A 119,970-nucleotide genomic window follows, 5' to 3' on the forward strand; every position below is an offset into this window, starting at 1 on the left:
AGCGTTCTGCCCTGTGAAGAGCTTACAGGCACAGTCCCGTTATACAGATGAGGAGACCAAGGTTCCGGAAAGGGAGAGCCACTGGCAACACAGAAAATAGCTGAGTTGGGACTGCCTCCCAAGCCTTCTGCCTCCCAGAGACGAGGCAGGGGAGCCGTTCAAGGTTTTCTAGACCCAGACCCCCTGTGCGGACCCACACACAAATCCCTGCCCCTGCTCCTTTTGTCTTCTCTGTTTTGAAATATCCTCAGCACAGACAGGCTAGTGCAACCGGGGCATCACCACTTCCTGCCTGTGTGGCCTTCACCTCTCAGGGCCTCTGTTTCGTCATCTGTACCAGGGGGATGACCGTATCATCTCCTTCCTGGGTCCATCATGAGGAAGAGATGAGATGATCCTGGTAAAACGCTTAGCACAGCATCAGGTATCCTTACTCCCGTCCTGGTGTCGGGGATTGCTCAGGATCAGTGCAGCTGAGAGCCCTTCTCTGGTTCTGTCCCGAAGGCAGCCCACTTACTCGGAGCAGGGGGTCAGTGCTGCCTCCCACACTCTGCCAGGGCTGTCTGGCTCCAGCAGGCGGAGCTCATTCCACTTCCAGGACCCCGAGACCCAAGGACGGTGCGCCTGTAGCGCCACTGCTGGCAATAGAGCCCCTGCCCCGCAGCCTGGGGAAAGACGGACGTTACCTCTCACACCTCACGGTCACTCATCCATCACCCCAAGGCACTTCTCAGTGGCTCCACAAATAGCTGTGTTAGGCTGTTTTCATGAAGCTTCCCTGCTCATGGGGAAGCGAATTGTGAATCTGCTAGTGGCACTACCCCCTGAGCTTCTGTGACAGATGACGGAGAATCTGAGGAAGTAGGGGTGGAGGAAGGGATGCCAGGGAGCTCCCGGAAGTGGGAGGAGTGAGAGCAGGTTCAGGAGCTAGCCTGGGGGCGAAGGGCTCTCGGGGAGAGGGTGCCCTGAAAGGTGACATTTAGCCCCTTCGGCAGGCTGGTGCTGTTCCCACAGCTCTGCCCTGCTCACCTGCCCCCAGGGGCTGCCGGTGATGGCTAGCTCTCGCGGAACATGCTGCAGCCATACCTCACTTAAGCACCCGAAATGCACACCCCAGACCTTCCAAGAAAACACCAGAACCAAAGAAGTGGTTGGTGTAACTTTTAAAGATCCCTTAATTTAAAATAAAAATCAACACAAGTTCCTTAAAAATGCCCTGTGTCCCTGCAATCCCTGCCCTACCTCCACCCCAGCCTCCCCAACTAGGGGCTCCATTCTTTCAGCTGGCTGTGTCCTCCTTGTGACTGAGCATCACACACAGCCTGGCCCTGCCTTCCCCTCCTGGGCAAAGAGGGTCAATCTCCCTTTTTTGGATCCTCAACACCCCGACCCCCGCCTGTGTTTTTCCTGGAGACCCTGGCTACACATTCGGTGCTCCCATCTGGGAATGGATGCCCAGGGCTGGGGGAGCGGCCCCTGGATGTTTGGGGGGGTGGGCCACTGCTGGAGGGAGGTGTGTGCCTGCCCTGTGTCCCCTTCCAACAGAAGGCCAGAGGCAGCCCAAGCCTGGGCCGGCCCTGACCAATGAGCCCCAATGAGGAAAAGGAAGGAGAGGGAGAAGGGAAGGGCTCCGCTTGGCTCCCTTCTCTCTCTGCTTCAGCCACTGGGTGGCTGCCAGTGCCTCCGGGGTAGAGAGGACCACAGAGACCCTGAGCAGGACCGTGCCTTTCCCACAGAGGGCCGCCTGGCTCTGGGGCCAGAGGAGGGAACCCTGCATTGGGCTATGCACTAAATGCCTTATCTTTCCTAGTCTTTACAGTCTTATAAAATAAGTGTGTATGAGTAGTTTTCATTTTACTGCTGTGGAAATGGGAGCTTAAAGAGGACGTCTGCCAGATGGCAGACCGGGCAGAGGCTGGAACATAAACCTGGCCCACGTGGCTCCAGACTGCACCCTCTCAAGCACTCTGCCCTCTCGGCCCCACTCACACCAGGGTATCTGGCCAAGTAGGGCATGGTTCTGGGGGGCTAGAAAGGGTGTGATGCCCCCACCCCTTCTGAGAAGCCCCAGAAAGCCTGGTCTCTGTTTGCACAACTTAGACCGTAACTTGTTTCCGTGCTGCTGGTGGCCAGGAGGGGGTCAGCAACAGCTGTGGGTGCCCAGGCCACAGGGATGTCAGGAAAGAGGAGAGGAAAGGGATTTCGCATGCAGGGAAAACGCCTTTGTGCTTGAAGCCATATTCAGTGTCATGGTCTGAGAGGAGCTGCCCGGAATACTGTGCTCAGAAATCTTTCCAAAGCCAGGAGAGAAAGCCATGGAATGAGGGACGGGCCCAGTGCCCTTTCCAGACAAGTCAAATGAGGCCATCTCTGGCCATCCCAGGCTGGCGAGGACAGAAACGCATCCCCTCCGTGGGATCCTGTGGCCAAATGCCGGACTGAAGCAGTTCGGGGAAGTACATACACTCACAAATGCTCACACATTCGTATGCACGTGCTCTCACATGGTCACACACATGCACACTCTCATTCTCACATGGTCACACACCTGCACATACATGCACACACTCTCACACACTCGCACACTAACTTCCCCCCCCGCCACACACACACACACACACCCCTCCGCAGGCCTGAAAGGCCCCAGACAGAGCCTGGGGTGCAGGTAACTGGAGGTGGCAAGGGGACTCTGGGACCTGGGAGAGGAAGGGGAGCAGCAGGGTCCCACTTTCCCCCCCAGGAACCTCTGGCTGTGGCCTCAGGACTGTTGGCAGCAGGCCACACACGTCTGAAGCCTGATGATCAGTTAAGTATTTTTTCACGTGTGTATCTTCTTTGGAGAAATATCTATTCAAGTCTGTGCCCATTTTTGAGTTAGGTTGTTGGCTTCGTTAATGTTATAGAAGTTCTTTACATACTCTGGATATATTTTACTTCGTAAAATATATGATTTGCAAATATCTTCTCCCATTCTGTGGGTTGCCTTTTTACTCTGTTGATGTTGCCCTTTGATGAATAGGAATTTTTCATTTTGATTAAGCCCAGTGTATCTGTTTTACTTTTGTTCCCTATGCTTTTGGTGTCATACCCAAGAAACCATTGCCAAATGCAATGTTGTGAAGTTTTGCCCTATGTTTCTTCTAAGAGTTTTATCGTTTTAGCTTTTATGTTTAGATCTCTGTCCCATTTTGAGTTGTGGTATCAGGGTCTAACTTCATTTCATGCAGACCCCAGTTTTCTCAGTAACATTTCTTGGCAAGACTGTCCCTTTCCTGTTGAATGGCCAAATCATTTGGCCATATCTGCAAGGTTTTATGTCTGGGATCTGTTTTCTATTGGCCTACGTGTTGATTTTTATGTCAAAACCACACTGTTTTGATTACTGTAGCTTTGTAGTGAATTTTGAAGTCAAGAACGTGAGTTGTCCGACTTTGTTCTTTTTCAGGAGTATTTTGCCCAAGCAGAGTCCCCTGAGATTCCAAATGCATTTTAGGATGGATGTTTCTATTTCTGCAAAACAAAAACAAAAAACGTCATTGGGATCTTGGTAGAGATTTCACTGAAAATGTAGATCTCTTTGGGTAGTATTGACACATTTACAGGATTAAGTCTTCTGGCCCATGGACACAGGATATCTTCCATTTATTTTTGTCTTCTTCAATTTCTTTCCATAATGTTTTACACTTTTCAGTGTGTAAATCCTTCATAGAACCTGGGTTAAATTCATACCTGGGTGTTTAATTTTTTGATGCTATTGGAAACGGCATTGTCTTCTTAATTTTCCAGTTTGTGTTTAAAGGATTGCTTTGGCTTCAGGGTGGAGGGAGGGAGTAGAAAGAAGCTGGGAAGCCAGTCAGGAGATTGTTACAGTCATGCGGTCAAGGGACGGCGCAGGACCAGGGTGGTGGCACTAGAAACGGGAGGACATGGAAGGATGAGATCTATTCTGGAGGTGCAACAAATAGGACTTGGAACTGGGTTGGAGGAGTGGTGTGAAACAAGAGGAGAATTCAAAAGTGCTAATGTTTCCACCTTGAACATCCGGCTGAAAGGTGGTGCCAGTTTTTTCTAAAATGCAGAAGAATGAGGGAGAAGCTGTCGGGAGAAGAAAACTAATCGCTCTACTTTGGATGTTTCGAAGCTGGGGAAGCCAGTTCAACATCCGGCTGGGGTGTCAAAGAGGTTTTTCGATATCCGAGCCTAGAGCTCAGGGAAGAGGTCAGGACCGAGTTGCGGTGTTTGGGAGTCATGACACTTCAGGGTTGTTAACAAACGGTGCCTGGGTGAGATCACACAGGTCAAGAAGAGTGCCTTGGGTTTCTGTAGCATCCAGAGGCCTGGCCGAGGCAGAGAAAGCTGCAGAGGGACCCGAAAACTTGTGTGTGGAGCCCTGGATGCCAAGGGAGGAGAACCTTTCCAGAAGGATAGAGTGTCAGCTGTGTTAAGTTACTGGTATGCCCATGGGATTTGGCCACATGAATGCCCTCAGTAGCCTTGGCAAGAACATGGTCAGTGGAGGCAAGAGGACTGCATCTGGAGTGGAAGGGCACAGAGGTGAGACAGATACGTTTTGTGGTCTGAGTGTGTGAATAGATGCCCTTTTGAGGGAACGAGAGCCCCGGAGGGGGGGGGGAAAAAAACCTGGACATTGTCTATTCGTTCAGCCTCCTCCTTCATGTCTGGCTCAGAAGCCCCTTCCGCCATCCCCCATGCATCCATTATCATAGCCTTCATTACTTATTTGGAGTAGTTTTCCACTTCCTTTCTGCCTCCCCCTCCTAAAGAGTGAGCTGCTCTCAGGTAGGGACTCTGTTCCAGCACCCGGCACGGGGCCCGGCTCACAGTAAGCGCTCAGTAGGAACTACTCCAAAGCCTGGTTTCCAGACAGGCAATAGCTCATTTCTTCAACAACGTGGGCTCAGGCCTCTTTTCTTCTCTGAAAAGGAAGAGGAGTCTTCCCAGATACGGGGGGGATGTCCTCTGGAGGCTATTACGCACGTGGATGGGAGGAAGCATGAATCGAGGGCTCTCCTGAGGTCTCTCCCCGGAAAGCAGAGGGTGGCCTGCTCTGCTCTGCTTCAGTCCACTTTGGCTAAGAGGCCTCCCCCTCACTCAGAGGGGACACCCGTGGGCCAGCAGGCCCCAGGTGGAGGAGGACGTCTGGTCCAGACGGCAGACATACGGCTGGGTAATCACACCATCGAGCAGGTGACTTCATCTTGAGCGGGTGACCTGACCCTCTAACCCCTCTGGGGAGGAAGTTTCATGCTTAGGTAGTTTTCACCGTGTGCAGGATCCTCTCCCTCCAGTTCTATTGAAGGAAGAAGGTCTGCGATTGGGAAGCAGCAGAGACAGAGGGGAAAGACTTTGGATTAAATATCCTCATTTGGGCGGAAATGAGTTTTTGAGGGAACAGATGGAAAAACCACTCTCTCCCCTGTCAGTTGGGGCCGGTACGTCCCTATGGCTTCCTGGCAACAGCCCATAAATAATTCGAGCTCAAGGAAGCCATCTGCATGCAGGGACCTTTCCCTGATGACAGCGCTCAGTCAGGCTCCCAGAGGTGGAGAATGAGGCAAACAGACCTGGGGGTGGCGTAGCCACACTGTGGTCGGTCGAGGAGGGGCGTGACCCGAGGCTAGCGTGTGCGCGCGCGCGCGCACACACACACACACACACACACACTCCTGTATCCTCAGTTCTTCCAGCACACAGGCACAGGAGCTCAGAGCATATCTGAGAGCAAAGCAAGAACAGACTCTGACCTGCCAGGATGCAGCCTCAAATCCCAGTTCTACTGTGACAGGAAACACCACCAATCAGACCCCGTCGACTTCCAGCATAGAGCAGGGCTTCCTCACCCTCCTTGAGCCCGGAGCTCCTGATGCAAGCTGGGACCCTCTCCCAGGGACACGGGCACCTATACTCAGTTTGAATGACCGCTCGCCCTTGAGCCCCGCCCTAAGTACATTTCGTACTGGCTGGAATTCTCTAGCACTGCGAGCTTCTTGGCACCAAGTTCTCTGCCTCCCCCAGCATCCCACTTGGACACACAGTCGATGTACACCAATAAAGATAGCATATATTTATAAAAGAAATATAAAATATTTATATAAAATATAAAATATACACCAGTAAATATAAAATGTGGGCCATCCCACAGCAGCCCAGTTTCTCAGCCTGTGACAGTGCACACGGGCTGTCCGTCAGAGGCACAGGGGTAGCCGGACAGCAAGGGACTTGAGAGAGCCGTCACCAGTCCTGATGGGGAAAGGCCTTCTGGGGTCTCATGGTGTGGCCCACCCACCGGCGCAGATGGAAATGGTGAGAAGCCCCGCGGCTGTCAGGAGTGTGAGAAGACCTTTCCTCAGAACTCAAAACGTTTTTAACATGAGAGAATCCACCCCAATGGGAACCCCTGTGCCCTTGAGTGACGGGGAAGGACCACTATGTGGGGTTTATAGTTTATATCCTTGTGTCGACTCGACCACAAGGACACCACATACAGAAAGTCAGTCTTGGAAGGTGGTTCTCAAAAGCTTACACCTTTTTTGGAAATCATGGAATTTATACCAGTAAGTGATTAAAAATAAAAGCCCTTCAGTCATCTTTCTAACCACCTTTTTAGCTTGAGAAAAATCCTATTTGTGAACTTAGTTTTATTTCCTAATGCATCTATCATATTTGTGTTCTTGTTTAAATTTGATTTGAATTTGATTTACTCTCAGACAAGAATTCAGGGTCTCTCTTTTTAATGTTTATTTATTTATTTTTGAGAGAGACAGTGTGAGCGTAAGTGGAGGGGGGGAGGGTGGGCAGAGAGAGAGGGAAACAGAATCCAAAGCAGACTCCAGGCTCTGAGCTGTCAGCACAGAGCCCGACACGGGGCTCGAACCCACAAGCCACGAGATTATGATCTGAACTGAGGTCGGATGGTTAACTGACTGAGCCACCCAGGCACCCCCAAAATTCAAGGTTTTGATGAATAATGTCACCTCCAATCTTTTATCCCCCTGCCAGAAATTCAACAGTTACTTCCTCCCCTATTATGTTGTCTTGTCTTCTCAGAGATACTTTTGATTTTTATTCATATCGGCTGTGTCTCAGGACCATGTTTTCTCATCTTCTGTTCCTTTCATCTACCTAGCTGTGCTGGCACCTGTACCACACCCCATCAACTGGTGTTAATTTAACATCTTTTAACACCTTGGAGTCAGATTTCTTTGCTTTTGAAGGTAACTTTTTTTCTTTTTGTGAAATTAACACTTTCTCCTTGTAAAAGTTTCAGAAAATACAGAGAAGTGGAAAAAAAAAAAAGTAAAAATCATCTATACCTCTATCAACGCGGGACAACCTTGGTCACATTATTGGAGCAGGTTCTGCCAGATTTTGTTTTTGAGGCAAATGTGAGCATATGTAACAGCTCATAATCTCCCTTAATTGTGCTAAAATAAATTATTCACAAGTCTCAAAATAAAAACAAAACAGGTGTTGTGGTAGACGGAATTTTGGAGGGGGCCTCCGTGACCTTGGCTCTCTAGTGTTATTCCTTTGTTGGCAAAAGGAAGATGATCCAGGTGGGTCCAATCTAATCACACAAGTATTGAAAAGCAGAGTTTTCACCAGCTGCGGGCAGGAGAGGATTTTAGGCAGACGAGGTGTTTTAGGACGGCTGGAGGCAGAGTTTTTCTTTGAATTCAGAGATGGTCAAGTGGAGAACAAAACAGGCAGCCTTTAACAGTGAGAGTAGCTCCCACTGAGAGCTAGCAAGGAAATAGGGACTTAGAACATACTACCCCGAAGAACTCAGCTTGACCACCCACCTAAAGGAGTTTGGAAATGGATCTTACTCCAGAACTTCCAGGTAAGAACCACCCCCCGCCCCCCCACCGCCATACTGTCAGCCTAGGGGATGCTGAGCAGAGAACCCACTCAGAGCACTCATAGAAATGGGCAACAGTTAGTGTTGTTTTAAGCCACTACGTTTGTGGTAACTTCTCACACGGCAGTAGAAACTAATGTAGGTATTTAAACTAGTGAATGATTAAAAAGGAAAACACATTTATCTTTCTAACTGTATTTTCAATATTAGGAAAATCACTTTGGGGAATAATCTTGTGGATTTAGTTTCATTTTTTTCTACTCGGCATCTGCAGCGGCCTCTCAATTGCTCTGGTTCCAGGGAAAGCCTGTGTCAAGATGGGGTCTCTGGGGCTGGGATTCGGGGCCAGGCCATGTGAGGCCCCACTGCGCACCCACTCCACGAAGCGGAGTGATTCCCTGCCCGTAAAGCTCTCCCAGATTCACAAGAGACTTGTTTTGAGCTGGGGGTGCTCCTAGGCACACCCCTAGTGGGCTAGCTCACCCCAGGGCATCCACACGGTGTATCTGACAAATTAGGAGCCTGTGAGCATTCAGAGGGCCTCCTGGGAACAAGTCCCCACCTTTGCATTTTAACACACGGAACAGCCTGCAAGTTGTTATCCTATAGCCGCTAAGGGTGGCCTTAGGACTGACCCATGAGAGAGAAATTGAATCACAAAGACTCTGGGGCTCCACCAATCTCACCCTCTGGTGCCTATTGTAATAAACCAAGATCTCTCTTACTGAACGCCTAGCTTTGTGAAGCCTTATGCTCCCTATATTACACTCACCTTCTCTTTCATTATTGTTTTCATTTACAGAGGGAGAAGCTGAGGGTCCAAGAGATTGTATAATGTACCCAAGGAGGCACTGTTAATGATTAAGTGGGGATTCTGATCCCGCTCTGACTCTAGACTCTTGTCACCATTCACTCACTACCTTGGGTAGCCACGGGGAAGGACTGCCTCAGCAACAACCCAGAGCAGTGCTTTTTATCCTGATGCATGTTAGAGTCTTGAGTAACCTTCTAAAAGCCCTAGGCCTGGACTTCAACAGATATTTGGACATGAGTGGTTTTAAGGGAACCTGTGCCTCAATAGTTGAGAACATCTCCTGGTGGTTTTAAGGTGAAGAACCGCGGTTCTCTGCCAGTGTTATGCAAAAGATCCTTACTAGGGCCCTCCTTACATATGCAGATTCCTGGGCCTCCCTGGGAGACTGGTTCAGCTGGGGTGGGGTAAAGACCAAGAATTAGCATATTTCACACCCAGCCGTGTGTGCTAAATAGCCGTCCGTGCTATTTAAACTTGGTAAAAATGAAGATTCCAATTCATAAGTCTGAGAAGGAACCTCAGAGTCTGCATTTTAAACAAGTTTCCAGCTGACATGAATGGTACTGGTCCAGGGGCTACATTTGAAGTGGCCAATGTCCCAGCAGACTTAGAAGTACCCTAGACCAATGTTTCTCAAAGTGTAGTCTGGGGACCAGCAGCATAGTGAGCAAACTTAACAGAAAGGGAAACTGGGGGGCCCCACCTCAGCCTTACTGGATTAGAAATTCAGGGGGTGGAGTCAGCATTTTGGATAAACCTTCCAGGTAATTCTGATGTGGGGTACGTTTTGAGAACCACTGAGAAATCGGCCATATCTGGGATAGCAGCTCAGGGCTGGCAGAGAAGGGGTGTCTGTTCTCTTCGTTGTTTCTGCTTTGGGCTCCAAAGGCAAAGCTTTGTTTCCCCAGGAGGACAAGTCAGTGGAACAGGAAGCAGGCAAGGCTTCCAGCAGCCACACTGGAACCAGCAAAAATTCCCTAGTTTCCTGACAAGGTCTGGGGAAGCCAGGTAGATATTGTGAGGCAAGTATGGAAAACTGAACATTCTTGAAGGATGCAGCACAGTTAGGTCGAGTTTTTTCTCAGTGCATCAGTTTCTGGAGCCTAAATACCCTTTTCTGGAAAGCAGTGGGATTTCCCTGGCTTGAGGAAATAAAGCGAGCTCTTCTGTGAAAGGAGAGGGTGGGATTATTTCTCACTTTGAACATTGATTCAGTCTTTCTTTGAGTAAGTACATATTGAATGCCTGGTGTATATCAAGCCCTCTGCTAGGAAGCAGGGTGAGAAATGGCAGAAACATTAATTGTGTACCCCATCCCACCACCCCCCTGCCTACCCCAGAGGCAGGTGCTAGGATCCTCTCCCCTACAGGTCACCAGGTACCCTTTATAGGCACACATTCCTACATTCTGGGAACATCTAGCTTTTAAACAGGGGCCTTAGGGGGCATTCTGATGGGTTCCCTTTTTCTAAAAGTAGAGCATGAAATAATAGGTATGCCTCTCTGAGCTGGAACCTTGCGTCCTGAAGAGAGAAGGGCTCAGAGCTGAAGGCAAAGGAGCAGGAAGTACAAGAGCCTGGGACCAATGGGGGCCCAGTGGCCTCTTCTGTCCAGGAGAACAAGTCCAGCCCTCCAGCTCCCTATTCCCTGAGCTGGGCAGTCACATGAGACCCCCTTCAAAGTCCACCTGTTCTGCTTGGCCCCGCACAGAGGTTTTTTACATAGCAGGACACCACCTGTAGGTCTCTTGATAGCTAAGGGCTGAGAGCTCCTCACAGAAGAGAGAAGCCATGTTTTAGGGATGCTGTGACAAGTCTGCAGCAGTGAGCCTCAAGAGCCAGCCAGCCGTGGAGGGCAGAGCAGAGGAGCACGCGGTCTCCACTTCACCCTCTGCCAAATACATAAATACGTGGGTTTTTCACCCTACAGTGTGGTTCCCCCCCTCCACCCCGCCATCCCTGCCCCAGCTGTTGGATTAAGGATCTGGGTGTCTCCAGCCATCCTCCCCAGATTCAGGTTCAGGGATCCCAGGGAGCTCCTGTCACATCTCTCTGCCCCTCTGGAACATCCAGCTTCTGTATCCTTCTAATAAGACCCCAACAGCTTTGAGCATTTCCTTGCTCTTTTCATAGACCATTAGCAGGTGACCCTGCCATGTGGAGGGTGAACTAGAGGGTGTTAAGACCAAGCAGGGAGCCCAGCTGGCTGCTGTCACCGAGTCTAGGTGAAAGGTGATGGAGGCAGGATGTTTGGGGACCAGGTTGCAGTGGCAATGATAAGTGATGGAATTAAAGATTTATTTTACAAAGTAAAATCATTAGGACTTGTTCATTAACGGCTTGAATGGGGGCGGGGGGGGGGGGGAGGGATGATGAAGACCAAAAGATAGCATCCAAGTGGGTAGTGCTGCCATTTCCTGATGGGAAGGAGCGAGGAACATGTTTGGGTGGGCAGAGGGAGGGAATTGAGAGTTTGGGTTAATCAAGTTTGAAATGTCAGAAATATATCAGGTAAGCAATTAGATATTAAAATGTGAAGGTCAAAAAAAACCTGGGCTTGAGATCTGCCTTTGGAAATCATCTGCAGCCTGGGAATTTAATGCCTGAGGGTTGAGTAAGGTTACAGGGGGAGGGAAGAGGGCTGGATAGTCGCAGAAAAGATGGCAGAGCCATGGGGCCTTCAACCCTTGGGAGTCCAGAGAACAGGAGTCCGCAGAGGAGACCAGGAAAGACAGGCCAGGAAGGCAGGTGGGAAAAGGGGACCAGTGGTGTCAGGAGGCTTAGAGCAGCAAGTGTGGCTGAAGTTGGTGGGACAGAATAAGGCTGGGAAAGGGAATTGACATTCGCACTTAGCCTGAGGGTACCTCAGCTGGAGAGAAAAGCTCTTAACCCAGTGAGAGGAGAAAAGAATTGAAGGCTAAGAAAATGGAGACAGAGGTGCTTTTCCAAGAAGGGGGGGGGGGGGGGGGAAGTGGGGGGTGTTGTCAGGAGAGGACATGGGTTAGAAGGAACCTCTTTGTTGGTGTAGGTCTTAGTTTTGTTTTTGGAGGGTTGGACCATGCTAAGGCCAGTTTGTAGGACCATGGGAAGAACCCAGTAGAGGGGGAGAGGTCGGTGATGTGGGAGGAGGTTAGGGGAATCCGGGTCGATTGTGATGGACCCATGCTCCTTTTTCCTCGCCGGGAAGGTTCCTCCCAGATGCTGGTGCTTGTTCGTGGGCTGGGGCTGCTTGCTGCTCGCTGCTCCCTGCTCCCAGTCCCCTTTCAGGATCTCGTGCCTATCCAGTAGGGAGCAGAGGGGGTGCGCCCGCGACCTCTGCTTCCCGCCCCCCACCACAGTGTCGGAGGAAGGGGAGGCAAGCCCCTGGAGGCAGGGTGCGGAGGCAACAGGGCTGAGCCGGTGCAGCCAGGAGGCGGAACAGGGCGCCTGCAAAGACTCGGAAACATGGAAAGACTTAGAAGTGTGGTTTGCCCAATGCATGTAGCCTGTCCAGAGTCAAGGGGGCTGGATAGCAGGCAGGACCGCTGGTCGCCTGTCCTGGAAGGGCTGCAGTGTTGAGACCAGGGCTCAGAACTGTAGCCCAAGAGCACAATCATGTCAGGATCCCCTGCCCCACGCACAGTCTCAGCCTCCTGGGGCTTGTAGGGATTTTGGGGGGAACCAAGGGTCACCCCCCCACCCCAACTGGACCTCTCCGCAGGGAATTTGGGCTGCGAGTATCTAATGCCCTCAAATGTGCCTTAACTCGATCTAACCTTGAAAGGGCTGGATGCCCTGGGTACAGCAGGGGTCAGAGATGCTGCCCTCCTCATGCAGTTTATATTCTAGAAAGACCCCTCACATTAAACAAAATCCCATAAAATGTCTAGGATTTGGGCAATCGTTATGAGGAAACCAGTAAGGTACCTGGGTGGGGGTGTAGATAAAAGGAGAGATTGCCTTTTGATTGGGAGGGAGGCATGCGTAGGGACGGCCCATGTGAGTAAGACGGCAACAGGCTGCCACAGGAGGATTCTAGGACTTAAAAATCTGGGGTAAGATAGGAGGGGGAGGTCTCAGCTGTGGTTGAGCCAGCAGGTCCTTGGAGAGCTTGGTATACGCGAACAAAATAGTCTGGAAGGGTAAAATAACAATAAATGGCAGTGACTGTTATTAAAGTTCCGGAGGCTCTCTAAAACTTGAAATGAAATCCATGATCCAAACTACACAGTTTTGATCTTGCCCCTGGACTCTCTTGTCTGGCATTTACCGCCACCCCCCTTCGCCCCGTTGCAGGTATCTGACTGGTCAGCCTGTCATACAGAACTAGTCTGACTCTGGGCCCAGAAGTGACCCTTTTCATAATCTCCTTCAGGCTATCAAACTACACCGATATATATTATCAACAGATAAGTAATGGGGCAAAATGAAGACTGAAAGAACATAATCTAAAATTCTCAAAAAGAAGGAATTAATACAGAGAATTTGAGGACAAAAGGGTCAGAAAGCACCCGCGGGTCTCGAACCCCAACGAGAGGGTTGTAAGGTTTGGTAACCACATGCGAAGTAACCGCTTGAGCTAAAGCCGACCCGAGTGCCTGGCTGCAATTTCACCCTCTCAGCTGCAGTGGTGTGGAGTGACGTCTAGGGGCAGGGCTGCATTTCTCCACGCCCCCAGAGCTGCTGGCCTCACCCAGTCCTGCCTGTTCCCGTGTGTCGGGAGTTTGTCTTGTTCTCTTGGCCCTCCCCTTCCCGCAGAGCTGAGGGAGGGGACGAGAATCAGGAGGGAGGGGATGGGTTTGCAGATCGAGGGCTATGAGAAGCAGCCAGCACTTGGAGAAGTCCTCCCGCGCTAGAAACTTGTCAAGGTGTCCTTGAGCAGGCCTGGGGAGCCCAAGTCTCAGTAAAATCTTCCCCTACAGCCTGTGATCTTGCCTAGGGCTAAGAGACAAGCTCATTTCATCTCTATGCCAGGCCCTTGAGCTGGCCCCTAGTGACGGAGTTCGTGATGTGCAAATGCTTTTGGGATGGGGCGTGAGTGAACTAAAGAAGGATTATCCGGCTTCTGGACCCCAAGGTTCAGCCCAGAATTGAGCTCGGAGGCTCAAAACTTGAAAGCCTCAGGGCACCTGGGTGGCTTGGTCCGTTGGGCAGCCGACTTCTGCTCAGGTCATGATCTCGTGGTCTGTGAGTTTCGAGCCCCACGTCGGGCTCTGTGCTGACAGCTCAGAGCCTGGAGCCTGCTTCCGATTCTGTGTCTCCCTCTCTCTCTGCCCCTCCCCTGCTCATACTCTGTCTCTCTCAAAAATGAATAAACAATAAAAAATTTAAAAAAAACTTGAAAGCCTCATAGCTCATAAGAAAGTCCTCTCTCAGGGATAAAGTAGGGCTAAGTGTCCTTCCTTTTTCCCATCCCATGGCTGGTCTCCACTTCTTTCCTATTGGAGGATTCAGGAGCTGGATAGAGACCTGACATATACAACTGTTAAAAAAGGGACTCAAACCTCAAGCATAATAACATACCCGTTTAGAGCGTACAGCACCATGAAAAGCTCCGGGTTAAGCTGTCTCATTTATACCCTAATTGGTAATGTTGTCCCATTTTGTAGACAAACAGACTCAGAGTTTAAGAAACTGAAACAGTAAGAAATGGAAAAGTGGCACAACTACTCAGTGACAGAACCACAGTTTGAACTCTAAGGAAAGGGGAAGAGTTATCTGTAAGGGTCTGTCTGGCGGTCTTACTTTAAAATGTTTCCAACAACTGGTAAGCTCCACCAGACAGATAAACCATTTTACTCTTTCCCATTTCCCTGTGCCTGGCAAAGTGTGGGGGCCACAGTAGATAATCTATAAACACGAGTGAGTGAGCAACAGGAAGAGTTGGACAGCTTTGTTCTAGAAACTGGCCTAGAAACTCGAAGCTCAAATGTTTGATTAATTGGTTTTTAAAAACATGTTGTGTGGAACAAAAACCGCATGAGCAGTTAAAGCCAGTACAGGTAATAAAAGCCACCCTTAACCTAATTTTAGGTATTCATCCTGATCCTTCCCTATTTTTTTTATTTTTAATTTTTAGACAGAAAAGTGTGTGCGTGACATGGCGAGGGAAGGAGGAGCAGAGACGAGGGAGAGACAGGATCTCAAGGAGGCTCCATGGGCCCACGGAGATCGTGACCTGAGCCGAAATGAAGGGTCGGATGCTTAACTGACTGAGCCACCCAGGCAACCCAATTATAGCTTTTTTTTTAGTGAGTTGGCTGTGCCTCCTTCCTAGTCCTCTTTCTATAAATTTACATAGGAAGGTAAAATTTAAATAAAAATAGCTTAATTTTGCTTATGTTTCTCTTTTGTTTGATAGGATGGGACTCCAGTGACCCGGCTTTGTGGGAAACTCAATTGTGTCTGGGAAACGATCCCACAACAGTGTCTGGAGATCTCTCCTTATTTATAATAGCTCCCCCAGAGTACCAGGACATGAACCACGATGTATTTTGCCATTCCCCTGGTAGGATTAGACACTGAAGTTGTTTCTGGATTCTTACTTTGTTTTTAACCAGTTTTACAATCTTGCTCCGCTGAACATCTTTGTACAAGTCTCTTCACGGAAACAGATGAGTGTTGCTTGAGGGTGAATTCTCAGCAGCGGACTTGCTGGGCAGTCGTTTACACATTCAAAACTGTCATCACCAAATTGCCATCCAAAATTAGGGTATTAAGAATATCGCGTGGGATAGAGGCCTGGGAATTTGTGCCGAGACAATGTGCCTCTTTCAGGCCAGGTGCATGGGATTCTGTCAGCTGTGAACTCAGTTCACCTGCCGCCAATCACGTCTCTGCAATCCAGCTGCTGGTCTGAGGTGGCTCAGGCTTTGGAGCCTGGGGTCTGGGTTGAGGAATAAGAACTGGGCAGCAGCAAGGGGAGGACTCAGCGGGTACGTTGCGGGTGCTCCCCCTGGTGGGCAGATGTCCCTTGACAGTAAGGAAATCCACCTGGAAAGCCTAACCCCGTCCTGTCCACGCCTGCTCCGAACCCTCAGCGAAGGCCTCCCATTCTTACAACCCAGCCTGGACTCTGTTCGCCGGGTGATCCGGTACCTGGCTCCTTTTCCGATGACACCTGGTGCCCCTCTCTTGTTGCCTTGTCGCGTCGCCGCCACACTGCCCTCTCTGGTTCCTCAAGCATGCCTTTTCTAGCTGCTGTGCTGTGTCTCAAAACTCTCCGCCCTTCAGTCTCATTCTTTAACACTTACCTCCTCAGAGGGCCCTTCCATGAACACTGCCCAACGGGTGTTAGCACCCACCTTCTTCTTTGTCACGGCAGCTGGTGTTTTTCCTCCATGAGCAAGTCCACACCTAGATCAGCTCAGACATGTCCAAGTGTGGAGGAGTGCAGTGTCCTGAGGACGGGGGCTGTATCTGTCACCACTGTGCTCCCTGGCTCCCAGTGCCTGGCCTGGCCCCTGGGCGATGGCATGCTCTGGGCACTTGTTAGAAGAATGGCCGAGTGAATACATACATGACGCTATTACAGGAGTAGAACTGTAGAACTGACCTCGAGAGCTAGCAGGGGTCAAGCAGGACATACCTTCTGGGGTCTGGGCTCTTGTTGTCTCCATGGGATAAGACAATGTTTTTCCTGGGGTAGGTTTTTGTTAGAGGTATTGCCCTGGGGATGAGGCAGGGGGACAGAAGGCAGGGGACGTTTGCCTCAGTAACCCTCCCTCCCCATGGTCTGTAAGATTGACTGTATTATGTGCTCGCTGAGCAAACTCAGGCCCAAAGAGGCAGAGGAAGAGACACCCCTAGAGTCAGGCTCAATCCCTCCTTCTGGTCCAAAAGAACAGAGTCTGAAAGAAGGACATTCCCCCACTTGGGACATGGTGGCCTTTCTCAGTGGGGGAATCTATAGTGGCTGCGACTGGGTTGTGGACTTCCCCCAGACAGCATACCATTAGAGATCATCTACGGTGCACCAGGCCTGTCAAAGATGATTAAGGGGTAAATTGGGCATTTAAAAGCTTTACGGTCTAGAGACCGTTGCTGTGGAAGATGTCAGGGGGCTTGTTGGGAGTGTGTAGAAGCAGAGCAGTCACATATGGCCAGGTTGTGCATAACTCAAATCCGGGCTCTGCCCTGAGGAATGACCACAGCGTGAACAGTGCTGTCCGTAGTCAGGCCACGCACAACCTGAGCAAACATGTGGCTGCTGGTGAGGATGGGGTATGTCGCCTGGAATTAGGGCATCTGTCTGAGGAGTAAGAAGAGAAGAGAAGATAGACCTCAGAGGAGCACCAATGTGTAGGGGTCTGTGGAAGGTGCAAAAGGCAGAGATAGAGGAGGAGGACCGGGTGTTACAGAAGCCAGCAGAAGATGAACCCAGGCGGAGGTGCAGCTAGCAGTGCCCAAGGGTGTGACTGGGGAAGCAGAGAAGGGCTCCCCAGTGGCAACAAGGAGTTGGTTGGTGACCTTGGCAGGAGTGGTGAAGATCGCATTCCCCTTTTTATGGGGATGGATGGGATGTAGGGACAGAGGGAGGGTATTCAGCTCTTGCTGGAAATTGGCTGTGAGAGAGAGGCAGCCAGTAGTGGCGTGGGTCTTCGGGACTGGGGAGAGCTTCATTTTTTAGCGGCCTTTAAGATGAGAACCTTGAGGGGCCCCTGGTGGCTCAGTCGGTTAGGCGTCCAACTTTGGCTCAAGTCATGATCTCGCCATCCCCGAGTTCGAGCCCTGCATCAGGCTCTGTGCTGACAGCCCAGAGCCTGGAACCTGCTTTGGATTCTGTGTCTCCCTCTCTCTCTCTGCCCCCGCCCTCATTCATGCTCTGTCTCTGTCTCTCTCAAAAATAAACATTAAGAAAAAAAAAAGATGAGAGCCTTGAACATGTCTGAATGCTGTAGGGAAGGCAGTAGTAGTAGCCAAGGGAAGTTGAAACTCACCAGAGAGTGTTTTCACCAGGATGACTCACACAGCAAGGCTTCATGGAGGGAGAGAGTTTAGCTCTATATTAAGCAAAGACTCCAGATGACCGCTAGTCAGAATTCCAGAAGGCTTCATGGAGGTGGTGTGCCTTAGTCCTGGGCATCAGGGGCCCCTTTTAGACCATACTCCAGGTGACTGGAATACTCAAGTCACTTCCAGAATGGCCCCGAGTGTCTCTTGGAGTCTTTGTGAACCTTTCCCTCCTCACATCCTCCCTAGAACAGTCCATTCCCAAGGGGAAGCCAACTCATTTTTTGAGGTTAGCATTAGTCTGATTCCACACCAGGAAAATTCATTGCAAGGAAACAAACGGATATCCCTCATAAACATAGATGTGAAAATTCTAAATAAAATTTTAGCATATAGAAGCCAACAATCTACAAAAATGCAATGTATCATGACCACGTAGGCCTTACCACAGAAATGGAAGGTTGGTTGAACATTTGAAAATCAACATAGTTCACTATATTAATAAACTAAAGCCCAGAGAACACATCATAGCAATAGATGCAGAAAAGACATTTGGAAGTCCAACGTCCATTCCTGATTAATAAAACAAACAAACAAAACAAAACAAAACAACTCTCAGCACCCCAGGAATGGTGGGGAATTTCCTCAACTTGATAACTAGCACCTACAAGAGGAGCCCATCTAACAACCTGCATAAGTGGAAGAGACTAACAGACTTTCCCTACTAAGATCAAGTAGTTAACAGGGATGTCTGCTTTTAGCACTTGGATTTGACATTATACTGAAGGTTCTAATCAGTGCAGTAAGTCAAGAAAAAGTAATGAGTTACCCAAATCAGAAAGGCAGAAGTAAAACTGTTTTTAGGAGCCAATGACACAATCATCTATGTCGAAAATCTGACGGGATCAAAGAAAAGCTACCAGCACTGATGAACAAGTTTAGCGAGGTGGCAGGACACAAGACCAGCCTACGATTCTACTTCCTTTCACAGCAATAAACAACCAAAAATGAAATTTAAGATAATACTATTTACAATAGTACCAGAAATTATAAAATCCTTAGGGATGAACATGGCAAATGATGTGCAAGACCCATGGACTAAAAACTAAACTTGGCTGAGACAAATTTTAAAAATCAAAATAAATGGAAAAAACATTTAGTTTGTTCACGGATCAGAAGACTCAGTATTGCTCTCACGTCTCACCACAGTGTTCTATAGATGTAATATACTCCCAATCGGAGTCCCATGTGGCTTTCTTTTAAATTAAAAATTGATGAGTTTATGTTGAAATTCGTATAAAAAGTAATAGACCTGTATTAGCCAAAACGACTTGGAAAAAGGGTACAATGGGAGGGCTCACCTTACCTGATTGGAAAAGTAAAAATCAGATGATGATAATGGCACAGAGATGGACAAATAGATCAGTGGAACAGAACGGAGACTCCAAAAATAGACAACTGATTCTTAACCAATTTGCAAAGGCAATTTGGTGAAGAAGGCATGGCCTTTTCCACTAATGGGGCTGAAACAATTGGTTATCCATAGAAAAAAGTAAGTTTAAGCCATATTTCCCACCATATATAAAAAGAAATCATAAAAATTTTTTTCTTAAAAAACTTACAGATCATAGACCTGAATGAGAAACCCAAAACCCATAAAGCTTCCAGGAGAAAATCTTTTTGACCTTGAGCTAGGCAGAAATTTTTTAGGTACAAGAGCAAAAAGCCTGATTGAAAAAAAAAAAAAAATGATCATTTGAATTAACTTTGCTCTTTGAAAGATGCTGTTAAGAGAATAAACAGACAAGCCAGGGACTGAGAGACGAATCTTTGCAAATCACAGACCTGAAAAACACAGAATAGAAAAGCTCTCAAACACTCCACGTCAAGAAAATAAACAGCTCATTTTTCAAAAAAGGGCCAAAGGTTTGAACAGACATGTCACCAGAGCAGATACAGGGATGACACAAAAACACATGATAAGAAATTCTCAGCATCATTCTTGTTGAGGGAAACGCAAACTAAAGTCACAGTAGGATTATTCCACTACACATTTGTCAGAATGGCTAGACTGGGAGAGACCAGTCCAAGTGGCAGTCACAGCCTAGGGTGGGAAGGAGCTGGAATTTTCTTATGCACTGCCGGTATGAATGATGAGGCAAACCTGTGTAAGGCAAAGTTGGACAGTTTCTTAAAAAGTCAACATGCTCATAGCATACCAGCTTCTTCCCTCCTAGGTGTTTCCTCAGGAGAAAGAGCATGTGTAGAAACCAAATCTTGTACATCAATATTCCTATCAGCTTTATTCATAATAGCCCCAAACAGGAAACAAATAGTCAAAAACTAGTCGATGGATCAACAGTCTGTGTCATATCTATGCAGTGGAATACTACCCAGAAATAAAGGGGAATGAAATATTGGTAGTTTCATCAACATGGATGAATCTCAAAAGAACGATACTGAGGGCTGCCTGGTCAATTAAGCGTCTGACTCTTGATTTTGGCTCAGATCATGATGTCAGGATTTGTGGGTTCAAGCCCCACGTTGGGCTTGACATGCGCTGATGGCACAGAGCCTGCTTGGGATTCTCTGTGCCCCTCCCCCACTCACTAGCTCTCAAAATTAATAATTAAAAAAAAATAATGATGCTAAGATGGAGAAGCCAAATGAAAGGAGTACATATAATATGGATCATTTACCTAAAACTCGAAAACATGCAAATTAATCCCTTTGGACAGAAAGCTGAATAGTGGTTGCCTGGGGATGGTAGGGGTGGGGTGGGAGGTATGGCAGGGTGGAATTATACAGGGGGAGGGATCTTTGGGAAGTGTTAGATGTGTTCACAGTCTGATTGCAGTGATGGTTTCATGGGCGTATACGCGTGTTCAACCTATTGCATACAGTTTATTGTGTGTTAATTGCACCTCGATAAAGCTGTTGAGTACAGAGGCTCCTAGTATGTTGACCTCCCTGTTACTCTGCTTTTTGTTCCACAAATGTCAGGAACAAGTTCCGTGATGGGCCATTAATAAGAGTTAAACATTAAGAAAAAGCAAAGAGACTTCTCTGAGTATGTGTGAGCGTGCTGTTTGTGAGACACAAAAACAGAAGACATTTTTCTCACGTGCCCAAAGAACCAGAGGCTTCAAAAAGTCACCGTGTAATATAATTAATAGCAAGTATTTATTTACCAACCAACTTGACTCCCTCCTTGAGTCAGATTCTTGACAAATGCATACAATAATCCTATTGACCCTCCCGATAAATTTAGTGTAGTGTAACAGTTTCGAAAATGAGTCTCAGAGGCATCACATCAGCTTTCTAAAAGTGCACAGCGAAGGAGTGGCAGGGCCGGGATGTGAGGGGCCTGAGATGGCCGCACTTGTCCCCCCCCCCCCCCCCCCCCCCCCCCCCCCCCGCTGCCCCTGCTCTGTGGACCCCTCCCTGCAGACAGCTGCCAGTTGGGCTGGTGTTGAAACAATAGGCCAACTCCGTCCAAGAGTCCAGTCCTCCAAGGTTAGCTATTGTGCATAGAGCTATATATAGCTGACTTTGGGGAAGAAAGAGAAAATAAGATTTACTTTTTGGAGGCTCAGAGGATTGAGGCAACTTGAAAGGTCCTCAGGGCTTTTGCAGACGGCGGCTGAAATGTCATTGGCTAAGCACAGTTGGAGTGTGGTTTCTTAACAAGGGAGGAGGTGTCCTGGCCCAGGGAGGTGTGACACGTTTCTCTGCTCAAAATAGAGACTGGCCATTTCCTGAGTGGGAGGCAGCTGGGGTGGGAAGGCAGCCCCAGCCCTACAGCTTCTGACCATTAGAGCGTCTTGCACCCCTGCTGGAAAGTGGGAAGCGGGGGCAAAGTTCAGGGCCCCTGAGGCTCTCACGCTGTGGGGAGGGGGGCGTGGAATGGGGGTGGTGGTGACAGAGAGGACAGTGAGATGGCTGCTATATTGATTGCTGGTGGGGAGGGGTGGCTCCCAACTCTGCCTGGCGCGGGGGTGGGGAGAGAGGGGAACGGGGAACGCGGGCAGAGGCCAGTCCTTACAAATTGCAGCTAAGGAGGTGTTGAGGCTGAAGTCTCTGGGTATGGACAGAGTTCATGGTTCCTGTGCAGGCAGCCGCTGAAGAAGAAGGGTCCAGAAAAGGAGGCGGAGGCCTGCTAACGTCCTGGCAGTGTATGTGAGCATTGAGAGGCCATTTTCTAACTGGGTGAGAACCAGCCATGCCCTTGAGTTCGGATCCTCCACAGGTTCCAACTCAGTACCTGCTCCAGGGCTGATGTGAGCTGGTTTGCACCAGTGTGGCCGTGCTGGGGGTTCACTGCAGAGCTACTTTTGCACTGGCTTGTAACTAGCCCCTGCCCAGACTCCCCCATAATGACTCTTAACCATTACAGCCATCATGATGTCATCCCTCATCCCTATGTCCCATGGTACCCACTCCTCACCTAGCAAGTCCAGCTGCCCAAAGGTCAATGCCCCACTTTGCGGTGGTTGCCTCGTGCCAGGGCTGTTAAATATATGAGTATCACCTATGCTGGACCCAAAAGAGTAGCGCTCGTCCACTACTCTTTGCTGTGTGTCAGTCACCCCCCTCCATTCTAGATGCTTTCCTTGTATCTACAACAGTAGCGATAGCCGTAAGACAACAGTAGCTAACAACAGTAGTTCATTAGATGCCAGGGATGGTGCTAAGCACTTTGCATTGATTATGCCATTTTAATGCCCATCCATCATTATAACCCTATGTGGTAGGTTCTGATAGTATCTTCCATTTTCAGAAGGAAAAAAAAACCTAAGGTCCAGAGAGGTTAAGCAACTTGCTTTGGGTCACACAGCTAGTAAGTGGCAGGGCCCAGTTAAAACCCAGGTCTTGCTGACTCCAGGATCTTTGCTCTGGCATTATTCTATACGATAAGAAATAATCGAAAACAATAAAAAATGCTCCTAAAATTTAAAAGCACCCTTTTATGAAAGCCATTTCTATTCTGTACTGAGTGTCCAACACCTTTATCAGGCAAATTTCTTCAACTTTGCTGCTTGAGTGTTTCTAATACACTGTCTGCATTCGATGGCTATAATTCTCCTGCTGTGAAAGTAAGGGTGATTGTGCCAGGGGCATCCTAGTTAATCTGGCTGAACAGTGGTGCAAAATACTCCGTTAAAGAGGATGCAGGAGTCCTGACTGATGTCTGCAAGAAACAAATGGAAGTGTGGAGGCTCCATGCCATCCATTTGCTCCCCAGTCTCCAGAGCTTTCCTGGAAACCCTCCTTCCTGATTATTTATTGTGAAGTCATGCAAAGGCCACTGACGTCTTATTGGCAAGTCTCTTAAGAGCTGCACTGTTTCTGAAAGCAGGCCACTTTCTGTGTTCCAGGAATTATCTAGTGTATCCAAGACTGGTCATGAACATGCAATCACCCGTTCAGTAACTATCTAGGGAGGACCCACCATGGATCAGGCACTCTTCTAGATACTGAGCAGAGAGTCACAGATAAAACAGACCCTGCTCCTGCCCGCATGGGGCTTGTCCTCTAGAGAAAGAAAGAGATACTTGACACCTGACTGCAGAAACACAGCTAACTGTATAATTATGTCTTGTGATAAATGCCGTGAAAGCAAAGCAAAGACTAAAGTAAAAGATCTTCAATTCGATTATCAAAGATGTGAGAAGAAGGAATATCGCAAGTACTATTCAAGCTGACACATGAAGAGGCAGGCAGTCACACGAAGGAAGGCGAGGGTCTCAGAATAAAGTTGCAGGTGGGGAGGGCAGTGTGGGTGCAGGCCTGGGGTCAGGTGACACTTGGGCAGTTTTGAGGTCTTGAAAGGAAAAACATCTGGAGTTTAACTGCATGGGAGAGAGTGAGAGGTGATAAGCCTGGATGGTGGGAGTGGGCCACATTTTCTGGGAATGAGGGTCTCTATAGAGCAAGTGCAGATGAGGGTTTAAGGCCTAAGGAGGGTGGTGGAATCACCCCCAAAACCATACCCTTTGCTAGGACAGACCGATGGACAATAGCAAGAAGAGGTCCCCAAAGCTCTCCTCACTCATGAGGCAGTTGCTTTGTGAATGGCATTTGCTTTCACAGAAAACTTTATCTCGGGCAAAAATCACATCATACTGGCAGGGGAAAGCATTCTTGATTAAAGTAAGACCCGACAGCTCACGTCTGTGAATGTGGCCCAGACTTACAGGGGCTGGGATGATGCCTTAGGATTCTTCTAGTTACCACTGACAGAAACGACCTCAGATTAGCTTAGGTGAGGAAGAGACATGTATGGATTCAAACCACTGGGGAGTCTAAGGAGTCAGCTGGCGAAGTAGAGGTGTTCAAACTTGTCATCTCTTACGTCTCTCTTTTGGTCTTTCCTGCTCCGTCTTTGCTGCTTCTTACCGATTTACCACCATGTGGCTTCGTTCTGGGACAGGCAAAGATGACGCCATGCTATTTCAGATGAAAGAGCTAGATTGTCACCTACAGTCTGAGTCTCACCTTGGATCACCTACCTATCTCTGAGCCGATTGCCAGGACGAGCCGTCTAATTGCCCGGTTTCAGTGGCACCGGGCCGCGTGGATCAGACAGGAGAGTATGGAGTTCAGGAGGGGTCATTCCCCAGAGGGCTGCTGACAGACCAGAACACATCCCTTGTACCTAAGGGGTGTGAAACTTGTCCTGCCTCCGCATGTCGAATTGTTTTGTTCCGTTATTTTTATAAATTTTGTTAAAAAGTCACCCATAAAGCTGTCAATGTATTGTTAGCGTTTACTGCATAACCTGTTAATCATACCCACCCACTTACATGCACACAGACATCTACATCTTTTATAGGCTTTGTTTGGTTGGTTTTTTAGGGTAGTCATTTGGTAGAATTCAACTTCAATACTATTAACTTTTAATTTTTTCCCAAGAAATGTAAAAATGTCCTCTCTTCCTCTAATCAGTGATGTCCCAAATGAAACTCTGGCTAATGCTCCTCTATTTAAACCTCATTTTGCTCCTTCTCATCTTTTCTAACATTGAACACTGATGCTAGAATCCCCAGCATATGCTTGTCTGCGGTTTTGGGGTTAACCACGTAAAAATGCTCCAAGTGTATTTGGGGTGAAGGGACAGGGCTGAGGAGTCCTGACCCATTTCTTGAGTCCTTGGACTTAAGTTCTCTCCTGAGAACTCTCTCCTGTCTTTGCCCTTTGACCCATGGCCTGGATGGTTTGTTTTTGTTTTTGTTTTTTTGTCTTACAGAGGAACTCATGGCCATGCGCAAAGATAACACAAAAAGATGTTCCTTGCAGCTTTGATTGTGACAGCTTACAAAGTGGCAACACTGACATGCCCATCGGTTTGGTCAAGTGACTGTGTATGATGTAACACAACCCAATACCTGGGAGTAATGCCAGCCATTTCTGCAGACCCCTCTGGAAGGTGCCCAACGTGTACTCAGAGAAAACATGAAGTTGCAAAAGGGTGTTAGAGTTGTAGTTCACAAACTGATATTTCAATAAATATTTAATGAGTGGGTACTACTGACCAGGCTTTTCCATTGCCCTGTTGTTAAAAATTTCATCTGTTCTATTTCCTCATTTGTCTTTTACTTGAAAAATGGCTTCTCTTCCAAAAGTTCTCAAAGAAGACGAGACAAGTAGGATCCGGGGTGGCTTTTGAAAACTACTTAGAGTTAATAGTTTGAATAACTTAGGGAAACATTTCCCTCCCTCCCCCGCCCCGTTTATATTTATAAAAGACCTCATTGGAAGAAAAATGTTACACATGAACATTTGCACATATATATCTGGTTTTCCAACAGTCATAAAACCAGGATCACATGTTCTCTTCTGTACTGTATGAATTTTCCCCTTGAAGGTGAATTACTTAAATAACAAAAAAGTACTAGTTAAGGGGCGCATGAGTGGTTTAGCCAGCTAAGCGTCCAAGTCTTGGTTTTAGCTCTGGTCATGATCTCACAGTTCCTGAGTTCTAGTCCCATGTCAGATCCATGCTGAGAGTGCGGAGCCTGCTTGGGATTCTCTCCCTCTCTCTCTCCTTCTCCCCTGTTCCTTTTCTCTCTCTCTCTCAAAATAAATACACTTAAAAATTCTTTTAAATGCACTAGTTCATTAAAAATTTCACACATACACACACATATGCACGACGCACATACAAGGCTTTTCTCCCTGACAAGCCTCTCTCATTAGTCACTTTCTACTCTTTGGAAGGTTTGCCCCTTGTCACTGCCAGGTGCTTCTGTGATCCCCTCTGAACTACCTTTCCTACTAGGGTAGGAGCCATATTTAACCATCGTGTTGTGACTGTTTCCTTCCTTCCGGTGACCTAACACGTGAATCTCTTGTAAAGGTAGTCAAAGAAGATGACGAAGAATGCAGGGGTGTGTTGGGGAACCATTCAGAGTTCATGGCCCAAATACCTTAATAAGAGCTTTAAGAAGTTTTTTTTTTTTTTTCATAGAAGACTTAAATTGAAGAAAAATATACTGTGTGATCATTTTCCCAAGCCCCACCCGGTATGTGAGTGGCTTACAGCATTGCTCATTGTAGAGCAATTGGTTATTCTGACTCCTTCCGCAAATTAATTTACCTCAGGAAGCCACGTCCCTCTATAAAGGGGAGGGCGAAACAATGGGGTCTTTTACATTCTCGGTAATATGGGGCTCGTTAGCTAAATGCTGACTTTGTTTGGCTCTGGAACAGAGCAAAATATCCTAAAGCAAGTTCATAGCTGTAGCAAACTGGAAAGAAAGGGGACCCTCGCACCTGTGTCTGAGCCCTGGGTGGGGAAGGAGCCAGGCGGGGGTGTCTGGGGCAGGAGGTGCGCTGCTCAGGTGGCCTCCTCCCCCTCTCCTGGGGTCTGGGCCCAGAGGGAATGATGGGAAGGCCAGAGGGTGGCACTTAAACCTCTTGGGCCAGAGGTGCCAGAATACTGTATAGACCAGCAGTCTCCATGCAATTCCCACCCCCCCCCCCCCTTGCTGATTTAATCACAACTGCCTCTTTGGGTAAAAATGTCTGAGCATATACTCCCAATATACATTATAATGATATGTTGAATATCTTATAAACTAAAAAAAAACACCCAACATTTTAAAGATGAAATTAAAAAATAAAATAAATTTAATTATAAGACCACTTTTACAGATGAGATAGGAACAGACCTCTGGTCCCCATGGTCCCCAGCTGAATGATGAAATGATCCTTGGAACTTGTAGCTTTAAAAACAAGCAGCCTGCGGGCACCTAGGTGGCTCAGTTGGTTGGCCACCAACCACTGACTTCAGCTCAAGTCATGATCTCACAGTTTGTGAGTTTGAGCCCCGCATCAGGCTCTGTTCTGACAGCTCAGAGCCTGGAGCCTGGTTCGCATTTTGTGTCCCCCTCTCTTCCACTCCCCTGCTCATGCTCTGTCTCTCTTTCTCTCCCAGGAATAAATAAACTTAAAAAAAAAAGAAATAAAAATTAAATAAAAATCAAATAAAAACAGCCTAATACCAACCCCTATCCCCAATTTCCCACCAAAACTGAAAGTTGTCTCCTAGAAGGTACAGAAAATGCTCAAGGCTCATAATGCCTGAAGGAGAGCTTATAAAGTGAATCTGGGAAGAATTTCCACCAAATACAGGGTTAATTGAGTAGGAGAGAGGAAAACAAATGGTGATAATCCTGTGTCACCATGGAATAGAGTATCCCTCTTTCCTAGAAAGAAGGCAGAAGGAATCCCCAGCAAACTCCATTTTCTGCAGCAGCCTTAAAATCAGGGAGCATTTCAGAACAGGAGCCTGCCTCTTGGGACTGTCATTTCCCACCCACCCCAAGAAGCACATGTTTGTCTTATGTCCATCCAGAGACTGCAAATCACAGAACAGAGGAGAGCCGGGAGTTTGAGGGCAGGCAAGAGGGAAAGAGATGATACAGAGCATCTCGAAGTGCTGAGGACCCAAGGTCACTGCTTTGACAATAAGGAAGAGAGAAGAAATCTTTAGAATAGCCCCTGACACAGGTGTGCCTGTCCCACTTATTCCAGCAATTCAATGCATCAAAGCCAGGAGTTGGGAAGGAGGAGAAAAGCCGTCTTAGGACAAGAGAGGCATGTGACAGAGTGATAGTCTGGGCCTTTATCCTTTGCTTCAATCAAGCTTTTTATGATTTTAGAGGGTTTTATGTTGGAGTTCAATGTAAGATTTTTTTCCCGAAAAAAGTTTCTGCTGAAAACCATGGTGGTCACTCCTACTGGACATTGGGAATTGGGTCATGAGCTGTCACAGCCACCTGCTCTAGTGCTGAATTCACAGAAGTGGAGTTGGGCAGCACACCTACACAGCTGCCCGGTGGGTAGCTCCCCCTTTGTGCAGAACCAAGTCGAGAAGGAGGAACCTGACAAGGGACAACTAAAACCCTCATGAAGAAGGCAGAATAGAAATAACATCTGAAGAAATACACAGGAAGACTGTGATGGCAGAAATGATGGATAGCAGAACGCAGAAGAACAGTTTTGAAAACTGTTTGGCATATCTGATAAACATAGCTTCCAGTAATATAGGTAGAGAATCATGAAGAAAAAAGACAAGATGAAAAGGGGTATTAAGAAGTCAGGGAAACTGCTATATTAATGGTAAGATTAAAATCATCGGGATTGGAGGCAATAAAGAACTAAATGCCCAGAAAATTAAATCACTAACATGGAGGAGAAACTTCAGCAATCTTTATAAAATGCAAAGGAAACAGGAAAGGCGATCAAGATTATGAGAAAGGAAATTATCTACGTGGAGGATAAATAATAGAGACTAATTCCAACAAGTAAGAATCATCGTCAGTACATGTAGAACAAATATAACTGAAACATCGCAGGGATTTAAAAAAATCTTGTGAAGTTGTAAATCAAAAACAAAACCTTCAGAAAGGAAGGAAATATAGGTATTTATCTGATGTTAGGGGCAAGAACTCTTAACAAAGAACATCAATGATAGCAAATGTATTTATCAGAATATTAATGTACCTGCATATGTACTTTTTAAGAAGATGTTGATTTTGCAACAGAGTGCATACAAGTAGGGGAGGGGCAGAGAGAAAGAGGGAGAGAGCAAATCCCAAGCAGGGTCCGTGTTGGCAGTGCCCCTGGATGTGGGGCTCAATCTTACGAACTGTGAGATCATGACTGGAGTCAAAATCAAGAGTTGGACACTTAACCAACTAAGCCACCCAGACACCCATGTACTTATTCTTTAAGTTTAAAGAGCATCACAAAATGAAGGAAATTAGAAATTTGGAAAATTATCTATAATAAATATGACAAAATTAATATACTTAATATATAAAGAGTCTTTAAAAACAAATAAGAAAAACACAGTTTCCCCTTCAATAACCAACTTAGGCAAAGGTTATAATAAAGACTCAAATGACTGATAAATATTTGAAAACATAACCTCATTAATCACCAAAGATATGCAAATACAGAGCAGTGTTAACATATAGATGCCTTTCATGTTTGCAGAGTCTTTGAAGGTTATCATACACATACTACTTGGTTTTTGAAAAACACAATTGGAATTGTACTGGCCTTCTCCCACTTGAAGGACTCTTCTTATCCTTCAGGTTTCAGTTTGACCTTCCCTTCCTCCCAGTTCTCTCTGACCACTCAAGCTAGGTTGTGACCTTTCATTAGTTTCCATTGCACCTTACATTTTGTGGCCTTTATCTCAACCATAGTGTGACTATTTGTGTGTGATTTGTGTATTCAGTATTTGGGACCTCACTGAGACTGTAGCGGTAACTGAAGTTTATACTGAGAATTTATATTGTGCTATGAAATAGTTGAGTGCTTTCATGTGTCTTACTTCATTTAATCCTCCCAATAACCTTACGATATAGATTCTTTTCATACTTGTTTTACGGAGGAGAAAGCTGATGACGTTGACAGAGGCTTAATGCCTTATCTTGCATGGTGGGGCTGGTACCTGCCTCCACTGGCTAACTACTGCTTCTGGTATGAGAGTTGCAGGCTTCTCTTCTATCCAGATGGATCATCCGGAAGCCAAGCTCTCTCCCTCTAGGAAAGGACTAGGTCTTTCATTTTCTGGCCCTTAGGCAGCACCACAGCACCCCTTTCTGAGGCTACTCCAGCAGATCAAAATTACATTTCAAAGATATAAAGTGGCTTTATTACAAAATACTAAAAATTCACCTTCCTTTTTCTTTCTTTCTTTCTTTCTTTTTTTTTTTTTTTTTTGTTTCAGTACGCAAAACTTTATCCATGACAAACAGCTCCACATTTCAGAATGTCACATTCCACCATAAAGACACAAAGCAAACCCAGGACCCTTGAGGAATTCATGACTCAAGTGTCCAAATCCTTTCTTGGATCCAAAGGAAAACATCTTTTCACTTCCATATGCTCCTTTGTAAATGTCAAATAGATAGCAGGATAAACAATGTTTTATGAGGATACAGGACATGTATGAGTTATTACCTCAAGTGGATGGGGGGTTATTGCCCTTTGTTTGCAAGGAGACAGCCATGAGGTCTGGTATGGAGTTACCTGGTGCTAGAGCCTGCAGGTTTGGGGGACAGAGATTGGGGGGGGGGGGGCAGCTGGAAGAGAGAGAGGGTTTGCTAATTAACATCTGTGACCAGCAGGGAGCAGGGAAGGCATGCTGTTTTGTAGAATGGAGACATTTCTTTCAACCTCTAATCTGCCACAGCCCCCTTAATATGGGATTCGCACAAGAAACAAAGCAGCTCAGGGCACTGGGTTAAGAACCTGAGCTTTGGTGTTAGAAGGGTCTGCGTGTGAGTCTGAGTTCTATAGCTTGCCTGTGTGCAAATTTCTTAATCTTATGAGCCCAACTCTCCCGTAAATTTAGGGTCATGAAAGAGTTGTAATCAGAGTTACATGAGATAAGTACACAAAATGCTTAGCATAGAGCCTGGCATGTTACAGGCATTCAATATATGTTAAGCATTATTTCATAGCTGCGTCTCGACCTATCAGTCAAAATGATCTTTTCCTTTATATCTTAATTATTTTTCTTTAGACTTTAAATGGTTTTATGGAAACCTTCTACAATGAAGTGCATATTCTCCAGGCTTATTAAATAGAATATACTAAATACAGCGAATGCCTTTGCTTTTGTTATACTTGATATACCTCAGTATATACACATAAATAATGTAGGAGTCTATAAAGTCGAAACTGGAAGTCTGCCCAGTCTGCTGCAATTCACTCTTATAGTCTGTGCCCTTCGCAACTTGGAATTTTCCTGAACATTGCATCAAATGGTGTGATGCTGAGATGCTCTCATCTAGAGCTATGACAATGTAGGGAGCATTCTACCCTTACACTAAATGGCCCCAGCCAGCCAACCTCTAGGAGCCCCAGGCCTCCTCCTTAGTCTTTCTACCTGTCCCTTGATGTCAGATGGTGGTCTTCCCTCCTGCTCCTTCCCACGTTAGTTAGGGGTTTCTAATCTCCTTTGTTGAGGAAACAAAACACCAAGTTGATTATAAGAGTGGGATATTAGGACTGTGATCTCAGATATTTAAGATCCATGATAATATATTTCATTTATTTCTGAACTTACGGTTATAGCATAGAAAAAGGGGTAGCATCTCAGAGAGAAATCTAAAGACCTGATTCCTGGTCCTGGGCCTACCATTTAATACCTGCATGGACCCGGAAAAGTCACTGAACCTTGCTAAGCCTCAGTTGCCCCATCTATAAAATGAGGCTCATTAATTAATTCATCAAACTCTTAGTTACTGAGTGCTTCCTGTGCACCAGACATATTTCTAGGTGCTTTGCACATAGCAGTAAGCAAGAAAGATATCCTCAAATTTACATTACAGAAGTAGGGAAAGAGGTGATAAGCAAAATACATTCACCAGTTAATACCCACCATCGGATATCAGTGCTACCAGCAGGTGCCCCAAAGACAATCAGGTGGGGTGATATGGTTAAACGTGACAGGTCGCCTGTCTCCCAGGGTTGCTGGGGCTTCAAATAAGTTGCATCAAAGGGTTTTGTAAATGATACTACGTGATATAAAATATAATTCTCAGAAAACAACAAAGTACCCATATATTTGTAATATCAACCATCCAAGATTCTGTGATTCTCAAAGAAAAGGTGTCTCAAAGGAGAGAGGACATCCGGAGGGCCAAAGGTGGAGAAATGCTGCTTTCCAGTAAATAAAACAGTTGTCTGTATTTATTTCAATATTTCCCCTAAGTTTTCAAAGTCTCCCAAATATGTGGCAGGGAAAAGAGGATGGGAAGATTTTTTTTCTACATACAAAGGCAATCCTTGCTTATTACTTAAGCTAGACCCTGCCATTAGCACTGGAACGATAGATTGGGGGTGAAGCGGTGCTAGACCAAAGCTATGCAGTGTCCTTTGGCAATCCCAAACTCTCAGTGTTTGCTTACAGATCACAGAATATTTTAATGGTAGGAGAGACTCAAAGTGCTCGAACCACCACCAAGGAAGACCCATGAGACGTGACGATGAAGCAAATCTGGTAATGTGATAAAGACACATTTGTATACCTCGGCTTAGGATGTCCATCATTAGGATTTTCATTATTGCCTCAAACATCCAGTGAGGCTGGTATCTCATACTGTACGGATGAGAAAACTGAGGTCCATGGTGGAAACATCCTCCCCAGTGTGTCGCTGAAGGTATTTCTTGGCTTAGCGGCTGCCTTCGGATTCCCCCAGGAGCTCAGGCCATACTGGGTTTCTTCTCGGGCTTCTAGGCCCTTCGCACTCTGCCCATCCATCTAGGGGTCTTTGCTATTGCCCTCTCTTAGTCCATCCTGCTCTCCCTCCTGGTCTTCTGCTCCTTCCCCATCTTAAATACAGATTTTCCTGTTCATTTTTCTCTACCGTAGCACTTCCTTTCCTTCCAGGCATGTATGAAGAGAGATCTACATACTTTCGAACACGTGATTTGGTGTATTGTTAATCCTCCCCTCATGAAGTCGACGTCTATGCCTGTTCAGTTCACTGCTGTCTTCTCAGCCCTGGGCACGGTGCTTATTAATAATTGTGGAAAAGCGAGTGGAAGGAGGGAAGGCAGGCAGGCTGACGGATCACTTGCCTTTGAAGGGTCAAAGATAAAATTAAAACTATTTTCCCTGACGTTATATTACGAAAACGTTAAGGCATATAGGCAGTGGAAAGAATTGTGTAGTATTGCTTCAACAAAGGTTGTTAAATTAAGAGCTACCGATTGAAGTTCATGTTCAGGAAAACTGAATTTAAAGTTGGGTCAGCTGGTTGCGACACTCTAGGCATTGGACCAGCGCTCACTGCCAAGTGCTTTGGGAGTTCTCAGTTACAAAGCACTGGTTCTACACAAGGTGGCCCAGAAGCAGTACCTTGGACAGAAAGCTGCAGGTACCCACACAGAGAACTGAGGCTTCCTCTCAGTTCCTGGTGACACTGGGTGTTGGGGGGACGGAACACATCTGGGCCTGGAGGGTCTAATTGAGACCACACGAGCCTCTGTGGTGCAGGTCGAATTGGTTCTCCTTTCCCACCCAGCTTCTTCTGTGAAATGGGGATTAATATGCCAGGCCTGACCTCCTCATTGCTCACGGAGATGGGATGATGGGAATCAGATGTAGGAAATACAAAGCACAAAGTGCCGTTTAAACGTAAGGGGTTATGGCAGGCGGCAGCACACACAAAGCAACCGGGGATCTGTTTATTTTCCTTCTCGCTAATTTGCACTGTTAATGAAGAATTCCCGGTTACCTCCCTGCTTCGGTCCTCTGGCAGGACTTTGGCTCTGAGCCGGGCGGCTCCTCCTGGAAACGTAGTTGAACCAAGGGCAAACCTGTAAGGGCCCCTGAGATAGTGCTCACTCCCCGGAAGCAGGATTGCTTTGAATATTTTGCCAAATCTCCTTCCCACTCTTGGAAGAAGATTTGAGCCGCAGGAATACAGAAACAGTTGTTTTCGCCTGCCCTTTCCGTCTCCCCCGGCTGCACGGTTTCTGTCTCACATCTATCCTCCTACTCCTTTTCTTCTCCTCCCACCCAGATCCAAACTTGGAGGGGACCTTTTGCCCTGAATTTCAGCAGGAAACATAACCAGCAACCAGATGTCTGACTTTTTCACCCCCTTGGCAAGGATTAGCCATCTTCCCTGTAAACTTCCGGCCTTTCCTCTCCGTTAGATCTCTCAGCTTCTTCACGCTTCATCTCCTTTAGCTCATACACGTGAACACCCTCCGGAGGAGAAACAAAAGGTAGCCTGCAAACTGCTACAGCCGTGTTGAGGATTTTATACACCCCGTTCAGTTAGTGGAGGGTCGGGGGATGCCGCGGCAGGTGGGGGTGGGGAGGGTAGCAGTTCAGCCCCTGGGTTCATTTGCTGTCTGGCTAGATTCAGATCCAATACATTCAGACTAGGTGTCCTCAGTCAGAGACAGAGATCAACAAACTCACAATTTAAAACGACACCCAAAGGGAAATAAATGCAAAATCTGTTACCATCAGAGTGACTGGGTGTGAAAAAAATAATAGGTAAGGCAGCTTTCTCAGCTTCTGGAATAGTGAGACCCAGATCTTCTCCGACCCACGGCAGAGGACTTTGGAACTGGGAGAGTCCTCAGACGGTTGCTCTTGCCGTTCCTTCCCTTTCCAGGCAGAGAAACCGAGGCTCTGCCCGGGCGGGAAGGACTTACCCCAGGTCCCTTGATTGATGGCACAGGGGGCTTCCCAGCACAAGGGCCCACTCTTGGGTGTCGTTATACCTCCCCTGAGACATCTCTGGAAAAGCAAGGTGGCAGTCCCAGGTCTGGGCTTTGCCTGCCCTGCTGTCTCTGCCTCCTGTCTTTCCGTTCTCCAAACGGTCAGCTGGGTCTCCTTACGGTTCACTCTGATCCGCAAGTCCCAGCCATGCAGCAGCAGCAGCAGCTGGACCGACAATCACATGAAAGGGGAGAAGAGGCAGAAACCTTTTTTTTTTTTTTTTTTTTTTAAATAAGAGGAAACGTTTTCAAACCAGCGCTCTTGGTTTATCTATAAGGCAATAAGGAACAAGTGATTCCCAAAGAAATGCATGAAAATGGGCGCGTTCTCACAAGAAACTTTTAAAAACAGATTGTAAGGAATTCTCAGTTGCACTCCTCCTGTCCCTCACACTCACTTTCCCCACATTCACCCGTGTCTGCTGGTACAAATCCCCATGCCACCATTGCTGGATGTGTGACTTTGGTCCAGTCACTGTCCCTCTCTGTGCCTTAGTTTCCTCACCTATAAAAGGGGGATACTAGTTCTTATTTGGCGATTATGTGAAGTGAAAGCTATGGCACTTTGCATGCAGTAGGTGGTTATAATAAACGTTTGTTCTCTTCCAATTTTCTTCCTTCTCTGGTGGAAGCCTGTGAACACTTCCCTTAGGGAGTGGGTCCCAGCAGGATAGGAAGGTGCCTTCTTGAAGCTCCACAGCACGTTGCTTCCTCACCCACCAGCATCTTTGTCCTGCAGTCCCGGCTGCCTCCAAGAAAAAAAGATTGGTCTGGGCCTTGAAGGATGTGTTCAATTTGTCTAAGTGGCCAGGGCACCTAGTCCTGGCAGAGCCACTGTGGGAAATGTGTGCCCCTTCTGTCCTGGACCCACAACCAGGGCCTCTACCCCTGATGTTTCTAATTGTTCACTTCACAAAACCTGAATTTTTCTTCTAAAAAAAAAAAAAAGAAAGAAAGAAACCAGGGCCCCAACATTAATGTAAATGAATCCCAAGGGGGGCCGTTAGCTTGGACTCAGAACAATGAGTTAATTGAAAGTGGTAATGAGAAAAAGCAGCTGACACTCATAAACCCATGGGCCAATGAGCAGTTCAATTCCTGGGCAGCGGGTGAGAGCCAGGCTTTCTAGCCAACCGAGATGTCAATGGCTTCTGAAAATAATTGCCCAAGGCATGCCGGCCTACGGGCGGGGACAGAGTTTGTCTATAGATCCTGTCACCTGGCTGGGAGCCACCTATGCTGGCTCCATGCCCAGTGCTTCAAGCCCTGAGAACACCCTGCGCTTTGAAGAAATACCTGAGACCCAAGGACAGACGCTCAACTGGGGTATCATGTGAAAAATCGCCGTCAAGGGACTTGGTTCACATTCCAGCAAGGAGATGGGGTCTCACACAAAAGCGTATATCTGGGCCTCAGTTTTCCCACCTGTCAAATGAGCACATTAATACATTTCCCCACAGCCTCTCAGCACTGTTTTGTTTGAACATCAAATGAGATGTGTCTGGAATGCTCTATAAAAGAAGACATCTGAGGAGGAAAGCTTACATCAAGCTGAGGGGTCAGATTACCTAGTTAACTTGAGTGAGGCTCAGATAATAAGAATTCATACCTCCTAAGATTGATGAAAGAATTAAATGTTTATTATATATAATGCTAGATAGTATTTGAAGTGGGAGCTGATATATGGTAAGCACTGAATAAATGTTAACTCTTACTTCTGGTGAGTTATTATCTTCAGGGCGGCCTTGTCTTATAGTGACTAATCCAAGCTTATGGCCAGGAGTCCTACGGAGGGTTCTACTTTGCTTTTTTTTTTCAACCATCTCTAGTCACATACATCAAACATCCATTCCTCCCACAGCAGTCCTATATCTAACAAGGAGGGGCAGGCTGAGTAGACAGAGCAATGGGGAATTTGAAAGACAAAATGATTCACAACACATCTTAGATCTAACTGATTGAAATGCCATTTCTTCCCAGAACCTGACAGTCACATTGCACCGTGAGCTCACTGCATGCCCGTCCACCTGCAGGCCCAAGCAGGGATGTAATGGAATCTTCAGTGAGCCTTGGACCATTTATCTAGACAACTGATGGAGTCCAGGGTACAGGAAACTGAGAAACATGATTGTGTGTGTCTGTGGCGTGGCGTTGGGTGGGGGGAGCTGCAGAAAATCCTGTAAGAAAAAATGATGTGTTCCTTAGATAAGAACGAAGACACAGGCATCTCCCCAGGTATCTCTTCACCTCCATTCTGCCTCTGGCTGGCTCTCAGACCTTCCCAGAAGTTTGGACCACCTTATTACTCATGTGCAACCTTGAGTGGGACTTTATGGCAGGTGCTGAGTGGTATTGCCCGTTCTATGTTGAGCCTGAATCCCACAGCAAGTGCAGGAACACAATCCATGTAGCTGTATCTTAACATGCCCCTCATTAAAGCCAAGGACAGCCTTAAGGCACAACCAAGTGATTCACACATTGCCACTAAGAGTGAAAATTGGCACAACCTTTTTAGAGCACGTTTTAGCAGTATTTCTCAAAACTAAAGATGCACCTACCTTTGAACGCAGCTTCGAGAATTCTGTCCCACAGAAACGTGCACACACATGCACAGAAGCAAAGGCACAAACCTGTTTACTGCAGCATGCCCGTAATAGAAAGGACCGGAAGCAACACAGGTGGCCATCCAAATGTGCAAAGATGCAAAGATGCTCACTACACCAGGCTTGTAATCACAGGGAAAAGAAGGGAGAGACCATGAAAAATCCATTTATAGGAGGTGTTGAAAATATTGAGGTGTTTAGTACATAGACTCCAGTGACATGGAAAGGTTCCAAATATTTAAGTAGAAAAGGTAGATTGCAAAATATTAAATGTAGTGAGAGCCTTGTTAGTATGTGTACAGAAACAAGATCCAGATGATTAGACCGAACTGCTGACCTAGTTGTTACCTTGACGGGGGTAAGAGAGAGAACAGGACACTTGCACTTTCTGTATTATGTATTTCTGTAACATTTGGCTTCTTCAGGATGAAGATGTATCAAGTTTGAATGTAAAAAAAATAAACAGTAAAGATGATTAAGAAAATGCACATAAACAAAACTGAGGGAACGTAAACCGAAGGGGCTGAGCTACAAACTTGGCCTTCAAGGCATTCAGCTAGGTTGGAGCTCACTTTCAAGGATCCAGAGTGATGGTTTGATGTGGGCTCTTTTGTGGGCTCTTTGGGAGGCAGCGGTCAAGTTTTGCTGGACTTGGAGCACAGGTCCGCTCAAGGATGTGTTCCCCTACTGAGAGCAGCAAACGTCGACCAGCTTCAGAGCAGAGGAAGTTGACCTGGCTGCCCAGATGCTCCTGTGGAGCTGGGGCGCTGAGGGACTATGGCCAGAGCCGGCCCCCCCGGGAGCAGACCCAGTTCTGAGCCAGCTCGGGGAGAAGGGGCTTCCTCAGGGCCTCTGTCCATCTCGCAGCCTGGGAACTCCACACAGGACTTCCTTTCTTCCCTTCCTCCGGGAGGCCCAGAAAAACTTTCCTGTTTCCCTGTATGACCCTCTAAGTCTTAAAATTTTCATTCCACGTGAGCTGGGCAAGAAAAATCTGGCCGGGCACAGGGGACTATCAGTTCTGGGCGGCAGACAGCTGGGCAGCCTGTATGTGTAATTTCACAGGATCTGCTTATTCTAATCAGTGAGGGGCCCGTTCCCCCAGCAAGGCACCACCACCCACTCTAGAACCACAGCTTCCTGGGTGGGAGCAACAGAACACATGCCTCTACTGACTCTGTAAAATCAGCAGGACCCATTGAAAAGCTGACGTAGGATGGGAAGTCTTTGGTCCCCTTTTTTGCCTCAACTGAGAGCTTCCGCCATTTTAGTGTTATTCCTGCAGAAAGGCCAGAACCCTCATTTGAGCCTTTTTGACCTTGAGAAGGTTTACAGGGGGTCATGTGAACTACCATTGAATATTTACAAAATCCCCCAATGGAAAAATACATCTGACCCCTTCTGTGGATTTCCAGAGCATTTACTCTATCAGTAATGGGAGAGAGTTACAGAGGAAGAGAAGGAGGGGACACCTGCTGTGGACCAATGCGAGCCTCCAGGAATACACGGGGGGGGGGGGGGGGGGGGGGGGGGGGGAGACATGAACAGGCATGTCTAACTTCATGGAGCTCACAGTCTAGTGAGGGAGAGGAGCTTCAATCAGATAATCACCATCCTAGTACATGATAGCAAAGGGACATGGCACTCTGAAAAATCCAACAGGTTCCAAGAAAACCTAGAAAGGAACCAGTCTAGGCTGGGCTCAGGGAAGGCTGTCTTAAGGGAAAAAATACTGAGATCCGAGAAGTGAGGTGTGGACAGGAGTGGAGGGGATGGGGAGAGGACACTCTTGTAGACCCTCCACACAGAGGAGAGCCGAGAGTTGGTGGGGGGCAGCAGGGAAGATGGAGAGAAATGGACAGGGATGAAAAGGGGGCAGTGAGGAAGAGAAAAGAAGTGATGGTTTTTATGGACATAGACATGACTACCACCACTACTCCCCCCTACACACACACACACACACACACACACACACACACACAGCCTCGGAATAGCTTGCTTGGAAACAGATGCAGGCTGAGCTTGCCAAGACCAAAGGATTCCTCCCAGGACTGGATCCCTCTGTTTACTAACTGTCTATTCCTCTGCTGAGAAAGGAAGAACTGATTTGAGTCAAGGACTGTTAATTAAGGAATAATGAAATGAAGACAGAGAGGATCTAAAATGAGCAGGATAAAAGTGTACACTTGACTGTCTAATTTCAATTGTTGTCTTTTTTTTTTTTTTTTTTTACTGGGCAGGAATCTAAAATGTCAGACCATCTGGTTCAACACCATGCCCTCCTTGTCCGGACTCCTGGACCTTCTTCCTTCCTCAGGAAACCTAGGCCGTTGCCCGCAGGCTCAGACTCCCGGGCCACTTCCTTCTTGAACCCAAAGAGCTCCCAACCCAAAGCATGGAGACTTCTGTCTGTGCCAGGGAAGTGGCCGACGACACTCCCTCCTGACCTCCAGCTGCCTCTGTGCCACACACAGTCCTCCTCACACCCATCTCACGAATCCCAACCTCCTGTCCCCTCACCCTCCTTCCTGGCCTGATGCTTCACTCTGTTTTATTTTCTCTGTCCCAGATCAAACTCAAAGGCCCTTCTGACCAGACTCCCGAGGTTGGAAGCTGGGAGTAAATGGAGGCCAAAGGGAAGGACTGTCTCAAGATCCTGGGCTCTCCACTACCCACCCACACTGTTCCCCCTTTCTCTTCCCCTCTTCCTGTTACCAAGCTCCCATCAGAACTGAGGTCTGAAGTGCCCCCTGGGGCAAGCAGGGGGGCTGTGAGGATCTGAAAATGCCCTCTTGGAACTAGAATCGTGGAACTCTTTGGCTTGAGGAGAAGCACAGGGCAGAATTCCTGTCCCGCAGGGTAGAAAGCACCTCACTTGTGAGTTCTGCTCAAAGGAGCAAGTATCTCCCACGGAGATCCACCTTCCAACCCCGCAGGAAGTTTCCTACTCTGTCACATTCATTCATGGATTCAGTGAGCCACTGTGTGCCACCTCTCCTTGGAAGGGTTCTGAGATGATCAGGCAGGAGTGAGGCCACGGTCATCTGGGTTTCTGGAAGATGAGGTAAAGTGTAAAGAATTGTCTTTATCCAGACAAGAGGTTCTAAGCTTCTTAGAGATCCCAAACCCTTAGAATAAGCAAAAGGGCCTCTCCCCAGAAAAATTTACACATGAAAAGTGCCCGAAGCTCTGTAAACAGCCCCAGGGCTCCACCCTGCAAAGGGCCTGGAGAGAGCCTGGGCTTCAGTGAGCTAGCACCCAGTCCACAGGCAGGGTACCCAAGCCCCCCTCCAGTGTGCCAGAGGGCACAAGGGACCCTGGCCTCATCCTAGGTCCAGTTCCTAGGACCTGGCTGCAGGGAAAGAGCAAGTGAATGAACACCTCATTTTGCTCTTTTTGGGATATCCCTGTTACATAGGGTCCCTCCTCTCTACTGTCAAGGAAAGTAGGGCTCCTGAGCAAGAATTTTCCAGATCCCGAGGTGAGCAAAATGCTATGCCCAGTGCTTTCATCAGGGTAATGTCTACCGAATTCACCCTGTGGTCTTGAGATAATCTGCTGCCTCCTGGCTGGCTAGCCAGATGCAGGGCCTTTCTTCCTAGGTCACTGCAGAGGAGAGGACCCCTACACACATGTACACACACACACACACACACACACAGGCCAGGAGAAGAGAGGACGCCTACACAGACACAGACACACACATACACACACACTTGCGCACAGAGGCCAGGAGACCTGTCTCTAGAGTGAAGACTTATCTGGGCTCCAACCTTAGCTGGAACACTGGCCTGGGAAAAAACAAAGTCTCCACAATTAAACAAACGAACACAATCAATGTCTTTTAAGATGATGAGAGCAAAGTCTGCAGGAGCCCTGGTTTAGCCTAAGACTTCTCTACCCATTTAAAACATTTCTAATGAGCCCATCCAACTCAAGAGAATAAGAAATGGGACTGTTTTCCCTCTTAATTTGGGGGGTCCCAGATTTCTCCCTTAAGGTAATCAGGGAAAAAAAAAATTATATTACATATGTTTTGCTCTAGAATTCAGTTAGCAAACATTTTAATGTGGGCCTACCATGTAGCACTATGTACAATCCACCACAGCAAAGAACTTGATAGATGTGTCCCTACCACTTCCCTACATCACAGAGATAAATCCTGGGGGGATGAGTCTTCCCACAGATACTCCATACAGGATATTGTGTCACCTAGGACTCATGGAAGTATCCCCCCTCAGGTCCCCCCCTTCCCCAGGAGGAAGTGTCATTTCCCACATCCTGCAAGGGTGGGGGATAGCATGTGGACTCAGTCTTCCGTGGAGCCTGTTTGCCCCAGACACGCCTTCCCAGCTCTTCTGACTTTCCAGCTCATTCCTGCCCTTCCCTTTCCGGAAGCAGGCAGCTGGGTGACCCTGGTCCCTCCAGGCACAGGGCCACAGCGCAACGGGAAAGCCAGCTGGGACGGGACTGAGGCGGCCAAGGTCCTGGGCCGGCCCTGGATGAAGGTCACAGGTGACACCGTGATAGTGCTGCTGAAATGCTGGCAGAGAGCTTATCCTTTGAGTAACCCCCTCTTCCTCTGCACCCCTTTGTCTTCCCTGCCACCACCAGCCTTCCTCCTCACTAGGGAGGCAACTGCTTGAGGCCCGGCTCTGACATGTGATACTGTTAGGATAATGCCAAACACTAGCCATGGCCTACCAAGCCCTGGGTTGTCCTGTCCACCTCTCCAGGCCCATCTGTGTTTACTTTCTCTGTCCAGCACTGGTCTTCCCGCCCTGGGGCCTTCACACTTGCTATTTCCTCCACTGCCTTGAAGGCTTTCCCCACCCTCAGCCCCACCCAAACTTCACCTTCGCTCAACTGACTTCTGCTCATCCTCAGATAGAAGCTTAAGCACCTCTGTCAGGGCAGCGATCCGGGCCCCCTGGGTCTGTACGCTTACTGGCCCGTCATCCTTTTTCTACAGTGCGGTCACTTGTCCCTCCTACTAGGTTCTCTCAGTGGCGTGGGCAAGGACTGGGTCTGTTTCTGCTCAGCCTTGTGTCTGGCATCTGTCACGGAGCCTGCACAGAGCAGACCATTAGTAGAAGTATGACAAATGCTTGGATGGATAAACGAATCAATGAATGCCTTGCGTGGGGGATGCTACTGTACTGAGCAGATCTCCTGACCCTCACTTTGTGTGCTGGGTTGGGAGCGGCAGAGCCCAGAAAGCATAGGGGGTCTGCCATGCCCACAGCAAACTTGTCAGGAAAGTGACCTGAGCCACGTCATTCCTGGAGAAATGGGTTTGACTTGTGCCGTGTGGTTTGAAAGGAAGCAGCCCCTACAGCTCTGGACTCACAGTCCCTGAGATGAGTACTGACGTCCCTGCCAAACTGCAAATGAGCTGCCGTGAGAGAAGCCAATACGTTGTGAGGAGGCTCGGTATGAAATCTATCCAATAGAATTCATTTCGGGTGGTGGCAAACTTGGAAGTCTCTCTTGAGAAGTTGAACTACCAGGAATTCCGGGCAAGTGAGAAAAGAGGAGGAGGGTCACTCTAGGGTTGGCTGAGTCCCCAATCACGCCCCGAGTATTGTTCTAGAAGCCTGCTGGACAACTCCTTCTTGGTAGCCCTGGGAACAGAATGACTTCCCAGCCAACAAAAGCATGTTTTTACCACCCCACCTTGCCAGATATCCTTGCAATAGGCGTCCTCTGCCATTAGGTAGCTCATGTTCATCTGTTTCTTCCAATTTCAGAGAGGAAGAAGAGCCCAAGTGTGAGAATGAGGAATGGGTTTGTCGCTGTGTTTTTGTTCTCATTGTGTGTTGTGCTAAAAAAAAAAAAAAAAGAGAGAGACCTTTTTGATTCCTCCTTAAGGCTGCTGAGTCCCTAAAGGTAGCTGCTAGAAACCACTCAGCACACACACACAAAAATGCCCCATGTGGCTGTGGGACTTTAGTTATCTCTGGCCTCCTAGCAGCTCCAGGTGAAGACCTAGCCTGTTGGTGAATTGGTAGTCACTTGGAGCCCCAGGCGCTAACTCCTTTACGAACCAATGCAAGCATGGCTGCTTGGCTGTCTGTGTGCCTTTATTTACTCCATTTCGGTTTTGGCTCTGTCCACGTTGCAAACAAAGACGAGCCAGGCCTGAGTAGATCTCTTTCCATGAGGTTGCTTATAGACCTCCAAAATAATTTTCCGTCATGTGCTGATGAGGTGAGTGGAGAAAGGAAAAAAGCTGTGCAGTTTAAAAAGTTGACCTCAGCCGAAAGAGGATCTCTTGTGCGTTGTTGGCGGGAATGCAAGCTGGTGCAGCCACTCTGGAAAACAGTATGGAGGTTCCTCAAAAAACTAAAAATGGAACTACCCTATGACCCAGCAATTGCACTACTAGGCATTTATCCACGGGATACAGGTGTGCTGTTTCGAAGGGACACATGCACCCCCATGTTTATAGCAGCACTATCCACAATGGCCAAAGGATGGAAAGAGCCCAAATGTCCATCGGTGGGTGAATGGATAAAGAAGATGTGGTATATCTATACAATGGACTATTACTCGACAATCAAAAAGAATGACATCTTGCCATTTGCAACTACATAGATGGAACTGGAGGGTATTATACTAAGTGAAATTAGTCAGAGAAAGACAAAGATCATATGACTTCTCTCATATGAGGACTTTAAGAGACAAAACAGATGAACATAAGGGAAGGGAAACAGAAATAATATAAAAACAGGGAGGGGGACAAAACAGAAGAGACTCATAAATATGGAGAACAAACTGAGGGTTACTGGAAGGGGTGTGGGAGGGGGGACGGGCTAAAGGGGTAAGGGGCACTATTCCTGGAATCTACTCCTGAAATCATTGTTGCACTGTATGCCAACTAATTTGGATGTAAATTTTAAAAAATAAAAAATAAAACAAGTTAAAAAAAAAAAGTTGACCTCAGCCAATGCTGATCAAAAGAAGAAAGGGGATGTTTGGGGATCATCTTAATTATGCAGACTCGAGATAGAGGATTTACGTCTGTCTTCCTGACTTGACTACCTTCCACGTGAGCAGAGGCCCTGCCTGGTTTGCATTGTAAGGCATTCCCAGTGTCTAGCCCAAGGCCTGACACAGAGCAAGCACTCGATAAATGTGTGTTGAGTGAATAAATGAATCCGATTCCAGTCACAAAGCCAGAGATCGGAATAGAGATCTGACTGAAGAAACAGATGGGGGCAGAGTTTCAAGGAAAGAGGTGGGTGTTCTTTTCCACTGACATGTGTCTCTTTAGCCCTGATCTTCATGAATGAATAGAGGAATGTAAAGAGTGAATGGATAAATAGGATAATAAATAAATAATGTCTCCTTATCATTCTTGTGCAGGGCTGACAGTAGAGACTCACCCAGCCATCATAAGACAGTCAAACAAATATTTTAACCTATATAAGGTTCTTTCCCGTGGTCCTGAAAACCAGTGGGAGTCCCTAGATGGCTTTTGCTACCACCTCAGAGACATCTCAGCCAGAAGCCCACTGGAGGTCAGACCTCATATAAATTCTCATTTCTGACAGCACGGTCTGGCTGGAGGTTCCTCCTACTCCGTCTGTGACACATTTGACGCGGGCGACTTTGTTGACTTCTTCGTTTTTGAAATGTTTGAACTCTGGTTTCTAGTGTATAGTGTGATAGTGCTGTTACAGGAACAGGTTTGTGGAAGCAACACAGATAAGAACAGCACCCCTGGTGGGTCTCTGCTGGGGGAACGGTATACCACATGACTTGAGCAGCCAGGGTCGACTTAGAGGAACTTACCTGATTTGATTCATCAGTTCAAATCACCTTTAATGTGGCACCTTAATAATGCCATCATATTGTAAACGATACATCCACAGAGGCATTAGTCATTACACAAATAGAATTAATAGGTTTCACTACACTTCAAGATCAACATGTTGGAACAGTAACTCCATTCATCCAGGGCCTTTTGAGCTTGCTCAGGGTCCTTACCTGACTGTTAGAATAAATATAAAGTTTTATGGCCTGCTTGTTCTGTGTGACTTCACCATCACCAAATCACACGCATTCAGTTCAGTTCAGAAATGGCAACCGTATGCACTGAAACATTCACTCACTCATTCGTTCTCTTACTAACTACTGTTTTGCCAGCTCAGTTTGCCTAGTATTGTGGTTCCCCAACTGTTATCATAGGATTCAAAGCAACCATTTTGTTGGGGTGCAGACATTTAGAATATCTCAGTGAGAGTGAGTCAAGAGAGAAGGCAGTGTGCATAGTTGGTTAGAGCAGGAGGTTGGGCATCAGATCAGACTTACTGGATTTGAATTCTAGTTCCATCACCCACTGTTTGTATACACTCAGGAGCCTATTTCACTTCTCTGGAGTCTCCACTTCCTTATCTGTCAAATGCCCTTGAAACCCCTCACCCCTCACCATCTCTGCCTAGCGTATCTCTTGTCCTTCTGGTGCTCCTCCCATAGTGCCATGCATCCAAGAAAGATCCTTGAGGTCCAGGCAGGCTGGGTCAGGAAAGATGGGACAGGCTGCACAAGGGGACATTCCTACGGACGTTCTGCAAAAGCAAAGGTGTATTGATGGAGTGTGATGGCGGGTTGGGAGCAGGAAGGAACAACGAAGAGGCCAGTTCAATGACAGGGGAAAGGAGGGCCGTATCGGGGGTGGTGTGAGAAGATGGAAGAGACTGGGGATAGAAAACAGAGAATGTGAGATTTTACAGGATGCACAAAGTGAGGAATGGACCTAGTACACAAAATATTTCAATCAAATTCTGTGATAGCTTTCCATGATTAGCGAAGCAGTTGCAAACACCAGTTCTTAAAAAAAAGACACTCTCCAAGGTTAGAAACATTTCTGGGTGTTCTACAGCCCAAGCAGGCTGTAGGAATACATGCATTCACAGTATCCAGATCCTTAAAACCTTGTGCCTTAGTTTCTCCATTTAAAAAAAGATCATTTGTTTTATATGGCACCTCCATTGTGAGGTTACTGTGACATTTAATGAAAAAATGTAAAGCACATTGCTCTGTGCTTAAGACAAAGTACACACTTGATCAATAATAGCTTTATTATACACACGGAAAGGGTCTGGCAAGATGTCTTATCAACTTATTTATCACGGCTATCTCTCTTTGTGGGATTTCAAGTAACTTTTACTCTGTTTTTGGCCTTTTCTCTGTAATTTGAATTTTTCCAATAAACCTGCATTATTTTTATAAAATTGTAAGGCTATTTTTTTAAAAAATCATATTTAGGGGGGCGCCTGGGTGGCTCAGTCGGTTAGGCGTCCGACTTCAGCTCAGGTCAAGATCTCGTGGTCCGTGAGTTCAAGCCCCGCGTCGGGCTCTGGGCTGACGGCTCAGAGCCTGGAGCCTGTTTCCGATTCTGTGTCTCCCTCTCTCTCTGCCCCTCCCCCGTTCATGCTCTGTCTCTCTCTGTCTCAAAAATAAATAAACGTTAAAAAAAAAATTAAAAAAAATCATATTTAGGAATGAAGCATCTCAGGAAATACAGTCTCAAGGATGTAGCTCTTCCTGTAACAACCTTTCCAATGAATGTACCATAGTTTAACCCTTTAGTGCTAAACACACCTTTTCAGAAACGGTGTTTCACATTTGCATAATCAAATGGTCTCTTACCTGTGAGAGCTTTTTATTTATTTTTTTTTATAAAATTTTTTTTTTAACATTTATTTATTTTTGAGACAGAGAGAGACAGAGCATGAATGGGGGAGGGGCAGAGAGAGGGAGACACAGAATCGGAAACAGGCTCCAGGCTCTGAGCCGTCAGCCCAAAGCCCGACCCGGGGCTGGAACTCACAGACCGTGAGATCGTGACCTGAGCTGAAGTCGGACGCTTAACCGACTGAGCCACCCAGGCGCCCCTGTGAGAGCTTTTTATAAAACAAAGGGCTCCTCAAAGATATCAAGAGTCCCCTCTCCTGAGTATATTTTGGCTGACACCTTTGAAATGACGATTTTGATTTTCTAGTTTCTGACTCTTTCATCAAGTGTTCAAGGATCTTGAAGACAGAAAACACGTGAACATCCCCCAGGATACTGTGAGCTTCAACAGTGAAGTCACCTTGGTAGCCCAGTACTTGGCACACTGGCAGGCACATGGTAGGTATCACACAAATATTTAAGTTGAATGAATAAGAGAATGAACAAATGTTACATCTAAGGGCTGAATTTCTGCTTGGGAGACAAGGGGAGTCACACCCTATTCCATACTGAAATTTGATTAAGAACTTTAAAAAATTAAATGGAAACAAAGTGATTTTTACTAAAACCAAAAGTGAAGCAGAAAATTCAATGGCTCTGTATGGAGGGCCTATAGCAGTCCAGGCACTGATCTAAGTATTGAGGATTTTGTTGTGAAGAGGAGCTTAACTCCAGCGGGGAATATAGACTTTGATCTGGATGGTCTCAAAGTATATAATGGGGGGAACCAATCTTGACAGGGTAGAGGGGTTGAGTGGGGCAGAGGTGGCAGGGAAGGCTGTGATAAGAAATTGACCTTTAGACTGAGACCCAAGGTTGATGAGAAGGAGTGAGACAGATGAGGCGTGGTTGGCAAAGCATTTCTGAACTTTCCAAGGTGAAGAGCAATGGCTTCCTGCTTGCAGAGGGAGCCATATGTACAAAGCCCTAAGTTGGGGAACAGCTTGTGGCATGTGAGGAACACAAATGAGGCCAGTGTGTGCAAAGCATGTGCAAGAATATTGGCGATGGCGGGGACCATATTGATCAGGGCAGGGTAGAGAGCTTGAATTTTATCCTAGTTGTAATGGGAAGACTTTGAAGACCTTGAATAGCTTTAATTCCACAGGGATCATAGTCTGATTTACATTTTCACCATGTAATAGCTGTTGGGTGGTCAAGGGACTGGAGCAAGGCTGGGTGGGAGCAGAAGAGAGTCCAGGGAGAAATGGTAGTGACTGGACCTGACTGTCTGTAGACAGTAGACACAGAGAGACGTGGAGAGGTTTTAGATCTGGTTTGAAGGTAGGAATGATACGACTTTATACTGGATTGGAAGTGGGAGGCAATCCTATTTAACCCTGACTATTTCATCAACATGGCAGCCATTGTCCTTCCTCATCCAGGTACCCACTCTGTCCCCCATTTACGATTTTAATTTTCTACCAGGTACTTTTTACCAGATGACATGTTAAATTGTACTTTTCATATTTTAAAAAATTACCTGTTTATTCTATTAAGGCTGGGATTTTTGTCTATGTTGTTTAATGTCTTTTCCCTGGTGCCCAAAATACACTGGATATGTAGTACGTGGTCCATAAATATTTGTCATATTGTTGAATGAGAGAGGTAATAAATGAACAAATAAATGAGGATGAGAAATAGGGGTAAGTAAAGAATGCTTTAGCTGGCTATTGCTGCATAGGAAACAACCCCAGAATCTCAGTGGTGATCAAGAGCAAACACTAACTTTTCACTCTTGGGTCCCTGAATCATCATGGATGGCTGTGTATCAGGATGCAGGTCTGGTGAGGTAGGCTCTGGGCTATGGTTTGGGATCAGCTCTTGTTAATCTGTATTTTCATCATCCTTGGACCGATGGCTACCTGGGGCCTATTTTTCCGACGGTAGATGGAAAAAGTGCCGAATGCCAAGTCAAACTGTCAAGCACATCTAAAGATTATGTCCATGTCATATCTACTGACCAAAGTCAACATCAAAGGCACAAAGAAGTAAGTATACTCCACCTTCTCTAGAGAAAGTTAGTGCAAAGTTTTGTGGGAAAAGGTGCAGATATATAATTCCACAACAGGGAAGGGGTGAAGATTTAGGACAATAATCGAATCTACTACAGAAGGCTGCCTGATATTAGCAACTGTGTAAATGGAGTTGCCATTTATTGATGTGGGGGAGATAGGAGCAGGACCAGCCTGGGAAGGAAGGATGACAAATATCAGGAGTTCAAATGTGTACCTGATAAATCCAGAGAGACTGCCAAGGGCAGAAGTTACAAGCAGTACAAGCCTACCCAGCTAAACAAAAGCAGAATATATAGGCTAATGTAATGGGAAGTCAAAGAAAGATCTTTAGAGCTTCAGGCATAGCCAGATCAAGGGATTTTTATCATGGCTTCTCCTCTGTATTTCAGCTGTGCTTCACTCTTTGGGATTCATTGCCGAGCGAATTCCCTCTACTTGGTGGTTAGATGGCCTCTGGCAGCCTCAGACTCAGCCTTAGCTTAGCAGCAACAGTAAGGAAGATTTCTCTCTCCCAACATCCATACATCAGTCTAAGAGCTAATACATGTTACTTTGCTTGGGTCATATGTCCACCTATGAACCATTCATGATGGACTGGCTAGTGGGAAACTAGGATAACCCTCCTAGGTCATATGCCCATCTCTGGGGTGGGGAGTTTGGGACCATGCTTAATATCGAAGAGGAATGGTATCACAAAGGAAGCAGGAGAAAGGGGTTTGGGGAGTATGGCAGGCAGACAAAATCCACAATTACTGCAGTGCAGTAGAGACATTAGAAGGGAGTTCAAGGGTCTGTTTTTCATTAGCCAAGTCCAAGATGGAAACAGAAATTTGGGAATAGTCTGCAAAAGAGAGTACCGTAGGCTTGAGGGTGAATGAGATCACCTACTATGGTGAGAAGAGAAGAGGGTCTACTGTTGGGTAAGATGAAGGCACATTTTATGTAACAAATAAATTTAGGACTGTTTTAGAGGTTGCTGGTATATCTGTGAAAATACATGCCTTCCATTGCACTACTGTTCTAAGTGCCTATCGAGTTTCTATTTATTGAATCTTCATAATAATTCTATTAACTTGATACTATTGCAATTCCCATTAGGGAATTACAGACGAGGAGACTAAGGCACAGATTGGTTCAGGAACCTGTGCAGAGTCACATAGGGAGTAAGGGAGACAGCTGATGTTCAAACCCGGAAGTGTGGCTTCAGAGTTCTCTTGACTAAGATTTTACGCAGTTAAAAGGCATTGGAGGGAATGTGAATTTCTGTCTCCTTTCCGTCCCTGCAATTTCATAGCATTCCCAGATTTTCACCTGCTGCTCTGCATTTGTGGCAGAATGCACGTGTGGTTTAGCTCATCTGAGACTATGTCTCTGAGGATGAAAATTGAGAACGTAGAACTGTGGTGTTCCATCGAGTTAACTTGGAGGGTGTTTGCCGTCAGGAAGAACAGATGCTGTTTAAGTCAGGAAGAAATGAGTGTTCCCTCCAAGCCCTGCTTTAGAAAGCCTCTTTGTTTTACGACGCTGGGTGCAAGCAACCCTTTTAATTTTGTGTTTTGGATTCCAGCCATAGGAGGCCTTCTTTAATGTAGCAGATGGCTGGAGACAGGCAAGCCAGGTTCCTACACTCTGCATCAAGCGGTCTTCCCTAGAGAGGAATCTCCCAATTATGTTGCTCTGAAAAAGAGAAGAGAAGAGAACTTAAAATGGACACATTAAATTTGCACCGCACGTAAAGTCACCGGTGTTTTAAGCATCTGCAAGCATTTGGGGATCAGGCAAGCTTCTGAGAAGCTGATGAAAACTATGGACTTTTTCTGCAGAAAATGTGTAGGTAGGTATATACACAAAAATGTGCATATTCATTCCAGGGGATGGGGGAGTCACAGAGTTTCTCACATCCGGTCCCTGAAGCTTCAAGGGGTCTAAGACCTGGAGATTCCTGGGCTTTCCGTGAGGCAGTTGTCATTTTTTTTTTTAATTTTACTTTTCTTTTTTTCAGTATATGAAGACTCTCAACATCTGAGTTGTGAAAATAAAGGGTCTGTGGACTATTAAGGGATCATTTCACCACAGAACACTCAAATTTTACTGGAAAAAAGTCCTTTTTAAAAAATATTGATTTTGAGAGAGAGAGAAAGAGCACGAGCACAAACAGGGGAGGGACACACACACACACACACACACACACACACACACAGAGAGAGAGAGAGAGAGACAGAATTTCAAGCAGGATCCCTTCCCAACACAGAGACAGATGTGGGGCTTGATCTCAAGACTGTGGATCATGACCTGAGCCGAAATCAAGAGCTAGTTGCTTAACTGACTGAGCCACCCTGGCACCCCTGGAAAAAATCCTTTCAAATGTTGAATCAAATCACTTTAGTGTATTCTCTGGTTCACACAGAACCTTAGCTCTGTAACATGAAGTTTATTTGGGAAACTTTGTGTGATGATTTTTTTCTCTCTCAGATTTTTGCACACTGTTTCTTTGAGATCTCATGCTTCTCGGCACTCTTCTCCACTTAGCTCTGCCTCCTGCACCGTTTCCAGTATGAAGGATTGGGGGTGGGGCTAGTCTGTCCTTTGAAGAACATACAGAACTTGGAGAGGAAGCTTTATCATTTCCAGGACACTGTCCAGAGGAGTCACTCAAACTCAGGCATTTCTTCCTCTGAGGTCCACTTGCCATGACTGTCGGAGGAAGTGAGTGTCTCGGAGGTGGCTATGAGGTGGGACCCTTTGCATCTCTGTGGTCATTCACTGATCCTTTTATGCCGGGTGACTCCTCGAAACACCATCACGTTCTTCCAATTCTAGTGGGTGTGTGTTGGGCATTTAGGGAGAATCTTCTGAGCTGTAGCAAAGCATAGAAATGACATATTTATTAAGGATACTGGCACCAAAATCAGTTTGCCTCAATTACCCTTCAGTTAAAAATTAAAAATAGGGAAACACTGAATTAATGCTTCCAGTTCTTCATGTTCCATATGTGGTCCCCTATTTCCTGAAAATTACTTCCTTTTTGGTTCTGGAAAATTCAAGGTGGGAGTAGGTCATGAACTAAACATTATGGCTGATTCTTTTCACCTAATGAATAATTAAAGCAATTATTTTTATTTATTTATTAGAAAAATTCAAGCAAAGGGCCCATTTTCTCCCTAAACATCAACCCCAATTAAAGAAAACCTATCTGGGGCTTAAAACAATACATACAGCCGCGCCTGGGTAGCTCAGCCGGTTATGCATCAGACTCTTGGCTTAGGTCTTCTCACGGTTTGTGAGTTGAAGCCCCTGTCAGGCTCTGTGCTGATAGAGTGGAGACTGCTTGGAATTCTCTCTCCCTCTGTCTCTCTCTCTGACCCTACCTAACTCGTGTGCTCTCTCTTTCTCTCTCAGAATAAATAAATAAATAAACTTTAAAACATTAAAAAAAACACACACACAAAACCTTTTTGTATGTAGCGACATTTTGGACGGGATAACTCTTGGTAGAAGGAGGCTGTCCTGTATATCGCAGAGAAATTAGCAGCTTCCCTGGTCTCTACCCTGTAGATGCCATTAACACCACCCTCCTGTATGTGACAGTCATGGTTGTTTTCAAATATTGTCAAATATTCCCCTGGGATGGGACAGTCGCCTTTGGTTGAGAAGCACTGGCCTAAATGATCCACAAATAGCTTTCTCTACAAGTATAGTAAGATTGAAGTTTGAAGCTGCTTTTATCTGCTCTCATGGGGGAATGCTAAATCAGTTTATCTATTGTGATGCCCCATTGAGACTATGTCTATTTGTTCAGATCATCCCATTCTACATTTGTTTTTAGAATCCTTTTGATAGTTAAAAACAGGAACTTCCTTATTCCATTCCTATGGCTCTGGTGTGCCTGTTCATTCCCTGTTTGATAATCTTTTCAACTATCTAGATATTTAGCGATCTGATTTTCTATACCCTTTGAGCCTAGGTAATTTCTCAGTCCTTTGGGAGGCATTTTTGTGCGGTTCAAGTTTCCATTCCTTCTTCTAGGGTATCATCTCTTCCCACTTCAGACCTAAGCTGAGCTCACATAGCAACTTGGAGAGGTTGGAGTCTGGTTGCTGTGATCAGTAGGTGTGTACATGGTTCAGGAAACACAACTGTTGGCTTTAAGGTTACAAATGTGAGCATTAAAAGGAATCCTGCAATCACAAATTGTTCCTTATATAATGTGCAGTGACTGTAAGATGGCCAACAGTTTGGGGGAGGATTTTACTAGCTGTTTGAAGTGAGGAATGGCTCTAGTGTACAAAATGTTTAAACCAAATTGTTATGTCTTACAATGTTCAACAAAACACTCTGCAAACATCAGTTCTGAGGGGAAAAAAAGGCACCCTCCAAGGCAGGGTTATAGGTGCTTCTGGGAGTTGTAAACCCATGCAGGCTCCAGAAATATGTGCCTTCCAAGGGCTGGAAACTTCTGAATTGCCAACAAATAATCAGTGAGTGTGACAAAGAGTTAAAGTACACAGACGTTACTTTCACAAAATTTATGGTGTAGTAAAGAGGTTTAAGATGGAGACCCGAGACTGCAAACCAATGGTCAATAGGACTAAATCAGGACCATGGATTTGTTTTGCTTGGCTTGGAGAGAATTGGCCTCCAGCGTGTCTAAGAAAGGGAGAAAAAGTGAGAAAGAATGAGAGAAGTGGCTAAGCTTTTAGATAACAGAGATTTTTTTTTTTTGCATTAAAATCCAGATTTCCAACTGTTTTTGAAAAATCCGACAATCTGCCAACACTGGCCCTTATTCTGTTTCCCTACAGTGGTGGTCGGCTGGAGTGGAACAGCAGCTGTCCCTTTGATCAGAACAGGCACTCTCTGGGTCCCCACCCTGGCCTACTACACTTGCTCACCAGGCCTCTGTCCCATTCAAGATTGGCCACCCCTCATGCAGAGACTTCGGCAACATTTACTTTGTCTTCTCACCGTGGAAACAAACTGGTGGGGCCCTGAGCAAAATAGCAGCTGCTCATTTGTGTGAGATGATGCTGGCTCAGGCCACAGAGGTGATAATGGAGGCAGTGAGAAATGGGCAGATTTGGCATATATTTTGAAAGTAGAGTCAATTGGATTAGATTGGATTGGATTAGGCTATGAGGGAGAGGATTTGGAAAGGACTCCAATTTTGATTTTTACTTAGATTAATTTCTTTCAAAAGTAAACCTATGGTGGAGTATTGGAAAACCAGTATTGACCTCTTAAAATAAGAACATTTAAAAGTCTTTCTTCACTAGTACTCTTCCACATGGGTGCCCTAGGTAGTGCCACCATCATAGTCTGGTAAATGCTGCTGCTTTGGGGAATTTTGAGGGAAAGAACAATGAGAAGAGCCCCAATGACTAAGAAAGAGACTTAGATTCTTGTTCCAGGAGGCGGATTGGAGAGATGCCAGCCTACTGGTGACCTCTGTGCACCTCACTGGCCTCACCTGTCCAGAAGGGTGTGTGTATCCCGAACTACTGGGGTTGATCTCCCAACATGGACGGTCCTACTTCGGGGAACTCCAAGTTCAGGCACTCAAAAGGGGTTGGGAAAGTAGAGGCTCCAAGATTCCCAAATGGGAGGTGTTTCAGGGCTGCCTTGAGTAAGAAACTGTTCTCAAGTTTGTTTTGAAGCTAGTTTTCCTAGAAAGATCTAAGTGAAGAGGACTCTCTTCACCTAGATTTATATAGTTACTTTAAAAATCAATGAAAGCAGCAAACTTGTGTCGGAAGATCTTTTTTTTTTTTTTTTAACAGTTTTTGCAGTTGAGAAAATCCGCAATTGTCCCTATCGAGGGCAATAGTTTTATTTTGTTATCTTCTGGGCTGCTTTGGTGAGTGGAGACTACTAGTGGCCGTTGTGGTGGTGGGAGCTGACAGACTCCCACTCAGGGGATGGCCAATGCCGCGAGAGCCTCCGGCGGATCGGAAGCTGGACTTGGCCGCGCGGAGCCAGGCGCGGAGGCTTCCTTCCCTCGGGCACCGCAGCGGTCACTCGACCCCTGACGCGCATGCGCGGACCCCAGCGGCGTCCTCCCCGGCTCCTTCCCTCCCTCATCCGGGTCCTGGGCGAGCGGGCGCCGTGCGCGTGTCTCGCGGCCGAGCTGCTAATAAAGTTGCACTGAGGGAAAGCGCAGCGACGGCGCCGGGGGAGTGCGTCCAGCCGGCGGGTGAGTGAATGTGGGGCCCAGGGCGGGCGAGCGGGCGAGCCGGGCCGGGGGCTGCAGCTTCTTCCGCGACGCAGCTCGCCCTCAGGCCCGAGTGGCTGGACTCCGGCCGAGGTGGGGGCGCTGGGCCGCGGGCGGAACGGAAACCGCCCGGGCCTGCGGGGCGGGAGAGGTAGGCCAACTCCCGGCCTGCAGAGGTTCGGGCGGCCGGGGATGGGGCGGCCCGTCCCGCTGCGGAGGCCGTACAGCGGCCGGGGGCGTCCTGTGGCTGGCCTTGTTCCTGCGCCGCCGTAGCCGCCCGGACTGTGGAGGGAGGCGCTCGGGACGCCCTCGAGGCGGAGGAGGAGCGGTGGGGGCGGGAGGGGGGGGGAATCCCGGCGCTGCTTGTGTCCAGAGGAGCGGTTTGTTCTACCTCATCTAAGCACCACCCTCAGTCACACCCCTGGTAGGATCGCCGTGCTCGGTCGAGCCGTCCGGTCTGCTTGCTACACTGCAAAGCTGTCCAATGGCTTGATGAATCCGTGCCGCCGTCGCTTTGTGTTTCAAAGATAAGGATCCACGCTTATCGGTGGGAATTACACTCTGGGCACTTGTGACCTGCTACTGCACTCAGCTGGTAGTTAGACATGGTTTCTGCCCGTTGCCGTGCCAGTTTTCACCATTGCAAAGATTCCTTCCCCTTCGTGTTAACTTCTGCATTGCTGCAAGGAGAACGCCAAGCCGTGCCTGTTTGCACATTCAGCCTCTGCCCGGTCTTTCACTTTAATATCAGTACTCAAATTCATATTCCGGGCTCTCCCCCTCCCCCGCCCGTTTTCCTCTCTTCCCCTTTCAGCTGCTGTTATTACGTGGAGTTTGGAGCCTAAGCTTTGAAAACTCCCATGTGGCGCCTGTCTTAAGTCGGAGCATGCTCAGTAGCCAAAACAGATTTTGGTTGCAAAAAAGAACTGGGGCGAGGATAGTCCGGGTATTTGGACGTTTGCCCGATTCCTAACAAAATGTTCCAATTCTGGTTTTGATGGCATTGGAGAATGGAGCTGTAGGCCAGCCTGGAGGTGAGGAATGCCTGAACACCCTGGGCCAGATCGCTATCTTGATTGCAGAGACATTGTTTCCTGACCAGCTGGAGGTCTAGAGTTGTTGGGGTGGTGGGGGGGGGCGGGGAGGGGGGAACATTCCTGGCTGCTTGTGCGTTTAAATGGGTGTGGTGCTAAGTATATCTTGTTTACCTTATCTTTCTGTGGAAAAAGTTTTGAAGTCTGGTTGTGTTTGTCACATCATGCCTGTTGCCTAGCACTGCCTAAAGTGCTCTTATCTAGCAACAGAGGCCGGGTAGGTGGAGGTCGTGGCTTGGCCTCACAGAAGTTGAGAGTAAAGGATGCTTGGGTTGTTGTTTTAAAAATTATTTAAGTTCTTTTTAAATAGAGCGCTTGAATTTCCTTAAGAGGACCCGAATTGCCCCGAGCAAGTTAGTTTTCAATTTTAATTGAAAGGAGTTCTAAGATTTCTGCAAGGTGTCAATGTGGAAGTGGCCCTTGTAGGCAAAACAGTTCTTAGACACAGTGTGACAGTTTGGTATTGATCAGGATACTGTTGTGAAATTAGTGTGTTCCAGAGTCAGTAAGTAAGGGATTATTTTACAGATTTGTACAACTTTCTTTTTTTTCTTTTACTCCTTCTTTGGTAACTATTTTTTCCCTCTGTGGGGAACCCCAAGATGACAAGAATGCACACATCATAAGAGACAATTTACCAAAATTTCACCTTCACAAAAGTGGTGCATAATACGTTTTAGAGTTTTAAATTTTAATTTTTGTTTTGTTTGTTTGTAGATCTATTTTCCCTCTCTATTGCAGAACCCTTGGTCAGTGTGCCTTTCTTTTTGACATGGGTGTTTTTATCGCATGACTGTTACCCTGTACCTTTGTTACAAAATTTCATTCATTATTTATCCTTCCATTCCTTTCAGGTTTGAAATAGCTGAAATCGGCAATAAATGTTAGGTGAACATTCTCAACTGACTTTACTCTTAGATTTTAAATGCATCCATATGATACAGTGTGGTAAAAAGGAAAGTCAGCAGTGGACTGAAAAAAGAATAAAATATTTTTGTAGAATACGTGCAGATTTGCTGGTATTATCTACTCGTCTGGTTCACCTCAGTAGGCGCCACAGAAATGGGTAGATTGATACCTGCTGCATTTCTTTCCCCTCTGGCAAAGTCAGCTATTAATTTCAGTGGGAGACAGTGACAGAATGTTGTTACTAATGAGGTTTGAATCAGATGTTGTTTACTGTTAGTTATGTAACATGTTGCTGGAAGTATTATTAAAAGTTGCCTTCTGTAGCAAGGTAGAGGCAAGTAAATTCTGCTTACTCTTCACTGAGTTTTAATTCTTGGCTGAACCTGAAGACACATTACACTATAACCATAATTATACCTGGGCAGCCTGTCTGTTTCCTGTTTTCATCATGAACCCAAACATTATGATTTGCAGTGATGATCTTTTTTGTCCTTTGCGTTAAACAGAGGCAGTGTGTTTTCTCTGTCTACTGAAAACAGATTTGTAACTTGGTCAAATCAAAGATACTGGATTCTCTGTTTTTGAAGACCAAACAGTAAAATACCAGTTTTTCACTTATTAGTAATGTAAATTGAAATACTAATGCTATCTTAAAAAATCCATTTTACATACTGTTTGATAGTGCTTTATGTAAATTTTAATCTTACCAGTAGTTTGTAGAGTGTGTGAATTAAGAAAGCCCTTTTTGTTTATGACTTATCAGTGTTTATTATTACCAGATGTATATGTTGGTTTAGGCAGTGAGCCACACATTTGGATAAATTTCAGAGTCTGCTTGAGTGTACTTTAGGATATAGCCGCCTTTATTCCTTTGGTTTATCATTTTTCCCTGTTCTCTTTACTTCTGGAGGGTCTGTGTTCATTTCTCTTTTTTTAAATTTTTCTTTCTTTCTTTTTTTTTTTTTTAATGTTTATTTAGAGAGAGAAGAGAGTGAGTTGGGGAGGGGCAGAGAGAGAGGGAGACACAGAATCCGAAGTGGACTCCAGGCTCTGAGCTGTCAGCACAGAGCCCGACGTGGGGCTCAAACCTGCAAAGCACCATATCATAAGCTGAGCCCAAGTCGGATGCCTAAGCTACTGAGCCACCCAGGCGCCCCACGTGTCTCCCTCTTTGTGTGTGTATGTTCCATACTAATCACAAAGAAGAAGCCACAATAGTTTATTTCTTCACATGTTACCAGTGTCTTATATCTGATGGGTGTGCCACTTGACTCAAGGTCAAAGACATTGAAGATTTCCTTTTATAAAGGACAGTTGCAGCCTGAGAGATGATTTGTAACTCCACCAGTCTGATTATTCTGGAGAGGAGAGTTATCTGGAAGGCTAGGACCCAGGAAGACTGCAGGGAGATAGGGTGCTTTCCCACCAAAGAAGATGGTGCACGACCCCAGGAAGCCTATCCATGTCTTTTCACACCTTGTTTTTCCACTTCCAAACCTAATAGAATAACAGTAATTGAAATTTTTAGTGTTAGATTATCTAGTTTATTGTCGTTATCTAGAACTCTGAATCCGAGAAGTATGTGTACTAGTTGGAAGGTTAAGATACACAGTTCGTTTTGAAGAATTGATTGTTGTCAGGACCAGTTAATTTCCCATTTTCGTACATCACGTTTACATTCTAACATTTTTATTGTTTGAAAGATGGGACAATTACAGAGTTAGTAGGTTTTTCACAAATAGTCACCTAGTTTCCAGCTCTTCAATATTTTTTTTGTTTGTTTTTTTGTGTTTGCCTTGGGCAGCTAGCTGGAGACATTTTTGGCCCCATCTTAGGAGGGAGGTGGTTTCAGTGACTTTTCTTCCTGCTTTTACTGTGATATTCCTGACTTGGTTGTGACAGTATTTTAGAAGAAAGAATTATTTATCAGACAGTTCTGTATGGGCAAGACTAAAATTGAAATTCACTTTTGGAAGCTAGTTGTTAAAGTACATTTTGTGAACAGGTTTTGCTTTTGAATTCTCTGGTGTACTAGTCTCTGTAATGTTCATCCAATTTACAGAGGAGTATACTCTGAAAATCTGACAATGGTTTGATCTGTTGTCTGATTTGAACTGGATTTCCCCTTTTGATTTCCGTATGTATGTGTTACTTTGTTACTGCTGAAAGTAACAGTAAGAAAAGAAGCTAGTGTCACCATCCCACTTTTCTCTGAGCTTAGCACCTGGAGTCCTGAGAAGTGCCTTACGCTTTGCCCATTTAACTATGATCTCAGAATATGGCTGGTGCTTTCAAGGCAAGTTTTGTTTTGTTCAGTTTTGTTTTCATGATGTGTCAGGATCTGCCTTGCATCCTATCTGGTGGGCTGTATAACTTGAGATCTAGTTATTCTGGTTTCTGTGTTCCCAGGAAAAGCGGGTACTGTGGAAATATTTCAGAGCTAGTCTTTTGTTTTTTTCCCCCTTATTCACCTCTATCTGCCCACTTAAGTGAGTACCTACTTAACTCACTAACCATTTCCATTTCCACTCTTTGGAGCTGAGTGTACATTAAATGAATGATGACAACAGCTGAAAAGGTATCCAGAGCCATATTTGCTCCTTTTTCTTCTGAGTAGGTGACTTGAACTCTGGGGTGCACGTGAGGTATGTGGAGACCATCCTCCTAAAGCGTTGTGTACTCAGGTTAGTGCTTGGTGCTCCAGAGACACATTTGGTAATGTAATGATTTGGTATCCCTTGACGATTTTATAATTTAAAGGAAAGCACCATAATGATTGACCAGCTCTGTGTCTATTCCTGTGCCTACAGGCCTGTGCAAGTATACTCAAACACATCTGGTAGTAATAGAGGAAATCTTGCAGGCTCTGTGGGGGTGAGTATACATCTAGATCAGGCTCTGCTTAATTAGAGGACTTAGAGGAGCAGGTGAAGTTTAAAGAGTGATTAAAAACTGGGAAACAAAAGTCTGGATGTGGGAGATAAAAACGTAGAGACTTGTGTGGGCACAAAGAGAGACTATGCAAGATAATCTGTGAGAAGTGTCAGGGAACGTGAGTTCAGCTCCTGACTGGCTTTGAAATCCACCGTGAGAATTTTTGATATCTTTGGAAATTGAGAGCCACGATTTGGAAAAGTAGTGATTTAAATGTTTCTCTAGGAAAGTTATTTTGGTGCCCATGTGGTTGTATCCCCTCTTCCTCATATATGTTCCCATAAAGAATAGTAGGATTTCTGAATCAAGAAAGCTTGTGGGAGGGGTGCCTGCGTGGCTCAGTCGTTTAAGCATCCAACTTCGGCTTGGGTCATGATCTCACGGTCCGTGAGTTTGAGCCCCACGTCGGTCTCTGTGCTGACAGCTCGGAGCCTGGAGTCTGCTTCGGATTCTGTGTCTCCCTCTCTCTCTGCTCCTCCCCCGCTCATGCTCTGTCTCTCTCTCTCTCTCAAAAATAAATAAACATTAAAAAAAATTTAAAGAAAGAAAGAAAGCAAGCAAGCTTGTGGGCAAACTTGGTCCTGGTTTGTTTCTCTTCTCTGCCTGCAGCCAGGGATGTGGCTTATGTGTTTTAGTAATTGTATGTCTGGATCTAGGATTGGTTTGACACTGGTGGTGCTGATACATGGTGACTACTATTGATGTTAGAGCCATAAGGGTAAGATATTTTTAGAGCTTTACCCCCACCAGCCACAAAAACAGTTACCTTTGCAAGTGACTTCTTTACATGTTTCTAAGGACCTTGTTTCTCAGACCTGCTGTAAAACCTAAGACTCTTGTTGAAATGGTGGGAGGTAGGGTTCTAATCTCAAACTTAACGAATCTGAATTTTGTGGGATGGTTATGAGAAATGCGTTTCCTTAGGACCCCCATCTGTAATTCTTTTGTACAGGTTTGGCTGAGATCATGGTGGGTTGTGACCCAACTGTATGGGCATTTATTTGCATGGGTTGATGTGCTCAGGAGATTTTGTTTTGGCTAACAGTGTTGGATGAAAGTTTTGGATTGGTCACTTGCCTTTTACTTTGGATTGAAGCAGTTGGAGAGGTGTTGGAGCAGAAAGTGAAGGAGCTGTTTCTGTGAATTGTTTTGTCAAGTCTGGGCACGAACCGTGTGTGTGTGTGTGTGTGTGTGTGTCTAGGGATGAGTTTGGAGGGTGGTTTGTGTATATCTTCTGGGAGTTGGTCAGGAGGTCCTACTTAGGTATCTTGAGGTAAGAACAGGATCTTTGGGTTTTCATATTAATATGATTTCATTTGAAATGGAAGCCTGGTGAAGCTTAATAACATTTTATTTATACATTTAATGTATGTAAAATGTAACTCCTGATCTTCCTTTAGCTTTGTTATGAGTTTTCCCCCAAATCAGTTGATGACAAATCCTGTTCTTCCAGTTGTCAGGGCTGACACCTTGGAATCATTGTTGATGCCTGTGTTCTCACATTCCCCTTATCTCTTCTATCAGGAAACCTACTATTCCCTAAAATGCATGTGAAGTTGTCTACTCCCCACTGAACTGCCATCACTCTGATCTAGGCCATTATCATCTCTCACCTAGCTTACTGCAACTCTGAACTGGTCTTCCACTTTTACCCTTGCTGTTTATTCTCAACACATGAGCCAGAGTAGTTAGTTCTTTAATGTTTGTCAGAAAATGTTCTGTCTCCACTCAGAGCTCTCAAATGGGTCCTCATTTGAGTTACAGTAAAAGCCATTGCCCTTATATGCAGGATGTCCAATCTGGGTCTCTCACCTACTGAACCCCATTCATTATTTTCCCTTCCTCGTTCACTTTATTCTCATGCTACCTTGGTCTTGGCAGTTCTCAGAATGTGCCGGACGTGCTCCCACCTTGAGATCTTTGCATTGCCTATTGCATTTGCCTGCCATGATTTCCCCCAGATGTCTGCCTGTCTTGCTCCTGTTTCCTTCATGTTTTGATTCCTTTGGTGTCTGCTTAAGTGAGGCCCACCTCAGCTGCCCTATTTAAAATCACACCTCTCCCACCACACTTACCATTCACCTTCCTCTGCTCTATTTTTCTCCCTAGCACTTTTCCCCAAACAGACTACAGTATTGCTTATTTATTGCCTTCGTCTGTCTCCCTCCTCTGGAGTGTAATCTACCGAGGACAAGCGTTTTGGGTCACTTTATTCATGTGTATATTCCCAGCTCCTGGAATGCTACCTCAGAAAATATCCTTCTGAATGAATTGAATAAATTTCAAAGGTGCTCTGAATATGCTTAGTATTGTTTCTTAAAGATTATTCTCTGGTGAGAGAGATAAAAATCATGTAAGTCAGCAAACACTTACAAATTGATTTATACACTGAAGGAAATGAACATGGTATTAGATGAGGGATTGGGGAAAACCTACTTTATATAGGATTATGAGGTGATCAGGGAAGGTCTCTGGGATGACACTGAAGCTGAAGTCTGAATGCCAAGAGAGCTTGGAAATTAGTGGTTGGGGCTTGAGGAGAGTGGTTTGGGCAGAGAATGGCCTTTGTAAAATCTCGGAGGTACAAAAGACATTCCAGTATAGGAAGATAAATTCCTTTGAAAGACGAATTCTTACTAATATTTTTTGAGAGCAGGAAGTGTTTGCCCCTAGTTTCTCATTGATTTTTCTTAAATTTCAGCTTCCAAATTTGAATAGTCCTAGATAGATCTGTTGGAGATAATTTTTTTGAAATATGAATGTCTCTTGACATATAAGTCCTCTCTTTAGTAAGGATTTTAATATGGCTGAGGTATAGCTGCACTTTGGTTTTCAAATTTGTTTTTTCCCCTGACTATATTGGAAGTATGTTTGTTTTAAGAAGTAAAGAATTGTATGAAGCAGAAAGTGAGAAGTACACTACCCCTTCAGCTAAGGCCCTTTCAAAAGCTTTTTGTGCTCATTCTCTTTCATTTATTAAACAAATATTTCTTGAGCATGTGTATCACCGGGCTTACAGTGATGAGTGAAAATAGGTATGGTTCCTCTAATATACATTCCTGCAGAATTTGTACTCTTACGGAGTTGGACAGATAAATGTAAAAATATAGTGTGTTAAGTGCTACAAAGTAGAGTTATGTGATGCAGTAAGAGTGTTTAAGAGGGGTGTTTCGTCTGTGCACCACCATCTGGGAAGGCTTCCTGAAGAAGGGATGCTTGAGCTGAAATAGAATTAATGTGTGTGTGTGTGTTTTGTAATATGCTAGATTCTTCTGTAATGCATGATATTTCTTAATTTTATAATGTGTATAATGTTCTCTGTATATCTCTGAGGTACCACTGCTTTTTCTTTGTATTTCCAAGGTACTCTGCATTATTAATTGAAAGTTCGCAGAAGAATTTCAGGGAACTTAACACACAAGGATTTCTCAATCTTACTGTTACCTGTTTGTTTTTGTTTTTGTTTTTTAGCTCTGGGGAGGAGTCATTTCTCCAAGAAATAAAAAAAAAAACCCACTGTAATGAAAAAGTCATCCAGTCAGGTCTTCATAAACAGAGGTAGACTATAAACTTCCAAGGTGTGGTAGGTAATAGGTCATAGTTATTTTCTCAAGTCCCACCAAGTTCTGATATAAGAAGTAGCACACATTCCTGTCTGCTCAGTTACTGGCCTTCTCTGCTTGCTGTACATATTTTTAATTTTATTTTAATGGCTCATCTTTCTTGGTTATCATACGAAAGTAAATCTAGAAGAAAATGAAGTGGTGTACGAACCAGCATATGAAGCTGTTCACAATACCTTCTCTTCTTTCCATTACTTTTTAAGATCTTTGATACTACAGATAGTGTCTTTTCAGCCTGACTTTTTGGCTTATTAGATACTCAGCCGGTTTTGAGTAAATGAAACCTGCCCTCTCAGAGTCAGCTCTCCCTTCTGTTGCTATGGTCCTCCAAATCTACACATCCCTCTTCTCTTGAGCTTTAGTTTCACTATTGCCGGGACGTGTATCTGTGCTTACTTCCTCCTGGCCCTCCACAGCCTCCTCTTGGCTAGATCTAGAATTGTCCTTTTTAGGTAAGTGATGTCTTTATTTTTCAGCTTTTAAACCGTTACCTTTCTTGTTTGCCCTTGGTCTCTTCTGGGTAGTTACCAAATCCTGTTGATGTTTTATTTGTAATGCCCATCACATCACTTCATTTTTGTCTCTACTGCCATCCCTGTCCTGGTCTGTGTACCACTGTGCTGGAGTGTCTTCCTGTCATAGTTGGATTTCTACCATATATTCCATCTACTCTCTGCCTCCTGAATTAAGTCTCTTACTTAGTCATGTGCTGTTGCCATTTTTGACTTCTCGAAATTCCTCTTTGGATGTGTTTTTCTGCTTAGAACTCTACACTGCACATAGGGTTCCTTCTAGCAGCCGGGCTGTAGCCCTGTATTCATTCTTTCCCTGTTTGGCATTCATTCGGGGGCCTTTCCCTTTTGCTTCACAAACTAATTGTCCTCTTCCTGCCTCATTTGGCTTAATAATACTTGGTTTTTCTTATTCTTGTTCTTTATTAACAACTGTATTGTGATTTATAGATTGTCATCTTCCTCTTTTGAGCTTGTGATAAGCATTCCCAAAATATGTGCAGAAATGATGTGCTGTTATCCTTGCCTCATCCTTAAGACTTTTATCCACTTCCCTGCAATGTATGTGGTGGGGGAAGGACCCAGAGCTAGGCAGAGCTAAGATGTTTTGTATACTGGCGAAGCCTTCCACTTTTTGTCACTAGCCATTTGCAGCCTAGTTAATTTTTTCTTCAGCATTCTTATTCACAAATATATCTTTTTACCTTCTTTCTCTCCTGTTTTCCAGTTATGTTGGAATAATTCCTCTTTCTTTCTGTTTTATTTATGATCCCCCTAAATAGATCTAAGTTTCACAGTGTTTGATCACCAGATTTAGTTACATTTACTCAAACTGCAATATTGATGGAAATTAACTGGCTCAACTTACACAGGTTGTCACAGGTATTTCCTAACAGGATTTTAGATTTGGGGACATTCTCTGGCTTTAAAGCTAGAAATAGAAAATCCCTGAAAGGAATATTTTGGGTACTGTTCAGTTTAATTTGTATTTTTTGGTTTGTTTTACTTGGTTAGCCCACTATGCATTACTGTCATAAGACTTGACTTCTAAGGAAAAGGCTCATTTTGACACTTACAGTTGTAAAAGTTTGGTATAGTACAACCTCAGAGCAAAAAAGAGAAAACAGAATTTGTCTTCTCTCCCTGATTATGCTATTGAAATAAGGCTTTAATATTTGTAAATAAAGGTTAAAATGTAAAAGATGTTAAACATTAAATGTTACAAATTTGAAATAGCTTCTTATGAATGTTTATTGCAAAAGAAAGTAATTCCATGATTTCAGTTCCTTGAAGTCTCCTTGTTTTCCTAGGAGTTAATTATCTCACCTTTAAAAAATAGTAGCAAATATGTATTATTCCCACTGGTGTACATTAGGGTAGCTTTAATGTGATCACTGGCCCAGGATGAAGATGGGAGGCACAAATAGAATCTGCTTAGAAGCCAGGTTTTCGTGTAGAACACTGTCTCATATATCTGGGCTGTGAAATGCATTTTCCTTTTTACTTAGAGGAGAGCACAGAGGTAAGCAACGAGACACTATGAGGAATGAACATCTCTGAAATTGGGAGATGTCTTATAATCAATGGCATTTGAGTATTGGTTTTAGCTGGGTGACATTTGTGTTGCAGTTGTCCTTGCAGGTGCATAAACTCTGCCTTTCTGTTTATGTTGCTGTCATTTCTTTCATTTACACCCTTTGGGAAGATCAGGCAAGTATCAGAATTTGCAGGAGGGATGTCCATGGCTTGAATGACAATACTGGGGTAGTACGGGGACACTCTTCAGACCTGCAGTCTGAGGGCAGAGACTGATACTGTGAAGAAAAATTTTAAGCGGTAAGAAAGCACTGTGTGATAGTTTAATTTGCAACCTGTTCTTCCTTCAAGGTTAATAAAATAATGGTACATCTTAAGTAGATGGCTTCGTATATTCATTGAAATAAAGTAGCTCAGCTATATATTTAAAATCCTCAGCCTGATCTCAGAAATGTTCATGATTATTGCAACAGTAGTAACTGCAGTTCTCCTTTACTGAGAATGTGCCATGCCAGGCACTGAGTTAAGTGGGTATCTCATTTAATTCTCAGAACTGATATTTATTATACAAAATAGGAAAAAATAGAGGTTTAGGTGTAAATGTTAAATCCAGAATTTGAACCCAAGTTTATTAGACTTTTTAGATCTGGTGTTTTTATGTGTTACAATGCATATATCGTTATCCATTGTGTAGATTAGCCTTATTTTATTGTATATTTCTAGCCAGTTCTTTAGTTTTACCACCTCAGTTCTAGCAAACTGAATTATTTTCTCATCCTGGTGGATGAAAACTCAGATTTTGTGTCTTTACTCACAATTATTTTTATGCCTCTGATAAGGCTACTTGGTGGTTCTTGTCTCCCTTCCCCTGTGCCCAAAGGGCCATCCCCTTAATTTATTGTAGCACCTTCTACACCCTTAGGGCATCTGCCATTCTCCATTGTGTATTGCAGAGAGGTATGGGCATATTTTCATAGCTTATCAATTTGTAATTCTTTAAAGTTTTAGTCTGGACTTGATTTATCTTTTTTAGCCTTTTAGTTTCTTGCTTAGTGGTTTGCCCTTTTTAGGTGCTCTCAGTGAATGTGTGTTGTGTAAATAAGACCGTGAGTCTGAGATTAAGATTAGCACTGGTTATGTCTGTTTGTGCCTCAGTAGACTCTGAAGGCATTGTAGAACGGGAGCACAGAGAACCAGATTAATTGCCTAGCAATATGTAATCTCTGAAGACTGAAGTTATTCAGTATAGCTTTGGGGACTTTCCTCTATTACTAGGATAAGTTTAGAGATACTATAGGAAGGTATTATGGATGGTTATGCACAGCTGACTGAGCTGAAATTGGTGTTCTCCGTGTTTGTGAATTCATTTTACTTAGTGAAAAGCAAAAGAGGTGTGAAAAATTGAACCAACTTTTCATGAACAGATTCAAAATTCTACATTTTGTTTACTAGAAAACCTAGTCATACCCTGATTTTCAAAGGATTGAATGTTTATTTGGGGTTCATATTACAGATGCTAATATATGCATACTAGAAAAAAGTATAATATCTTATTTTGTTTTTTGTGTATGTAGTGAGAAATTCTTTTCATAACCAAGGACTTGAGATAGTAAAATAAATCTATTGCTGTATCCAAAGCACTGTGATAGTTTTATTTGTGTGGATCAAGGTATTGTCTCGAATCTGATAGATTTTTACAGAATAGTTTACAGGAGAAAATTTATCATACGGGTACAGTACAGCAATTTTGATCCCAGTAAAACAATTTTATTTAGAAACCTAAATGTTAAATATTAATGAAGTGAATGAGTGAGATTTAGGCTGTTAAAATTATGTGTTCTAGTGATTAGTGTGGCAAAAATGTCCTAATGAAATAAAAAGGCTTTGGAGTAAGGCTACCATAATGAATATAAATTTTTAATTAAATTTTAATAAAATATAAATTTTATTTTTATAATTTTATTATAATAGTAATAAACACTAGTCTTTCATACATATTGACTCATTTTGTTCAATTGAGAGAAGAATGGGTTGAAGTAGATAAAGAGGTTAATGAAGTATGTTAAGTGGTATAAAGAATCACTTTGAAAGTGAGCATATTGAACAAGATTATCCTTGGTCTCTGAAACTATATAATGTTGTGATAACAACACTTTGAGTATTTTAGAGAAGTCAGAGATAGGGAGAACAGTAGAGAAGGTCTTTAAGGAAAGAATATTCTTTGGTGGGAGACTTTTCTTTTTAGGGTACCGTGTGTACAGTGTTGAGGAGCGTGAGTTCTGGAGCCAGCCTGCCAAGTTTCAATTCTTGGCTCTATTTCTAATCTATATAAATAAGCAAGTTACTTTTAATTTCTCTTTACTTGTTCTCTCATCTGTAAAATGAGAATAGTGGAATTTACCTGATATGGCTATTGCGAGATTTTAATGATTTTTTTGTCTCTCAGAGTAACGTCCTTAACAGTGTTAACATAGTGTTCGATAAATGTTAGTGGTTTTTTATTATTATCATCATCATCATCAAAGGAATATTAATGTTTTTGCTTTAGCAATTGATTTTGTAGAAAGGAAGCTGTTGGATTCCTTGAAATAGCTATATTCTTTTTAAGAAAGCCAAATGCCCCACAAAAGTCTACCTCTGTAGGTAACTTCTTAAGATCATTCATGCCCTGTTGTCGCTTCAGTCATTAACATTGCAGCCCATGTTCCATGCTTTGTACAGAGAATTTCCAGCACAGCACAGCAATGGAGAGCTTCGTAAGGATAACTAAGTCATTAAGAAAAGCTTATGCTACATTTAGGTCTTCCTGAACTAACGATAATTGGCTCTAAAGAAACCCATTTAAAATGAAACCATTTAAAATTAGATCTGTATTTTATACTAAATTGTGAATAAAAGGTCTGATTGGGACTTCATCTTCAAAAATTAAAACTTGGGAAAAACATTAAGTTACAGTTGTAAACATGTATTCTTATGATGAGCAAAGAATGGATCAAGTTTGATGGATAGGCTTAATTTTTCTCACAAGATAATTTAGCATGATAAGGCATCGTTATGTTTGTCATGCGTGCTACTAACATGAAGAGCTTTTTTGTGTTTTTTGTGAAAATATGCATAAAAAATACATACTGATTTTACTAAGGATCGCTCTTAATCCTATGTCAGTGAAGTTGTTCTCTCTCCACTAAGATAGGCTTGCTTACTGTAAGTGTAAACATGGTGAATTCTTTCAGCTCATTGTTCCCTATCAGTGTAAACCCACTGCAGACGTACCATCCATCTTGGCAATATCACATCACTCCTGCGGGTCTCTTGGAGGCGAAGGGAACTGCAAATCTGATGCTTATGCTGCTTGCTGTCTGTCCATGAGTGTTAAAGTCCTTTGTCTCTGAATCTGGAGTCCCATGTCCTTCGTCAGCATCCGTGAAACAGTTAACAGACTAACTTACTTGCTTGGGGTTGGGGAATGGTAGGGTAAAATTAAATCCCCGACCCTACATTGTTGGCCGTTATTTTAATAAACTTTGTAAAATTTTAGAGTATTTTGCAAACTTTGTACTTTCACTGGTGGCTTGTAAGCCATTATGGTAAGGGAAGTGTTAGTGAATAGGAACTAATTTTGTAAGTGATCAGTTCACAAACAAATTTTTTTAAAGATTATTTTATAAATCTCAGGTATATAACTTATTGAACATTTACATATGTGTACATCTATGTCATCATCACCCACATCAAGATGTAGAATATTTCTATCTCCCCAGAAGACTCTGTCTTGTCCCCACTTAGTTAACCCTTCTTGCCTCTGATGATGTAGGTTAGTTTTGCCTTTCTCTGAGAAGGAATGATAAAATGTGTAATCTCTTGTATCTGACTTCTTCAATATTTTATGAGTGACTTATCCATGTTTTTCATGTGTTAGCTCTTTGTTGTTGCTGTGAAGTATTCTGTTTGATGAATTTGTTACTATGGTTTATTGACCCAGTCCACTATTGATGGATATTTGGGTTATTTCCAATTTGGGACTATTACAGATAAAGTTGTTGTGAACATGTGTTTGCCTTTTGGTGGCGCTAGCACTTGTTTCTGTTAGTTATATATACCTAGGGATGGAATTGCTGGGTCATCGGGATTTATGTGTAATGTGGAGTGATATTTCACTGTTTTCTTTAAAAAAAAAATTGTTTCTGATAACAATGTTGAGTCCATTTTACCATCTAATGGCCATTGTGGTATTATGTGAAATGCCTGATCAGTTCTTTTGTTTAAACACCAGTAAATTCTTATGATGACTTTGTAAGGTGAGACTTAGATAATGAGTACTTGAATTAGTTGCACATATCAACTTCTGCATGTTGCAAAGTTACAAAATATTTTTAGAAAGAATAGCACGAAAGGTTTCTGAAATTTTTAGTCATTCCATTTTTAGAGTTGAATACATGATTTGTCCCTACTCCTTTCCCATTTCTCGTTTTAAGAAAACACTAATACTGAGTCTTAAGTTTTTGGAATCTGACACCCTTTTTTTTTTTTTCCTGAAATCAGTCTCTTGAAGTTGAACTAATGATATCCTCATTCACCAGTCATTGGCCTTTTCTTTGTTCACATTCTCTTTAAACTTCGCCTTGTGTTTGATATTCTGCAGTACTGTTGTATGTAATTTTAATCTCCTCCTTTTAACAATACTTCTTCGGTAACTTTTTCCTCTTCCCTACCAGTGAATGTTCCCTAATATGCCTGTGTTAATGTGTTGCTCTTTTCCCTCTGTTGAAAACCTATTTTATATTACTGTTTCAGTTCTTTGTAGAAAATCTTAAATCTCTTTCTCATCTTTTCCTTGCTCAACCTATATGTCCAGTTACGACTTTTTCTGATAGAGTTCACGTTCTTCTCTACTGACTAAACTACCTTCTGAGTGTCCTTGATTCTGCTAATGGGGTTATCATTATCTTAGTCACCTGGTTCAAAATTTGAAGTTATCTTTGATTTCAAGGTATAGTTGATAGAAAAATCAATGACCATTCATTAAACACTCCCTTAGTATGTGATAAGATGCACGGAATGGTGCCAAGTCCTGAAGACTTCCTCCTGGAAGGATTTTGTACTCCATTTGGGAAGTTAAGATAGTTCTTGTCGCTTTTTTTTTTTTTTTAAACTTCCTGATCTTGAGAAGGTGGGTGCAAGTTGGAGAGAGGCAGATAGAGAGGGAGAGAGAGAATCCCAAGGAGGCAGGGTCCTCACCTTCAGCTCAGAGCCTGACACGGGGCTCAAACTCACGAAACTTGAGATCAAGACGCTCACCCGACTCAGCCACCCAGGAGCCCCCTTGTCACTGTCTTATTAATTAGTTTTTATGATAAATATTCAATGACCATAGCCTTTTTAGAATAGGGTGGTGAAGGAATTCTTCACAAAGGGGGGTGGACTTGAGCTTATCATTAAGGATGACAGAGATTTCTCTTGGACACTGATGGGCAAAAGTACAGGAATTTGTGCTGGATCAGAAAGTGTGTATAGTGGTACAGTGGTGGGTACATTAGGTTTTTTTAAGTCTTGACTCTTCCTTTGAATGCTAATGACCATAATTCATGTTTAAATAGCACTTTGGAGTTTATAAAGCATTTATTGTATGTGTGCTGTGTGTACACATATGTACACACATATTTTTTTACTTAAACATTTCAGTGACTTAGGAACCATCTACCTTTTTGTACAGATAAGTTAGTAGACTTGGAAAGAATGATACTTGCTCATGGTCTTCTGTCTTATAAAGGACTGAATCTGGTCATTTTCTGTTTTCATCATACTACTTTTTAAAAATTAAAAATAGTTAATGTTTTGAGTTATGACATATTTAAACATAGAAAACAGGAGAGAAAATAACATATCTGGTTACTTGCCAGGTTTTTTTAAAATCTGATTTTAAAAGAACACAGCTTAAGCTTTTCCATTCTTCATCCTTCTTTCACCAGTGGTACCCAGTACTCAGTGTCCTGAGATTGGTTATGTATCATTTTTATTCATACTTATATTCTCTTATCATATGTGTGCATATCCATAAATACCATGTTTTAACTTTTATATAGTTGCTCTTATAAAGGAATGTATTTTTTTCCAAGTTTCTTTTCTTTAGTTCACTCACTCACTACTTGCTTGCTCACTCACTGAATAAATAACTGTTCTAGGTCCAGGGGACTATGATGGTGGATAAGGAAGATAAAGCTACCTGCCTAGTAACATTTCAGTGGGGAAAATATCTAAAAAGAAATAAAATTGATATCTTGGTCAGGTTAGAATAAATACCATGAAAATTTAGTAGAATCAGGGACTAGGGAATGCTGTGGGAGTGTGATGTATACTATTTTAGATAAAGTGGCCAGGGAAGTCCTTTTTCACGAGGTGACATTTGAGTAGCTGAATTAATTGAAAGAGTAAGCATGTTAAATAAGATCAGGGAGAATTCCAGGGGAGAAAACATCAAGTGCAAAGGTCCTGAGGTAGAAATGATCTTGGAACACTTGAGAAATGGAAAGAAGTCAAGGGTGATTAAGTTAGCTAGAACAATGGTAAGAAATGAATCTGCAACTGGAGGGGTTGTGGGAGGGGCGGTGGGCTAAATAGGTAAGGGGCATTAAGGAATCGACTCCTGAAATCATTGTTACACTATATGCTAACTAATTTGGGTGTAAAATAAAAAAAAATTAAAAATAACAACAACAACAAAGAAAGAAATGAATTTGGAGGAGAAGCCAAAGGCTAGCTCATGTAGGCCCTTTAAAGTGATGTTAAGGAATTTGGATACCAAGTGTGATGGGAAGCCACAGAATAATTTTTGAGCAGACGTATGACAGAGTTTGACATACTTTGAAGGTTACTTTTATATTAGAATTCTGTGTAGAATACTGTAGACACTTTATAGTCCGTGAACTGTTACTGACAAAAGAAAGAATGTGGGAGCTCTTTCTATGTTGCTCTGGGAAGATCTGGAGGATATATCGTTCATATGTTTTTCTGTACCTTTTTTCTTTTTAGAATACCACAGTTCATGTCAATGAAGAGGTAGGTGTGTGTGTGTGTGTGTGTGTGTGTGTGTGTGTGTGTGTGTATGTGTATGTGTTTGTGTTAATTTTCTCTGGAAGGCCATGAAGGACAAAATAAAAGGATGATCTCTGAGAAGGGGAATTGATTGATGATGGGAAGAAAAATGGGAAGGAAACTAAGCACTCAATCCTTTTTGTCTGTCCAGACAGACTGTACAGTGCACAGTACACATCTTAAGTATCTCACCAGCTGTATTTTCACACACTGAGCTCTCCTATATAATCCCCCATAGTGAGAAGTAAAACTTCACCAGGATGGCAGAAACTCTGATTCCCTTCTAATTAATATCCTTCCTTTGAAAGGGAAACCACCGTCCTTTCCTGACTTGTAGCACAGCATGCAAGAGTTTTACCTCCTTGTAGTGCCAGCACTCGTAACTCAATTCTGTTCACCATAATTTTAGTTTAGTGTTTTTATTTTGATATCGTGCAAATAATGCATCAGTAGATTCCCTTTGTTAAAAGGTTAAAACAGTACAGAAGTATATAAAACAAATCACACTGGACCCCTTTCTATTTCCTTTCCTCCATTCCATGCAGTGATTAATTATGTGGCCTTGTAGACTTTGTTCTGTGTTTACATGCATAAATAACTTTTCCTTTTTTAAAATACGCAATATGGTTAGTACTTGATGATGATGATGATGATGATAGTGCTATTAGATAAGTAGTTAAAATTTATTAGGCATTTTCTGTTGGTTCACTACTAATCTGGTATCTGGTCTTTAAGTTTCTCTCCATTCATCTTCCCCTTCTCAGCTTAACCTCTCCATTGCTCATCTATTCTCTCTTCTACACGCATGCACTACCCTGTCTAGCCTTCATCATTATGTTCCACTGTTACTCAATAAAGATCTCAATCCAGCCAGACCTGTCTACTCTATTTTAGGAAATGCTCTATTCTTGTCTGCCCACGTATTTTTGTTTGTTGTTTGTGTCCCCTATGCCTTTGAAATTTCTCTTGTCTTGACAAGCAAACCATATTTTGGTTTACTTTCTTATGTTTACTCTCTGGCCCAAATGGCTTTTATCCTATTTCCTTGAGGTAGCTACACCTGAGCTCAGCCCTTCTTTATGTTTAGCGCATAACACTTTATAGTCTGTGAACTGTTACCGACAAATACATTTTCAGTCTCTCGCTTTATTTCTTTAGTTTAATATAGCCAGTTTTGCTTACCTGGCTAAAATGATCCTGTGTTGGGCTGGGGAAGTTCATCCACACAGGAGTTTCCCTCTACTTCTGTACACCTTTCCCCGCATGGTTCCAGGTCCTAACCTTGGTTCATAGGAGTCTGCATAGCCACTGCTGGTTGATCAGCATCCAGAACAATGCTTGGCACTTAGTAGGTTCTCAATAAGTACATGTTGGCTCTTAAGATGAAGCCATACTGGAAGTGACTTCTTTAAGCACCATCATGGCAGTTCACCATACATGGCACGTAACAAGCAGTCAGTAATTATTTGTTGAATTTAACTCCGTTTTATTTTAATTTATATTTACCTGGGTTTTAACTGAACGCACATATTCTTTTCTGGGAAGATGTATCCCGATCCAGGATGGTCTTGACAGTAGAGTTGACTAGAATTTGTCAGAGGCAGAGCTGCGGCATTATTTGCAATGTTGGGCACAAGAAAGGAAGCATCTTTGGTTACTGACATCCTTTTTCCAAACATTACTTGTGCTGTTTCACCAGCTACTCATTGTCTGCACTTGGCTGTGTATTGACCACAGGGAATTATACCCATTCTTCTTATCAGTGCGGTGCCACTGCACATCACTTCCTCTTGTCATCATTGCCAAGAGCTTCTTAAGGGTGCAGAGGGGCGATCTGCCTAGCGCAGGTTCTTTAACTTAATATGCTGAAAATAATCACAGAAGGCAATGGGCATTATAAAATTATAAACTGCCCTTTTCTGGGTTAAACTTTGCATTTATTCCCTTTAAATCTGCTCAGCATTCTTAGCTTTAAAAATAGATACTTCCCACTTTTCTGGCAATTATGTGTGTTATGATTTATTTGAGGGCTTGTTATCTCTTAAGAAAAAAACTAAGCTAGAATTTGATAAAATTTGTTCCTAATAATGGGACTTAAGTAGTACTATGGCTTTTGCCCAAACCTTAAAAGTCGGTGAGACATTTTATGGACAGTAATGACCTTAGGGAAAAGCTAGATTTATGTGAAGACTTTTGTTCAGATTAGGACATGTCATGTTCAAAATTGACATAATGTGACATGACTTTCAGTGAAGAGAAGTACTTCAGAATCAAAAGTTTTGAAGGGCATTTGGGGGCTTACTGGCCTGAGGAAAGGAAACGTTTAGAGGCTATTTTTTGGATAATACATAGGAAGTAGAGCAAGCAGTCTGTTTTTGCTTTTGGTTATCGTTTGGCATTGCCAGTGAATTATTTGTTCACATATGAAGAAAGGAAGTGAGTGGTCACAGGACTTTAGAGAAAATTTCTTTCTCTAGACTTAGGTTTTTGTTTGTTTGTTTGTTTGCTTTGTAATGGTTTTCTGTTCTCATTTAAAAACAATATACCTTTCGCTTATATTGATTTAGATGTGTGTTAATTGTGTTCATTTAAGTTAGGGATCTTACCCTTTTTCCTCTCTCTCTTTCAGGATTTGAACCAATGAAAGAATCTTATGGCACTTACGAAGATAAATGTCACTCCTCCCTTTTTAATGGGAACTTCTGCTTAGAACCTGTATATGACTTTTCATCTGTGAGCTGTTCTTTGAGTAGCCACTGACTTTGAGTTGCAGGAAGGTCTCCGAAGATTTATATCAAATGACGTCAATGGCCAGCTTGTTCTCCTTTACTAGTCCAGCAGTAAAGCGATTGTTGGGCTGGAAGCAAGGTGATGAAGAGGAGAAATGGGCAGAAAAGGCAGTCGATGCTTTGGTGAAAAAGCTAAAAAAGAAAAAGGGTGCCATGGAAGAACTGGAGAAAGCCTTGAGCAGTCCAGGACAGCCAAGCAAATGTGTCACTATTCCCAGATCTTTAGATGGACGCCTGCAGGTTTCTCACAGAAAAGGCTTACCCCATGTTATATATTGTCGTGTTTGGCGCTGGCCTGATTTGCAGAGTCATCACGAGCTAAAGCCATTGGATATTTGTGAATTTCCTTTTGGATCTAAGCAAAAGGAAGTTTGTATCAACCCATACCACTATAAGAGAGTGGAGAGTCCAGGTAGGTTTTACTCTAAGAAGAATTAAACAAACGTGTCTCTTGCTGATTTACATTTCAGTGATTTAGTAGTTAAAAGACTATATTAGCCTTGTGTTTCCTTCTTAAAGATTTTAATCTCGGAAGGAATAGTGGCTTTTGAATTTAGCTTTTTATATGTAGATAATATAGCTCCCAAGTGGCTAATTCTAATTCATGTCCACCTTAAGCGGTCAGTCATGTGTGTGTGAATCAGGCAGAGGTAGTTGTATATGTGCTCTGCCTTTCCTGTGGGTGACATGTTTCTATTTTATCTAAAACCTGAGCTCTGTGTGTGTACTGCATCCCACTCCTTTTTGTGTATTCAAGAACTTTGTTCCTCCAGGTACCCCCGTCTCCCCAGCATTATATTTCCCCTCCCTACTAGACTATTTCTGTCAGCACACAAGCATGTCCTGATACTGCCCATCCTAAAATAAAAGTTCAGAAAGAATGCTGGTCTTGACCTCATTTACATCGCCTCACCCCCAGTCTCCTGCATTCTTTCCCCTAGTCCTCTTATAGGAGTCTCCATTTTTATTACCTCCGCAGAACTTTAGCCCTCCCCTTCGTTCTGGACACCCCTCCCTAGTTGGTCTCTCTTCCCTACCATTTGACTTGTGAAGATTACTTGTGATGCCTTCTTCTGGATAGAGGGCTCATTCCCAGTCCTCCTCTTCCTTTCCTTCTCAACATCATTTGATGGTTGATCTCCTTCCTTCCCACTCACAACTGTTTCTTTCTTGGCTTCTGGAACCCTACCCTTTTCTCATTCTCCTACCTCATTGGCTGTTTTTGTTTAGTCTCTTCATTGGCTTATTTTCCTGTTTTCACATGACTCAGTTCCTAGACATGTTCTACATCCATATTTTTCCTCTATGGGCTCTGTTAGCTCTCACTTGTCATAAAACTGTCTGAAAGCTCGTGCTTACACTTTGAACTCCAGAGTGTACTTCTTTGAGTTCTAGACTTTTGTATCCAGTTGCCCACTTGACACCTCCACTTGATCCCTCTCATACACATATCCTATTTACTATATCTCAGTAGGACTTTTGATTTTTTTCCCTCACCAAGTGCTTTCTTCCTCCATTTTTCCCTATTGAAGTAAGTGGCACCAAGCATTCATGTAATCACTACTGACGTCTTCTTTTACTTATCTCTCCGAAGTCCTGAATTTGAGCTATGAGCAAATGCTATTTGCGTGCCTTCAGATATATCTTGATAATGTCCCTTCTTACCATCTCTCATACCACTCTTCTAGTACAGACCACATTCATCTTTCATCTTAAGTAGTGCCTGATAGGTCTCTCTGCCTCTTTTCTTTCCCTCCAACCCATTCTGTTTTCTGCACAGCAGCCAGAGTGATCTTTAGAGGATGCCAAATCATGTCAGTGCCTGCTCAAAACACTTAAGAGACTTTTATCACACTTAGATTTCTACATAACCTCTCTTCAGACTTCCTCTCTTCGATGGACTTGCCCTACCCCTGCAGCTAGACTTTTTTTTTTTTTTTTTCTATTTCTTCTACTTCTCCCCTACCATCTTTTCATGGCACATTTTCTTACTTCATTCAGCCCTTGCTCAAATACCCCCATCACTACTTGATGCCAAATTAGCTTTTTCTTTTATTTATTGACTGATGTAAGCAGGAACTTCCTCTGTCTCATTCTATACTGCATCAGCAGTGCTTAGAATAGTAGTATTACCTTGTACTCAGTAGATGATGCACAGTAAGTTTCGTGTTTTGTTTTAATGAATGAATTGTATAAATTGAGATACTAGTTTGGTACATTTGTTATCTTTTGCTGTATAACAAATTAACACAGACTAAGGGGCTTAATACACATTTACTATCTCGGTTTCTATGAGCCAGGAGTCCAGGCATGGCTTAAGTTGGGTCCTTTGCAAGACTGTATTTAAAGTGTTGGTCAGGTCGTGGGTTTCATGTGAGGCTCAGCTGGGGAAGGACCTGCTTCCTAGCTCGTGTGATTATTGGCAGGGTTTAGTTCCTTGTGGGCTCTTGGGCTCTTCTTGCTGGTTGTTGACTAGAGGCTGCCTTCATGTGCTTGCCACTTTTTCATAGGTGGCTCACATTCATGGCAGCCCACTTCAGAGACAAGAAGAGAGAGAGGGTCTTCTTGATGGAAGGACATTACATTCTTATACTGTGTCATCACATACATCCTGTCACCTTTGCCACATTCTATTAGCAGCAAGTCACAGATACAATACTCACACTCAAAGGGAGAGGATTATGCAGGGGTGAATACTGAGAGTTGGGAACCACGGTGGCCATCTTAGAGGCTATCTGGATTTCACATGGAGATAATATAAGCCCAGAATGGTAAAAAAAAAAAAAAAAAAGTCTCTGGAAAATGCAAAAACAATGGCAGTGATGGTGCTGTCAGAGATCCAAAAAAAAAAAAAAAAGACCCACACGTGAAATTCTGGTATATCACGATTAAAAAAGAAGATTCTAAAAGCTCCCACAGAGAAAAGAAAGGACATATACAAAGGACTGGAAGTGAGACTGTTAGGTTTCTCAAAGCAGTTCTGGGTTCTGGAAGGCAATGAAGCAGTGCCCCCAAAATTAAGAGAGAAAAAGTTGTTTATTCTGGAATCTGTCGGCCGACGAACAAAAGACAAGGTATTTTCATGTATGCAAGGACTGAAAATTCACCTTCCTTTTACCCTTCTTTAGGAAACTAATAGAGGATGAGATCTAGGAAATGGGATCCAGCAGGAGAAAAGAGAAGGGACATCTAAGGACTTGAGAGCTCTAGGAGACTTAACATAGCAACCAGTGTAGATAGTAGAAGAATGAAGGGCGAAGGGTCCAAGGGAAGAAATGAGTTAGTAGATTGTTTATTTGTAGCATCTGGAAAATAGTATTGACTGGAATTTGACAAAACTCTTAGACCCTGGAAATATCATTGGTACGTACTTAAGATCAAACAAATGAAGGAACAGGTCAATAATCAGCTTTATTAAAAGCACTGTTCAAGAAAACATATAATCATAGTACATATCTGGTTCAGGATTGAATATTTGTACATTTAACCAAAAGTTTTTTTGGAACTTTATTGTGGGGAAGGGGAATGGGAGTGGGGTAGAATGATACAAGAAAGCTACTTCCTTTGCCACAAGAGCAAATCTGCAGTGTCTTCACAAATTAATAAGAGCAATATAAGCATACTATTTAGCAATGCACAAAGTAAATGTTAGAAGAAATGGGTAAGAGTTTAAATTTGTTGTCTCTGAAAGCAGTATAGAAGGCTTAGAAATTGCTGTGTTTATCTCTTGTAGCTTCTTTTTAAACTATCCATGTATTTTGCATGAAAATAAAATAATTTCTAAATAAGTAGTGTGTAAAAATAATATAAAGAGAGAAGTCACTGATTTTAGCTCTGCCTCTAAAAAAAAGAAGGAAAGGAATCCTTACTAGATTGAATTCTTAAATAGTTATTTCACTAAGTCTTTCAGATTGCTAGCCAGCTAAACATAGAAATTCTTACTGTCTAATGCCCTGCTCTCCCATGGCAGCTGTCCCATCATTCTGTGAGGGAACAGCAGTTGGTAATACACTGTCGAGCAAAACAGTTGTAATCAGATGTTAACTATGTAATTACAACACTGATTCGGTACAAAGAAAAGAGACAAAAAAACAGTACAAATGCTGACTTATATAGCCTCTGATTCCTCAGGTACATCCCTACTATGACCTAGTTAACTTAAAAACAGATTGATTTTATTGCTGCTGAATGATGTCAGAGTCAAAGTGAGATTGTTGGAAGTAAAATTGCACTGACAAATATGGGAAAGTTGTAAAAGAGATAAACTGGTACTTCCAGTAGGAGTTTAAAGAAATTAGGTTTGTTTTGATTTCCTATAGGGAAAGGTAGACATTTCTATGTGATTGGTCATTTGGGTCTCTAAAGAAAGTGAACTTTTGAATAAAGTTCATCTCTTTAAAAATACGTCTCTTAAAATACTTAGGCTTTGTTGGATGTATTTTCATTATGATCATGTTTAGAAAACTGATTTTGAATGGAAGATTTCTGCCTAGGAAATGTTACTGTTTTCACTAGGGAAAACTTTACTGAAGAACCTAAAATGTGTTATCTCTCAAACTAAGAAAAATGAAATGTTCAAAATTGAAAACATAGAGCCTTTCAAGGCATCTTCATAGTTGACCTCAACGTCTGTCTCTAATCTCAGCTCCTAGTTCAGTGTTTGGGGCACCTGTCTGTGCCTTCCTGTCTCCCTCTTGGAGTCTCCCCATCTCCTCCTCTACTATCTCTGCCCCTGGCACCCCTCATTCTGTAAGGTCCCATCAGGTATTGTCTTTCCCATAGTGTGTTGTTTGATCCCTTGCTAGCTGGAAGTGCTCACCTCTTTGAATTCTCACTGCATTAAATTTTCTGTATTATTGTTGTTTTTAAACATGCCTTCTCTCCTATTGAACAGGAGTGGTGTCTTCTCTGTATTTTCTGTTTTCCAGAGTTCTGTATACAGGCCTAAATCCTTAAAGAGTTTTTGGTTTAGTTATTATGTAAATAAACATTCAAGGTTCTACAGAGCAGCCCTTCCTGAAAGTAAATTGTTTTAATGGGCTTCTAATTGTACTGAATCCTTTCTATCTGCCCTTTAGTGTGTATGGGATGTTTGCTTTAGTTATTGCTGACAGATGACTTTTGATTTTTGTCTTTCAGTCTTACCTCCAGTATTAGTGCCTCGTCACAATGAATTCAATCCACAACACAGCCTTTTGGTTCAGTTTAGAAACCTGAGCCACAACGAGCCACACATGCCACAAAATGCAACGTTTCCAGATTCTTTCCACCAGCCCAACAACACTCCTTTCCCCTTATCTCCAAATAGCCCTTATCCGCCTTCCCCCGCTAGCAGCACATATCCCAATTCCCCAGCAAGTTCTGGACCAGGAAGTCCATTTCAGCTCCCAGGTAAGAATTTATTTTATTGATACAAAAAAATTACTCCTCGAGAATCAGCAGTTGTTTTTATACTACTGGCCCTCTGGGTGAACTGTTACATGCTAAGAGGTAGCTATTTTTGACTATATCCTTTGGTAATTGTTTGATATCCAGAAGAGTTTTAGATTTTATTTTGCCATGGACCATATGTTTTTTAAAAAGGAGAGTTGCTGTATTTTTCATAGTAATAGAACAAATTTAGAATTTGTATAGAACCATAAAAGACCCTAGAATAACCAATGCAATCTTGAGAAAGACTAAAGTTGGAGGCATCACACTCCCTGATTTCAAAGAGCTACAGTAATATTTTAAACAATTTTTGAAAAATTGAAGTATAATTAACATACAGTTTTAAAGATATCATAATTAAAGCAGTGTGGTGTTGGTATAAAAACAGACACATAGATTACTGGAGCAGGAGAGAGAGCCTGGACATAAACCCACACTTAGGTGGAGGGTTAGTTTACGACAAAGAAGCTAAGAATGTACAGTGGGGAAAGGACAGTCTCTTCAACTAATGATGTTGGGAAAACCGGACAGCCACATGCGAAAGAATGAAGCTGGACCACTAACTGATACCATACACAAAAACTAACTCAAAGTGGATTAAAGACTTGAACCTAAGACCTTAAGCCATAAAACTCCTAGAAGAAAACATAGGCAGGAAGCTCCTTGACAGTGGTTAGTGCTGGCTTTTGGATTGACACCAAAAGCAAAGGCAATAAAAGCAAAAAGAAACAGTGGGATGACATCAAACAAAAAAGCTTCTGCACAGCAAAGCAAACCATTAATAAAATGAAAAGGCAGCCAACCGAGTGAGAGAAAATATTTGCAAATCATCTATCTGATGAGGAACTAATCTCCAAAATATATAAAGAATTCCTACAAATCAATAGCACAGAAACAAACATTCCAATTAGTAAATGGGCAGTGGACCTGAATAGACATTCTTCCTGAGAAGACATGTACGTGACCACCGCCACATATGCTCTACATCATTAATCTTCAGGGAAATACAAAACCAAAATGTGTCATCTATCACCTTACACCTGTTAGAGTGGCTACTATCAAAAAGACTAGAAATAACAAGTGTTGGCGAGGATGTGGAGGAAAGGGAATCCTCACGCACTGTTGGTGCAGATTGGTGCAGTCACTGTGAGAAACAGTATGGAGTTTCCTCAAAAAATTAAAAATAGAAGTGCCAGATAATCTGTTAATTCCATTTCTCAGTACTTACAGGAAACAAAAACACCAGCTTGAAAACATGCACCCCTGTGTTCATTGTAGCATTATTTATGATAGTCGAGACATGAAAGCAACCTGCGTGTTCACTGAGGGATGAATGGATAAAGAAATGGTGGTGTATTCAGCCATAAAAGAATGAAATCTTGTCATTTATGACAACATGACTGGACTTTGAGGCTATTACGCTAAGTAAAGTAAGTTAGGGAAAGACAAATATTATAAGATTTTTCTTATATGTGCAATCTGAAAAACAACAACAATAACAAAACACCAAGATCATAGATACTAAGAACAGATTGGTAGTTGCCAGAGACAAGGGGTAGGAGAAATGGATGAACTGGTTTTGTTTTTTTTTAGTTTGAATAAATTGAATGTTTTTAAAAAAGCAAACACAGTTTTGAGGAGATAATCCTTTAAGAATAATGAAACAAAAATCACTTTCTCCTTTCATCCTACATTCTGTCTCTCACTGCTTGATTTTTGTATATAGTGTGTATCACAGTCCAATATAATATAGATGATCTTATATTCTGCCCTTCCCTCCTCTCCCTATCTTGACTACAAACTCCATGAAAAGGGGGTAATTAGCTTCTTTTATTTACTGCTTCATCCCCAGAGCCTGCCTCAGAGCCTGGTATGTGATAGACCCTCAGTAAATATTTATTAAATGAATGGATGAAATTATAGAAATATATATGTACAACTAACTACACTGAGTGGCTGCCACTGTGACTTCAGAATGAAGCCAAATGCTGCTAAGTTGAAAGGTTTCATAGGGGGTCCTATACACGTTAAAGGCAGAGTATTCTAATAGGTTATCAACATTCTGAAGACAGACAAAGACTGTGTTCGATGACTGTGAAGTAAAGTAGGTAATCTGGAAAAATAGAAATGTTGTTTAATTATCACTGGATCATTTATTGGACCAAACAACTAAATTCTGTATTACCAGGAATTAAAAATAAAAGTTCTAGGGGCGCCTGGGTGGCTCAGGTGGTTAAGTGGCCAGCTTCGGCTCAGGTCATGATCTTGCGGTTCATGAGTTCGAGCCCCAGATTGGGCTCTGTGCTGACAGCTCAGAGCCTGGATCCTGCTTTGAGTTCTGTGTCTCCCTCTCTCTCTGCCCTTCCCCTGTGTGTGCATGCTTGTTCTCTCTCTCTCTCTCTCTCTCTCTCTCTCTCTGAAATAAACATTAAAAAATAATAAAAGTTCTACCAAAATATGGAAGTAACCATATTTGACTTAAATATTTTCATGTAATTTATGATATGAAGTGCCATTTATTGAGTGCCTTTTGTGTAACTGGAACTATGATGAAAGATAGTGTATTACATTTAATTCAGAACAACAATGTGAGATAGTGTTCCTGTTATTATAGGTGGAGAAAGAAGTTGATATTCGCTCTAAAAGTTTAAGTACCTTGCCTAAGGTTTAAGACCTAGGTTTCTCAGACTCTGAAGTCTTTGCTTTTTTAACTTTAGTGATTGTCACATCATCATAGACTTTGGAAGGTTAAAATGCACTCCAGTTATCTTTAATTAGGTCTGATGAACTGGTTTGCCTGGAGAAAGATCATAAGTAGATTTTATAAAGTTCCCAAATTTTGTTAATGGCGTGTCCCATATGGACACATTGTTTTCTCACTTTGAATGCCTACTCTTGCAGATGGAGCCATAGGGAAGTATATTATTTCTGGTTTCTCTACTGCAGTGAAATATCAGTTGATGCAGTTATTTATTTTTTGTCTTTCTAAAAGGAATTAAGTGTCAGCTGTTTAACTTGCTGTTAGGTATTTGTTTAAAAACTAATTTTCGTACTTTGTCCTAAACTCAGTCTGATGGCAGTTCTTTCTCAAAATATATTTTGTACAAACCTTCGGGTGAGAGACAAACTATATTCAGTATTTATAGCTACCGAGACAAAGATATAACTAGTTTTTGCAATGATTGTCAACTGTGAGTGCTGGAACTCAAAAGATTTTCTAGTTAACATTCAGTTTCCTAAGAGAATTACCTAGTCATTTAGTAAGACATGACAGCCATTTTAGGATGTTGCAAAATAATTAGGTGTTTTGCTGCTGTTTGTGTTGGTACATTTTGTATGACCGTTGTATTTTCCAGTGTTCATTAACAATACACAGTATGTGATGATCTTGATAATTTAAAAGTGTCTCTCTAGGGGTGCTTGGGTGGCTGAGTTGGGTAAGCGTCTGACTCTTGAGTCAGGCTCAGGTCATGATGTCACAGTTGTGAGATGGAGCCCCGTGTCAGGCTCTATGCTGAATGTGGATCCTGCTTGGGATATTCTCTCTCTCTCTCTGTCTCTCTCTCTCTCTCTGCCTCTCTGCCTCTCTGCCTCTCTCTCTCTATGTCTCTCTCTGTCTCTCTCTCTGTCTCTCTCTCTGTCTCTCTCTCTCTGTCTCTCTCTCTCTTCCCCTCCCTCCCTCTCTCTCGGCCCTTCCCTGCTCGCACACACTCTCTCTGACACTCTCAAAATAAATAAACATTTTAAGAAAAATAAAAAATAAAAGTGTCTCTGTGGGTATGTACTCAAACTAGGATAATCTGCATCCTTCAGATTAGTTTGTAATAGTTGTAGTTTCTCCAAGCATACAGTTCTGAGCACATAAGGACAAAATTCTTGATCTTGAATTCTATTTTAGGGAATTTTAGCACTGATCTTACTCTCTTGGATTGGACCAAATACATGTGGACTTGTAACAGTTTTCAGTAGCTAATGGGTGTGTTGTCTTTTCTCATTTTCTCATGCCCTGAGATAGCGTCCTACATTTTTGTTTGTCTGTAATGTTCACTAAAAATTCTGCTGGTGATCTTAGGAACTTCCCAATGCTTGAAGAATACATGTAAGCAGGATGAAGGTTTTAACTATTCTTTTGGGATTTTAACTTGGCTCATTTTCTTCTTCTTAGCTGATACTCCTCCTCCTGCCTATATGCCCCCAGACGATCAAATGGGTCAAGATAATTCCCAGCCCATGGATACAAGCAATAACATGATTCCTCAGATTATGCCCAGTATCTCCAGCAGAGGTAAGAGAAAAATACCGTGTTTTATTGTTGTTGCTATTTTGTTTGTTTGTTTTTAATTTTTTAGCCACTTTTAAGAAACCAACTTTATTGAAGCATAATTTATATACCCTAACATTTATCCATTAGAAGTATACGATGCAGTGATTTTTAGTAATATGCATAAAGTTTGGCACCATCATCACAATCTGCTTGTAGAACGTATTTATAAGCTTTTTAGAAGATCCCCTGTGCGTGCCTATTTGCAGTCTATCCCTGTTCCTTTCATCAGCTCCAGAGACCCTCTAGACTGTTTTCTGTCTATATAGATTTACCTTTTCTGAACATTTCGTGTATGTTGAATCACATAATGTGTAGTCTTGTGCATCTTGGCTTCTTTGATTTAGCATAATGTTTTCAAGGTTCTTTCACGTTGAACCACTTATCAGTAGTTTGTTCCTTTTTATTGCTGAATGATATTCCATGGTACGGATGTACCACATTTTTTTATCCATTCATCAGTTGATGGACATTTGATTTATTTCTAGTTTTTGGCTCATATGAACAATACTGTTTGGAACATTTGCATATAAGTCTTTGTATGGGCTTTCTTTTTATTTTTCTTGGATAAATGCCTAAGAATGGAATTTCTGACGCAATACGGTAAATTTAACTATTTAAGAAAACTGCCAATTTCTCCAAAGTGGCAGTATTGTTTCATATTCCTACCAGTAACATAGGAGGTTCCAGTTTCTCCACATGCTCTTGATACTTGTTATTGTCAATCTTTTTATCTTTTTATCACCACTCTATCGATTTTAGTGCACGTGAAGTGGTGTCTCGTTGTTTTAATTTGCATTTCCATAATGAGTAATGATTGTTGAACATTCTTTATGTCCTTATTAGCCATTCATACATCTTTTTTCATGAAATACTTAAATCTTTTGCCCATTTTTTATTTGGGTTGTTTGTTTTACTGTTCACTTGTAAGAGTTCTTTATATATTCTGGATAGAATTCCTTTGTTAGATGTATGATTTGGAGGCATTTTCTGTCAGTCTGTGGGTTATTTTTGCATTTTCTTAATGCTTGTTTTTGGATTTTCTTTTGAGGCATGAAAATTTTTGATTTTTTTTCTATACCTTTATTTATTTACTTTTCAGTAAGTTTGAATCCTTGAGGGGTACAGTATCACATGGATTCTGTGACCAGTGGCTTTAGCAGGAAGGTTGCTTTGGAATTTGGCACAAACCATGCCATTGTTTCCATGAGCATGAGTAACTTTTCCCCAGATTACTCTGGTTTCGTTCAGTTTGCCACCAGGAGTCACTGTGTTCTATGCCTTGTACACATCAGCACATCTCTCTCCAGGGTAGAGTTCAGTTTCATCTCGAGCATAAACACTTTCAGTTTTAAGAAGAGCTTTGTGCTCCCTCTGGTCCTGGAGACCCCGCTTAGAGCCAGCAAAAATGGCTTTGGACCACAGCCTTCAGACATATTTGTCATTTTAGGAGTTCTGTTCCCAGCAGGCCTCCACAGGCTGCAAGACGGCAGAAGGAGCTGCAAGTTTTTAATTTTGACGCAGTCCAGTTTGTCAGTTCTTTCTTTCTTGATCATGCTTGTGGTGCTGCATTTAGAAAATCTTTGTCTATCCCAAAGTTGTGAAAATAGTTTCTATTTCGTCTTTTTCTAGAAATTTTATAGCCTTAACTTTTACATTTAGGTCTGTGATTCATTTTGAGGTAAACTTTTTGTATGGTAAAGATCTAAATTCCTCTCTGTGCATGTAGATATCCAGTTGTGTCTAGCACTATTTTGTTGAAAGGTATCTACGATTTCTCCAACAAATTGCCTTGGCATGTTTTTCAGAAACCAATTGACCATATATGTAAGAGTTTGTTACAGGACTTGTATATCTATATCTCATAGTCTAGGATACTTACTAAAGCTTCATAGTAAATTTTGAAAGCGAGAAGTGTTTTTTTGAAATTTGAAAGCGAGAGGAATTTTTTCTTTTTCAAAATCGTTTAGCACTTCTGCATTCTTTGCATTTCCGTATCATTTTGGTATCAGTGTGTAAATTTCTGCCTCCCAAAAATTCCTTCCTTGGATTTTGACAGAGATCATGTTGAATCTCTGAATCAGTTTGAGAGGTTTGCCATCGTCTTCCAGTGCACAGATGTGATATGTCTTCCCATTTATTTACATCTTCCAGTTTTCAGTATTGTTTTACTTTTGCTTTTCTTTATAGATGCATTCCTGAGGGAATGGAATTTCTTGAGAACTTCATATTTGGTTTCTTCTTAATTAAATACATTGAAATACAATTGATTTTCGTGTATTAATCTTGTAACCTGCAACCTTGCTGAACTCATTTATTCTAGTAGGGTTTTTTTGTGTGTGCATGCGAATTCCTTAGGGTCTTATGAATACAGGAACAGGTAAATAAAAAACAGCATTATATTTATCCTGTCCAATGTGGATGCCTTTTAACCTCTCTCTCTCTCATTAGTATTATTAGAGGGCATATATGAAAACCTACAGCTGTCACCATCTTTAATGGTAAAACGCTAGATTACTTTCCCCATACAATTGAAGATGTGGCGTGTGTGTGTGTGTGGCGCGCGCACGCGCGCACACACACACACACACATTTATGTTTATGAATATATTTATGAATATATTACTCAGACATCAAAAAGAATGAAAATTTGCCATTTCCAACAATGTGGATGAAGCTAGAATGTATTATGCTAAGCGAAATAAGCAGAGAGAGACAAATATCATATGAGGTCACTCATGTGGAATTTAAGAAACAAAACAGATGAACATATGGGAAGGTGGGGGGGGAGGAGAAAAAAGGAAAATAAAGCACAAGAGACTCAACGATAGAGAACAAACAGGGTTGATGGAGGGAGGTGGGTGGGAGATGGGCTGGGTGGGTGACAGGTATTAAGAACGGCACTTGTGATGAGCCCTGGGTGTTGTATGTAAGTGGTGAGTCACTGAATTCTTCTTCTGAAATCGATATTGCACTGCATGTTATCTAACTAAAATTAAAAAAGAAAAAAAAAGACAAGGATGCCTGCTCTCACCACTTGTACTTACCACCGTTCTGGCCGTAAACTACTAGGTCTCTTCTATTCCTAGTTTTCTGAGAATTTTTACCATGAATGGATGGTGGATTTTGTTAGAAGCTTTTTCCGCATCTGTCGAGATGATCAGATGAGGTTTTGTTCTTTTTTCTAACAGTAAGGTGTATTACATGAACTTGAAACCAATCTTTTATTCCTGGGATATTTCCATATGGTGTATAATCTTTTTTTACATATTTCTAGATTAGATTTACTGATATTTTGTTGAGTGTTTTTACTTGTGTATTCATGAGGAAGGGATAGTGGTATGTAGTTTTGTTGGGTTGTCTTTATTCAGCATTGATATCAGGGTAATAATGACATCATGGAATGAGTTGGTAACTGTTCCCTCCTATTTTTGGAAGAGTTTGTTTGTATTATTTCTTCTTTAAATATTTGATAGAATTTACCAGTGAAGATATTTGGGCTTGGACTTTTCTTTGTGGGGAAATTTAATTCCTGTTCAATTTCCTTGATTCTGTCATTCTCTTCAGAGTCTCTGGGTTTTTTGTTTGTTTGTTTGAGTCAGTTTTGGTAATTTGTATCTTGCTAGGAGTTTGTTCACTTTGTCTAGATTGTCTAATTGTTGACATAAAGTTTTTTGTGGTACTTCTGTGGGGGTTAGTGGTGATGTCTTCTTTTCTGATTTTGGTAATTTGTGTCTTGTTCTTTTTTTTCTTGGTTGGTTTTTAGCTAAAGGGTTGTTAATTTTGTTGATCTTTTGAAAGAACCAGCTTTTCTCTTTTTCACGGATTTCCAGTCCAGTCTGTCTTATTTTCTTTATTCTGCTTACTCTAGTCTTAGTTTGCTTCTCTTTCTATAGTTTCTTAAGGTGAAATCTTAGGTTATTGGTTTGAGTTGTTTCTTTTTTAGCATAGGAGTTCAAACCCATAACTTCTGATACGTTTTGTTTTCAGATTTATTCAGTTCACAATATTTTTAAATTTCCCTTGTGATTTCTTACTTTGACCCTTTGTTTATTTAGCAACATGTTCATCAGTTTCCATATATTTCAGGATTTCCCCAGTATTTTCTGTTGGTTCCTAATTTAATTCCATTGTGGGAATATAAAGCATTGAACCTAAATTGTATGAGTTCCGTTCTTTTTAAAACTTAATGAGAATTGTTTTATGCATGTTTTTGTACAGCCTGTGACCTAAGAATGGTTTTTAGATTATTAAAGCGTCGTTGAGGTGCCTGGGTGGCTCAGTTGGTTAAGCGTCCGATTTCGGCTCAGGTCATGATCTCACGGTTCGTGAGTTCAAGCCCTGCGTCGGGCTCTGTGCTGACAGCTCAGAGCCTGGAGCCTGCTTCAGATTCTGTGTCTCCCTCTCTCTCTGCCCCTACCTAGCTTGTACTCTGTCTCTCTCTCAAAAATAAATAACCATTTAAAAAAATGAGAAAAAAAAAGTTGTTAAAGATGAATACGTGACAAAGATAGTCTGTAGCTTTCAAAATCTAAAATATTTGCATCTCACTTGGTCATGGAATTTAATCCTTCTTGTGTCTTGCCGGATTTAGCGGGCGGAAAAGGTTTGCCAGCTTCTGGCAGAGCAGTGGTCTATTTTAGAGACTAATTCCATGTGTATGTGGGAAAAAAACTGTATATTCTGGTACCGCAGGATGTCTTAAGACCTGTGGATTTTAGTAACATCAAGTTAGTAGTGTTGTTCAGGTTCTCTCTATCCTTGATTATTTTCTTTCTAATTGTTCTATCAGTGATTGAGAGTGTGAGATTGCAGGTTGGGGCATCTCCAACTATTGCTGTTGAATCCTTTATTTCTACTTCCATTCCTGTTGGTTTTTGCTTCATATACTTTGAGGGCTCTGTTGGTAAAGTGAGCAATTTGGTATCCTTAAGTATATGCACAGTGTTGTGCAACCATCACTAGTATCCATTTCCAGAACTTTCCATCATCTCAAACAGAACTCTTCCCATTAAACAGTAACTGCCCATCCCCCCTCCACTTAGCTCCTTGGTAGCTACCATTCTACTTTCCGTCTCTGAATTTGCCTATCTAAGTGGAATCATACAATATTTGTCTTTTTGTGGCTGACTTCTTTCACTCAGCCTAATCTTTTCAAGGTTTATCCATGTTATAGCATGTGTTTATCTCATGTCTTTAAAGACTGAATGTGTTCTCTCGTATGCACGTTATTATATGCACTTCTGTGCCACATTTTGTTAATCCATTTATCAGTTGATGGACATTTGGGTTGTTTCTGCCTTTTGGTAGAATAGTGAATAATGCCACTATGAATATTGTTGTCTAGGTATTTATTCGACTCTCTGCTTTTAATTCATTTGGATCCTATCCCTGGGAGTAGAATGACTGGATTTTGTGGTGATTCTGTTTAACTTTTTGAGGAACTGCCAAACTTTTTTTCCACAGCGGCTGTACCATTTACATTTCCCCTAGCAGGGCATTAGAGTTCTCACTTCTCTGCATTCTTGCCAACTCTTGTTATTTTCCATGTTTCTTGTTATTGGTTCATTTTTGTTTTTTTATATAATGGCTATCCTAATGGGTGTGAAGTGGTATCTCATTGTCTTTCTAAAGTCACTGTGTTTTGAGACCTTAAACTCCTTGGTATATGACCAGGTAGAAGAAGTAAGGTACTGCCATTTTACACATTTCTTAAAAGGATGGTGTTTTTGTGTACTTTGCATGTGTTTGTGATGATGCCATATGAGTGTATGTCACATGTGTTTTCCCAGGACCCCCGCATTTCTCAAGATAGTTAAATTTCAGGCCTCCCTAGTAGTTTTGTTAATGTGTGAGTAATATCTTTGCTTTTTCAAGGTCTAGAATTTATCTAGGAATTTTGTCATACTAATTTTCTTGTAATTCATAGAATCTCCCTTCATTTGGATCAAAATGTCTCAGACATCAATTTCTGGATGTGAATTCTTGCACCTCCCCTTATTCGCTTTGCAGCCTAAGATGGCTTTTTAAATCTCTCAGCTTCCCTTTCTCCATTTGTAAATTAAACAGAGAGAATGTCTGCACAGGAATTGTTAGTTGTTGATTGGATTAGATGCTCTGCGTAATGACCATGGCATACCGCGTCAGGAAATACCCAGTGAATGGTGTTCTCATCATCCTTGAAAATACGGAGAGGATTTACTTCACCTGTCATCTTCCTTTTCCTCTTTCTCCTGACTGTGCAGAGGGCGGAGTGCAGTTTCCTGCTGTTGTGTGTGAGACACTCCTTGCTGTACTGTTTGTCTCGGCCTAACAGCTTAGTCCCTTTAGAGGAACTTGGCACTCAAGTCTTCTTGCCCTCCTTAGATGTCTTTTTTCACCGAAGTTTCCTGTCATTTCAGTCCTATTTTGTGTTTTTTCTCTCTGTTTTCTTTGACAGGTGACAGAAGGGAACTCAGAGTTAAACTGTAGCACCTTGAATTGCCAGTTGACAGTGTGTCCCTTGCCTTGAGCAGAGACAAAGCTCTTCATTCTTTTTTTCCAAACCAAAATTGTCTTTTTAGTTGTGCTTAGCATTTTTTCTCTGCAAGCTTCTGCTTGGCTCTGGCTTTCCTGATACTATTCTTAAAACTGCCTGAAACTCATTTGTCTGCGTCTGGTTATGGGCCCCTCCCTGTTCCATCTTTTGTATAAACTTCTTTAAATTCTGACCTCTTAGGACTTCTCTTTATGGGTCCACATTGGTTTATTTTTCTCTGGTCCTGCTTATCTGAATTCTTTGCAGTTGAATAACCAGTGCTGAGTTTATAAAAGTTAACCAATTCTTTTGCATGGCCTGCCTCGGCCACATAGCCGCTCTTAAGGGTTTTTGGACATTTTTTTTATGTCTGTCTTTTTTGAAAGAAAACTTGAGGGTTCATCACTTATCTTCCGCATTTCAGCCTCAAGAAAGAAACCCTGTGAGCATTGGAAGAAGAGTTTCATGTGTCCCTCCCGTCCATTGCATCCATTAGGAATTGTTGACTTTCACAACAATAAGATTTTGGCCGATAGTTGATGTATAAATCTTTTTCCATAGGCAGTTCTGGCCTTTAACATTAGTATGTATACCACCTTTTACCAAAGTTAATGCTCACTTAGTTGTGTGTGTGTGTGTGTGTGTGTGTGAGTGTGTGTGTGTGTGTGTGTGTGTTTTCAACAGACTTTATTTTTTATATGAGTTTTAGGTTCACAGCAAATAAGAGTATAAAAGTACAGGTCATTCTCACCTCCTACCCCCACCTCCACACATGCACAGCCTGGCCAGCTACCAAAACCCTACACTGGAGTGGTCCATTTCTTACAATCGATGAACCTGCCTTTACCATCATTATCATCCCAAATTGATAATTTACATTAGAGGCCGTTTTTGGTGTGTGTTTTGTGGATTGTAACAAATGAATGTAGTAGCGAAGTATATGGAAGTATACCTATGGTATACAGAATAGTTTCACGGCCCTAAAAATCCTCTATGCTTTGCCTGCTCATCCCTCATTCACCCCTCATTCCCTCTGACTCCTGGTAATTTTTCTGTCTCCATAGTTTTGCCTTTTCCAAAACGTCATCTAATTAGAATCCTATAGTATGCAGCCTCGTCACATTGGTTTCTTTCACAGAGTAACATGCATTTAAGTTTCATCTCTTTTCATGGCTTGATAGCTCATGTATCTGTTGAGCTGAATAATATTCTGTCATCTGGGTGTACCAGAGTTTGTTATCCACTCACCTACTGAAGGACATCTTGCTTGCTTTTAAGTTTTGGCAGATATGAATAAGGCTGCTGTATACATCTATGCGTAGGTTTTTATGTGGAATACATTTTTAGCTCCTTTGGGTAAATACTGAGCGTGTTTGCTGGTATATGGTTATATGGTAAGAGTATGTTAAGTTTTGTAAGAAACTGCCAAACTGTCTTCCAAAGTGGCTGTACCATTTTACGTTCCCACTAGCAGTGAATCGGAATTCTTACGGCTCCACATACTCACCAACATTTGATGTTGGCCCTCTTTTGGATTTTGGCCATTCTAATGTCCCTATATGTCCCTATAATGTCACTGCCATCTATAGTGGTATTTTACTGCTATTTTAATTCGCATTTACTGATGGCATACAATGTGGGGCCTCTTTTATATGCTTATTTGTTATGTGTCTATCTTCTTTGAGGTGGCTGTTTATGTATTTAATCCATTTTTTTTAATTGGGTTATTTATTTTCTTGTTGGATTTTAAGAGTTCTTTGTATATTTTGGATAATAGTCCTGTACCAGATATGTCTTTTGCATGTATGGACAGAGGATCTGAATAGACATTTTTCCAAAGAAGGCATAAAGATGGCAACAGACATACGAAAAGATGCTCAGTGTCATTAATCATCAGGGAAATGCAAATCAAATCACAGTGAGGCACCACCCCACACCAGGCTGAGCAGCTAGTATCAAAAAGGCAAGAAATAAGGATTGACGAGGATGTGGAGAAAAGAGAACTTGGTACACTATTTGTGGGAGTGTAGATTGGGGCAGCCACTGTGGAAAACAATACGCAGATTCCTCAAAAATTTAAAAATAGAAACACTGTATTTTCTAGTAATTCCACTTCTGGTTATTTATCCAGAGAAAGTGAAAACACTATTTTTTTTTGAAAACACTAATTTGAAAAGATATCTGCACCTCTGTGTTTGTTGCAGCATTATTTACAATAGCCAAGATATGGGAGCAACCTAAGTGTCCATTGGTACATAAGTGGATAAAGGAGATTTATACACAGTGGAATATTACTCAGCCATAAAAATGAGATCTTGCCATTTTGCATCAACATAGATGGATCTAGAGGCTGGTTACTCTGCTAAGTGACATAAGTCACAAATACAAATTTGTCACAAAGACAAATACCATATGATTTTACACATGTGTTGTGTAATGTTGTGTGGTGACTGGTGGTAACTGCTCGTATTGTGGTGAGTGGTGAGTAATGTATAGGGATTATCTAATCACTGCGTTGTATGCCTGGAACTAAAGTGATGTTGTATGTCAACTATACATCAGTAATAAAAATTTTAAAGAAAAAAAATAAATGTGATGTTGCCTATCCTTGTATTTGTATTTGATAATTTTTCAAATCATCATATTCAAGGCATTTTTTTTTTTTGATACAGACTCAAAGCCAGGGAGGAACAATGAGATTTAAGTGGAATATCTGAAAGTATTTTTCATAGAGTGCTTGGGTTTGGTTAAAGGGAAACAAAGAATCTGGGGTTTCTAATTCACTCATTAAATGTTTTGTTTTTTGTATTTTTGTCTGGTTTGTTTACAGATGTTCAGCCTGTTGCCTATGAGGAGCCCAAACATTGGTGTTCAATTGTCTACTATGAATTAAACAATCGTGTTGGGGAGGCTTTTCATGCATCTTCTACTAGCGTGTTAGTGGATGGATTCACAGACCCTTCAAATAACAAAAGTAGATTCTGCTTAGGGCTGTTGTCAAACGTTAATCGTAATTCAACAATTGAAAACACTAGGCGACATATTGGAAAAGGTAATTTTGTCATTTCCCTGCGTTCAGTTGAAATGAGTCCTTTGCTGTACTTGCTGTTTACCATGTATCATGGAAGGTGCTGGCGCGTAAGATGAGCCTAGAGCATGGGTGCTGCTCTCCAGTTCTGCTGGTGAATGTATTAAGACCTAATCAGTCCTCTTTTCCTTATCCTGCTTAGTTTTACTTCTTAGTACTTAGGATCTGAAATTATATTATTTCTGTGTTTATTTTTTGAGTATCTTCCTGATTGGAATGTAAGCTTTACAGAAATACGCATTGTTCATAGCAGTATTTTCAGCAGTGCCTGGCTCATAGTAAATACACAGCAAATATTTGTGAAATATAGGAGTGCTGGTGGAAGAGTAGAATTTATTAATTGAGTTATTTGTGGAGTATTTTGAGTTAAAGTGCCTTGTAAGAATTTCTCTTATGTTGGAGGAGCCGGGTTACAGGTAGGGAATCCAATTTGAATGATACAAGTTTCCAGTGGCTTCACCACTATTCCTCCTGCCTTTTAAATTCAGGTAACAAGGTTTTATTTATATTTCATCCTGCAAGGCAGTTGCCACAACAAACAAGGAACTTTCCACACCTCAGTGAAAGGGCAGAGTCCCATGCATCAAGTGGCCAGGAAGGAAACCTATCCCAGGTGGAGTGTATTACCTGTCTCCTAAGAAGTGTAGTTTTTACCACTTGCTGTTTTTGGCTTCTTTGACTTGAGAAAGTCTTAGTTCAAGTTAGGAGAAGATGTACATAATTATCATTGTAAAGTGATTTCTTGTAGAAGAGATTCAGCAAAATACTATGGCCAAAAATAAGTTGAAAAGAAAGTTTCCATTCTTTTTTGACTCTTGCCATCTTGGTGCAATTTTGTAGGTGAAATGCCTCACTTCTATGCGTTGATTTTCGCACTACAGTAGGATAATTTAAGAGAAATCTACCTGGTGAATTCTTAGTTCTGGAATCTGTTTTCCCTTTTTTTCTAGTACCCAGTTCTAGGATCCCTTCTTCTATGTGCCATTTTTATTTGCTCAGAAACAAAACACAGCTTTTCGTATCACAGCCTGATATAAGTCTGTGACTCACATGTGTATGGGGTATGTGTTATAAAGGTGGTCTTATTAACACTGTTTGGGTAGTGAAAAGTTGGAAATAACCTAAACTTTAACTACATAATTTGAAGTTTTAATATTGAAATTACATTTATATATTATTTACATATATATTTTTTAAATAGAAAAACCATTCTTTTTAGGGGAAGTGAAATAAATCTGCTGTTTAGAACCCCTTCCTGTGAACTGAAATTACATATGTGGTTTAGGGTCTTTTTTTTTTTTTTTTTTTTTTAGTTTATATATTTATTTTGAAAGGGAGAGAACGAACAAGGGCGGGGCTGAGAGAGAGGGGGGACAGAGGATCCGAGGGGGGACAGAGGATCCCAGGGGGGTTCTGTGCTGACAGCAGAGAGGATTTAGGGTCTTTGAATGCTGCTGTACCCTCCATTAGTAAAAAGTGCAAAACACTCTGCCAACTGACTCTATGATAGTTAAGAGCGCCAGCTTTCCTTTAAAAGGACTCATCATAGGTGCCTTTTTTGTCTTTTTGCCTTCGCTTTCTCTCATAGAGCTAACAAGTGATTGTTGGCAAAGAGAAGACAACCTAAGAACTGATAAACGTAATAATCTGCCAGACTGAGGGTTAAGTCTTGGTTACCTGAGGACCACTGTAGAATTTAGGCAGACATTAACCTCTTCCTTATCTTCGGCACCATAGGCCCTCTAGTGGTAGCTTCTACCTCCAGACTTTGCGCGGTTGCTGTGGATTAGTGGGTGTTCTTGGTTGCACCCCATACAGCCTCTTTGATTTCATTATACTGATTTATTAAGGTGAGTCTTGGAATGCTCGTCTTTTTAAGGTGTTCATCTGTACTACGTTGGTGGCGAGGTGTATGCGGAGTGCCTCAGTGACAGCAGCATATTTGTACAGAGTAGGAACTGCAACTTTCATCACGGCTTTCATCCTACCACTGTCTGTAAGATTCCCAGCAGTTGCAGCCTCAAAATTTTTAACAATCAAGAGTTTGCTCAGCTTCTGGCTCAGTCTGTCAACCATGGGTTTGAGGCGGTGTATGAGCTCACCAAAATGTGTACCATTCGAATGAGTTTTGTCAAGGTGAGTGGGTTGTAAGCTGTAGCTAAATTTGAGTCACTGTAAATATGTAGTTCATATTTCTATAGGTTATGATTCTAAAAAGTAATTCTTAAAATGCAAGGTGGGATTTACTTTTGACTTGACTTAATAGGTTTTTAAATGATGTTGTTGAATTTAAGGCTTTAACCACTCAATAGGTCTAAGTAGTAATTTTATAATCCAGACATTATAAAATGCATAATACTGACAATGATTTTGATATGAATAGGGGCTGAATTTATAAAGAATTTCAATTAAAGACCAAATTGCTAGAAAGCATTTCACATTAAAATTGCTTTTCAAGTTCCTTAACCTCTGCAATTTCAATTGTTATTAGATCCCACTGGAGTGACTTAAAAAATTCTTCAGAATACTAATATTATCTTCCAGGTATTTAACCTCTGTTATTAAGGATTTGCAAAGTTGAATATTTCAAATTTATCATTTGCTCTTGGCCTGATTTCATTGGCATTCCAAAGATGATGGTTCATGAGTAAACCCCAAATTAGGGGTAAAATTAGGGAAGAGTTTTAGTTGATACATTTAAGCATCCTGTACTACATCCACTTGGTCCTTACGGATTTAGCCAAAGAAGAGCATCTGTGAAATGCTGCATGTGGACTTTTTTTTTTTTGACATTCAGAAGAATAGTCCAGTGTTTCCTTACTGTTTTGCTATAGGTCTGTTTTATGCATCACTTTATCAGCAGCCCCGAAGGCATGCCCCTCTCCATAGAAACCTAACTTTTGTATATTTAATTTCTACTCCACCACCCCTAAGCCTAATTTATCCATGCCAGCACTACTTTAAGCAGTAAAGCAGAGGATTTGGTAAATCCAGGCAAATAAAAGTGAAAAAATATATTTTAATCTTTATCTAGAGTTTTAGGTTAAAATATTCCAGCTTCCTTCATCCCAGCTACATTAATTACATTTGCATGCATTGATGAGATCTACAGTGCCTTCCTTAACTGATAGTTAAAAAAAACACACAAAAAAACCCCAAACCTAAAAACTAAAAGCTTTTTTTCCTAACAAAATCTGATGTGAATGTACATGAGACTGTAAGTTTTGTTTATCTCATTAAGTGAGAATGTATCTCACTGCAGAAATACTTATGTTTTAATTATGAGATATTGTACTGTATTAACTTTCTAAACTTAAAAAAAAAGAATTCTAAAACCTATCTTGCTCCAAGGATTTCTATTAAGGGACTCCTATCTCTTTCCAAAAGTTCTGCAACTCTGTTGCTTTGAATTCCATGGTGAATCCTAAGATTGGTTTTGTGATCTCTGTTGTTAAAGTATCTTTTTGTTAGTATGTTAAAATTGGTTTAGACTGGTTTAGAATTTAAAGAGGGCTTTGCTGTGATATCTTTTCATTTTCTTAGGGCTGGGGAGCAGAATATCACCGGCAGGATGTTACCAGCACCCCGTGTTGGATTGAGATTCATCTTCATGGGCCTCTTCAGTGGCTGGATAAAGTCCTTACTCAGATGGGTTCCCCTCTGAACCCCATATCTTCCGTCTCATAGTGCAGAAGTAGTCTTTTCAATTATATTATTCGTGGACTCGTTTTAATTTTAGGGAAACTTTTCAGTACAGATACTGTGAGCTTACATGGAAAACAGATATTACAGCTTTTTTTTTTCTACATAATTGTGACCAATACATTTGTATTTTGTGACGAATCTACATTTGTTTGTTATTCGTGTTCATGTGATTAACTCTTAAAAGTGTTGTGAAAAATGTAAAGTAGAAGTATTGTACCCCAAATTCACAGGTTTGGCGTTGATCTTAAACTGGAACATAATTTTGCCTTATTGTCCCAACAACCTGTTATTTGTTCAGTTTCTTGGAAAAATATAATGCATCACATGATGAAAAATTATAATAGAAAAAGAAAGTATGTGGTGAAAATTCTTCCCTTCTACTTTTAACCCTACAGGGAATGTACTTTTTCCAGTTTCTTTGTCCTACCAGTGTTAAGAAAGTGTAGTTCGTTGTTTTCTGAAAGCATGTGGTAGGAGCTGAAAAGAAACTATAAAAAAAAATCTTCTATTTGAAGGAACACTATGCACTGCTCTCACAAGTAGTGTTCAGTAAAAGCAAAGTGATAGTTTTCTAGATGATGTCATAAAATGTACATTTACTACAGCTAAGTGTTTGTCAGTCTGTTGTGGCTTCATTCAGTATATCTTTTGTAAAACATTTCCTTTTTTTAAGAAAAATTATTGTAAACACCAGATCTCCAGTATATGTCATTTACTCCGAGTCTGTCCCGAGTACTACTTTATAGCTAGTGCATGCGCGGCCTTGTTCAGCTTGGCTACTTTTGGCCACTGTTGCAAGAACTCTAACTTTGACATGCATTAATCTTCTGTTTTGCACTTTGATGGGTGACAGTTTTTAGTGTAACCTTTTGCGTAACACACTCAAGTGACTTGGACTTCGATACTCATCCTTACTTACTTGGTACCCCTTTTGTATTAACAAACACTGCGGTTTATAGATTACAGTTGTAGGAAGTTAGACTTTTTCTACCTTTTTTGTATTTTCGACCTAGTTTATAAGACTGTTATTCTGTAGCTCCAATGTAAGGTGCCTTTCTAATTGCCTACCACTCTCTGGGTGTCACTCGTGTTGGAAAGTCACACACCCTTCCCATCGCTCTTACTGGCGTCAGTTGCCCCTAGCAAGGAAAGGACCTGTGTACGGTAGCCGTAAGAACCTCTTCGGTCTGACCCTAGGTTGGGGCTGCTGGTCTGGTACTTAAACGAGTAAGCAGTGGTTGTTGAGATAGTTGGTTTTGAAATAGTCACATATCAGAGAATGCAGACTATTCTCTCAGTTCCCACGTATGCTCTGTTTTTTCCCATTTATTAGCACTTCCATGGATGCTAATGTCCCAGAACACTAGTCCTCGGAGAGGAAAGACACGAAAACTCTAAAATACCTGTTCGTTCAGTCATGCTTGAGGGAAGGACTTTTAACCTCTCTTTCTAGAGAGCAGCCAAATGGACACTTGGTTATGGCATGAGAACAAAGATGTTATTTTGAAAAAAAGTGACCTAATTTACCTCTCAGAGAAAGCTATTTTCTGGTGCCTTTTGAAAGTATATGGAGCCATGTCAGTCTTCTGTTTAAAGTGCTAGTTTGGTTTGACTTTCTCTCCTTTGCCCTTTCTGCATTTTTTGAGGAAAGGAGAGTACAGTTCCTTTTTTCTGTGACATTATTTATTGCTTTTACAAGTGCAGCCAGTGGATGGCTTTAGTTCTGTCAGATGAAGCGCCATATATGTTTCAGCTCACAGTCCTTTGCTGGGTCAAAGGATACTTTCTGACAGTCACCTGAGCCTTCAACGTAAGTAAGTTTTACGTGACCTGCATTCTTAATCTTCCACACTTGTGTCAGCCACATGAAAGAGAATTATTTGCCTAGTGTTAGAACCTAGCTATTTACGTCGTTCTTTTACTTACCAGGCTTATGGCATAATCTTTGGAACAAATGTGTAGGAAGAAACCACCCAGGTTGAATGACGGATACGTGTAATCAACTTCCATGGACTTGAACTGGTGGAAACTGTTGAATTGTTTTATTGATGTTTTCAATTGATTTAATTAAAAATTGTTTTTATTCATGTTATGGTCTTTAGAGTTGTTGAGATTTTATGCGATTGGTCTTTTCTGTGTTTTCCTTAAGGAGTTGTGTCTCATGAAGGTCATTACTGAAGCTATTGACCGTTCAGAGTTCCATGGAAGAGTAGAAGCCTGTGGTCTTAACTAAAAGTCATTTACTATATACCCCTGGATTTTAACTGAAAATTTTATGCAGTTGCTTCTGTAATTCCCAGGGGTGTCCAAAATCTATGGATGGGAAGTAAAAATTGCCAGTAAGATTTTAAAAACTAAAATTCTGACCAATGAAGACACTTCTGAAAGAAACCATTTCAGAAAATTACAGTTTAAAATTTTTATTTAGACTTTGGAATGTTTCATGGTCAAATTTATGAAAACATCACCACTAGAACAATCAGACATTTCGTATTAATATTTGCAAGCTGAAAAGAGTAGAGCCTGGGAATACTAAAATTACAACCAGGTTGGTAAATGCAAAAAGAGAAATAGAATGAAAATTCATCTGAGTAATGAATTAACCCAAGAAAAAAATATTTGGAAAAACAATTTAAGAGTTGCATTTGGACCAGCGTGTTTGTATAATGAAGTATTATGGTCTGTTTGGTATTGCCTGGCTTATATTTTAGAATGTAAACTATTAGGCATGTTATTGATCTTCTGAAGCTAACACTTTTTCTTTAGAGATTAAGACATCAATCAAAATGCCAAGTATATACATCAGAATATAAATCATTTCTCACATTTTATTATTATGTAAGGAACCTATGGTAATAGAATTGGCTGGGTTTCTTAGTTGAAATCCACAGTAAGATTCCTAGGTAGTTCAGTGAGCTATACCTAATAGTATAGAAAGAGGATGTAGCTACTTGATACTTTTCATAACATTTGAGAGTAAGATATCCTTTTAAGATGTAAAATGATCAAGACGTGGTCCCATCTGAAATCTCTTGTCAAGATGAGAACTGGGGCTCACAGGGTACCTGTGGGAAACAGTTCTGTCACAGTGTTCTGTTGAAGGAGAAGATTTGTAGACAATATGAACTCCTGCCAGTAGCAGAGAACCTCCAGGAAGTCTGATGGTACCTGTTTAAGTACTCTATTTCTGTTCTAGAAAGCATCTGATATGCCAGCTTGGATCCATTTCTTTATTCTCTTTATGGTTGTTTGCTCAGTGTTCCTTTGAATCGTTATCACTTCCCCACTTAAAATGTGTTAATGTCTTTTATACTTACTGAAGAAGGAAGACTCTTGATAATTGAGCTTCCGATGATGACTTCAGTTTTGGATCTGTTAACCTTTAAGAGGATCAGAGCCCTTCTTTGTTGTATTACTTAAATCCTTGTTCACTGTCTCAGGTAGGAATATAAATATGTGTTCTCTTCATACCCATCAGCTAGATAAGCAAGGATCTTCTAAGATAGTAGTTAGCATGGTGGTTTCAGGCATGTTTGGTGATTTTTCTGGGAGGTAGTTTTCCTATACATTGGTTTGTGGGTGGTCTCTTGAGATACTAACTAGGGCAGCTTTCTGGGGGCAGGCTCTTATTTGAGACCCATTTCCTCCAGAGCAGCAGCATTTTCCTCTTTGATAGAGATGGGATTTGGGAGAGGTTTTCTTCTCACAGAAGATGCATGTATGGAAAGTGAGACTTCAAGGCATTTCTTCTGCATAAAGACTTTTGCCTGCTGGACAGAAGCTTGGACAGTTCTTTGGAATTCACTGGGTTATAGTTCAGCATTTCCTAATTATGAGAGGTAACAGTGTTTATCAAGCCTTTGTTTTATTGGATTATTCACAATAGAAACTTAACTTCTAAAATACTACTGTGTTACAACTGAAGTGTTACCCTAAAATTGGATGGTTTGTAAAAACCAATGAGAGGTATTTTACATAGCAATTTTTTTTTTTTTTTTAAAGTAAGAGCGTGTGATATAATATTTGCTGGTAGCAATTGCTGTTAAACAAATGATGGGATGTTTGGGTGAAAACATCCAGCCATAGAGTAGGATTCTTCTGTCATTCATGGCAGAGTGAAAAAGGTGTGCATGGTTTTCATCCAAATAATTCAATTCTTGAAATTGTTAGCAGTCATTATAAACCATTGTCCTCTAAGGATTTATTTGAAGATACTGTTATTAAAAAGTTCAGAATTTTGTGTACAGGTAGATTCTTGCCCCCCATTAATAAGTAGTGCCTTCTTGATACTAGCTGGTATTAACTATAATAAAACTACAGTGAGGCCAAACAATCCCACTTTCCTTATAAAGACATTTTTAGAGTCAGATATTCCTTTCTAATATCATTGGAGATAATGTTGCTTTGATTTATTCACGAAGTATTTTATATGTAGGGACTCTTGAAGATAATAGTTGGGCAAGCTGTTGTCTTCTTAATCTGTTTGGTTAAAATTGCATTTTAAGGATCACTTATTTTAAAATTGGATCGGATTGTAATCATGAGAACTGGATGTATGTGTGTACCTGCCCATCTTCTCTTAAAAAGATACTCATATGCAGATGATAAAGACCAAACCAGTGGCTGCAGTATAGGTCCACTTCTTGTTCTGCTTCTCTTTATGTGGTAGAAAATGAAATTCTAGCAATATGCTTCAATTCTGTTACCTTTTTGATACTTATAAAAATGTATTAGGTTTTACTATACTGTGCTTTTTCAAAGCCATAACTCTTAAGAACTTTGTTTTTGCATATTGTTTGCTAATACTTTATTTTAATAAATCTCAAAACCTGCTTATGTGTCTGTTGGGTCTTTTTGTGTGTGTGTGTGTGTGTGTGTGTGTGTGTGTTGGGGGGGAAGGGGGTTTCTTTTGGTACTTTCTTTTGACATAACGTCTTTGACTGAATGGACTTTTAAAAAGGGTGAGTTGACCAGTCGCTGTGACTGGCTGTGTTATCTGTTTGTGTGCGCTAACAATAGGAAATGGATATACCATGCCTCCTTCCTCGGTGGGAGATCGGCTCAGAATGTAGTGTTTCTTCATTCTGTTTGTAAGAGAGTTGATGTGTTTTCTTTGTTTAGCTTAGTGTAGTTTAGTTGGATTTTGAAAAAGTATTTAGATCTAGAGTCTGGGGTATTTTCATTTAACCGCTAATTTCCCTTCTGTAGATCTATCTGTAAAAGAGCGGTCTTGACTGCATGATTGGGAGGTAGAGTAGTAGCTATGGGTTCTGCCTGCCTCCGTGGGAGTCCTGGGCCTCATAGTTCTGTTCGCTTTGTGCCTTTAGGCAAGTTGATTAACCACTCTGTACCTCAGTTTCCTGATCTGTAAAGTGAAAGTCTACTGTATAGTATTTTGGGAAAGATTAAAGAAAATACAAATAAGGTACTTAGAGCAGTGCCTGGCACATAAGAACTCATATTTTTATTCTTATTATCTCTTGTATTTCTTCTTCTTTAATTGACAGGAATTATTTCTGATGCTGCTTGACTTCAGTAGATCAACCCTTGATTAGCCGCCTTGCCAGGTGGCTTTGTTATTATTTTCTCCTTAAAAAAAATTTTTTTTTAAATCACACGTTAGTTTTATTAGCCCCACCGAGTACATACTTTTACCACCACTGTGTTGTATATAGGAGAAATGCAACCTCATTCTAATTAGAAGAGGATGGTGTGAATCTTTGTGCTCCCCACTAGAAGAGGAGAAAAACTCACACTTAAATATTTCAACCCAAAAGAATAAATCCAAAAGCTCTTATTTTTCTTTTTGGAGAAAAGCCTTCATCAAAAGAATCCATTTCTGCAAATCAGTTCCCTATGCCTTTTTACTTTAAGTATAAGGTATTTAGTAGTGACTTCAGTGGCTGTGTTGGAAACATTTTTTTAAAGCATTTTCAAAAGCATTTGTTCTGGCATACTCCCTTCACTGAACAGTGAGAGGTGTTGGCTTCTCTCTGATTTAAGATAATTAGTTTTCAAATTGCTGCAGCCCAAACAGTTCAGGTGATGAGGGGATCAGCTGTGACAACTGCTTCATTTTTCTTTCAGATATGACACTCAATAGCTAATGCTGTTCCACATTTACAGCAGTTGCGATGCAGTTCCGATTTTATACATATTTATAAGGAGGCTGTCAGTAGGCTAGGGCAAGCTTATAAGAAAGTACTTAGAGCTCTGGAGTATATATGGTTCAAAGAAGGAAGCATTTTTTTTTAAAGTTCCTCAATTTAACATGTTAACTACTGCTATTTGTTGAATTGGTAAGCCTATTATTAATAAAGATTTGATTTTTTTAAAAGGTTGTGTGTTCCCTTGATCTAAGTCATTTTGTGGTTGTAGTTTAAAGAAAGGAAGGTGGGACTACAGGGAAGGTATCAAAAGGGAGAGTTGTCGGTCACTTTTGTAACCATCTCCGTATTAGGGTATGCGGGATGGGAGGTGGAGGGGCATGCGGGTTGGTGCCCAAGGCTCATTATCTGTATGGTGTCAGCTGGATGTGTGTAAAATTTCTGTGAGAGGCGGTTCCTGAGCCAGTTTTTGGATATTCAGGGATCTATTTTGAAAGCTCCTCATAACTTTTGTTTTTATCCCTTACCCCTTTCCCTATCCAATAAAAATCTCACCTAATGTTTCTTCATTTTATTTTATTTCATTTTTAAAAAATTTTTAATGTTTATTTTTGAGAGAGAGAGGGTGTGAGCGGGGGGGAGAGGCAGAGAGAGAGGGAGACACACAATCCGAAGCAGGCTCCAGGCTCTGAGCTGTCAGCACAGAATCCAATGCAGGGCTTGAACTCCCTGACCGTGAGATAATGACCTGAGCTGAAGTCGGACGCCTAGCCAACTGAGCCACCCAGGCGCCTCAAATGTTACTTCATTTTAAATACTATTTTTGTCTGTGCTCCATGCCGAGGGTTTTAACAGTACAGAAAAGGATAAACTAAAAAAACCACAAACCAGTAACTAATTGGTACACATATACGTGTTGTAGCACGTGTACCCTTCTAACCTGTTGGGGTAGACGCCCTCCAGTTCGTCTTCTCCTTTCTTTGGCAAAAATTGAGCTGATTGTGAACAGAGCTGTACTTCGTTTTTTGAAAGAATTCTCAGAAGTTGGTTCGAGAGCGTTTCTTGGATTTGATATGCCCGAGAGAATATTGTCCTCTCTTAACTGTCTTCTTTTGTTGAATGGCAGACTTTTTGCAAAATGTACAACATCAAGCTTAGCTATCCAGGTATTTTAATGAGATTGCTGAAGTGACCAAGCCAATTGGGATTTGAAACAGCCTGTCAGAAAGAAGGAAGATAAGACCTTGGGAGTTTGGGAGAACAAGTTTTTCATTCATTGCATTTGTCACCATCTAACATACTGCCGACTTTATCTCTTTACCCTGTTTAGAGACTGTCTCATCTCATGGAAATAGAAGCTGTCTGAGGCCAGGCCTATGTCCCCACTGTTAGGGCAGTTCTTGACAAATTCTAAGCCTCCAGTATTTGTGGAATGAATGAGAATACAGAGTAAGCTATGATTTCTCATAGAATTCATCTTTTCAATTATGTAATGTGATCTCAGTTGAATGGTTTATATCTCAGCACTAAGTATTTTAATTGTAATTAAACATTTTTAAGTGTTTTATTTATTTTTGAGGGCGGGGGGAGAGAGAGAACGCCCAAGTGGGGGAGGGGTAGAGAGAAGGGGACAGAGGATCTGAAATGGGCTCTGTGCTGACAGCAGAGAGCCTCATGGGGGCTCAGACTCAAAAACTGGGAGATCATGACCTGAGCTTAAGTCAAACTATTAACCGAGCCACCCAGGCACCCCTAAATATCAGATCTCTTATTTGCAGGCCTCATTGGAGACTCAGAAATTTTAAGACCAGTATCTCTTCTTTCTCCTTGAACTTTGAGATCTTTGCCCCAAAGTTACCAGGTTCCCGGAATCGTTGGTTAGAAAACTACAAAACTAACGCTGTTAATTGGAGCTTTACCCTGTTGGCACTTAATATTTCCCACAGAAAGTCGAAGGGCACAGTTTACTGGATGTGTTTGACCAGAGAAATAACCAAGAAGTGCTTTTATGTTTCGTGGCTTGTGAGGGTGGCAGTGTTACGAACCCTGTAGCTTGATTTTAGCACCCTCGTTTAGATCTCATAATAGCACCCCCAGTTGTTGTGCATGAGGGACAGGCCTTTAACTGCATTTGGGTCGGGTACCACAAGTAACACCTTTGAGAGACAGAGCATAGTGACCATATTTGTACTTCCGAATACAAGATTAATTTTGCTGAAGAGTGTATGTGGGATTGTAGGCGGTGGAAAAGCACAGAGGAGTTCAAAGGGCTGTCCCAGCATCCGTTAGTAAGATTAATGATAAACACTCCCCAATTGCATTTTCTTCACATAAAATTCTTTAAATTTTACAGAGTTGGCTTCAGCCAAAGTAGAGCAATGAGGGGGAAGATGGTGAATACAAACCAGCTAGTTACGTATAAATGGTCAGACTGCAAAGATCTTCATACGAAAACAAAGGTATTTTCCTTTTACTGTCTGTTTAGTAAGCTGCCGGAAGTTAACCAATACCCATCCTCCCCATCCTTAATTATGGATCACTGTGTCCAACTGCAAACCACACTTCCCAGCCTCCCTTTCAGCTAGCTGATGGTCACGTGACTAAGGATAGGTGCAGAAATAGGTACCATTCAGTGCCGTGCTCCCAAGGGGAATGTTCTCCTTGGCCCTTTCCCGTTCCCAATGGCTAGGATGCAGATATGGTGGCAGGAGCTAGAGAAGCCACCTTGAGATGGACATGGAAGCCAAGGGGTGAGGATGACACAATTGTTGTCCTGGAAAGTTACGTGAAAAACTTAGGGGTGGGGATTGTCCTTTGTTATGACAGTTCAGACTGTACATACTGCTTGCTCATTCACTTACTCTCACCAGATCCTTCCTGAGTGCTTACTACAAGTCGAGCTTTATGCCAGGCAGTGCGGTAGAGCTGTGGCAAGAGAGTCCGTTGTCACATGGGAGGCAAAGTTATAACATAGTTGAGTGTTTTTGACCCCTATCTGGTTAGGGTTATCGGATCAGTTTGGAAGGTGGAGAAGAAGCAGAAACGAAGAATGAAGGAGACTTTACGAAAAAGACTGCTCCTTTTTTTTTTTTTAATGTCTCTATTTTTGTTCTGGTTTTGAGCATTTAACCAGGTGGTTTGCTCATTCATTTGAGTAACATTAGATGTCAGGTGTAGGGTAAACTGAATAAAACCAAAGTTCTTTCCTTCAAGGATCTTTATTCTAGTCGATGGAGACATAAAACAAGAACAATGAAATATATAGAGCAGTGGGAAGTTCTAAGGAGAAAAAGGAGGAAAGGGAGCTTTGAAACATCTAGGGTTGGGCAAGGTAGCTCAGGTTTCAGATCAAGGATCCGGGACGGTCTCATTGAGAAGGAAATCTTTGATAAAGTTCACGAAGAGGTGAGGAACTCAATGTGTGAAGCAGCGATTTAATTGATTCTTAGTCAAGACAATCCAGAAAGCATGAATGATCCTACAAAGTAGCTCTCCACTTCCCTGCAGGCAAAGGAGTGATTCAAGCAGAAATAGCTAAGGGTACAAACTTAAATTGCATGTTCTTTAGTCTCTGCGGGAGACCCAGTAATAACTGTGGTGTTACATAGATGGAGACAGGAGATGTCAGTTGCTCACAGTTTTGTGGATTACCACCTCCAGGAAACTAGCCACTTGAAGGGCCAATCAATAAGGAGAGTTCAACTCAATATTGTATCTGGTACAAGTTTAGTTTAAGGCCGAAAATGAAAGGCAAAGGGTTCAGGTGAAGAGCCCACAGGCAAATTTACCTGCTAGCTCTGTCTTTCCACTGTAATTCATTCAACAAAGACTCATTGTCCATTTTGTGTTTAACACTATGCTAGGCATTGGGAAGGCAGCAGTGAACACAGTGGATGTTGTCCCTGACCTCATACAACTTACTTGGTAGCAGGGAGAGAGGCATGAGGCTCCAAATTACACAGTTATTTAATAGCTATGATAAGGGAGCTGACTGATAAGGGAGCTGACTGGGGCCTATGAATGAAGGGAACTGATCTTCTCTGAGAACTCAGGCATCCTTTTGAAGGAGAGATGTTTAAGTTACTCCTGGAGGATAAGAAGGTATTCGCCAGATGAGGGAGGGGAGACAAATAGCTCAGGCAGGGAGACCCTAGGGGTTAAAAGTACAAAAGAGTATGAGGAAATGAGGCTGCAGTGGTTGGGCAGGGGGGGTGGGGGGACGGGCAGATGGTGCTGGGTCTTGTAGGCCAAGATTAGGGCTTTGTGGCAAATCCTGAGGGCAAAGAGAAGCCACTGGAGTATAAGCTGGGGCCCGAGGCAGACATTGGGCTCATATGTTGCTCTGATCAGAGAGAGGAAAAAAATGAATGTTGGGCTTCAAATTTGGGTGGCGATGGTGGAGATGGAGGGGATAGATGGAGTGGGCTGGTTTGTGGAAGGTGGTAGACTGCATGTGGGAAGATGAAGAGTTTGGGGTCAAGAAGGACCACTGTGGCTTTCACTTCGGGCAACCAGGTGCTGGTGCAATTTACTGAGATGGAGAAGACTGAAGGAAGATCTAATGTTTATAGAAAGATGATGAGTTTCAGAGCTTGAGGTTCCCTGTGAGCTGTCCAAATGAAGATAATCGAATGGGCTCAGGGACAGGTCTGGAGCGAGTCATTTGAAAAGCACCTGAAGCCATCAGAGTGGAGGAGCTAGTTCAGTGAGAATGTGCAGAGAGAGAAAAGACCGGGGACAGCTGCCTTCCTGCTCTGGGCACACCTGCCGGAAAGGGGCAGGCTCCTTTACCGGTTGGCAAAAGCATGTCCCATTTGAAGAACTTCAACTCACCGAGGAAGAGCAGTTGCTGTTAGTGCTGCTGCCAACACTTCTGAAATGGTCATCCTGGTTAATGATCAGAAGAGCTCGCCTTCAGAGCACTTCCTGCATGTCAAACATGAGCTCGGGATGTCTCACGCGATGTTGAAAATCCTGTGCGGCAGGTCCTGTTATTATCTCCATCTTACAGGTGAGGAAATCGAGGCTCCCGGAAATCCAGAAACAAAATCCAGGCGTAGCATGGATGGCCACGGTCAGGTTACCTAGTGCCAGGGCTAAAGCTCTTAGTCACTGCCCTATGCTGCTTCTCCCTGGTCCCTGGCATCTGCAGGCACCTTCCCTAATTTCCACCCTACCTCCCCCTAAGCCCCCATCAGAAACCTGTGCTCAGCCCTCTTGTCTGCTCCCAGTGGCTGGTTATGGGCAGAGCGGCCCAAATGCCTATGCCATGGGTCCCGTTCATATTTCTAGCCTGCCAGGTCCAGCTCTCCAGAGGTGGCTCCAAGACTTCACGGGACTGATGGAAGAGCAAAGGGCAGAAGGATGTGTGCGTACAGACGTACCGCCCTGCTATCCATCTAAATGTCCAATTGCCACATTGTAGTGCACTTACCCTGCATATCAATAGAGGGCAGACATGAACTCAGCCACATCCCTGCTTTCCAGGGGAGAATGTGGGGCTAGGCCCATTACTGCTCAACCAGTCTATCTCTAGCCTAGAGAAGCGAATGAAATTATTCAGGGTCACAGTGCTGGCAAAAAGCGGAGCCCCAGTCCAGTCCCTCTCACCAACCCTGCCTGGTTTCTAGATTCGATCTCTACATAGGCCCAGTTACCTACGACTTTATTTCAAAAGTATCTGTGTAGGGGCGCCGGGGTGGCTCAGTCCATCAAGTGCCTGACTTTGACTCGGGTCGTGAACTCTGTGGGGTTCAATCTGTGGGTTTGAGCCCCGCGTGGGCCTCTACTGACAGCTCAGAGCCTGGAGCCTGTCTCAGGTTCTGAGTCTCCCTGTCTCTCTGCCCCTCCCCGAATTGTGCTCTCTCTCTCTCTCTCTCAAAAATAAATAAACATTAGAAAAAAGTGCCTGTGTAGTTGAACTGGCCAGGCCATTGATTTAGGTGGCTGAAACCAGTGCAAGGCTGCAGAGATACTTTGCCAGCTGTCTCCGTCTTCGTTAGCACTTCTCAGCTTTAACCTCTGGAGGCCTTGGGCCTGTATTGTATCAAGGGATCCCAAGCGCCTCGTGGGATCTCTCTGGCTGTAGCCGATGCTGGCCCAGGAAGCTTAGGCAGCCTCTAAGCCAGTCATCCACTCCTATTTTCCCTTGCAGGGACCCTTTACACTGGTGTGTGGTCACAGTAGACAGTGAGCCCTAGTGAGAGCACATCCTGTTTTGGGTTCAGCTTCACCTTTCAGCACTGCCGCCTCAAGCCTGAGGCTCAGAGGACGAGCTAACGTCTGGACGCTAGCTGGCGTGTTCACGTTTGTTAGCACATTTCATTTTCAACCCTGCAGAGCTAGGTGAAAGAGCACCCATTTCACACATGAGAAAACAGGCCGAAATAGATTAAATGATGTGCGTGGAGTCCCACGGCCAGCAAACAGAGGAGCTGGGATTTCAAGCCGCTCAGACTCCAGAGCTTGTGCTCTGACTACTTTGCATACTGCCTTTAGATGTACCCATTGGGAGATGTGGAGGAGTCCTGTCTCTTTACAGTCTCCTCCCCCTCCCAGTCCCCCACATCACAGCTAAAAAAGGGGTTCCTCTTATCAGCTGGGCACCACTTCAGGATGCCAGTCAGGGGCCCTCATATTTCCTTACATTTATTCCATTTAATCTTCTCTGCAACCAAGGGTCATGCAGATTAGCCGGGTTACCATTACTGTAGGCTGGAGAGGTTTGGCTACATTTCCAAAGACCTCACTAAAATGTTCTGTGAGGTTTTCACAGAATTAACACCATCAGGGGGTGGTTGGGGTTAGCATTCCAAGACGTGGTTAATCCAGGTGAGACCCTGTCTACAGCTCATGTGTTCTGCTTCCTGGATAGGGGCCAGGAGGGGATCTTGGGCGCTCACTGGCCGAGGACTCTGGCCCTAGCAAATCTCCCCTACCCCCCCATCCCCCCCAGCTTGGGTCCTTAGACATCCGTCACAAACGGTGTGCGGAATTGTGTGCCTGTCTGCATTTTGCCTGATGCAACATCCTAGCGTTCTTCAGGTTCTCAAAACCCGAGTGACCCCCCCCCCCCAATGGTTTAGCCCTACTGAATCAGATAACCTACCAAATCTATTTTTAGTGAAACATTCTCTAAGCTCTAGTGCCCCTACTGAGCCAGGTACCTCCTGAAACTATTTTAAACCCCCATAAAGTAGACTCCCTAGAATTAGGTTAACTTTGAAAATGGCCAAGGTTATCACACATCTTTCTGTTCCCTCTCAGGGTCTTTCTAATCAGCTCCTCACAGCTGGCTCTATTCATCCACTGCTCCCCGCACCGCCCCCCCCCCCCCCAACCCCATGTTCTCCAGCGCTGGCCCCTGCCTACTATGGGAAGAAGTCGTGAGCAGCTGATCCCATTGCTGGACCCTCAGGCCCTTCCATCATCACATGGTGCTGGTCTACAACTGGCTCTTAGAAGGGTTCAGGTCCAAAAGGCTCTGAGAGCAAAAGAGAGGGCCAGGTGGAAGCAACTGCCCTGTAGAGAAGGTCTCCATGGAGCATTTACAGGGAATTTTTTCTGCAGATAAGGCAGCGATTCCTTTTTTTTTTTTTTTTTTTTTTTTTTTGAGAGGGGCTCTGAGAAAACACTTCGCAGAACAACTACCTGATTGACGCTGAGTAAAAGCTAGAGAGGAGAAAGTATCATTAAAACTGATCTGGCTCACGGCGAAGTAGGAGGCAGATTGAGCTTGAGTGTTGCCCGCTAGCTCTGCCCTTAACCCCCTTTCCAAAGTGGCGCGACCAATGACCAGAGCGTACTCAGCACTGGGTCCAATTCGGTGAGGTTTTATTGTACAAATGTGGTCCCTAGAGATGCGGGATGCGGATCTCCGACCACAGGGTGCTGCAGGTGCGACCCTGTGCCTCTAGACTAGCTTCCCCTCCCGTGCCCACAAAGAAAACTGAACCCTTGGACCTGAGCGAGACCTACTTAAAGTCAGCATCCCCTCACTTCCCTGAGGAGACGCAGCCCCCAAAGGCCATCATTTGCAAGTCCGGCTGAGTTCACTCTCAGATTCTCTGGGGACTGGGGTCCTCGGTGGCGAGGGGTGGAAGAGGCGGTAGCAGCCGCGGGAAGACAGCCACCCGGCCAGGGAGTCTGGATTAGGCAGCCCCCCTGGCTAGTTACGCTCTCGCCGAGCCATGCTTGCCCCTCCGTTGTTCAAAGTAAGGGAGTCAGCAGGCGGTGGGGAAGGCTCCTGCGTCTGGGCTGGCGCGCCGTCTTCCAGGAAGGCACCCCGGCTAGACCCGCTGTCCGGGGAGGGGGAAGAGACTCTTCCAGGGGATCAGAACCTTGGAAGCCCGCGGCTGCTGGGATCGGGACCCTACGCAGCCCGCGAAGCCTCCGACTCCCTTTACGCCCGCCTTGCCGCTCGAGGTCGTAAAGGGTCTTTGGATCAGGGCGCGGCGTGCCCAGGGGCCAGCGACCCCCGGCGTCGGGCTCGCCCTGTCCCGCTCCTACTGGCGGCCGGGGGTGAGACCGGGACACTGCGCCGGCCGGCTCTGGCTCACCCCGCAGCTACACCGGCCGCGACTTCCAGGGCGCGCGGGCGTCGCGCAGCGAACGGTCGTGGGGCAGCGCGGCGAAGGCCGAGTGGCGCAGCTGGCAGCCTATGAAGAGGACGACGAGCGCCACAGACAGCAGCAGCAAGAAGAAGAGCAGCAGGTAGGTGGGCAGGTCGGGCTTTGTGGCCGCGCCGTCCCGCATGCCGCGCGCCGTGGCCAGCTCCAGCGGCAAAGCGCCCTCTGCCTTGACCGTGGCCGCCAGGGCCAGCGCGCCGCCTCCAGCCGCCTCCGGGCCGGCCGTGGCGTTGAACACGTCGCCGTACATGACCCGCGAGGCCGCCGACCCCGGCCGGGCCGCCTCACTTGGTGTCGCGCGGACCAGCGCCTCCGGGCGCCTCCATGGCGCGCCCCTCCCGCCCTGCTGCGCGCACCTGACCGGGAGCCGGTGCCTTCGGGTCAGCCGGGGCCGCGCCGCTCCCTCGCCTCCGCGCTCAGCTGCCGTCCCTGCGGGTAGCAGCCAGGCGGCCCCAAGTGCGCGACCCTCGGGCTTTCCCTGTGTCCTGCCGTCGCCACCCGCCGTGCCCAATCACCCGGCTTGCGGTTTTGCAGCCGCGCTCTCGGCTCCGGCCCCCAGCTCTGCTGAGCTCCGGGCTCTGGGCTCCCCCAGGCTGCAGCGGCGGCGGGAGGCGCCCGGGGAGTGCGGCCACAGCTCGGGTGCCTGCTCGGAGCCGGGACGCCAGGTGCACCGAGGGCGGGTGGCGGGGAGTCCTCCGGCGCCGCCGCGGCTGCTGCGTCTCGGAGCAGGCGGTCCTGCAGCCGCGAGTCCCTGTTCAGATGCCCGGTGTGCGGCGAGTCTGTCCCCACTCGCTTTGGCTGCTTCGCTCCTGTCTTCAGCAGGAGACTGCGCTCCGAAGCGGCTCTGAGCGCGCTCAGGTCCCGGGCGGGGGACGGGAGGGGGGGCGGGACTGACAGCGGCTGCCCCCGGGGAGCGGCTGCCAACCAATGAGGGCGAGAGGGGACAGGCTGCGACTGCCCCGGCCCGGCCTCACATCACTTACGGCCAGAGGGACACACAGAGAGAGGGAGGGAGGAAAAACAGGGTCACAGAAAGACTGACGGGCAAAGAAACGGTTACAGACCTGTGAACAGAGACACGCGCAAAACAGACTTGTGGACAGCAGACCGACTCAGAGGCAGGGCGCGGCTGGACGTGGACACCTGCTTTCGTTCTCCTCGATATCCTCCCTCCCGGTGAGGCCGGGTGGGCGCGGAGCCCCACTGGCTGCTGGGTAGCGCAGGCAGGGCACACTGCCTCTGGGGGAGGCCCCGGGCGGTGGCAGAGGCACTCCGAGACTAGATGGGACTGGTTGCATGGGCCCAGGCGCCTCTCTAGCTGTGCCCTGGGGGCACATGTGCCCCCCCCCCCAACTGTGAGCCAGCTCTCCTCTGGCACAGGGGGGCAGAGGAGGCTGTGATAGTGGCGATGGCCCACCTGCCCTTGCCATTCCAGGCAAAGACTTGGTGGCCAGAACAGAAGTGAGCAGTCAGGGGGACTGAGGGGTTCTCCTGGTCCAAATTCCTCTCTTCCTTTGAGAAACTGTTCAAGCTCCCGCCCCCCCAGACTAGAATGGGAGGTGTTGCCCTGGCTACGGTAGCCCCTGCACTTCTCTAGAAGCACTGGTCAGCCTGGACTGTCATCTTCCGACAGGACCAGAATTACCGGGAGGCGGGTGAGAGGCCTGGGGCATGAAGTTGTGAAGTTCTGCACCCTAGAGACCTCACCCCTCACCGTAGTCTCAGCTCTGTTGCCTGGTCACTCTCCCGAGGTTCCCACAGGCTCAGCCAAGTTCATAGCTATGTCTCTCATCCCATCAAGGGGTGCAGTGCATGGGGGAGTTTGGTGAGCACTGGCTGAGTGAACAGGGGGAAAGATGAGTTAGTCCCCCTCGCCCTCACCGCCCCTCCCACCTGGCCACAGCCACAATACGAGAAACCAAGGTGTGCAAGGCCAATCTTGGCCAGAGCTCATTCCCATAAATCCCGTCTCAGCCCCGGAGAAACACCTCTGCAACCTCTTTGTCTGACATCGAAACTGTGGTCCCAAGTCCCGACCCTACACGGTGTTTAACTGCTTGCTGAGCGAGGCCTCCGGCTCGGAGTGCTTCCCTCTTAGTCGTCTGGGGGCCCCCCGGGGCCAGGAGGTGGATGTGTGTGGGATGGAGGGGACAGCAGGACCCGGAAGGATGCAGCACCGCCTCATCTGCCCAGTATTCTGAGGAGCTGCCCAGTGTCCTCCTAGGGTGTAGACGCTGAGCCCTGATGCCCGCCTGATGCTTCTTGGGTCAACCCCTCATTCTCCAGATGGGAAAGCTGGCTCTGAGGGGAGCGGGGTTTACCCACGTCAGCACAGGACGGCCACCACAAGAAAGTGAGGCAGTAGCCGTGCAAGTGGGCGACTCCGGTGAGGGGAGGTTTTCCCTCTCTTGGAAGGCCTGACCTATTTTGGACAGCATTTTTCTCAGGCAGCAGGGTCCCAGGGGACATTATGTGAACTCAGAACAGGCTTCCTCACTGACGCTGTCAGCCAGGGGGAGGGAGAGCGTGTGGGTTGAATGGAAGAGTTTTTATCCAGGTGAAGCCACTGCTGTCTTATTTCCCTGGGTCTCGGTGAGGCTTGAATTGCAGGGCTGGAGTAGTTGGGTTTGGGATTTTGCCCGGAATTTTGTCTTTGCCTCTGTACGGGGGGTAGCAAGGCCCTGCTATCTCTACTTCCTCTCTGCCCCATGCGTGAGATCAGGTCAGACACGAGGCGAGGGCAGGCAGTCTGGGCGGCTCAGTGGAGAGGTCCTAAGTAGAGTCTAGGACAGGCTCCAGCCCTTTGGGCTGTAAGATGAGGGTTTATGGTAGGTGATTTCTGGTCCTGCTCTGGCAACACGCTGTGAGCATCCAGGAAGCCAGCATGGAGCAGGGGCGTCCGCCAAGGGTTTGGTGTGGATGGAGCCTCTCTGCGGTACCGCTGCTCTCGATGGGGGGAGGGGAAATCCCTGAGCCTGGGGTCCCCGACACGCTCATTCCTTCCCCACAGCTGCTGCTTTTCAGCAACATATTGCATTTTGCAAGGGCTTGCAGGCTGTGAGTGGTGGGGCTGAGGCTTGAACCTGGGCAGCCAGACTTCACTTCACCACGCCCTTCGCCCCTACCGTGACCACGTGACTGCCTCCGAGGGCAGAGCGGTGCCGGTAGCTGCCATTCACGGACGTCTCCCCACAGGCCGAGCTCCGGCTTGGGCTTCGGTGTGATCTCTCTCCTCACAGGGACCTGGAAGACAGGTACTGTTGCATCCCGCCGTTTCCCTAAGGAGGAAGCTGCCACTTCTAGAAGTGACACCATGTGCCAAGGCCACACAGCTGGGTCAGGATGCAAGGGAGCCGACATTCTGTAGCCTGTACTTGTCCCCTCTTTAAAAAAAATTTTTTAAATATTTATTTATTAAACGTTTTATTTATTTTTGAGACAGGGAGAGACAGAGCATTAACAGGGGAGGGTCAGAGAGAGGGAAACACAGAATCTGAAACAGGCTCCAGGCTCTGAGCTGTCAGCACAGAGCCTGATGCGGGGCTTGAACTCACGGACCGAGAGATCATGACCTGAGCCGAAGTCGGCCACTTAACCGACTGAGCCACCCAGGTGCCCCAAACATTTATTTATTTTTGAGAGAGACAGAGACAGAGACAGAGTGTGAGCAGGGGGAGGGCAGAGAGAGAGGGAGGCACAGAATCCGAAGCAGGCTCCGGACTCTGAGCTGTCAGCACAGAGCCCGATGTGGGGCTCGAATTCACAAACCATGAGATCATGACCTGAGCCGAAGTCAGACACCCAAGTGACTGAGCCACCCAGGTGCCCCGTCTCCTCGGTCTTAGGCTACTTCTAATGAGAAACTCAGCAAAAAAGCATGTGGTCAAACTGCCTTGCCTTTTGGTAAAGTTGGAGAAGGCATCTTGCCCTTTTTTGGGGGTCTTTTGGTCTCGAAGTGGGGAGGGCACGGTTTCTTTTCCAAAAGATGTTCAGAGCCCTGGGAGGGCAGTCACGTTCCCCCAACGTCCCCGGACAGGAAATTAAACAAGGCTGGTGCTGAGTAAATGCAGAGATGAAGTTTACACAGCTTGTTACACAAGCCAGAGCGACCTTCCATTAAGGGAGCTTTGTGTACCCATACATTTAAGTCTCGGAAAAGATCATAAAGGGGATCCGAGTTGGCTTTGACAGGCAGAGGTGGCAGGGCCGGGACCCCAGAGGGACCTCTTCCCCATTACGTGGTTGCTGAGTGACACATGTGTCCGCCCCTCTGGCCTGTCTGTGGAGGGACCAAGGCAGGCGAGGCAAGGGTGCCTTTCCGGCCACGACAGAGCCATTTGGCAGCTGCTTAATGGAAACTTGGGAGCCTGGGAGCATTAGAGCCCCAGGATTTCATCAACTGTGCTGAGAGGCCTGTGGCGCTTGGGGAAGCTATTTCTGTTTCTTCTGCATGTGAAGGGAATTATTATTAAACCACTCAGCGGCACCGAGAGGCGGGGGTGAAGGTCAGGGGTGAAATGTTGCTGTCTGGGGTTTGTTGCTGCTGGGATAGTTTTTGGTGTGTGTTGTGTGCTGTGATGGCTGTGGAGTGTTCCTCCGCGAATGCTGATGATACCCTTGCTTGCAGACCTTTTCATTTGAACCATCGCCCCCTGGGCAGTGCTTTCCGTTTGTTTGTCTGTTTGTTTACAGATGGCTTTGGCAACCATGGTGCCTAGCAGATTAAGGTTGCATTTTAGAAGGACCGTTTTTTGAGAACTAAATAGCAAGAAGGCTAAGCGCAGCTCTTGAAAGGAAGCACTTTCCCAAGTGGAAAGAGGCTGGGGGACCGGTCAGGCCTGGCCCCGCGAGGGGTTGCCGTCTGGTCTGTGGGGAGGACTACTTGGGGGAAAGGACGGGGTGTGCACGTGAGGCCGGCTGCAGAGAGAACGCTCCCAGACACCCTTCTCCCAGAAAGGGGGTCTCAACCGCTGTCCTCTGATGCCGGGGGCCTGCGGGTTCTTTTGTGGGATGGCGGGATGGAGAGAGTCAGTGACAAAGATCCATAGGGCTGGCTGGGGTTGCGGCCAGGGACACCCAGAAGACGGTGCCAGTCTGGATCTGCAGGTGGTGGGTGCCTCTGACTCTTGGTGGACCACATGTTGGACAAAGTCTCACTGGTTCGTGCCTTGATATCCAATAACCTGTGACCTCATCTGCTCATCTGGGTCCCTTTAGCTGAGCAGACCACAGGGACACTAAGCTTCCAGGGCTGCTGAGACCGACGGTGACCGGTTGCCGCCCCCTGGGCTGGATCACCTAGGCTTTTCTGGGAAGGACAGAGGCTTGCATGATGGGGAAGCTGCATTCTTCCTGCTGCCTGGACCCGGCCGGCCGGTGGTGTGGAGTCATAGTGGGGTCGCTGCAAGCTGAGGAACAGGCCACCATTGTGGCCAAGAATGAGAAGTAGGCCAAAGCTGTGATAGAGCCAGCATGTACCAAAAGGGGCCTCAGGGCTTGGAACAGGGCTGGTGTTTGGAATCCATAGCCAGGCTCAGGGGCACCTGGGAGTCTGGCTGGGCCCTCTGGTCTTGCCCCTGTATTTCCAGGGGGAGGTAGTGCCCAGTTTGTGAGTTTATGCTGGGAAGAGATTGGGCACCAGAGCAGGTGCCTCAGGCCCAGAAGTAGAGACAGGCAGCAAGGAGACCCCTTCTCAAAGGAGAAGGTCTGTTCGGTCCATTAAGAGGCCCCCCAGCCCACCTCTTCTGTGGCAGTGAGGGAGAACTACTTCATGGAAAGATCTGGAACTCGGTGGTGAGGCCAGGGCACAAGAATTCATTCGGGAAGAGCTGGTTCTTTTCTAGAGTTGTGTTTCCTAAGATTGAGTATGAGTACATCAGATGAGATGCAGTATCATTTTAGATAGCACGTTGGAAAAGGGTGAATCACACGATGCAAGAGTTACTCGCTCTTCATCTCCTTTAATTACTCTGCTTGTGGCAAGAAGAAAAATCTACTTGGGCCCTGTGTCAGTTCCGGTTCACCAGGAAGTACCTGGCAGAGATTAACTGGTGGAAGTGCCAGTGGTAGATTAAAGGTACAGGAGTCAGGGGTGCCTGGTGGCTCAGTCACTTGAGCATCCGACTCTTGATCTTGCTTTAGGTCATGATCTCGTGGTTTGTGGGTTTGAGCCCTGTGTTGGGCTCTGCGCTGACGGTGTGGAGCATGCCTGGGATTTGCTGTCTCCTTGTCTGCCCCTCCCCTGCTCTTTCTCTCTCTCTCTGAGAATAAATAAACTTAAAAAAAATAAGGTACAGGAGAACCTTCTGGGGTCTCTCAGAGTGGAGAGGAGGGAGGGACCTGGCAGCGAGAGGCTGAGACTAAAACTGCCTCAGCCAGGCCAGTGGTCGCCTGTCAGGCAAGATGCATGCAGATCAGGGCAGGGCTGGGGCTCCGTGGGTGGTCAGGAGTAGAGTCATTTTTCCCCTGCCTGGGCTGGGCTGCTGGCCTGCTGCAGAGGGCTGTGGAGGCCTGGAGGCAGAGGCAGGTGCCAGGGGTTGAAGTCCCAGCAAGACTCACCTCTCCTCAGAAGCCCCCTCTCCTAGCCCTGGCCCTGGCTAACCCTTCCCCTCTCCTGGGAGGGTGAGACCCAGGCAGTCTCCGGCCGTTTACAGCCGGTTTAGACTGTGCGCCTCAGATTCAGAGTCTTCCGAGGCTGAGAGTCACGTCCTTGGGTTTTGGTCC

At 43.9% G+C, this 119,970-nt stretch overlaps 2 protein-coding genes and 1 pseudogene across 3 annotated transcripts; 1 reads left to right on the top strand and 2 right to left on the bottom strand.

The window, feature by feature from the left end:
• The first annotated feature begins 54,861 nt into the window (after positions 1-54,861).
• SMAD5 (SMAD family member 5) lies at positions 54,862-103,345 on the top strand. 2 transcript variants are annotated; one of them, XM_042935791.1, is made up of 8 exons: positions 54,876-54,945; positions 72,601-72,627; positions 75,293-75,864; positions 80,592-80,843; positions 85,048-85,167; positions 94,551-94,772; positions 96,688-96,944; positions 98,352-103,345. In XM_042935791.1, exons 3-8 carry the CDS (start codon positions 75,462-75,464, stop codon positions 98,493-98,495), a joined length of 1,398 nt encoding a protein of 465 aa, XP_042791725.1. In that variant the 5' UTR covers positions 54,876-54,945; positions 72,601-72,627; positions 75,293-75,461; the 3' UTR covers positions 98,496-103,345. The 2 variants fall into 2 exon arrangements, with proteins under 2 accessions (XP_042791715.1, XP_042791725.1); XM_042935781.1 differs by lacking the exon at positions 72,601-72,627 and having other exon boundaries at positions 54,862-54,945.
• On the bottom strand, positions 86,302-92,982 carry LOC122224677 (annotated as a pseudogene).
• A 9,086-nt stretch (positions 103,346-112,431) lies between the features above and the next one.
• On the bottom strand, positions 112,432-113,497 carry SMIM32 (small integral membrane protein 32). The gene has a single exon (XM_042905965.1). It carries the CDS (start codon positions 113,495-113,497, stop codon positions 113,186-113,188), a length of 312 nt encoding a protein of 103 aa, XP_042761899.1. The 3' UTR covers positions 112,432-113,185.
• Positions 113,498-119,970: the final 6,473 nt, after the last annotated feature.

This window comes from Panthera leo, chromosome A1, assembly GCF_018350215.1.
Source record: "Panthera leo isolate Ple1 chromosome A1, P.leo_Ple1_pat1.1, whole genome shotgun sequence".
Lineage (NCBI taxonomy): Eukaryota > Metazoa > Chordata > Mammalia > Carnivora > Felidae > Panthera > Panthera leo.

What these genes read in the sequence shown, in the direction of transcription:
- SMAD5 (XM_042935781.1), top strand. Translation starts at nt 75,462, where the DNA reads ATGACGTCAATGGCCAGCTTGTTCTCCTTTACTAGTCCAGCAGTAAAG. An exon ending in GCCCAGTATCTCCAGCAGAG is followed by an intron (nt 85,168 to 94,550) that starts GTAAGAGAAAAA and finishes GTTTGTTTACAG; the next exon opens with ATGTTCAGCCTGTTGCCTAT. An exon ending in TTCGAATGAGTTTTGTCAAG is followed by an intron (nt 96,945 to 98,351) that starts GTGAGTGGGTTG and finishes TCATTTTCTTAG; the next exon opens with GGCTGGGGAGCAGAATATCA.
- SMIM32 (XM_042905965.1), bottom strand. Translation starts at nt 113,497, where the DNA reads ATGTACGGCGACGTGTTCAACGCCACGGCCGGCCCGGAGGCGGCTGGA.